This window comes from Podarcis vaucheri (genome assembly GCF_965113315.1).
Source record: "Podarcis vaucheri genome assembly, chromosome: 3".
NCBI lineage: Eukaryota > Metazoa > Chordata > Lepidosauria > Squamata > Lacertidae > Podarcis > Podarcis vaucheri.
In genome coordinates this window covers 32,763,284-32,864,715 of record NC_138761.1, presented here as the reverse complement: position 1 = coordinate 32,864,715, position 101,432 = coordinate 32,763,284, and the positions used below count along the sequence as shown (strand labels likewise).

The 101,432-nt window shown below is 43.1% G+C and overlaps 1 protein-coding gene across 2 annotated transcripts; it reads right to left on the bottom strand.

Annotated features, from left to right (window-relative positions):
- Nucleotides 1-33,213: 33,213 nt before the first annotated feature.
- Nucleotides 33,214-101,176, bottom strand: CNIH3 (cornichon family AMPA receptor auxiliary protein 3). 2 transcript variants are annotated; one of them, XM_082218012.1, is made up of 7 exons: nucleotides 99,822-101,176; nucleotides 59,278-59,346; nucleotides 56,503-56,550; nucleotides 38,820-38,932; nucleotides 37,683-37,826; nucleotides 34,973-35,044; nucleotides 33,214-34,233 (listed from the first exon to the last, which is right to left on the bottom strand). In XM_082218012.1, the coding sequence occupies exons 1-6, from the start codon at nucleotides 99,900-99,902 to the stop codon at nucleotides 34,975-34,977; spliced, it is 525 nt and encodes a 174-aa protein (XP_082074138.1). In that variant the 5' UTR covers nucleotides 99,903-101,176; the 3' UTR covers nucleotides 33,214-34,233; nucleotides 34,973-34,974. The 2 variants fall into 2 exon arrangements, with proteins under 2 accessions (XP_082074138.1, XP_082074139.1); XM_082218013.1 differs by lacking the exon at nucleotides 34,973-35,044 and having other exon boundaries at nucleotides 99,822-101,174.
- Nucleotides 101,177-101,432: the final 256 nt, after the last annotated feature.

The following is a 101,432-nucleotide window of genomic DNA, read 5'->3' as shown; positions in this document are numbered from 1 at the left end:
AAGAAGCTGTGTACCTTATACTCAATTAAATGAAACTATTTCTCCAGTTTCTTGTTACATAAACTACAGGAATCAAACAAAAGTACATAATTAGCCACAAATGTATCCATTTGAAGGGAAATGATACATGAAAGCGTTTCAGTACAGCAGACACCCCCTCCCTGCTTTCAAGATGACAACAGGTAGCTTAGTGTTGCTAGGAAACTGCAATGACAAAAAATGTCTCAATGGTGTCTACTTTCAAAATTAAAAAGGGCTGGAGAGAAACGGACAAGATAATGAATACCTAAGAAGCAAGAATGTCAAACGTACATAATTTAAAGCTCTGGATTTTACAGTTGAACTCTTAGAGCACAGTAAGTTGTTCTTTACAAATGTAGACCTGACCACAAGGCTTGTTAACTGCCTGATTAGAAATAAACAAATTGTCAAACCTCATGCAATTAAGATTAAAAAGGCATGGATGCAGAGATTTAAAGGAGGACGCAGCGACTATAACATTTTGGGAGCTGACGTTTACTTCTTCTGGAAAATAATAATCACAAAAAGACACTTTGGCAGGTGCAGTTTCTCATAAAATAGCGCCTGTCAAAAGTTTTGTTATATCCGTGGCTTTTTGAACTGCATTAAAACTCTTTCAGCAAGACTTCACCACCTCTCTCCCCACCAGCCAGGAGCATGTGTGCAAACCACTTGCTAAATGTAGATGCTCCCTCCTCTGCCGGCTGGTTTTTCCACTCATGCTACAATAGATTGCTGAATAGAAAACTTTTTCCAAGCCTGCACTGCTTGAATCAAAGCTGTCTAGGGTTAGAACAGTCCCATTCAAATACAAGTTGGGGACCTTTATATTATTATCAGAAATGAAGCCCCAGCCGTGCATTTATAATGGAACGAGTGAAAAGTAGGCTGTTTGGAGCCAGCTTTACTACAAGCTAGAATAATGTGATTAAAACCAAGATTCCCACCCTCCCTTTTCTCGGTGTCACGTCAGCTGAGCTTGCAAAACATAAGGCACATAGAACCAATTGTGCCTCCCTCTCTTGAGAAATTTCAAACACTTCCATTTATGTTCTGTTTCCACCCCCTTGGAAGCAGTTGTTGGCCAGGTTGGCTCCTGTCAAGGGCGTAAGCCCGGGTTGGGGGGAGGACACAAAAATGGTGCCTCTTCAGTCTAGCTGGTTTTGACCTTTAAAGCCCTTCACGGCCTAGGACCCTCATACCCCAGGGAGGACCTTAAGGTCCATAAATAGCAACACCCTAGATGTCCCTGGCCCTAAGGAAGTTAGATTAGCCTCAACCAGAGCCAGGGCCTTTTCAGCACTGGCTCCGGCCTGGTGGAACGCTCTATCTCATGAGACCAGGGCCCTGTGGGATCTGATTTCTTTCCGCAGGGCCCGTAAAACAGAGTTGTTCTGCCTGGCCTTTGGCTTAGAATCAATTTGAATCCCTCCCCCTCTTTCTTTTTTCCTTTCTCCTCCTGTGATGAGGATGCATTTTAATTGTTTTAATTGTTTTAATGTTGTATTTTAATCTTGTTTTTTAAGTTGTATTTCAATCAACTTGTTTTTATTATTGGTTGTTGGCTGCCCTGAGCCCAGCCTTGGCTGGGGAGGGCGGGGTTTAAATAAAAATTATTATTATTATTATTATTATTATTATTATTATTAGCTAGGAGTGGCTAGGAGCCCATCTGTGCACTCTCTAGGTGGCTCCCCCACTGCTCTTCAAGCGATGGGGGCTTGGGCGTGCCAATACAGCTCTTTGCCAAGGGCACAAGGGAGCCTAGGTATGTCTCGGTCTGAAAGAATATAATAATAATAATAATAATAATAATAATAATAATAATAATAATAATTTATTTATATCCCGCCCTCCCCAGCTGAAGCCAGGCTCAGGGCGGCTAACAACAATTAAATAATACAACACTCTAAAATCATTTAATTATAAAATTAATTCAGATCAAATTAATGGCAATCATTGGGCTAGAGTTCTGTGAAGATTACCAAAGGAGGGAGTCAGGCTGTGCCCTGGCAAAGGCTTGGTGGAACAGCTCTGTCTTGCAGGCCCTGCGGAAAGATGTCCAGTCCCTCAGGGCCCTAGTCTCTGTGGCAGAGCGTTTCACCAGATCTTGGTCCTCCTTGTGTTATACTAGTATCATTGCTCTTTCCCAGGGGTCAGCAACCTTTTTCAGCTGTGGGCTGGACCACCGTCCCTCAGACCTTGTGGTGGGCCTGACTACATTGGGGGGGGGGGGAATGAACGAATTCCTATGCCCCAAAAATAACCCAGTGAAATATACTCAGAGTCGCAAAGTGATTTCATGCTCTTTATTCAGCTCATAGTGGTGAGGAGGAATGAATGAAAGTCCCCTCACAGTATCTGCTTTATATACATTATTTACACAATAGGCTGCCCATGATTGGCTAATTCCGGAATTCTACTGTAAGCCAATCAGGTTGTGGATTCACTTCTATCTGGAGCAGGATTGGGTGGTTCCTGCCAACCAATCATACTGCTGCATTGTTCTAGGACCAATCAGACTGCTGCATTCTGAATCCTATTGTTCTAGGACCAATCAGACTGCTGCCTTTTGGATCCTATTGTTCTAGGACCAATCAGCCTGCTGCAGTTTGGATCCTATTGAACTCAGTACATAACACCCAGAGAAACATTTTAAATAAAAGCACACATTCTACTCATGTAAAAACACGCTGATTCCCGGACCGTCTGTGGGCCAGATTAAGAGGGTTATTAGGCCGCATCTGGCCCACGGGCGTTAGGTTGCCTGCCCCTGCTCTTTCCTGTTCTGCCAAGGCAATGTGAAAAGCCATGTGCTAGGCTGACTCTTTGTTACTGTAGTTTTGCTTACTAATATGGCTACCCGTGTGGAAAAAGCTCATGTTGTGGCGTTGCACAAACTTCCAGGAAGGGCAATACTGGTATAGCAACCACAGCAGAGACGCCTTACGTTTCCCTGGTGCTGCAGAAGTAATCCATGCTCCAAAAATTTCTTAACTACCAAATGTCACAGTGACACAGATATTACTTTTTAAGGATATTTTACATATTTTGTTGGTTTAAAAAACAAGCAAAACAGAAGCATGCTTTCAGTATTTTCTAATTTCAGCATATAGTTGCATTTCTGGTGAATGTGTAATTACAGCTTTGTTGAGAAGTATTTATTTACTAAGATGTATTAAAGGTGTATGTTGTTAAAGAAAATGAATATGGTCTGTATACGTTAGTGATTTAAACCCACTTCTGCTGAAAATGACATTCACTGTCACTGACTAGCTGTCTACACACCTTTCATTTAAAACCCACAACTTCCCCCAAAGAACCCCAGGAATTAGTTTGTTAAGGGTGCTGGTGAAATATACTCAGAGTCAAGAGTGGATTTCATGCTCTTTATTCAGCTCATAGTGGTGAGGAGAAATGAAAGTCCCCTCAAAGTATCTGCTTTATATACATTATTTACACAATGGGCTGCACGTGATTGGCTAATTCTGGAATTCTCCTGTAGGCCAATCAGGTTGTGGATTCACTTCCATCTGGAGCTGGATTGGGTGGCTCCTGCAGACCAATCATACTGCTGCATGGTTCTAGGACCAACCAGACTGCTGTATTCTGAATCCTATTGTTCTAGGACCAATCAGACTGCAGCATTTTGGATCCTATTGTTCTAGGACGAATCAGACTGCAGCATTTTGGATCCTATTCAACTCAGTACATAACAGCTGGAAATTACAGCTCTGCATATTAGGACTCTGGAGATTCTTTGGGGAAGGCATGTCCTTTAAATGCACTCTGTGTGTGTGGCAAGGTCTAGCCTGAAGGTACCTGATATATCAGCTTTGTGCTGAGTCTAGTCGGTGTTTTGAATGGAGACCCTTTGAATGCCACCTTGAGTTCAATAATGGAAAAAAGGCGGCTATAAATGGACTCCATGCATACTTTTAGAAACCTCTTTTGAAGATAACATGGGAAATTCTGAAGAATTGATTGCTTTTCCAAACATCATTTGGAGTGCTGAGCTGATGGAGTCTAGCATATCTGTCCATTGCATCCTTGTATCACTGTCAGTGCAATACCACAAGCAAATGAGATAGCAACCCATGAGGGCAGGGCCTTAATACCTGATTTACGTACCAGAGTTCTGGTAGAATGTGGGCTGCAATAAGTGAAGAGGTAAATGCCTACCAGTATGCAAAACTGTTTGTCTCTTTCAAATGAACAGCTACAATCAGCCCTTGAACATCTGGAAGTATATGGCTGCATTTGTACAGGGAGAAGACAAGCTGTTATTTTCACATAGGCTTAGACCTAGCCACTCCCATTACAGTCGGTGTTTGATTTCCATGATGAGATAGTGTCACTGTTCCTTGAGAACACTTGGATGTCATGTTCTGCAGCACTGCACGAACATGGCCAATCCCAAGTGTTTTTTTAGAACAGGCGTGGTGGAACTTATGATCTGGCCAGTGGGTCAGACAATGAGCTCCCTCAGCATGTCATTTTCACAGGTGGCCACCAATATGTCAATCTCCTGATGTCAGCATGATGTCAGGTGACTCATTTTTCATTTGCAGTGTGTCTTGAGTTCTGGGAGCGGAAGACTTGCAGGTATAAAAATACAGAGCTATTTGGGAGATATCAACTTTCAGGTAAGATTAATATCAGTGGTTGTCAACTGTGCAACATCTGTGCTGCTCGCTGGATTGCAGTATAATGTCGGCACTAACTAGGCCCAGTGCCAGCATAAAGGTTCTTTTTTATACCGATGAATGGGAGTAATAATAGTTAGGTTTCCCATTTCAAAATGGATTTTGCATTACAAAGGCACGCCTGCACAAAAGCCCTTCTGTGGCAGTTAATTTTTTTAATGTTTTGATGGGTATTTGTGTGTCTCTTGCTTCTTATTCTGTTCTACATTGCTCTTCACTCATTTGCAGTACATATGTGCAAATGGCAGCAACGAGGGAGAATGTACTTGTGAATATCTATTCCAGGCTGTCATTTCAGTCAGCAAACAGGCTCACAAGTAAATATCCATTTGCAGCAGCAGGCTGCAGCATCTACCCCAAGCAAATTTGCTCACAAGTAATCATTCTAGTTTTGTTCGAATGTCAGGCTGGAATGTACTCCTGGGGAAGTAGTTCATTTTATCAAATGACAAGCTTGAAAGGTATTAATATTTCTCTAAGTGTGTGTCTAAATTTGCAAAGGACATTATGGGGAATTAATACTCTTTTTTTTTCCTTTTCAGAAAGGCTGCTTTTCCAGGATAACATCCAGAACTGAAATTCCAGTTAGGGACAGCATACCGCATATTGCATCAACTGGTTCCAATATGTCCTGGAACATTTCTGGGAGAAACAGCTAGTATGATATGACATAGTCACACAGTCCAATCTTGTATACATATGCTCAGTTGTCTTGTGTTCAATAAGCCTTACTTTCAGAAAGTATGCCTAGGAGTGCAGGCTCTACACACCTGGAAGGAACTCAGTGGGATTTGCTTCCAAGTAGACATGCACTGGATTACACCATTAATGTGGTACTTATCAGTGTGTTGAGTCTCTTGAAATATGGTTCATCTTAAAGCAATATATGGTCCGTGTTAATTTTCTCCTGAAGGGGTTTTACTAGAAACTGAAATAAAACACCTCATTTGATCAGTAATACAGAAAGGATTAAAAGAGGCCCAAAGAAAGCATAGCAAATTCAGAATAGTAATGAACAGCTAGTGATGAAATTAAAATTATGATTGCTCTAAAAGGACTATGGATATGGATACAAATCCTCTCCGATATGTAAAATGCCCGTGAAGGTTCAGCTAGCTGAGAAAATATATATTGCCTCTTTTGTCTCATGTTCCATGATCCATGATAATGTACAAATACACTGGTACCTCGGGTTACAAACACCTCAGGTTACAAATGCTTCAGGTTGCAGATTCCACTAACCTGGAAGTAGCACCTCTGGTTAAGAACTTTACCTCAGGATGAGAACAGAAATCGGGCGGTGGCGGCAGTGGGAGGCCCCATTAGCTAAAGTGGTACCTCAGGTTAAGAATGGTTTCAGGTTAAGAACGGACCTCCGAAATGAATTAAGTTCATAACCAGAGGTACCACTGTACTATGAAAAGCTAATGTTTTCACAATGATGAAATCAGCAGCGTTGACTGTCTATCCCACTTCTTTTTCCTAGCATCTGCATCACAATAATTGTATATTGTTTATTTTCCTGAAAACTCAGGAAAGGGGCTTACGTTTTTTACATTCAATAAAGAAAACACTGAATACAGTGACACCCATTTGAAACAGCTGTGCCATATAGTGAACTGATGCAAGGTTCAAATAAACACCACATATTTCTGAGTTTAAAATAGTCCACCTTATTAGACTTGACATTTGCCTTAAAGTGCCAGCCAATGAAGTAAAACTCTTCTAAAATAAACTGACAGGGCTACTGATGACCTTGCCATCTCAAGGCATTATTTTAGCTTTGGAGTTTCATTAAAGATATAGCAGCAAATACTGACGTGTGCCAGCTCTACAGAATCGACCATTTCAACATTCCTGTGGGACTGATGGGGAACAGCAGTTGCAAAGGAAAAGAAGCAGCTACAGCTGACCTTAACTTAATCATGAAGAAAGATTAATGGTGTTTATATTTAAGATGCAGCTTGCGCAACATTCCTCTGACTTCACAAGTTGAGTTTGATTAACAGGCAGGTATGGGGGAGAAATTTCACTTTGTTTGCATTTTGATGAGAAGCCACCTAATTTGCACATTTCAAACCAATTCATAAACTGAAACACAATTACCCTTCCAAAGCCACACCTCTGCAAATTTTGCAATGCAGTTTTCCAACCGATCCATGTGCATAACATGCATTAATTAGTGAAAATAATGTACCAAATTGTATTATATTGCGAAATTGCATGCAAAAATATGGATATTGGTCAAATCGGCATGCAAAAATGCACATATTAGGAGAAAGTTGCGCTGAAATGCCGATGAATTTTAATGAGGATTTATTTTTAAAAACTTTGCAGATTGCTGCAGAAATGCAGATAGTTGAATATTTAAGATTAGAAAAATAATCTGTCTGTTTACTGGACTTCATTAGTAAGAAGAAATTGTTAATGGGAGAGAAAAATCACACCACACTGCCCGCAGTTCCTTCCAGCCAGCAGTGAACAGTGAACTAGTACCTAATAATAATAATATTTTTTTATTTGTACCCTGCCCATCTGGCTGGGTTTCCCCAGCTACTCTGGGGAGGCTTACAACAGAGATTAAAAATACATTAAAACATCAGTTATTAAAACTTCCCTAATCAGGGCTGCCTTCAGATGTCTTCTAAAAATCAGGTAGTTGTTTATCTCTTTGACATCTGATGATCTGTGGGATTCTAGGTTCAACTGTATCAGTTGTCTGATGCTCCCTTCACCTAAAGCTATCCTTCCAATCTAGGTGGAGTCTACACACATATTAAAAATCCTCTGAAAATTTTCTTTTTTAAAGCGTTTTTTAAAAAATACATTGAATTTTCCATAAGGCTCGCCATCACCACCTACTGTTACATCATATATTGCACTTAAAACAGACTTTAAATGTTTTATTAGCAGCTGAGTCCCTACATTGCAAACTATAGCTGTACAACTTGTTGATACTAAATCAATTTAAATTTCATGTAAGACACGAAACCAATCAGTAATATCAATTAAATTATTCACAGTAAGGCCAAGCAGACAGAATGTTAGATCCTGGGAGATTCAAATTCAAATCTCTGCCGAGCCATAAAAATTCACTGGGTAGTATAGAAGCTGATTTCAGCGCTGCAATCTATTAGTAAAGGCCATCATCTTAAATCCTACATTATTATAATCTTTTGTTCTGTGTGATGGAACAGCACTGATTAGGAACTGATACAATGCGAAAAGCTGAGCCTGCTTCTATTTGACACGTTGTTTTGAATTCATGCATTGAATAATTGCTTGTTCCTCAGGCTGAGCTTCCTGTTAAAAGATTTATGATGGGATTATTTTAAAAAGCTTACAGCAATATACAGTATATAAAGAAGATGAAATGAATTGTGATTATTTGTTCATTTAAGTGTCTTTATAGAAACTGCTTTTGCCTTCCCTGAAATGGAGGTGAGTCACAAATATGGAGGTAAATCAGGCCATTACTGTATTGACATTATTATCAGAAGATCAGCAGTGCAAATTATGAGCTGTGTGGGAGCTAGATAAGGTAGGAGTCACTGTGTAACCTCAACTGCCTCCCCTAGCCCAGTTAAAGGTGAGCTTTCCTCTGCCCAAAGCTTGAAGCAGTGTATTGGTGTGGCTGCCCCATCTGACCCCACCTTTAGGTGTGGAAGAAGGCATTCTCTTGAATCAATATCCCCCACAAGCCTCATGTTTATTTATTTGGTGGGTTCAGCATAACACTAAGCCACTTTTTAATAAATTATAATTTAAGGTAAAAAGGTAATGGACCCCTGGACGGTTAAGTCCAGTCAAAGGTGACTATGGGGTTGTGGCGCTCATCTCGCTTTCAGGCCGAGGGAGCCAGCGTTTGTCCACAGACAGCTTTCTGGGTCATGTGGCCAGCAGGACTAAACTGCTTCTGGAGCAACGGAACACTGTGATGGAAACCAGAGCGCACGGAAACACTGTTTAAATTCCCACCCCAGCGGTACCTATTTATCTACTTGCACTGGTGTGATTTTGAACTGCCAGGTTGGCAGGAGCTGGGACAGAGCAACAGGAGCTCACCCCATCATGGGGATTCGAACCGCCAACCTTCTGATCGGCAAGCCCAAGAGGCTCAGTGGTTTAGACCACAGTGCCATCCACATCCTATTTATAATCTATAATTTAGTGTTGTGTGTGAACTAGGCCATTAATGTATTGTTTTCTGTGTTTGCGGACTTGCTGCAAAGATGCAGTTCTTTCTAAACCAAGTCGACTACCAGGTAAGAGCATCTTAGCAAAATTTGTCAAGAAGTGGTTATGCATGATGCTAAGATGGATCATTCCAGCTGCAGCTAATCCCAAAAGCCTTCTGTCATTATCACAGACCAGAATGCTTCCTTCCTTTGGCACAGATGAACAACAGAGGCATTTTTAATGCACTTGGGGCATCTTCCTTTTATGCCATGTGTGCTGAGAAAGTTTTCCAAGCCAGTGAACAAGATATTTGCCTTCAGCCTTATGGATTTCAGCTGGAATGGTATTATTAGGATCCATTGCCTTTCCGTTCATTTTATTTAATGACTTCTTTCTGTTTCAATTACAGAACGTTTGGGAGCCATAAGGTGATTTACATCCTGCTGGGATGATTGTTGTATAGCTTCATCACTCATGGATTTGTATTATTTAATAAATTTCTGTCCCCCTCTTCCTATTGAAGGAGCCCAGGGCAGCAAACAATGAAACAGCAAACGAGTCCTTATTGTATTAAGTACAATTAGCCCATCTCTGTTTGTCATGGCAGTGGTTTCATCCAAGTTTATAATAAGTCTAGAACCATGGGATTGTGGGTTATAATCTCTTTAAGGACATCATAAAGCTTCATAATGTTTTAATTTGCTTATATCTGCAGCTCATCAGTTTTCTCACTCCATCATATATCCATAAATACCTATGTGTATCTGAAGAAGTGTGCATGCACACGAAAGCTCATACCAAGAACTAACTTAGTTGGTCTTTAAGGTGCTACAGGAAGGAATTTTTTTATTTTTACCTATGGACAGTGACCAATGCTTTTGGTAGTACTGCTGAGAAAACCCTAAACCAAGTCTTTGCATGGCAAACACCACTTGGCACTAATAGGGTTTTCTCTTGCAGACTGTTAACAAATGAGCAGGCTGGTATGCGATGAGGCGTTCTTTCCAATATTTGGGACCCAAGACATTTAGGGTTTTATTTCATCATAAGACACCAACGGTCTAAACTGTTGTTGCATGGAGGGCTGGAAAATGTTGACACACATTTATGAGAAATGTAACATAGACAGATTGAATCAATTTAAAGCAGCTGGAGCCAGGAGCTATTTACAGAAACGTGGCTTATTTTCTCTGTATATTTTGCATTTCTGAAAAATCATACAGCTGCATTTGGAAAAACAAAGGCCATACTTTCTAACACTGTTATTTCAGTTGAGCATTTCCTAATTTATACAAACAAAAGAAAGCCCTCTTCTGGGGGCTTGGGGTTGGAATGTGGCTTAATTTTTCATTTAATTATGGTAATCAAACTGTTGAACTCATGGCGTTGTTTGCAGCCCAATTTTATGTATGTCTTCTCAGAAGAAACACCCATTTGCTTCATTGGAACATATTTCCAAGAAAGTGTAGGCTGCATAGAATGCAGACTGAATGTGTTCCTTCCATTCCTCCTACTGAAATTTTAGTAATTGCACTAGGAATGTGAAATACTATATCCTCTGTATTAGTATTCAGTAAGTGCAATGTCTTTTGCACTATTGTCTATGGTTTAGCATTTTACAGTGCTGTATAAAATAACGCCATGGCAACCATGTTTAATAACTGTAGAGTGACAATGAATTCGAAAGTAGATAATATTGCAGTATTTGACCAGTGGTAGAATCTGAAAAATAATTTCCATAATGGAAGATCAAATGTTATTATGCAATCAATTTATTATGCAGTCAAATGTTTTGTCTTCGGTGGGTCATGTTGAATGTTTAAAGTATATAAAACATGGCATTGTGTGTGTGTGTGTGTGTGTGTGTGTGTGTGTGTGTGTGTTTTGAAATGCCTTATACCTCAATTATAATTGATCACGGTAGTGCTGGAGCTCTATTCAGCAGCCAATTCAAAATGTCATGAAAGAGTAACCACCAAACATTCATTTTAAAATTTATTATTGTTGTGTTTTTACTGCCAAGGAAGGCAGAAGTACTGTTTCTGGGGGATAGGAAGAGGGCAGGTGTGGGGGACTCCCTGCTCTGGAATGGGGTAATTGTGCCCCTAAAAGACCAGGTATGCAACCTGAGAGTGATTTTGGACTCACAGCTGTCCATGAAGGCACAGGTCAACTCTGTGTCTAGGGTGGCTGTCTCTCAACACCATCTGGTATGCCAGCTGAGACCCTGCCTGTCTGCCCACTGTGTTGCCAGGGTGGTACATGTTCCAGTTATCTCCTGCTTGGACTACTGCAATGCGCTTTGAAGGTGACTCAGAAACTACAATTAATACAGAATGTGGCTGTTAGACATAGCACTGGTCCTAAAAAAATCTACATTGGCTCCCAGTACATTTCTGAGCACAATTCAAAGTGTTGGTGCTGACCTTCAAAGCCCTAAACTGTTTTGACCCTGTATTCCTGAAGGAGTGTCTCCATCCCTATGAATTGTTCTTCATATTTGTTTGTGAAATAAGCTCTTCTTTCTAAAATAGACATCCCTGGGGTATGAGCTAAGACACGTGCAGAGTGGAGATAGGAAGAGAAATGGAATTTGGATTTCTTAAACCAAATGGAATACACCTAATACATTATACAAAGCAGGTCCCTCTTTAATCCTAAGGTACCCCCCCCCCCGAGGCTAAGGGCAAACTGACACACACACACACACACACACACACACACACACACTCCAAGTACAGATGATGACTGGACTGCCAGCTGAGCAGCAGTTCAACACTGGCAATTGGGCAGTGTCTCCCAGTGTGCCTGAGGGCAGTTGGCTGGGTGATTTATGATAGGCCAGTGGCCCACATTGTGCTGACAAAGGGAAATGGCATGGGGATTAAGAAGAATTGTGTATAAGGATGCCCGTGCCCCCATCATTCACCATCTGATGTCATTATCTCACACTACCTAGTGGTAGACCAGCACTGATCCTAAAAGGATGATTATTGAGGTGTGACTAGAAGCTCCTGTAAATGTTTTTTAAAAAAACAACAACACAAAAAACAAGTCTTTTGTGATCTGCAAGGTCTTCCTTCTATCATTTGCTGTTGTTTTGCCACTGCACATTGATATTGTTATGAGTTCACTTGTGTTGATTACTGTGATGGGGCCTATTGCTATGGTAACAGTAGTGACTAATCTGATGGATGATCCAGGGGCATGATGGTCCCTAATAGCTTAGAATCTCTCCTGCCTTTGGAATGTAGTACGTCAGAATTTAGGAGGCAGGCGGAAAGACAATAGTTTAAAATTGGTCATAGGGACAACGTTGGAGTCAGTGAACTGTTGAGCTAGCTAAAGATGAAGCCTACATACACACCATACATCTGGAGCAAATTTAAAGCACCCAGATCCCTCAGAATCATGGGAACTGCAGTTTAATCCTCAGAGCACTACTATTCACATCTGTCTTACAAAACTACAGTTCCCAGAACTCCTTTTGGGGGTGGGGAGTGGTTTAAATTGGGGTGTGTAGACAGCCAAAATGTCCTGTTCTTAGGAAGCCTCATAGAGAAGAAAATTTACCTTAAATGGTTGGGTGACATTGTGTGACAGCGCTTCTTCCCACCATGATCTGGCAAGGGACTCTCAATCAGAGGATTTCCCCAGGTTGCTGTGTTCCTAGTTTGGGCTCCACTCTGGCCTGGGAAGTAGATTAAGGGCTGCCTGCCAATTGGCCAATTGCAGGCAAGCTGCTTGGGTATGTGGGTTCCACTCTGGTCTGCTTCTCAGGTTTTTAAACCTGGCTAGCCTCCACCTTAGTTTGTTTTGCCCCCACCTCTGTCTTAGGAGTCTGATTGCTCCCAAAGTGTTCTGCCTGTATTTATTTTGAAATACATCAGTTCCTGACATAGAGCAAATGCTTCATTTTTGGTGCCACTTCTGACAAATTGTTAATTTCCCCCTTTGTTGGAATAAACTTTACAATGTTCTGTGGCGACCCAGGTACGCCCATGCTTGGTGCAATATTAATGTAAAATCTTAAGGAAAGATGCAAATCTGCAGGCAGCCAGGGGCAGTTAGTGGATGTCTGCCATTGCAGTTTGATTGGCCAAGGTGACTTAGTGCTTGTCCACTGGATATTTAGCAGCAAGAACATAAAAAGAGCCCAACTGGATCAGGCCAAAGGCCCATGTAGTCCAGCCTTCTGTTCTTACAGTAGTCAACTGGATACTACTGGGAAGCATGAAAGCAGGACCTGAATGCCATAGTGCTCTTGTCACTTAGGAATTCCCAGCATATGGTCTACAGATCCATACTGTCTCTGACAGTCTAAGTAAAACAATATGCTCTTAATATGTTTACCATGGCAAACACCAATAAAACACCAGTGTATCAAGACTGCTGCGTGAATTGACTTGTAGTTACACAGAGAATACCAATAAATCCTGATATATTTTATTCAGATGAGATTCCAGCATAATTTTGCAGAAATCGTATTCAGTTCTGCTAGGATGAGATTGGCTAATGCCGTTACAAAATTAATGGAACTATCAAGATTTATTTGGAATATATTTATGTCTTCCATTCCCTGTGTAATATAAGCATACAGCATGTAAATTATTTTACAGCCCTGATTGTGCTAATGAGTAGGATTCATAGAATCATAGAATTGGAAGGGGCCCTGGGGGTCCGATGCCCTGCAATGCAGGAATGTCAAACAAATAAAAGTGTGTGCCTCCCCTGTAAATCATAATGATAAATCATATTTCCTTAACTGTATTGCAGTTCTGAAGTGGAGAATCTTTATTATAAGCCTCTGATAACAGGGTATCAATTGACGTTTCTCTCCTGTCTAAAGCAGGCATGTCCAAAGTCCATTTTGGGGGCCTAATCCAGCAGTTTATTTCCTGGGGTAAAATTCTAAAAAAAACCTCAACAAAATAATAAAAAAGCTCAACAACTTGAATCCTAAGAAAAGGTTAACAACTTCGGTCGGCCCTTCATTTCATCAAATCTGGCCCTCTTTGAAAAAAGTTTGGACACCACTGGAGATACCTGAATGGACAGGGGCAAGGTTCCTTTACTGCTTACATATCCTCTTATTCTGGGACACGGGTGGTGGGTTAAACCACAGAGCCTAGGACTTGCTGATCAGAAGGTCGGCGGTTCAAATCCCTGTGACGGGGTGAGCTCCCGTTGCTCAGTCCCTGCTCCTGCCAACCTAGCAGTTCAAAAGCACACCAGTGCAAGTAGATAAATAGGTACCGCTCCAGTGGGAAGGTAAACGGCGTTTCTGTGCGCTGCTCTGGTTCACCAGAAGTGGCTTAGTCATGCTGGGTACATGACCCAGAAGCTGTACGCTGGCTCCCTTGGCCAATAAAGAGAGATGAGCGCCGCAACCCCAGAATCAGTCACCCCCTAATGGTCAGGGGTCCTTTACCTTTATCCTCTTATTAAAAACAAAAACACCCAGCACTCTAGACAAGCATACGCTACGCTATGCTATGCTGACTCTCAACCAGTTGAAGTATTGCAACATGCAGCAGTGAAAACAAAACCCAAGGAATGATCTTAAGGCATATGATGTCATCACCTTGTTGAAGGTCGGAGTCTTTCCAGTGCCTGGGTGGATGATTGCCTGGGAAGCACATGTATGCTGCCTTCTGTAATAATAAACAAATGCAGTCAAAAAATAGGGGGGGGGATTTCAGCATCAACTTCTGCATGCTGAAGGTCTTGGGTTCAATCCTTGGCATCTCCAGGAAGGGCTGGGAGAGAACCAGTCAATACTGAACAAGATGGGCCAAGTGTCTGAGGCTGCATTCATACCACATGTTATTCTTGAACCAATGGATATTGATTACTGTTCTTTTTCCTGTGTAGTCCACAGACAGTCTAGGGCAGTGGTTTTCAACCAGTGTGCCATGGCACCCTGGGGTGCCTTGAATGATGTTCAGGGGTGCCGTGGGCAACACTGGCCTCTGTCCCTCTTTCCTTCCCTCCCTCCTCTGATGCCCTCTTGTGTCTCTACCTCCCAAAGGCTTGTGCAGCTGTTTCTTGCAGCAGCCCTGGCTACAGGCTCCCCAGGCGAATGGTGCCTCTGGGGCTGGCCAGGGGGTGCTTCCCAGGCCCCTGTGGGGCAGTGTGAGGAGGCACCTCTCTTTGGGGCGAGGGGGGCAGCTCAGAGACCAAGGGCGGCAGCAGTGGCTGCCTGGAGGACCTCCAAGGAGAGAGAAGAAACTGACGGAACACTCCACAAGGGAGGCTATTTGAAAAGGGGCGAGGGGCTGCCGGCTCTGCAGGTAAGGGGTGACATAACTGGGCTCCTGAGCTCCACAGGGGTGTCACAGAAAGAATGTAGTTAGTCAAGGGAGCTGTGGACTCAAAAAAAATGAAAGCCTCTGGTCTAGGGACTCAGCTACGTTCGTAAAGAAATAGCACTTTACATGTGTTATAACACTGTGACACCAGATGGCACTGTGGAGTCCCATCTCTCGCCAATGGGGTTTCCCTGTATGAAGTTTACAACACGTTTAACTGAATCACTTTTATGTGTATAGTTCCAGCCTAGATCTATTGCACCTTTTTTTATCCCAAAAAGTGGTTCTAGAGAAACTTGTTTCGAAAATAAAAGCTCATTGCAGATAATTTAACAAAAGACGATGTTGTTCTGTCCCTCTTTTGAAAGGATTGTTTACCAAGAGATCTGTGCAAAACAGAACAGACTTTATCCATTAGTCATAATGGATCCTAACAATAACAATAGGAGCCTTTTATTGTGTGTGAGTTTCCTGGTCAAAAGCAACCCAAGTGATAATCATTATGATGGCTGATAACTTCTGCTTGGTCCTTCTGATTATTATAGGAAGTTCCGAAGCAGGCTGAATGCAGGTAGTATGATATTTTTGTGCCATTGTGAGAAGAAAGTCAACGTTAAGTTAAAGCAAGATACAAATAAAGAAAGCTCAAGGAAGAGATTATTTGAAAAGGAAGGGAAGTTAAATGTAATTTGAGAAAAATGTCTGAAATGATGCACTCAGGAAGTGAAAATTGAACATTGAGCATTGTTGCAAAGAGAGTACATAGGTGGAAAATTACCTTTAAAGAAGAAATTAGATTTGGTACTATTTCTATACACCATAGAAGTCATGCACTTCAATGTACTGAATAGAGATGCAGCTTTGCAGCGGTGGGTCTTCCATAGCGGGTGTGCAGAGGCCAGCTGCATGGGGGAAGAAGAGGGGTGAGAGTCCTTCAGAACAATGGAGGGATGAGTGGGGCTGCTGGGGAAGGGGGAGGTGGAAAACTTCTTCAATGAAGATCCTTATCTTTGAATCTGAAACTGATGAGAGGCAATTTCCCACTTCTCAGGTAGCCTCTCATATAGAGAAGTTTTGGGGGCTGTAGGCTTCTGCTGGGAGGGGGCACGAGGGGGGATGTCTTCCTGTGTCCTTCTTTAAGGTAAAGGTAAAGGTACCCCTGCCGGTACAGGCCAGTCTTGCCAGACTCTAGGGTTGTGCGCTCATCTCGCTCAAGAGGCCGGGAGCCAGCGCTGTCCGGAGACACTTCCGGGTCACGTGGCCAGCGTGACAAGCTGCATCTGGAGAGCCAGCGCAGCACCCGGAAACGCCGTTTACCTTCCCACTAGTAAGCAGTCCCTATTTATCTACTTGCACCCGGGGGTGTTTTCGAACTGCTAGGTTGGCAGGCGCTGGGACCAAACGACGGGAGCGCACCCCGCCGCGGGGATTCGAACCGCCGACCTGACAATCGGCAAGTCCTAGGCACTGAGGCTTTAACCCACAGCACCTCCCGCGTCCCTTTGTCCTTCTTTAGGTTACCTTATTTTTAGGATTATCTTCGGATAACATATCTATGGTACCTGTGCTATGCCAGCAGTATTGGGACGATCCATGTGAGTAACCATTTTAGTTCAAATCTCTTTCAAGGTTAAAAACGAAATTGCAGTGTTTGTTATTGCCTTTCATGTGAATAAATTGCTAAACGGACAATAAGCTTGATCACGATTTCATCCTCCTTAATGGCAATCATTTTCAAAGACAGCTTCCTGGAAACAAACTCCATAGCAATTCCATTGAAATAGTGCAATGTATCTGTACCTGTACAAAATGAAGGGACACTCTATTGAAGAATAGGTGTTTTTTTTCCTCCCAATAAGCAGCCATTATGGCTTTTTGCTTCTTGATAGAAAATAATGTAAATGTAAGGCAAGAACAAATGATTTGGCAGCCTAGTTGAACACCATGGAAAACCAGGTGAGTGGTATTTTTTTGGGGGGCACACTATCGCTTACTTAGTCCTAATTTTTGTATTTTGGAGCTCTGTGGTAAGTTACAGAATGGGATGGTCTGTCATGAAATGAATGTTAAGCGGAAAGCTGTCAGCTCAAATGCACTTTTGATTTCGTATTGTCTGTCTTTTTCTTGTGCTTGGCAGTTGTACAGCAGCTGCCTCTAATTTTCTTTCCCTGGCTGCAGATGAGGGTGTACTATTAATCGACTTCTAAACCAAGCACATCCTCTACTTTGGTATTTTCAGCAGCTACGAAGAATGGAGAGGAAATCGTGGTGAAACAGATTAGGTACCAACATTTTGTGATGATTCAAAATATATACGGGGTGGGAAAAGGTTAGCTTGGTGCCCTTTTTATCTATTGGTTCATAGGTTTTTTTTTAGTTTTTTTTAATCTCCTCAATTATCTTTCAACGATTTACATCCTCTGTGAGCTTCCATTTTAGGGACAGAAATAAACCACTGCGTAGGTACACTTAACCCAGCCAGCCAGGGGGCTAGCTTGCTTACGCATGTACCTGTAGACCAGATTATTTCTCCATACTTCAGCTCTGCATATTAGGAACTGTATTTATCCACTAAACTCACCCTTCTTCTTTCCGTCAGCAATGGACTATCCTAATGTATGCATATATAGCTCACCCTTCATCAAGTGGTGAAGTATTATGGTAAGCTATTAACTTTGCTTTTTATACTGTTCATGGTAGAGACGCGGGTGGCGCTGTGGTCTAAACCACTGAGCCTCTTGGGCTTACTGATTGGAATGTCGCTGGTTTGAATCTACGCAATGGGGTGAGCTCCCGTTGCTCTGTCCCAGCTTCTGCAAACCTAGCAGTTCGAAAGCATGCCAGTGCAAGTAGATAAATAGGTACTGCTGCGGCGGGGAGGCAAATGGCATTTCCATGCGCTCTGGCACTCGTCACAGTCCTCATGTGCCAGTAGCGGTTCAGTCATGCTGGCCACATGACCTAGAAAAGTTGTTTGCGGACAAATACCATCTCCCTCAGCCTGAAAAGTGAGATGATGAATGCAGTACCCCATAGTCACCTTTGACTGGACTTCACTGTTGTAGTCTTGTGCTGCCAGCCACAGCAGAGCTCAGAGAAGGGAGAAGCCAGCCAACCAGCCAAGGGAGAGTCCATATACAATGTTCAGTCTAGTCCTAAGGTCAGGAGTATCTCAGTTCACATAGTCAGACGATCCGGGGGTCAGGAAAGCTGAGGGTCCAAGATCACAAGAAGCAAGAAGCAGCAAGGTCTGGCCAGGAACAACGAGTGTTGTTTCCACCAACTGACTGAGGCTGGAACGGCTGCTTAAGAAAGTTGGAGCCAGCTGGTTCTCATCAGGAGCAAGAAGGCTGAACAGCTCTTTCAGGCTGCTGCTCAGCAGGTGAAGTCGACTCTTGGCCCATGACATTCACCACCCAGGGGTCCTTTACCTTTTACCTTACTGTTCAGGGTTTGTCTACAGATTTTGTTTTGTTTTGTTGCAGCAGTTAACGTCAAAAAGCCAGTTAGCATTAAAAAAATTATGTACTGAGTATTCTAAGTCTGTTCTTTAGCTGAAATTCTAGAGTTGCAGATGGCATAATAAACATGTGGCTGCTGCTGTTTTCAGCTGCCATATGCTTATTGTGCTGTGTGTGTGTTTTGTAATGTCTAGGTTGACTGTTAGTTGTGGCTAAACACAGAGGCTACACACAACAGAAATACTTCTTACTGTACGCCAGGCCTGTGGAGGGCATAGCCTGAAAGCAATAACAAGCCAGAGAAAAGAATGTGGGTTAAATATGGAATAACTTTATTGGAAACAACACATCTCCAGTTTGTTGCAGCATAAGACAGGGATCTGTCTGTTGGGCAGCTTGCCTGCTGGCTGACGTCACTCACCAGCTTGCCTGCTGGGATAACCAAGGGAGTCGGCAAGCTGCTAGGCTCCATTTTGGTGCAGGCCAGGGCCGCCAGGCAGTGGGCCCACAAACAGCATGGGTGCATAGTTGCCAACTTGTGTCCCTCCCCTCAACTGGGGCAGAAGCTTTCCCCCATTGCTTATTGGGATCCCCTCATAAGCAGTGGATCCTACCCAGGTTCACTAGTGGAAAAGTTGTGACAGGGTGAGAAAGCCAATAAACAGCCGTGCCACGGGGAAGGCAAAAAAAATAAAATATCTCACAGCCTATGAGCCAGTTAAGGCTGTGAGTAAAATTCCCAGGCCTGTCAACCACTGACCAAGTGCTGTCCACAGCAAGGATGGCTGCAGTCAAGGGAGGATAGGGAACCTGTGGACTGAGCACACTGCCATACTCTTGCCCCATGCCAGTCTTCAGAGACTGGCCACAAGGACAGGCAGACCATGATCATAGGCTTTGCCCCAGGAGCCCACGAGACCACCTATAGGCACCCAGGGGGCCCCAGTTCTGTCTCTTCCTCCCCCCATGCACACACATGTACACAAACATAAACACCACATATCTAATCTACACACACACACGGATTTGAGGCACTTGGGAACCATCTAGGATGTTGACAATGAAATAATTCTTGTCACTGTTTGTCTCTCAGTTTCAGTACAGGAAACAGAGATAGGGAATGAAACAGAAGGGGTGCAAGATTGAAGGCGTATGACTGTTCTTCCCACAAGGAGTGCAGGTCCTTCAGATGAGTGGGAAGAGGCAGAGCCATGACTGAGATAAAAAGGTGCCATCTTCAATACAATGCAGAGAAGACTGCGGATATTTTCAGAGCAGAGGCAATAACAAAGGAGGCATCCAGAGACAAGTGAAGTGATTGTGTCATTTATAAAAGAAAACTATACAGAGTGTCATGATGGGGAGAGAGGCAAAATCTCATTAAATGCTTTATCAAATGCAAATAGAGCATCTGAATATATAAACAATATCATAAGATAGATTGTTCAATTGTTATATAAACACATCTGAATAAATATTAAAGGAATAAACAGCTGGGTAGTTTAGCAAATCTTGTAACTGGCTGCACTGCCATAGTATGATCTAATGCTAATTCAAAAAGCAGCGTTCATCATCTAGTACAAGAAGAGGTGAATGTAAAATGACATTTCATACATATATCTATTTCTGTTGTGAGTATGCAGTGCACTACCATTATGACTCTCCAGGCTATCATAACATGATACACTTCTATCTAATGTTTACGTGCTTAAATGTGACATTTCCCAAAGATTTGTTTCATAACATCTGTGCGGGAAAAAGAAACAGGATTTACTCATATAGATGATCTTCTGCACTTCAAAAATGGTTGCGAAACGTTTTCTTCACTTCTGCTCCATGATTTCTGTTTCTTTGCTGCTTCTGGTTGGTAGCTTGACTCCAGTAATGAGTTAATTGATGAGAAGACCAATGCAATTGGGGGAATGGCTTTGTTTCCCTGCTGCTTCTAGTGCTGCTTAGGAATATCCTGTGGTTTCTTTCACACCGAGCTTCAAATGCGATGTTATTATACCTGACCTCATAAATGGATTGGAGAGTCCAAATCTTTACACTCTCCCACTGTTCAAAAACAAATCTCTCGGAAGTAAGAGCCATTAAAATTCCATTAGAAACAGCAGGCAATAGGTCTAGAAATCTGTAAAATTGCTCTATGAGGGATGAGTGAAAAGGGCACCATTATACTTTATTTATTTGTTTTCTGTTTGGACTGATTAACAAATCAAGTACCTCCTAAATAATTTGGAAGGATTCCATGTTTAGAAAACATCCTGTTCTGTTTATCTCTTTTGGAATAAACTTTCCATCGAAAGGGTATAGACAGAGATTTCATAGAATCACAGAATCATAGAGTTGGAAGAGACCCCGAGGGTCATCTAGTCCAATCGCCTGCAATACAAAAATCTCAACTAAAGCATCCATGACAGGTGGCCATCCAACCTCTGTTTAAAAATCTCTAAGGAAGGAGAGTCCACAAGCTTCTGAAGGAATCTGTTCCACTGTGAAACAACAGCTCTTACTATCAGAAAGTTCTTCCTGAGGTTTAGAATCTCTTTAGATCCAAACCCATGGCTTCCAGTTACAAGAAAAGTGGAAGCCATGGGTTTGGATCCTACCCTCCAGAACAGGGGGAAACAAGCTTGCTCCATCTTCCCTTTGACAGCCCTTAATATTTTTGAAGATGACCATCATATCTCCTTTCCATCTCCTATCCAGGCTAAACATACCCAACTCCCTCAATTATTCCTCATAAGACTTGGTTTCCAGATTGTTGATCATCTTGGTTGCCCTCCTCTGCACACATTCCAGCTTGTCAATATTCTTCTTAAAATGTGTCTCTCAGAACTGGAGACAGAAGTCTGATCAAGGCAGAATAGAGTGGTATCTTACATTTGTGCAACTGTTTCCCCGTGCTTAAGTGTAGAACCTTACATTTGTCCCCACTGAAATAAATTTTGTTAGTTTCGGCCCAGTTCTTCAGTCTGTTATGGTCCTCTTGAATCCCAGTTCTGTCTTCTGTGGCATTAGCTACCCTTCCCAGTTTGGTGTCATCTGAAAATCTGATGAGCAGCTCCTCAATTCCTTTATCCAAGTTGTTTATAAAGATGTTGAACAATAACGGGCCCAGTACAGAACCTTGTGGCATACCATGTGTCACTATTCCCCAGGATGATAAGGAACCAATAGTGAGAACTCTTGGAGTTCAGTCAACCAATCCACCTAACACCACATGAAGAACATGGGGGGCTTTGTCAAAAGCCTTACTGAAATCAAGATAAATTACATCCACAGCATTCCCCTGATCCAACAAGCCTGTAATTCTATTTTAAAAAATGAGATTCATCTAGCTTGACTTGTTTTTGAGAAACCCATGCTGAGTCTTAGTAATCACAGCATCCTTTTCTAAGTACTCACATCTGTTCCAGGTATTGATGTAAAGCTCACTGGTTGGTAGTTACCTGGGATGTCTTTTTCTCCCTTTTTGAAGATGGGGACAACATTTGCCTGTCTGCAGTCTGCTTTCCTGTTCTCCAAGAATTCTGAAAGATTATAGATAGAAGCTCTGAGGTTACATCTGCAAGCTCCTTCAGCATCATTGGGTGCAGCTCATCAGGCCCTGGAGATTTGAATTACAGTGGTATCTCAGGTTAAGTACTTAATTCGTTCCGGAGGTCCGTACTTAACCTGAAACTGTTCTTAACCTGAAGCACCACTTTAGCTAATGAGGCCTCCCGCTGCTGCCGCGCCGCGGGAGCCCGATTTCTGTTCTTATCCTGAAGCAAAGTTCTTAACCTGAAGCACTATTTCTGGGTTAGCGGAGTCTGTAACCTGAAGCGTATGTAACCTGAAGAATATGTAGCCTTGTTGGTTATTTGCAGTATAGTAGTGCTGCAGAGAGCTTGCTGGGGAGACCATGCATTAAAAAGGGACTAAAAATTAACTTAAACAAGGTTTTAATAACAAAACCAAAAACTCCTTATACACTAAATACATCAACAACAAACCAGACCCAACCACCAACCTATCCCCCAGGGTAATGGGAGAGCTAGGTGCTGCTCCTTATATACTACACCCAATTGCTGACACAGCTTAATCAATACAACTCAGCAGCACCTGCTATGTTTCACAGCTGCAAAGCTGGGTCTCGTTATTTTGCTCTGGCCCCTTAAAGACATACACATCGGGTGGAACAATGATGAACCTTTACATTTAAAGAAACAATTCGACAAAACTGAGGTACCACTGTAATTTAAAGTAGCTAGATGTTCCCTTACTACCTGTTTTCCTATCTTGAGCTGCAGCTTCCTCTTGCATCATCCTCTGTTATCAGCAGGTTAGGTACTGCTTTCCGTTTGGGTGAAGACAGAGGCAAAACAGGTTTTGTGCAGTTCCACCTTTGTTTTGTCATCCAATAGTATTATCTGTCTTCTCCACTCAGAGAACCTACTAGTAGCTTGTTCTTCCTCTTGTTTAGGCACTGAGTCGTGAGCGCCGAGGGTGGACTGCAGACAAGCCTTTTGATTTTATCCAGGGCCAGTGTCAGCACCTGGCATACCCAGGCAGCTGTCGGGCACCAGGGCTGACATACACATCCTGCTGGCAGATGGGCTTACCTGGAAGTGCCAGCCCTCTTGGGATAAGTGTGGTTAGGATGCCTGGATGTTTTCTTTTATAGATTTTGTACTGTACTATTATCTTGCCAGCCTCCCTGATTAGAAAATCAGGGGGGAAATCCTTCAACATAAATGATACCTATAATGAGCACTATTTGTCATCATCTCAAGAACATTTTAAAATCACTAGTATAGAGTCTAATCTTTCTAACACTGACCATATGATTGGCTAGCTTCAATTAATGTTGCCATTGAACCTGGAATGTAAGAGTTCTCGAATGAGCATTCAAATGGGAATGAGTGCACTGTTGGAAACTGCTTCCGTTGGTCTGAATTCAATTGTCTTGGTTACTTTGTAAGCAGAGATTGCTTTTTTGGTACTTCAGATATGATATTGCTTTTCAAGTGCTAAATTAGCTATGCAAAGATTCATCCAGAAATAGATTTGCAAGCATATTAACCGGCTCAGCTTAAATCAGAGAATTACCCTCATTCTGCATAAACTAAGAATTTCTTCCCATCAGCTCCTGTGCTGTCAAGGATGGGGAATTGCTTTGACAGTACAGTTATGAATTATCATGTTGGGATCTAGTCAGGAATCAGCTTGTGATGAGACTAGGCTTTACGTTATAATACACAGTTGGCTGCTACCAAAACCAGCAGCTGATTTCACCACCTAGAACCTGATATCATGATACTGTGTATTCGCTATGCCCCCTGCCAGAGGCAGTGAATGACAGAAGTGAAGAAATGCACATGACATCAGGGCACTGTAGTCCGGATGTTGATGGACTACAGCACCCATCAGCCCCAGTCAGTATTGTCAATGGTCAGGGACAACAAAACTTGGAGGGTACCATGCTGGCAAACCTTAACTAGACTGTATAGAGTGGGTGAAGGGAACGAAATAGGCAGCACTATTCTCAGTGACAGCCATGCATTTACTACAATGTCTAGTTCCACAATGTCTAGCATGGAGTAATGGTGCTGCTGCTGTTGCTACGGTTACAGCATCAGTCATCAGAAACAGATGTGGCATAATGGCTTGGGAACTGGGTGGTTTCTACAGATATTTTGAATAAAGCATTTTTAACTTGTTTGGGGGCTGCTATGGCAGAGCTGCACTATTGGTTTTGAAGTGCGTGTAGTATTTATTTATTCATTTGTTCACATCTATGTGTCTCAAGAGACAACGGAAGATTGCAGCATCGGGGGTAAAGTCAAACAGCTGGAGAGTCACAGCACCTGCTGTGGCTGTAGAGATCTATATAGGATCTACAAACTGATATTTATTTTTATTTAAATCAACCAAATCTACTACTAATCTAATAGGTAAAGGTACCCCTGCCCATACGGGCCAGTCGTGTCCGACTCTAGGGTTGTGCGCCCATCTCACTTAAGAGGCCAGCGTGACGAAGCTGCTCCGGCGAGCCAGCACCAGCGCAGCACACGGAAACGCCGTTTACCTTCCCACTAGAAAGCGGTACCTATTTATCTACTTGCACTTAGGGGTGCTTTCGAACTGCTAGGTGGGCAGGAGCTGGGACCGAAAGACGGGAGCTCACCCTGCCGCGGGGATTCGAACTGCCGACCATGCGATCGGCAAGCCCTAGGCGCCGAGGTTTTACCCACAGCGCCACCCGCGTCCCGCTAGTGGGACTGATCTAATGTCTAATCCTAATCCTAATCCTAATCCTAATCTAATGTTATCTGCAGCCTGTCTTGTTTTTATAAAGCCGGTCTGATCCCTCTCGATTACCACCGCAATTACCTGCTGGATTCTGTTTGCTAGTAATTTTTTTGTATCAACATCAAAGATATATTCACACATTTTGTGTGATCCTTATTTGATTTGGGAATAACTGTGATATAAGCTTGGTTAAATATTGTTGATAAGATGGCTTTATCAGGTATCTCATCATACAACTGATGAAGTTTTGGTACCAATAAATCTGCATATGTTTGTATGCTTCCTCATTCAAATATACGTGCAGATGCTATCTCAGCATCCAGTTCAAAGTATTGTACAGCCTCTGCCCACATTTGTTGTGTAAATTCCTTATCATTAAGTAGGGAGACATTGAAGTACCAATTTTCCCCTACTTTTGTCAATTTATGAAATTCACGTTTCAGGATAACTGCGTTATGATCAGATACATAACTGATGTCAATACTACCATATTGAATTTGATGGTACAGTGAGGATGAGGTTAAGAAATAATCCAATCTAAAGAAATTATGGTGTAGGGCTGACAGAAATGTGTGATCTCTTTTGGTTGGCCATGGTTCTATCAGATTAAATTATTGCATATATTGTCTAAGCGTTTGCCTGACTAAATATGTTTTCTTCCTTATCGGTGTATTTCTATCTAACTCAGGATCCAATATTTCATTAAAATGTGAGGGGGATCTAGCTGTGACATGTCACCCCATTGATCACTAGGGTTGACTTGGCTGATCTGGCTGGCTAGGCGGGTGTCCCCTCCCTCCCTCATCGCTCCCAAAGCTGCGCACTTGGTGGAAGAGGATGGCCATCCCAGATAGAAGGAGTGTACCATTATTTGGTCAAGACTATACCATAGCTGTGCTTCCCTGCTAGAACCTCCAAACAAGTCCCTGCAGGCTTGGGCAAAACGGTTGATGATACTCTGTAGAGCTTCCTCATATTTTGCTGTCAGATTAATAATAATAATAATAATAATAATAATAATAATAATAATAATTTATTTATTTATACCCCGCCCATCAGGCTGAGTTTCCCCAGCCACTCTGGGCGGCTCCCAATCGAGTGTTAAAAACAATACAGCATTAAATATTAAAAACTTCCCTAAACAGGGCTGCCTTCAGATGTCTTTTAAAAATAGGATAGCTGCTTATTTCCTTCACATCTGAAGGGAGGGCGTTCCACAGGGCGGGTCCCACTACCGAGAAGGCCCTCTGTCTGGTTCCCTGTAACCTCACTTCTCGCAATGAGGGAACCGCCAGAAGGCCCTCAGCGCTGGATCTCAGTGTCCGGGCTGGATGATGTCAAGTAAGTGTCATCTGCAAACAACATTTCTCAGATAACAACCTGCTACACTTTTGCCTTGGCATGGAGACATGCCAGGTTGAGCAAATCCCCTTCACTCCTTGAATGGAAGCACACACTATTTTCAGTTGCGCCAAATCTCCACTTATGTACTCCTTGGCTCTGACTACCACCCTCACCCACCCCTTGCCGAAGAGCCAAAAACCGTAAAGTGCCCTAGCCTAGTACCTCCACAGTTGGCACCCTGACACAGCAGCTTCCCTTCCCCCCCGTCTCAGAGGCTAGGTCACTGCTTAAAGTTAGGGTCATGGCATTACTAAGTGTAGAGATTGACACAGTAAGTTTATAGGGCAGGGGCAGGGAACATGGTGCCCTCCAGACACGGTTAGACTGCAGCTCCCATCAGCCCCAGCTAGCATGGTGAATGGCGAGGAAGGATGGGAGTTGTAGTTCAAAGCATCTTTGGGGCTCCATGTTGGCTGCCTCTGTCATAGGGCATTCCAGAAGTATTTTAGCCACTGTAGAAACAGAGACATGCCTACACATCTACATTTTGACAGAACTTTTCTAATGAAATTGCCTCTCATAGCCAGCATAGCAGGGTAGTTTTGCTCCAGTTTCAAAGCAAAGGATGCCATTGTATCAACCTCAGTGCAAGCCACACTGTCTGCCTACCTAACTGGATTCTGCCCCCCTCTCACATTATGAATTTCAATAAAACTAGATAGTTCTGAATGCTGCCTGTCAGCTCAGGCTCACTTTGGATAATTACCACACAGTCAGAACTAAAATACTCCTACACAGCACACCGGTGCACATCAGATGCTCTGGAACTATGAATTGCTTTGATTGCTAATAAAACACCTTTTCTTTCATTCAAAATGCTGCAGACCTGAAATGAACCTGAAAGAAGGCCTGCCTTCCACGCTAATAAGAACTCCCAGCTCCTTAAAGCCTAGATAATTCTATATTACAATTTTAAAGACTTATGCTGCTAAGGAAACTTTCATGGTGTGACATGCGACACACTAACCTTAAAAAAACACACACACTATTATTCTGAAGCTAGACAATGTTTTTGAAATGGAATATTAACATAGCTCTTAAGTTTTGTGACATCTTTAAGTTAATTTCATAATACTTTTACACCTGTGGGTGCAATGTTATTATCTCAGCTTATTACAAATGGGAAACACAGGGACACACAAGGCTGAAGTAACTTGATCAAGGTATAAAGTGAAATCTATATGCTGTTACATATTCCAGAAACACTACAGAAAGGGCTACGTTTCATAACAAAGACTTCCTGTAGGTGTAACATTCCCAGTCTCCTTGCCATAATCAAGAGCATAATCAAGAGCAGACCACAGGCTTGTAATCTCCTTTCCTTTCCTTCCTCCCCTATCTCCTGCTGAGAGATCCCCTTCCCTTTCCTTTGGAATTACCGGTAACCATGGTGCTGCATTACATCTCAGCCAACAGGAACGCTAAGGGTGCAGTCCTATTCATACTTACCTGGGAGCAAGCCCCATTGAGTTAAATATAACTTACTTCTGAGTAGCCATGGTCAGGATAGTTCTGTAAAACTGGTTAGCTTTAAACCAGTTACCAACCAGGGTTTGAAGTTGGCCAAGTTAGCATTAACAACGGTGCATATGTATCGCTATGCCTTGACTTGATCTGAAAGGGGGATGGAGAAATTCAAATACAAGAAGGGAGGTGAGAGAGAGAGAGTGCATGCAGTATGTGCCCCTGCCCTGTTTGCCCTCCTCATGTCAGCCACAGCTATTTGGCAGACTGAAAGGAGTCTGGTTGCAATGGGGGAGCATGGAGGAGCCATCCCTATGCATGTTACTCCCCATGGAAATCACATTCCTCAGCCCACCAGGCAGTTGTTTTGAGGGTTTGGGCAGAGGATGATCTCTCCCTGCTAGGTAGGAGAGGGGTTTGCCTTTCGATGCTCTGTTAGCATTAACACTGGTGCAAATGTAACACTATACAATAAGATCTGAAAAAGGGAGTGGACATTAGGAGATTTGTAGGACAATGCCATCAAAATGCTGATGACACCCAGGCCACTTATGTATTCAGCTCCCAGAAGAACTTTGCTGTTCTATATATTGTCACATTTCTTTTTTAGTATTTTACAATCATCAGCTGCTTTGAGCACCTTGGCAGAAAGGCAAGAGATAGGTCCAATCAATTAGTCCAACAAATGGTTCTGGGGAAAGGGTGAACACCCACCCACCATGGCTTCTCCAGTCCCAATCTGATTCAGAGTTGCTATAGATAACTGAAAAGAGTTATTATGAGTGATCGTAATCCTTGATTTCCTGCATCACATTTAGGTGTACTGTACCCTGAACAGCTGAGGGTATTCTTCCCAAACACAATTTAGTGTGACTGCTTACCGAATGAACAAAATCAAACTTCTTGTTGCTGCATTAATACAACAAAACCAAACTAATAGGCGGGTGAAGATTGCCCTTTTTATGAGCATTGATATGAGCAAGAAATATTTAATATCCTTACGTGGACTTAAGAGGTGAAGAGCCTCCGTCTTAAATGAGCCATGGACTGAAGATGACAAAGTTGATGTTAATCTGCTCAAGATTAAATGTGACAAGATGTTCCTTGGCATCTAAGAAGCCATAACTATGTCCTTTCTCAAATAAATGTGTTTAGCTAGCAAGATAATTGTATTGCCTCTGGAAATAAAACATTATGAAAACAAGATGTTAGCTATTTGATCATTGCAGCAGTCCTATAAATTCTATACACTGAAGCAAATTGTGTAATAGTAACAGTTTGGTGAGAGAAAATCTTTATTTTCTTTTGCGCAGGAAGGGTGTCACACAATCCATTTTTCTGCTATTTATGTTGACAGAGCAGAATCCAAAATGCAACTTTAACTGTGCCCAAGGATTTGGGCATGCCCAGTGGGATTTTGGGTTTTGGTCAACAAACACGCCCCACCCAGACATTACTCTTGCGGCGAGGTATCACCACCCATGATTCTGTGGAAAACTCTGCCCCTCCTGATTCAGTTTACAGTTGGCCTATAAACATTTTTATTATATGAATATTTTAAGTTGATTTCTAGTTCAAATAATCTGAGATTGTTTTTTATTGACTTCACACTTGCTTTCAGTTTTCTCCAATTAACCCACACTATTGTGATCAATTATGCTAGCTGTTGAAAAACAGACACCCTTCTTTCATAAGAAATTGCCAAGGCTTGTTCTCATATTGAAGAAACTATAAAAGACAGGCCTGATTCAGAAGGATGCTGATAGTAGCTGAAAGAACTCAGAAAAGTCATGCAACTTGAATTCCTGTAACTTGGCACTTAACAGGATCCATGTTTTACACTTAAGACCTGTAAAAAGAAAAGGGTGGTGGTGGTTACAATCCAGATCCAGTGACATTAATTTGGTCCTGACAAACTACAAGTTGTGGCTAAGCTTTGTGGCTTGTGGTTCATCTGGGGGAGAAAAACCATGACACCAGGGATTAACAAAATGCCACATCAAACCATGACTTGGCTCTGGACAGCACAGCAGCAGCAGCAGCTTTGAAGTAAATCCTAGATTTCAATGGGGATTACTCCCAGGTGAATTTGCAGAGACTTGCAATCTTAGCCTGCAATTCTAACCATGTCTACTCAGATATACTGTAAGTCCTATTGAATTCTATGGGGGTGCATGGGATGTTAGGAGAGGGGTAGTTTGTTCACCTTTGGTCCCCACCCTGCACTTAGCTCTCACCTGTGGCTCTTGGAAGCTTTCAGCATGCAGCAGCTACTTAGCGCCCCGCTCCGGATGGCGGCGCAGATCTGCCTGCAGTCCCGGGACTGCAGGCAGCTCTGCGCCGCCATCGGGAGCGGGGCGGGGCTTTGCCCCCGGCTCCCGGTGGCCGCGCAGAGCTGCGCTGATCCCGGGACTGCAGGCAGCTCTGCGCCACCATCCGGAGCAGGGCGGGACTTAGGGCCCCGCTCCCGATGGCTGCGCAGAGCTGTGCTGAGCTGGGGACTGCAGGCAGCTCTGCGCAACCCTCGGAGCCGGTCTCCCGAGGGTTGCGCAGAGCTTCCTGAAGCCTGGAGAGCGAGAGGGGTCGGTGCGCACCAACCCCTCTCGCTCTCCAGGCTTCAGCGAAAGCCTGCATTCGCCCCATAGGACGCACCCAGATTTCCCCTTCATTTTTGGAAGGGAAAAAGTGCGTCCTATAGGGCGAAAAATACAGTAGTTTTTTGTGGCTATTAATTGTAGCACAATTAATAGAAATGTTAAAAGGGGTACACAGCCTGCAATAATATCAAGATCTGTTGTATAAAGTGTACTTGCACAGCAAAACCCACGAATCTGCAATTGCCTCAAATGACAGTATACACATGCATCTTCTTAAATGACAGTGTTTGCTGGAAACACGCAAGGTCTGAGGCAAGCCAAAATCTCACTTTTTAACCCAAAATCCAGGGGAAAAAAATTGTGGAGGCAGTCCAGGTTCTATATACTGTTCGTTGTGCAAATTTCAGTACACGTACGAACATATCCTGCTAGTCAGGTGTTTGCCTGGGCAGATGCACATACCTATTGCTGTTGAATTTTTTGTAGCTCCTCTCTCTACTCAGAATGCAAGAGGTGAGTAGAGAGACTACAGAGAGCTAAGGAAATGCCTCCTTCTGACATACTTTTCACACTTGTCTATTACCCATTGTGCAGCAGGAAGCCACTCAAAAAGTTTTACAGTAAACACAGCTAATTGTTAGCAGGGAAAGGATTCTATTTCCTGCAACAATTTGACGTATTGGGAATCAAACCAGTCAAAACAATGACATTTTATTCATGATCAGTGCAATTACTGTGGCTAAATGAAGTACAGAGTAAGGCTAGAAGAATGGGGAACAGCATTCCATTGGAGGGGCTGCTTCCAGCCTTGCAACTAAAGAAATGTATGGAAGCTGATGCAAGGCCAAGGCGGTTTGCTATTTCACTCATAATGTGAGTACACGGTCGTTAATCCAAGCTCTTTGGAAATTTGCTCAGTGTAGCACCTCAGTGGACTTGCACTTGCAAGAGAATGCAGATTAGAAGCAGCTCACAATCATTTATTCATTTTTATTAACATAAAAATAGGAAGTGCATGACCCGGGCTAGAAATCACACCTGGGTCCCACCCTTATTTTCAGCCAGGCATAATCTGTTCCCCACCTTCCCTCCAAAGAAGATGGATACACTAACAGTGCAATCCTATATGCATCTGCTCAGAAGTAAGGCCCACTGAGTTCAACAGCGTTTACTTCCAGGGACATGGGTACAGAACTGCAGCCCAACAGTGCAATTTTATGCATATCTACTCAGAAGTAAGTCCTGTTCAATTCTGTGGGGTTTATTCGAAGGTAAGTGTGTGTGGCATTTTGTGAGGCACTATTCAGCTATTGATTCAGCTATTGATCCAGCCATTCACAGAAAGAGCTACCTATTCAGAATATGTGTATCATTCACAATAATAAAATGTATTTTAAGAAAATGTTGTCATTATTTTACTTCAAGTAGCCCCAAAAAGAAGATTCTGATTATTGCCTTGTTTAAAAAACTTATTCGAGAAGCTACCTTACCAAGGCAATTGTTGCCATACTGTTAACTCAACTTTGCAATGATTTACGACAGAAAGATGAAATTTTAGTCAACTGGGTGATGGTTGCATACAGCAGACTTGCCATGTGGAAAGACCTAAAGGGGGGGGGGGAGAGAGACATATGGTGGCTGCACAACGTTCCAGATTTTCAAGCCAATATGTACTGGGATTCAAACGATTGCTTTTATCTTTAACCAAAGCAAAATATTCTGAATGAGCTACGTTTCTATTGCTACCACCTCATTGAGGTACAATTTCTACCTGAGTTGGCTCACCATTCACATTTAGCTGTACAGCATAATCCTATGCATGTTTATTTTGGGGGTGTGACATTCACTCCCAAGTAAGCGTGCACAGTATTGCAGATTTATGGTGGTTCTAGGTAGAGGCTTAATATTGCAAACAGACCTTTAAGATACCACAAATGGGTCATTTAATCAAATTTCTCCCAGAAATCTACATTAAACAGGACAGGGGGCGATTTTTGATACTAACACTATGGATGCTGCATAAAGCCTGCATGCATGAGAAGTATTGATCCCACAATAAACACTCAACTGAAAGGCTGCAACCATATACCCACTTACCTGAGTAAGACCAACTGAACTCATTGGGGCATACTTCTGAATAAACATGTATAGGACTGTGCTGTTAGTCTATCTCCTCTTCACTGAAATCATGGGAAAAGAGAGACTTCCACCACCAGGTTATTTACTGCAGTCTCTCCTTCCTTTCAGGGCAGGCAGCAGCATCCTGTTGAGATTTTTAGCTTGGCATATTGGCCACAGCAACAGTGCAAGGCAGAAGACTGAAGAAAATGCCCCTTTTTCTGATTCACCTTAATTGTATATTTTTTAATATAAGGGTGCACATCTTGGGTAACAAATTAGATTATATTTTATGCCAAAGAATTGTAGTTCAAAAAACTAAAGTACAAAATGAAAATCGATTCCATACAGAGCACCCTTAACCATATTAGAAGTAAGTTCCACTGAGTTCAGTGGGATTTAGTCCCTAGTAAAGTGTTAGGGATTACAACTTTAAAGACAATAGCATGAAGTCTACACTCTTGGAGACACATTAAAAATATGTGTGCATAGAGGTTTTAGCGATCAAGCAGTCTTCAAATTTTGTTAAATAAATAATATATATATAAGAAATGTGTGTATGTAGCAGACATACAGCAGACGCATACAGCCCATAAGGCCAACCTAATTAGCACGATATCTCAGATGAAATTAGAAATCTTGTATACAAAAATTAATAATAATCACCATTTATTACTATGCTCAACAACATCTATTCAATATGCTTGTGGGGGGTGAATAGTCCCATTAACTTCAGGTTCTGTTGCACCATACACCTAAAACCACATGACAAGACTGCAGACTAAAGTAATGTCCTTTTGCAGTCTGTATTGCAGAACATTCTGCCACACCATTCCTTTGTGTGTTATTAGTATTTTTCCTTCAGTAGAGGAAATATTATACTATGTAGGATGCTTGACATAATTGTGTCATCATAAAAAACGGACTAGTACTATTGACTTTACCGTGTCTGACTTGGTTCAGCATTGCTTGGGCATGCTACTATAAATCACTGGAGGATCAACCACAAGAAAAGCCTTTAAGTGAGAATGGCTGGGTGCATAATTTGAACATGTTTCTGCCAATGTGTTCTAATTGACAAGATACATCTTTTCTTCCTCAGTCATGTGAATTGCAAAGAGCAATTTAGCCAGGTATTTCCCAGCTTGTGTCCAGCAACTGATGATACTCTGGGAGCAGAGAATCACACCTCAAAACTTCACAGCAATCTTCTTGGTCAGTTTTTGTAGGCAGCCATCTTGCTTTACAAGCCCCTCTGTGGAGAAAGGGGTAAGGAACAAATCTTCCTCCTTTTGGGAGTTGCAGTTCTATGATAAAGTAATATGACAGAATCTTTTGCTCCCATCACATGCAGATGAAGCCATATTCAATAGTCGTATTTGTTTTGTTCATGCTGGAGAATTGGAAATCCCAAAGGATGTAAAACACAGAATGGTAAGCAGGAGAAGCAGTTTGTTCAGCCATCTATTACTTTCAAATTTTTCAACTTCTTCTAATGATTTCCCCCCTTTTTACATCCAGTATGGTGGTTGGGTTCAAAGCTTTCATTTCTTTGTGGTGCTTCATATAGCAAGCGTGACTGCAGACCAGCTTGTCTTTAATCTCTACCCTTTGTAGTTTCCAGTCTTTAACACCTTCTTTGAATTAGGAAGTCACTAAAGAGTAGATCATGCTGTATATAAAGAGAAAAGGTACAGTATGAAAAGATCCCTTTGAATATTGCAGCACCTCATTTAGCTTCCTAACCCTTTCCCCTTATGCTGACCCTGAAGACCCATTTCCTTCCTTGCTCTGTATGTGAAACCTGCTCCTTTTTGGCAACTCCAAATTATGATGGATTTACAAGGAGAATGGGAAAACATGCAGGATATTTTTATTTTTACTGTTTCCCCAGTGATTTCCAAGACATGCCTGAAATTCTGCTTTGTCTGATACTAAGAAGAAACCTTTTGCAATAGTGTGTTTGATCTTTGAAATTTCTGCCAGCAATTCCCTGAAGTACGGGCAGGATTTCTATTTAAATGTTCCCCCTCCCCCGCCCTTTTCCTTGCGATGCAAGAAAAATGAAGATTAATGAGAGGGGTTTTTTTCTTTGGAAAAGAGCCATAAATAATGTAATTCTGGTCATAGCTAAACAGTGGAGTCCTTTTAAATACAAACTCACACCTAATTAAAGACTATTGCTTTGTAGAACTCTTCTAAGGAAACACACTGATATGCTCCAGCAGAAGCCAAACTAGACATGAGCAGACCTCTGTGTGCAGTTTTTTGTTTTTATACATTTTAAAACCCTATTTTATATTAAAACATAATAGTTGAAGCTCAGGACAACATACATGGTGTTCTGAGGTGGCATCCCAACTGACCAAACCCAGACCCAAGTTGCTTCACAAGATTGCTAAATCACGTACCTTCAGATATGTCCATAGAGGAACCTTTCAGTAGGAGATAGGTCTGGTCTTAGCATCAAAAGGGACACCAGCCTGGTTGAGGTGGAAAATAACTTATTGTGTGGCAGGGGAGGGAAGGAACCTGTGCTCTGCAACCATTCACTCCTCCTGCTGTTTAAAAACTGATTGTGCTCTCTATTTTCTATATATTTGGAGGAGATACATGTTTAGAACACATGGATCTGTTGCCATCACCTCTGGTTCAGCCTCTCCGACAGGTAACACGGTTCTTCTCTCAACCTATTAGCAATCTGGGCAGTGCTCTGCCATTCCACTTCCTGTTCCTTGAATTCAGTCCTCCTTGCATTGCCAAACACCCTCCTCTGTCCCCATTTCAGAAAACAGTCAGCAGTTTACTTTATTCACTGTACTCTTTCCAAATTGATTTTACTTATAAACAGTCTGCGGAGGTTAATGGCAGATTATATAATCTATAAAAGGTATTGTTGCCAGAAATGTGTTTTGCTGCTTTTATACATGGTAGCTTTCTCCAGGTAATGAAGCATGAGCACACATCCTGATGTATTAACAGCTCACAAAAGAAGTGTGTTAGGTCTGGTGGCACACAACTAAGGTAGGGCTGTGGCAGTGCAATGGATTAAGGGGCAAAAGCAGCTTCTTAGGCTGTGTACACGTTACCATCTTAAACCCTAACTAGGTTATTCTTTTTCTCAATTTGGATCAGAGCTAGTTGGGTGAGGGAAAATGCATCAAAATGCAGTATTTCATAAGAAGCAAGCAGGGCAGATACAGGATAGATATAGATTGTGGCTAAGGTCATGTGCACAACATTTCCCTAACCAGTGGTGGATGCAGATTAAATGGGAGTGTGCATGCAGCCTCGGGACGCGGGTGGCGATGTGGGTTAAACCAGTGAGCCTCTTGGGCTTGCCGATTAGAAGGTCGGTGGTTTGAATCCCCACGATGGGGTGAGCTCCCGTTGCTCAGTCCCTGCTCCTGCCAACCTAGCCGTTCGAAAGCACGTCAAAAGTGCAAGTAGATAAATAGGTACCGCTCCAGTGGGAAGGTAAACGGCGTTTCCGTGCGCTGCTCTGGTTCGCCAGAAGCAGCTTAGTCATGCTGGCCACATGACCCGGAAGCTGTACGCCGGCTCCCTCGGCCAATAAAGTGAGATGAGCGCCACAACCCCAGAGTCGGCCACGACTGGACCTAATGGTCAGGGGTCCCTTTACCTTTATGCAGCCTCAGAAACACTGCTCTACCTCCTTTATGGCACTTCAAAGCTTCATTGGCTAGATCCTAAATGTGCCCAAGAAAATGAACTAATACCTTCATGAATAATTGGCTAGGAAGCTGTACATTTGGGCAAATTAAGGTCACTGCTGACTCAGAGAAGGAGCTTTGATGCAACACATGTTCTAATGGTCTTTCATTAGCTCTTATATCTGCGGCTGGAAGGAGGGGGAATCTCTCATTCTGAAGCATACCATCAGTCCCCGCCCACACACATTGTGATGGCCTGGGAATCCGATTCAGAGGCTGAACCGGAGGAACCCCAGCCTGCACCGGAGTCCCTGCCTCCAGGGCCGGCTGAACTGGGGCAGGGGCTTGAGTCTGAAGCACCTGCACCTGTGCTGGATCCTCAGGAGCAGGCACCAGGTGAATCCTCTCTGGCTCCGGAGGTGATTGAAGACACAGTGCCTACAGGTGCGCCTCTCCCAGCCCTGTCAGGGGAAGGTGAGTCTTCCCCTGGGTCCATTAACCCTCCAGCCTCTCCTGAGCTGCAGAGGCTCAGGGCAGAGAGGCGGAGGGAACTGGTTTCTCCCAGGAGGAGTGCGGGTCTCCTGGGGGCCGGGGCCGCCCCTGGTCTCAGAGAAGATAAAGGGGAGTCAGCCCGGTCCCAGGTTGCAGGAGCAATGTCATTGAAGAGCTGTTTCGGCCAGCACCCTGTCCTGTTCCTTGAGAGTTCCTGTCCTTGCCCTGCTCCTCGCCCTGGACCCCGCTTCACCCGTGGAGGACTGTCTGCCGACCCTCGACTCAGGTCCTGGACCTCACCCCACGGTAACCTCCCCCTGGGACCAGCACACACACACACACACATATAGATAGATAGATAGATAGATAGATAGATAGATAGATAGATAGATATCTCAAAGTACTGGAAATTCCTCGCTTACAAACACACCCTGAAAATTGCTAGCTTCCTTCCATTATGGTCACTTGAGTGTGCCCAGTGGTTTTACAGTACTCTGTGTGTGTCACTCTGCGATGACTCAAAAATTGGAGCAGAAATTGGTACAAGATGTACCAGGGAAGGAAGAAAATGTTAAAATGTATAGACTGCTACACAAAATAGTTACTCATTTATTGTTGCGCTACACCTTAATAGAGTATCAGAGGTTTGCACAAAGAATCTGAAAGCCTCAGCAAACAGTTCCGGTAATTACCCTGCCTGTTCTTTGTAAAGTGTTGTTCTTAGCTGCAATAACTATAGATCTTCTCTACCCTCTGTCCACCCACAATTGCTCTACCCTCTAAAGCAGGTGTGGGGAAATCAGTGGCCCCCCAGATCCACCCTCTAAGAAAGGGATGTGGGCCTCCAGGATGGACAATGAGAGCTGTACTCAAACAACTCTGGAGCACCAAGATTTGCCCACCTTTCCTCTAAGGTCTTTACTACTCTCCTTGAGGGAAGTGAGACCAGGCTTACCAGTAAAGATAGTAGAAGAAGGAGAGGAGATAGAAAGCTAGTTTACACCAGGCCTCTCTTTGGCAGTAGATCAAGGTGTCTGCATTCATTACTGCAGGAGGGTCATATGCTAGCTCTGTACTGTCTGCTGGACAGTGGAAATACCTGAAAAAGAAAAGGGAACACCTGGTGAAGGAAAAGCCTATACACAAGCCATTTGTCATGAGAAGCTAGGGCCTGTGGGATACTTAAAAGGCAGTGAAGCCAACAATTCATGTTTTGCTAGATAGGCAAATGATAGGAGCTGAAGCTGACAGAGTTTTCCTAAATAAAAAAATTCCTTCCTGTAGCACCTTAAAGACCAACTAAGTTAGTTCTTGGTATAAGCTTTCGTGTGCATGCACACTTCTTCAGATACACACAGTTTTCCTGTAAGTTTGCTAGAGAGGACTCTGTGAGAGACACGCCCCCTGTGGCCTGACAGGGAGAGGGCGTAGCTATCCTGCCTGCCAGGCCACGGTCTCTTCCTCTTTCTGCTCTGCCAACAATGTAGAACAGGGTCAGCAACCTTTTTCGGCCATGGGCCGGTCCCCCGTCCCTCAGACCATGTGGTGGGCCGGACTATTTTTTTTTGGGGGGGGGGAATGAATGAATTCCCAAGCCCCACAAATAACCCAGAGATGCATTTTAAATAAAAGGACACATTCTACTCATGTAAAAACACGCTGATTCCCGGACCGTCCGCGGGCCAGACTGAGAAGGCGATTGGGCCGCATCCGGCCCACGGGCCTTAGGTTGCCTACCCCTGATGTAGAACATCTGCTAAGCCTGAGCTCCAAGCTCAGACTCCATTTTAAGCTAGACTTAAGTATGTCTTTGTAATTGAACTACCATTTTAAGCCTGCCTGAACAAAGCTGCTGTATCTGTTACTCTTCAACAAGTACTCCGAGTGGGCAATTTTTTAACTTTTACAAGACTGTTTGTGTAATTATTGTTCTAAAGGAGAGAAAAGGGGGAAATATCGGGAGAATCCAGTCTGCCTTAAAGCCTCCTGGATTACTAAAACCAAAAGGCTAAAACTAGCCTATCTAAGCTTCTCTGGAAGTGACAGATGCAGCAAGGGAAACAATGAACTTCCAAGCAGGAATATGACTTACCTCCAGAAGTGATAGAAAAGCAGAGGAATATTCAAGCCAAGGGTCAGCCATTCTTGAGCACACAGAAACATTATACAGAAAAGGCTATGGATCGAATATTCTGGCAATACTAGCTGGGAATAGGGAAAAGAAAACAGAAAGGATTGTTCAGTTGTTGGATATAATAACTCTAAGTTGTTGTTGTTCTTTAAACCACCTTGCCAGAAAATGAGCCACACCTACAAATCTCACACTCTCCTACACCATCTGGCAAGGCCTATTTGGGTGATGAAAGACAATGATTCTTGGGATCCTGAGCAAGAGAATTCCTGGAACCAGCCTACGCCTTCCTCTACTTGTACTAAGAAGTTATTTAGCCATTTGAAAAGTACCTGGGGGGAAATCCAAGATTATCTGCTGTGCTTTGTGTGGGAGACTGACAAGTCATTGGTGTGTGCATGTGCTTGAGAATGAATAATTAGGAAGTTTTCAACATTTACAGTTTCCTATACAAGAATGAGGTGGATATCTGGAGAAGGCAGAAATTAATTATTACTCCTTTTCTCAGTAAAAAGTAATACTTTTTGAGACCTTAACAAAATTCCAAAGCAGAACTGGTATCTATAATGTAGTTGCAAAACTCTAGCATAATGTACATGGTATGCCAACTTTTCATTTATTTACTTGAGGCATTTATACCACAGCCTTTAGCAATAAAAAGACTATCAGAGGGACTTAAAATTCAGTACTAAGTATTTAGCCTACAGATAGAAAAAGTATTTAGCCCACAGGCAGAATATAGTGTGGGAAGTCTGTATCAGAGCCTAAGGAACAGATTTGAAGCAGAATGCGTTCCATGTCCTCTTCCCATGTTGTCCATGAAAGACAGAAATCAACTATTGGGCAATTGTAGTAATGGATAGTAAAAGTGAATTTGTAATTGCATTCCAACCTGCCTGTGTTGTAAGCATTTTTTCACATTTAAAATTTTCTCTGTATGCACACATTCATTCATTCTCTGTGTGTATGTTGATGGCATCTGTCTGTCTCAGAAGACAATGGAGGAGTGTACCTTTGGGGGTGAAGACAAATTGCTGGGCAGTTGCCCAATGCAGGAGAGATATGTTTTGTTGCAGCTGGAGCAGATGAAGGCATCCATGTATGCTGCTGCAGTGTGTTTGGCCATAATTAACATGTGTTGCGTGTTACCCAGTTTCCTCTCCTTTTCCAATCTGCTCTCACTGTCAAACCTCTTTAAACTCTGTGAAATTAGAAAAAAACCCTTGTCCATTCTATTGATGCCTCATTAGTTTCATTGTTGTTGTGTTAAATTTAAGTATTACTATCTATACTTGCGCTGGTGCAACTATTCAGGCCCTTTTGAAGAAGCAGAGTAGGGGAAATGCTGAATAAAAGGTCAATGACCTCCCCTGACTTTATCAGTTTCCACCAGATACTAAGGACCAGGCATTGGTGAAAATTAGCAAGGCTACCTTATTAGCTTTCACTAGATAGGAGAGATGGGGGAACATGGTAAACAAAACAGCAGTGGAGTAGACAAACAGGAAAGTTATTGATTGGATCCTTAATCCTTCCTGGTTTGTCTTTTGGTCCCAGTTTACACACTGGTCTCAGCTGCTGGCTTTGTCTCTTGACTCTGATCTCCTGGTGCAATTCTTGGCTCGTGGGTCAGCTCAGACCACTGCCTAGAGCTCAGGCCTGACAGGGCCTGATCCCTTACCCAGTTATGTCAAGATAGATTTCCATACATTGCAGTGCGCACAGCATTAGTTTATGTCTAAGACACAAGCACTTAGCATGAGGGAACCTGGGCTGCTGGCCAACCATTAATGTTTGGATAAACAATGTATGACCTGACTTAGCCTCACATGGAAGTGTTGTGTGTAGCAAATCCTACAGTCTGTCACAAGTGGCCTTCCAGTAGTATATTCCACACATCAGACAAACGGTGAGGGCATTAAAGAGCATTTTTAAAAGCTAATCTTCAGACTCTTCTTTCTCTCAGAGACCTCTGAAGCCTGCCTCTAAGAGCTAATTCAAACATTATACAGGCAAAAACCAATTGACATGTGTCTGATTGATGCGCGATCTCACTAGGCGCCAAACCCAGAAGTGACTTGAAAACATCAGACCAAAAAAAGCCAGGCGGAAACAAACCTATATACAGGAAAAACCCCATTTATGTGGGTTCAATATGTGCACGACTGCACACATGGGCATAACATGCTGAACCGAGAAGTGACCTGAAAACATCACAAAATCATCACCAAAACGGGTGGGGTGCGGTGAGGCAGAACTGGATGTTTGCAGGCTTTTAAAATTGTGTTTCAAATATAAACAATTTCACTTAAACACGCAGTGCCTTGCAACGCAACCTCAACGTAAATAGGGGGTTGCCTTTCTCACAAATAAAACTGAGCAGTGTACAAAATGATACAATTTTATGTAATCTATCTAGAAAGCCTTTAAAATGGCCTCTAATGAAATAACTTTTCAAATTCTCTTTTCTTCCTCAAAGGGTCGTCTTTTACTATTATCATGCCTACAGCATATCAGCCCATGGCAGTAGTTTAAAGGGGCAGGGATCTAGTATCCCGCAATGTCAAATACTCTCTCCAAATGACTGTTTTTGTTATCTTGTATAGTGTTCTTTGATACTCTGATTTTTATTTCCATCCTGCCATTTTCTGAAGCATTTGGAATGAGTAATAGAATGTTAAATACAATTTAATAGGATGTCTTAAGGGTGGGGGAGTCCATCTGTTGAAATCTATTGCAATCATTGCTAATACCTTTAAATGTTGGGTTACTTCATTTGATAGATGCCCACCATTTAAACGCTTTTTATCTGTGACCACAATTAATCTTTCTTGCTAAGAAGGTTGTAACTATGCAATAAAGGAAAAGGAAAGTTCAGTGGTGATAAGTTATTACCAGTGCCTGCCCCCTGTACTGTGAAACTGCCATGATTTATCATCTGTGAAAGATATAACATACTGAAGATGCTCTCAACGAAAAGAAAATAGACACAATGTGATCATAATGGTGGCAGACGCAGCAGTGTTAATAGTACCTACAAAGCAAGTTCTTTCAAAGAAAATTTATACCAAACAAAGCATAGGGCTGTGCCCATACACCTCCACATTTCTTATCCATGCTAGTGGGTGATGTTAGTGGGATATTTTCACACTGGATGTTGTTGTTCCCTCTCAATTAGTAAAGGAACCCTGGATGGTTAAGTTCAGTCAAAGGTGACTATGGGGTTGCGGCGCTCATCTCGCTTTCAGGCTGAGGGAGCCGGCGTTTGTCCACAGACAGATTTCCGGGTCATGTGGCCAGCAGGACTAAACCGCTTCTGGCGCAATGGAACACTGTGACAGAAACGAGCGATTGTCAATGGTTTAATGGAGGACTCTGAAGGCCACATTCAGCCCCCAGGGCCAGTGTTCCCCACCTGCCTATCACTTGCTCTATTATACCACGCTGTTCACTCCCTGTTGGAAAAGGTGCAGAGAAGCACCAAGTCTTCTCCAAGGTGATGCTTGTTGTTGTTTCACAAGGGATGTACTCAAGGCAACGGAATACCGTGACAGAAACCAGAGTGCACGGAAATGCTATTTACCTTCCCACCACAACATTACCTATTTATCTACTTGCACTGGCATGCTTTCAAACTGTTAGGTTGGCAGGAGCTGGGACAGAGCAAATTCAATCTGCCTGACCTTCTGATTGGCAAGCCCAAGAGGCTCAGTGGTTTAGACCACAGCATCCCTTCCCTTAATTAGTACCTCCCCACTCACCATAAATTCCAAAAACCTGAGGTCTGTTGTGAGCATACACACAGGTATTTGTTCAGCTGTGTGCATAGCTTTTTTTTCTAAAAGATAATTTTTAGAATGTAAGTTTTCTGATAAACCAGATCTGCACAAAAGAGCAGGGATTTTTTTTTTTTTTACAAAAAAATATGTGTATGTCACTCCAAGCCAGAAAATCTGAGGTATGGTGTGGGCATTCAAACAAGTACGGGTTTGTGTTAGGGTGCACAACAACATTCCTACCTGAGCTGGCAGAGCAGTCTCAAAGGTGGAGAAGCCACACAAAGTGGTGTTGGATGACTTAGTATCTACACTGAACCACTTCATCTGGTCAAGCTCAGGATTATATACGCAGTACCTCAGGGTCCAACACATGTGGCACATCATAGCCATGATTTGGTGTTTGCCGCTGAGCAAATCACAACCTTTTTCAGAACTGTGGAGAACTGAGTTTAGGATTAGTTCCCAGGTGAGCTCTGAACAATTAAATAGGTCAGACCAGGCGTGGGCAAACTCGGCCCTCCAAATGTTTTGGGACTACAACTCCCAGCATCCCTAGCTAACAGGACCAGTAGTCAGGGATGATGGGAGTTGTAGCCCCAAAACATCTGGAGGGCTGTGTTTGCCTATGCTTGAGTCAGTAGTGGAGCACAAGTGGCACATATCTGGTACTGAGTAGGACTGAACCCAGGTAAGAACACACAATCATACCTAACATATAGCAGTGATGGTGGCAAATAAATCCAGCTTCTTTACCATCATTACCATCATGAGATCCCAAGAGAATGAAACCCAGCTTTCCCAATAAGGCTCAGACCCGCTTCTTGAACCAATCTTGAAGAAGGCATGTGAATGCCATCTTAAGAGTCAGCAGAAAATGAGTAATAACCTCCCTCAGACCATCTATGGACCATCAATTTCCTCAGCTATTTTTTTAGTTGGCATTTCAACTCTTTCTACTCACATATGGTAACACTGCAGGAGGACAAGCCAATTAGTGAACGACATTTTAAGTCTTCATCATCTTTCTGGAAAGTGAAAATGTCTACAAAATATCCCTGTGGAAATCTGTGATCTGCTGTGATTTGTTCTACATTGCTTACTAAAACAGATAATGTGAAATTTTATCCCCCAGCCCATGAAAAACCCTTACAGGACAGGAAGGAACCATGATTTTCAGAGCAAGGAAATAATTGAATTTCACTTTGGGTTTCCTCTTAGAGCTGAAGGACTGTTAGCTGGGGCTCATTGAGAAATATCAGCTGCTAAAGGAACACCTCTGTGAGGATAACAGCCAATTACCCTATTTAACAGCTATTATGTGGTGCTAATTGCAAGCTATAGACCACAAGCAGGATAGGTTTAGAGCAAGCAAGGGGAAGCAAAAGAAACCGGATGATACGAGCAAGTAGCAGCACTTTAAAAATGTGTGCACTGAACTGGAATAAGCACCCAGCTGGGATGCACATGGTGGCAGCTCCCTTCTTATGTTGTAGACCTTAAAATGCTTGGGAACATTGCATGTGCACTATTAAAACAAACCTACAACCACCACAGCAAATAGAGGCTAAAAAACAAATGTGGACCATCTTCACCTATATCAATGTTAAGAGATGGGATATCCATTGAAGAAAAGAGGGACCTTTCCCCATATATGGTGGGCATGCTTAAAAGAAAACATGGCTTTCACAGACAATTCTTGGCAGCAGTTTCAAGATAATAGATCCAAGTTCCATTGGACCCTTTTTTCAAAATGGATTATTCCAGTTAAATACTCTATGTGTGGTACAAAAATGTATTAACTACCTACTGAATAGGGGATTAGTTCCTGGAAACATATTGGACTAGTACTCCATTATCAGCACTGATTTGTTTTTCAGACTGAATTTAAGGCACGGAACCTGATTTTTATCCATGAAGTTTATTTACTGCTGTATAGTTAAGAAAGGCTTCCCACCAAGATCCCTAAGTAACCTTTAAAATCAACGAAGTGCACTTATTTAAAATTGCACCCAGGCATTGCATTCAACTAGTATTGGTATGGGGGGGGTGCTCAGTGTCTGCCACACAGATTATTTTTTAGAGATTTGCCAAAGCCAAACCTAAGCATTTTTAGAAGCGGTGTAATTTTTTTTGTGAGAGGTGCTTTTGGGAGCCTAAGTTGAATGGGAATTGGGATATTTTGCATTTGTTTTGTTTATTTTATATAGGTTTTCAAACCACTGCTATCCCTGCCACATACCTTTGGGATGGTCTTGGCTACATGCATAAAGAAATGCTACTGCTTTGATGGATCACAGCCACACAGAAGAACTTCAATATTACAGCACAGCATACAGCTATATTTCAGTTAAGTACTTAACTGAGTGTGACCCACTAAACTCAATGGGATTTACTTCTGAATAGACAAGCAAATATATCTATAGCTCTATATCTATAGCTCGATAGCTCTAGCTACAGCTCTAGCTCTAGTAATGGCTGGTATAGTAGGGTAGAGCAACAGAGCTGCCCTCCTGATACCTGCATTACTATAGCTTACCTGGATAGGGCAGAGCAGGTTGGTAGTAAGGTTGCAGCTGTGAGGATGCATTGGAAGGAATGCACATGGCTCTGACCTGGCTGCTACCCTGCGCCACCAAGGTAAGTGGCAACAATGAGGGTGTTGAGGGAGTGAATCGTCAGCTCTACCCCACTCCACCCACCCTTCCCTTTCTGCCCGACTATATACCCCTCTGAATTCTCCTGGTTAACTCTCACACTTTTCTCTCCCTCTGCCTTCTCTATTTGCATGAACACATATCAGCAATCCTATGTTACCCTTTCTTTCCATACAGCTTATTTTGCACTGCAGCCCTATTTCTCATTCCCTCTTCTCTTTCAGTAGCACTGACCTATCAGCACCACCTCTACTGCTATTCCAATTTGTCTGTTTATTTACCAGACAGATCTCCCTGCACCCCCACCTTTCAAATACCTTTCTCTACTTTATATTCCTCCATACCAGGCATCCCCAAACTCGGACCTCCAGCTGTTTTGGGACAACAACTCCCATCATTCCTAGCTAACAGGACCAGTGGTCAGGGATGGTGGGAATTGTAGTCCCAAAACAGTTGGAGGGCGAGTTTGGGGATGCCTGCTCCATACCAAAGTCTGTCTGTACTCATATTCTCCATTCTACCCCCCACATACTTCACAGCTGTTCTCTGTCCTTCACAGATATCTCAGAACTTCCATCTCTGCTGCTCCCATTCTCTCTATGGTGCTCCTAGCTTACTGGACCACCTCAAAATATATTCTTAAAATATGGAGATATTAAGTGTCCAGAACAGACAAAAAGGATGGGTTTTCAGTTCCACATCTGAAATCCATTCCATCTGAGTAGTCACATCATAATTCCTTGCAAGGCAGCAAAAGAGTTACCACTAAGCTTAGCTTTAATTAATTCCTATTTCCCTGCTGAAAGTGATCTGTTTGAGACCCATCTCTTTGATGTGATGCTAAGAACTAAAGCTTGCAGATTGTGACATCTTTGCATGAACTTCGGACCAAACTAGGTTCACAAGGACACACAACTGCCAAGTAAGTGCTATAAAACTAGATAATGGTGATGATGATTGCACCAAACTTCCCTGAAATATGTCTTTAATACTTTTTTTTTTTAGTGAGCCACAAGCTAGGTTAACTTTTCTAATGCATGTAATTTACAAGTAATTACGTTATTTATCTCTTTAGTTGTACAGAGAATCAGTCAAATTATTTGAAAAGAAACAATTCCCATCATTATTGCATTTTCTCTCCACAACAGTACAATTACATTTTTGCCAGTAAAGAACTATCACAAATTACCACTTCGCAGGAAATCGCTAGCACCTTCTCGCTATCTCTTGTCAGAAAGTACCATAGGCTCTCAACAACCTCTAACCAACTTGTTGGAAATTATTATACAGTATATTATTTTGCCATTTCTAATTGAGAGGGGGCAACTCTCCTTACCAAATTCAAGGTACGTTTGAGGGCCTCCTTCTCTTCTATGTAACCTTTTAATGGCCACATTGCAATGGTGGGTGGGGCCAGAGGCAAAAGTGTTTAGAGCAGAGGTTTTCAACCTTTTGAGTCCATGGCTCCCGTGACTGTTAAGTTGTGGGTGAACATATCAGATGACACAGCGATTCTTTAGACAGCTCTTGTTTATTCACAGGCCAGAACTGAACTGAACTGAAAGGTTCAGCCAGCCTGCTTATATAGAGCTCCACTACAACGCAACAGTGACAACTTTCTGTAACTATCCAATCACTGAACGTCACTTCCAATTCCTTATTTGCATATGTGGACCTGAGTGAAAACTATCTACAGTATTCCCCTGCTGGCCCAGGGTGACAACTTCAATACATAACAGTGACCAACTACATTCTTTCTGCAGCACCACCATGGGGCTCAGAAGCCCAGTTATGTCACCCCTTGCCTGCAGAGCTGGCAGCCCCTCACCCCTTTTCAAACACCCTCCCTTGTGGAGTGTTCCCTCTGCATCCTCTCCTCTCCCCTCTCCTTGGGTGTCCTCTGGGCAGCCACTGCTGCTCCCCCTGGTCTCTGAGCTGCCCCCCTTGCCCCAAAGAGAGGTGCCTCCTCACACTGCCCTACAGGGGCCTGGGAAGCACCCCCTGGCCAGCTCCAGAGGCACCATTCGCATGGGGAGCTTGTAGCCAGAGCTGCTGCAACAAACAGCCATGTAAACCTTTGGGAGGCAGAGACGTGAGAGGGCATCAGAGGAGGGAGGGAAGGAAAAAGGGAGAGAGGCCAGTGTTGCTCACAGCACCCCTGACCATCATTCAAGGCACCCCAGGGTGCCATGGCACACTGGTTGAAAACCACAAGTTTAGAGCAATGCATGTAATTGTTAGCTATGTACAGTAGACTAGTTTCTACACACACTCAAACATTCCTCTGTTTCCTCCATCTAAGCAAGCAGGAGGCATACATTGGAGATCAAAAACACATTCTAGCCAGGCAAAAATACTCAAGGAGGGGGTGAAACAAGACTGGTAGTGGGTGTAGCCTCAGGTGATTGTCAATGGCTTAATGGAGGGACTTTGAGGGCCACATTCAGCCCCCAGGGCCAGTGTTCCCCACCTGCCTTAGTCTATCACTTGCTCTATTGCACCACACTGCCCACTCCCTGTTGGAAAAGGTGCAGAGAAGCACCAAGTCTTCTCCAAGGTGATGCTTGTTGTTGTTTCACAAGAGATATACTCAAGGCAAAAGGAACCTTGATTCATACATTGTGAAGTTCTCAAACGGAATCCGTTCCAGAAGTCCGTTCGACTTCCGAAAACGTTAAAAAACCGAGGCGTGGCTTCTGATTGGCTGCAGGAGCTTCCTGCACTCAATCAGAAGCTGCGTCAAGAAGTTTGACTTCCAAAAAACGTTCGCAAACTGGAACACTCACTTCAGGGTTTGCAGCCTTTGGGAGCCAAAATGTTTGAATCACAAAGCGTTCAAGAACCAAGGTACGACTGTAAACACTTTCTGCTGGCAATGAGATTAATTTTTGGACACGAGAAAGGAACCTGGTTGCAAGGGAAATGATATGGAAGAAGCCTATGTAAGCTGATTTCTCCAAAACCTTTCAAAAGCACTTTATTCCCCTCTACCTCTCTGTCTGCCACCATTATTATTATTATTATACCACTCTTCATCTGAGGATCACAGTGCAGTTTACAATATAAAAACACAAGAATACATACCATCGTAACAGACAAAGGCAACACCTTCCTCCCGCCCCCGCCCACAGTTTAAAAGGCCATAGATTGTTTAATTATCCAAAGGCCTGGAAGAAGAGGAATGTTTTTGCCTGGCACCTAAAGATACTTAACGAAGGAGCCAGGTGAGTCTCTGGCGAGAGGATTCCACGAGCAGGGAGCCACTGCAGAAAAGGTTGGCGTCCTCTGGGCCTCATCCATATCATGGGGGCAGGAAGAGAGAGAACACCTCTTTTCAGTGACTCGTGCAACCTTGCAACAGCTCTGCAGTTTACATAAACAGCAAATTGCTCCATTTCTCCTCTGACAAGTGAGGGACACTTTACAGAAATAGTCCAAAAATAAATGATTCATGAAAGAATAAAGGGGAAAGGATTTCCATGAACTAGCTAGAAGTTTTGTACTCAGTGTATTTTTAGCCCAATAGAAATTTTGTTCTCGGTGATAAAAATGTTAGGAACAGAAACAATGCCTTAATAGAACTTGTCTTCAGGACTTGAGTTCAGAGTTCACCCAGAATCATAGGCAATCTGGAAGTGTCTCAAGGGGCATCTAGTCCAACTTTCACAATAAGCAACAAGACTTCATTCTGTCATCTTGGTAAAAATTCAAGCTCATCTCTTTCTGACTAAGGCTGCAAATCTATGCACACTAACCTGAGTCAGTCCCAATGAAATCATTGGGGCTTACTTTTGAGTAGGCTTGTATAGAGTTGCACTGTAATGGAGGCAAGATGCTTCAGCTTGCTATAATTGTTCCCATTTACTGGATTACATTTTTGCTTACAGCCAGGATAGTGCATGTTCTAGACAAGTACAGTAAGGAGCAAAACTCACAAAACTTAGTTTTCCGGGAATCTCAGTTTTCATTTTAAGAGAAGTAGGTTGCTAGCCCTCATGGCTCTCAAGATGAGTATGAAAGCATTTTTTAATTGATTTACATAGCAACTGTATGCATGTCTACTCAGACGTAACTTCCACTGAGTCCAATAGGGCTTACTCCCCAGTAAGTGGGTACAGGCAGTATCCTTAGATGTTTCTAGTTGATCAAAAAGCACCCCCATATGGGACACTGGTACTCAAACATTTTTTATCTATGCTATATTACCATGAAAATATCAGATGTCCCCTTCTCATCTGAGTCTGAATGTCTTATTAATATGTCTGTTGTGAGGGCCATTATCACAGGATAGGTCTGCCAACAAGAATGGAGCCTCCATATTCAGAGGTAATTTGCTTCATATTACAAGATGATGAAGGCAAAGAGCAGTATGCTCTTTGTGTTATTACATTGTGATATGCTATTATGTTGTGAAGCACCCTGAGACCTGTGGCTATAGGGAAGTATACAGATAATAATAATAATTTCAAAGTTTAAGAAAGCCACCATAAATTGAACACCATTCATACACTCTTTAAATGTGTGACCAAGAAGAAAACTGAAGTGAAACTAGCAGAAATATTCCGGTTCTTTTGCTTATAGCTGAACTGTTGTGTTTTTCCCAGAGCAGTTTTTTTAAAAGAAAAGCACACCTTTCCAACACTTAAAAAACAACAACCCTAAAAAACTGTCTGCTTATCTTCCTATAGCTTGCAATATGTTCTCAAGTTATTTCTAGGGCAAACAGACCCAAACAGCAAAGTATGAACTCACAATGCAGGAAGAAAATTAAACAGGAAGAAAACAAGGGATATTATCTGGGCCATCATTAAGAGACTTGCTGTCAGGATTCAGGTCTCACACCTGGAACAGCAACACTCCAGGGATATGCTCTATTTTCATATTTCATTTAGCACCTGGAGGGGTGGGGCAAAAGATAAGTTATTTGCAGTGCTGTAGTGCTTTCACCACCAGTCTGTCTATTCTGGGATATTCAAGTAGTTGCTGGGAGACTAGAGCAAATTTCTTATAACTAGTCAGTTTGCACATTATGCTAAACCAAACCATGGCTTAGCTGGAGCATGTAAGCACAGGATCCCGAAGAAGACATTGCAGCCACTTTGTTCCTACTGCTGTGTGGCTTAGTGTATTTTCTGAACCCGGGTTCATGGTTTGTTTCTTCCAGACAAACCACAAGCTGCAAACACATACCTGCTGCCTTAGGTTCCATGATGGAAGACAGGTGGGATTGCAACTGAGTAAAAGGAATATTAATTTCTAGTATTCTCCAGGAATCCATCTCTATTTTATATGTGTGAACTTATTATCATCCTTACAGTTTTACTTTAGTTTATTGCAACTGATAATACAACGTGGGGGCAATTGCCTCTTTTAGTTTTCTTGTTATAATCAAAAACATAAAACATACAGAATCAAGGTGGTTTGTTTCTTTTTAACTGCCCATGAACTTCCTTTTTTATATAAAAAAAATTTAGAACTATTTACAAGTCTTGCATGGTTAGCAGCACAGCAAGTGGCTTAAATAGAAATCCTAAATATAGCTCTCACTTTGTCTCAAGCAGAGTTTGCCAGGCCATGCTATCTGTGCCATTGTCTCATAGGACATTTAAACTATTAAAATATGAATTGAACGATTGCCTGAAGAACCGCAGCAAAGGGTTCCTTTTTTTTTTTACAAGTGCTAGTAAGTCTTCACAATTCATCTCTGTTGCCTCTTGACGCGGGTTTTGCTACTAATCACACTGTTGGAGGAGCCTTCTACAGGTTTCCTGTGGCCCATCCAATGAGTCAGACTCAGCAGTGTCATGATATAGAGGAGGTCTGAATGGGGAAAGCATTATCCACTGTAAGAAAGATTGCAGGGAGTGAAAAGCCGCTAACAAGGCAGCCATCTTTGGACTCTAATGAGTGCAGGCAAAGTGCACTCACTCCATCTCTGTTACAATCACTGTCAATGGAGGGGACCCATGGTGGGCCATTTTCTGTTCTCATTATGTTTTTTGTCACGGGCTAATTCATCAAACCTAAGAATATCTCCTGCACTCTGTTCAGTAAAATCCCCAGAATGCATCTTCCTACTGCCAGGACTTCAAATAGCTTCATTTCTACTAGCTGATAATCCAGGGCAGGTATAAGAGTGAAACTGGGAGCACAAGGAAAACTTGTTCCACATAGAATCACAGAATAGGGAGAGTTGGGAGGGACCGCGAGGGTCATCCAGTCCAACCCCCTGCAATGCGTGAATCTCAGCTGAAGCATCCATGACAGATGGCCATCCAACCTCTGCTTAAAAACCTCCAAGGAGGTCCACAACCTCCCGAGAGAAACTGTTCCACCATTGAACTGCTCTTACTGTCAGAAAGTTCTTCCTGATGTTTGGTTGGAATCTCTTTTCCTGCAACTTGAAGCCATTGGTTTGAGTCCTACGTTCCAGAGGAGGAGAAAACAAGCTTGCTCCATCTTCCATGTGACAGCCCTTTAGATAATGGAAGATGGCTATCATATCTCCCCTCTGTCTCCTCTTATCCAGGCTAAATATATGCAACTCCATCCACTATTCCTCATAAGAAACTAGCACAGTTCACCTCCAGGTGTTGGAAACCTGGTGTACTAATGCTGGACACGTAAGTGAGAGAACCAGATTTAAAAGAGATGTGCGGTATGTCCCACAGGTAAGTTTTTTTTTAGGGAGAAGGGCCGTAGCTCAGAAACACAGCACATTATTTGCATGCAGCAGGTTCAAGGTACAATGTCTGGCATCTGCGGACAGGTCTGGGAAGGACTCCAGCTTGAACACTCGGAGAGCTGATGCCAGTCTGAGTAAATGATATGAACAAGGTGGGCCAATGATCTGATACACATTCGGATGTGTAGCACGGCTGACACCACATTTAAGTTGGGCCTCAGAGTCTGTCTCATGCACCTAATTGAAGAGGTTAAGTCCACTGCTATTTGCAGAGAGCAGAAGGAACATATGAAGATCAGATTGTCTCTGCTTCAGGAATGGGCTGTTGCAAAGGTCCTGGCAATGCAAATGCAACATCAGAGAAAGTCCTGTTCACGCAGCAACAGTATATATTTCTCTGAGCCCAGATTGCATTATGCTTGTGGTCCACAAACATTCTGGAGCATTTGTCAAAAGCACAGGATCATATCCAATATTGTGTGAGCAGAAGGCAGGCTTGTCCAATGGATGTTTCCCTTCCCCCAAAAGCCTCTGCAGAGGGTGGGACAAAGCCTTTCTCTTTGAATCATAGAATCATAGAGTTGAAAGAGACCACAAGGGCCATCGAGTCCAACCCCCTGCCAAGCAGGAAACAAGAGATTAAGCAGATCAGTTTCCCACCCAAATATTTTTAAATTTATGGTATTTTCACTGTATTTCTAAACATATTGCGAACCCAGAGGCTTTCAAATAGGACTGGGTGCACTTTTAAATAAATATAGTTGCACAGAAGAAGAACTCTCTGAAGTCTGCAGGAATTACTTCTGAGTAAGAATACTGAGTATTAGGACCCCTCCAGACTGGTATTATAACTGCAGGTATATCGTGAAACATGTTATTGACCCATTAGTGCAATAAAGGTGTTTTTATTCAGTTTCATTAGTTGTTCTGCGATGCGTCCCCCGAAGCTACCTCACTATTGCTATCTGAAGGGCAATAGAACAACAAAAGCAGGACACATACACACCCAAACAGTTGTGGCATTTCAGCAGGAAGTTACAGGATATGCACTGATTGGAAAGGAAGTGGTATGACTGCCACAAAACCTTTGCAGGCACAAATAGTATTGAAAGTGGTCCTGTGATGGCAGCAGAGATATGAGATGATCAGAGCCCCCCCAAACTTGAAGCATGGGAAGTCCCAACAATTTTTTTTTAATATAATTTAGGCAGAATATTTGGACTATTTGATATGTATTTGTATAATTAGGAACATTCATTGTGATTTGATTAGATTGTTAAAATGGGAAACTTAATAAAAATGATGATGATTTTTTAAAAAAGAAAGTGGTCCTGTGATTGCCCCATAGGCACAAACCACAATAAATGCGCAATACAAAAGACACCTGGAGGGGTCTTTACATTGATAGTCCCATCTAACCACATATAAAGAGCATGGGGAACCTTGGCCTCCAAGTAAGTATCAACAGTACAGTCAGTTATGCTGGAGTTCTTGCCATCCAATGTGACTAGTCAGTGAAGTTTTACAATTCCTATTCAGCCCTTTCTAAATTAAGAAGCAGGCTGACCTAAGTTAGTCAGCAGCAACAACAATGATTTACAGAGGTAATCAAGGAAGGACTATAAATTCTATTTGTGGCTCTAATACCAGCTCACCGGCTCATTTTCTAAGAACGTAAAACCAAAGGCCCATCTAGTCCAGCATTCTGTTGACCCCAGAAGCCAAGAAGATTCCTCTGGTAACCCCACAAGCAGGACATGAAGGCAACAACCTTCTCCCTTTGCTGATTTTTAGCAAGAGATAAGCTGCATATAGCCATCATGCTAGTCACTAGGAATGGGCAAATATGTCAAATACAGTTTCTCTCAGTTTCTCATTTCCCAGTTTCTATCATTTTTGGGGGGGTGTTTTTAAGTTCTCATGAATATTCATCAGCATTTTCATGTAAATTTCTCCAACTATACAATATTTTAAATGCAGTTTCCCTTAACACAATACATTTGTGTATGTTATTTTCACAAATATATGCATTTATATGCGCACTTTAGTGTACACATTTTTGAATACATTACTTGACCAGAGAACAGCCTTGCAAAATTCAGATAACTATAAATTTTGAAGGATAGCTTTATTTCAGGTTGCATATTGTTTTAATAAATGTGAATTTGCCTTTAAATACGAACTTAATTTTTCCCCCCCTCATCCCTACTAGTAACCAGTAACAGGGCAGCGTATATTTAGGGGTCTCTCATCACAGAAAATTTGTAAACCAAACTAGTATGGACATCAGTGACATGACTGCCATAACAATTTTCTGCATGCATTTTCTAAGTATGTCATGTAGATTGGTCCTATAACTGTTTAAATAAATCACTAACACACTTTCAGACAAAGATGCTAGATTTTTAATATAGAAGGAAGAGCCTTAAACAGCTGGGTAAAAGGTTGTACAGTAATTGCTGTATAGAACATTGGTCTTCAGCTGATAGCTCCTGCCCAACAACTGGATGATGTTCTACCCTAAGGTGGTTTCTGCTCCAATCATGGAGCCCAGTTGTACCAAAACCAACAGTAATAGTCCCACAAACTTTAAAAATTGTCATGGGTTGAACCAATCATTTTCACAAAAAGACCTTAAGGTGAAATCGTTCATTAGCCCAACTCTTTTTAAAAAAATGAAAAAAGAAAAGTGCCTAAAAGATTTTGTTTTTCATTCAAGTGAGTTATTTCAGGAGAACGCTTTAGGAAGCAGAAAATGCACACAACACACTGCACTATCCAAGGCCACACAAAGCAATATAATAATGAGGCTGCATACCTGAAGTGTGCCTTAACAATTGCATCCATCTTCCCCAACATTTTACTTTATTCATAAACTAGTTTAGTGTTATAATTGCTCCCCAAAGCTCTGCTGCTAACCTTGAATACCCCAGAATTGCTATCCAGAGAAAGCTACTGTAAGCAGTTGTCTACTGTGAGTACTGCCTTTCTGTTGAATTATCCTGTTTTCCTTTTTCCCTAAAGCACATATCCCAATTAAAAGCAGCATTTCCCCGAAGACCTCTGGAAAAGGGACTGTATTAACAAACAATTTAAGAGTATGAAAAGTAACCTGTTCCCTAGAGTGTGTGATATGTGGAGGATGTAATTAACGGAAAGGTACTGCTTCTGCTGTTAGCAAGGATGCTTAGGCTCAATAAAAATTAAATACCAGTGTGGGCAAGACATCTCCAGGCAACACACATATATTAATAAAATTACCTCTGTCTGTTGCTTTACATTACAAAAACTGGGGCACGACTTGGAAACTAGAAGGATGCTGACTTAGCAAGTAACACAATGAAACTATTTCCAGGAGAGCAGTAGTGTTAGTATCTCGGAGCAAAGAGAAGATAGGAAGCTGCCTTATACTCAGACAGATCACTGATCCATCAAGCTCAGTACTGCCTATATAGATCAACAGTGTTTCTCCAGGGCTTCAGACAGGCCTCTTTTCTAGCCATACCCAGAAACAACAGGGATTCACCCTGGGGCCCTTTGAATGCAAAGCTTCATTCCAAGTGCTCCCATCAGTGAGCTGGGATAGCTCGTTTGGTAAGCATGAGAATCAACCTCGGGGTCGTGGGTTTGACCCCTACGTTGGGAAAAAGACTCCTGTATTGCAGGGAGTTGGGCTAGTTGATCCTCAAGGTCTCTTCCAACTCAATGCTTCTATGATGAGCTATTGTCCTTCCCTCGAAAACAAAGAACACAAGTAGAACAGCTGCAGTGTTTCCAGGAGCAAGTGAATAATATGTCGACGTCATGCACATTTAAGGACCCGGCTGAGCCAGCCAGTTCCAGACATAAATAAATAGGTGTTTAAAGGTGAGCAAACGCATATATAGGATATCCACTTGTAATGAGTTTGCTGTTGGGAACACCAGTGTGAGACTGTTGTTTCCCATAGCACTCAAGGTGTGGGGTTGCTGTGAGAGCCACTGTGCAGGTAACCTCACTAGAGAATTAACAGAAGATCGTTTATTGCTCAAAAAGTTATGGAAATAGAAAGCAGCAGATGCTTTTCCAAGACCCTTAAAAGAAGTGCTCAGTTTTCCCTTTCAAATGTTTGAAAATCAGAATAAAAGGCCCCCAATAAAAGGTATGCCATTTATCAGATTATTGTTGAATAGTTATAGAAAAAAGTGTAGGAACAAAGATTTAAGGTTGTATGTCAGGTTCCAAATTATGCCTCCTAAAGTCATATGCTTCCTTTAAAAAATGAGGCTATTAAAGAGAAGCCAATGATGTTCTGAAAAGTTCATTTCTTTTTAGAATATTATTGACTGATTGGAAGTCCCTCCTAATTAGCTTCCTTCCTTCCTTCAAAGGTCACATCAGTTTCAATTTCCATTCTGCCGTTATCGCCTCCTTGCTGGAGGAGGAACCTTAGGAAAGGTCCAGTGCTATTTCTAGCAACACCGATACGATGGCTCAGATCCCTTTGAACAGCCCAAAGCCCACAGCCGACGTAGGTTAATTCCTACCTTTCGCAAAAGAAAGCAGATTCGTTCAATATTTCTCAATCGCTCTCTCTGTCAAAGAAAAGAGAGAGAAAGGGAAGGGTGAAAGGGTACAATTTAAGACACTCATGAATCAAAGAAACTACCTCCAAATGGAGTAAACTCAACCCAAGTGGTACTGTGATGAAGAGGGAGTGCACATGTATTGGGGTTAATGCCCACGAGGTCACACAAATTATTTTGACACAATGAGGATTAACTTCTGCAGTCAGGAGCATTGGTGTCCATGGAGGCTCCCTATGCAGTTGAAAACTCTGATTTTCTAGAAGTTTCAATCACATGGGGAGCTGCTTTGAACACAAAAAGCTCCCCACTGCAATTCATCCTCATTATGTGAAGAATTATGGTGAATTAGTGTATCCTTGAAGACAATGCTGTACCTGCGTTGACTCTTCAACCCAGTAATGACTGAAAAGCTCTTGACTTGGGTAGGGTTCCATTAATAATTAATCAGTGGTAATAAAATCTGTGTCCACTACTTCAAGATGTAATGTTGTGTCTAAGCAAGTAATCCCATTCATGCAAGGATATCTGCTTGGACACTGGAACTTCCTCTTCCTTTCCTCTCCCCATGTGTGCTCCCCCAAATGTGCTCCAGAGGGTTGGAGGAATCCCCAGAACAGATTTGGGAAGTGCGTAGGGGAAGAGAGGAAGAGGACAAATAAAATGATTGGTTTATTGATTCCATTACACATGCAGAAGTCCTTGTGCAAATGGGATGACTTCCTTGGATACAAACCATTGTAATGCATTATCCACCAACATGATTCAGATGACACCAGAAGCAGATTCAACCTCAGATCTAGTAAATTTGGTCACTTTAGTTAAGGTCTGTGTTCATTCTTACATCTGCCATGGTGTAGCAGAAGTTGCTTCCTCTGTTGGGTAAAGGTTACCACCACTGAGTGAATCCACATCCTTACAAATGTTCAGTGCATGATGGCAGTGAGGGCAAGGGGTGTCTGAGTCAGCACTGTGTAGACACACTTTTTTTCCTTTGTGGCAAGAGACATCCAACAAATAATTGCTGCTTTAAGTGTAACCATGGTGATGAGCATTGGCAGACCTGAGCTTTGCCCAAAAAGTTTAAGGAAGCCTTCTCTAGTCTTCCAGTTTAAGCTTGGCATTTCAGCTTGGTTAAGCAAACATTGCCACTTGCCTTGTGTGCGTGTTTTATTTATTTATTCATTTCACTGCTCAACATGCTTCACCGGTTTTCAAAGACGTTGGAAAAACCTCTCCGCCTTCCCTTCAGGTTCTATTTAGGTAAACATGGTTACTGTGCCTTTCACCTATGGAATATATCAGCTATTACATCAGAGACAAATTCTGTCACCTCATAAGCAAGTTTAACTTGATTTGCTACAGTGGCTATCTCCCTCTTACACTGTGAGACTTCGATCTGCTTCTCTAGGCAAAAATGGACATGAATTCCTACAGCAGTCATGAGTGGCGAGAATACACAGTCATGCAGCTTTGGAGAGAGATAACTTCTCTGCTGTAGAGCTTGAAATCCTTAAACGGGGAAATGATTCCCTAGGATGAGGCGCTGGCTACAGCCAGACATCAAGGGGAATTTAAATTCTACATTCCCTTTGGAAATAACAGGGTAGTTATTAAAGGTTAACAGACTTAAGCAGCGCAGCATCTACAATCGGTCTTTTAGTCATTTAACTATGGGCCATAGGCTCAAATAGCTGTTTTTCAAGTCTATCTTTTGGAGAGATGCTATTCCTGAAACCTTTGGAGCTGCCACCAGTCAGTGCTGGGATAAACAGTCCATAGCCGAACTTGATGTGAGGAAACTTCATATATCCACAATCTTCACCGCTTTGCCTCCATATACAGCTGTTTCAGGTGTTATGGAAAATGTAGATTCCCCGCTATGTAAATAAGCCATGGCAAGTCTCAAGCTTGCATGCTCCCTCCTCTTCTCCCTTCTTCTCATATGCTCCAGAGGAAATTGGAAGCATCTCTTTCCACTTTTAAACAAACCGGTAGTCTCTGGTTAGGTCCCAACGTGGAGACGTGGTTTCTTTAAAATCTGTAAAAGCTCACACAAGTCAGGATTAAGCCACTGTTTCTGATCTAGGCTTGTTCATTAATTCAAGTTTAAACAAAACAAATTCATCGACTCTGAACATAAAACAGAGCACTCTGGTTTGTTTAAAACTCAAGAGGATGCTTTTGATCTCCTCTTCTGGCATGCAGTAGGAGAGGGAAAGAGGAACATGTGAGGCCAAGGCTCATTCACATAGTGGGAAACCATCCTCTAACCTCTCATTAGGCCCATTGTCAGGATTTCTGGGGATGGGGTAGTTTTGTCACAGCCATTATGGTGGAGCAATGGAGCAACAATCTCTCTATGAGGAATGCAACTAAAATGTATTTTCACTCATATAATTACCCACAGGGAGTCAACATGTCCATATGATGAGAGTGGCCAGATGATCAACTGACCACTTTCGCCACATGACAAGCTATATGTAATGCGTGTTGACTTTGCCCTTCAAAAGCACAGCTGATTTTCAGTTATGTGAGTCAACCCTTGGTATGTGCCTTTTCCCATTCCAACACCTCTCATTTCTGAATCAGAAATAATTATATCAAGACTCACCCTGTTTACATATTAAAATAAATTTCACTTTTAGGCAATCCTGATTCAAATCCATATTTTTGTTGACAGTTTAGCATTACTACCAAAACTAAATTACTATAAAATAACAGAACAGAACTCACCGCATGCGCTGGGTTGCACTGATCTATAGGGCTCTTGAAGTCTGTCTTTAACTCATCAAATGCGATTATCTGCAAAAGAAATTTTTCAAACACTGAAATTACATTACTTGCAAACAGGTCCTGTCCCCCCACCATTAATTTATCCTCTCCTGCTATGGAGAAAATCCATCCTTTCAATTATAATAGATTCAATCCAGATTATCTCCAAGACAACTGGCACTTGTGTCACCTGTGCCTAGTCAGGCCACTAGGCGTGAATTTGTTGTACAAAAATGTGAGTATGGCAGTTGTTTGAACTTCCATATCTGAGAGATCAAAATCATGGACACCTTCCCAGGTCCCAGGTACTTTTATCCCACAGACAAACCAGAAGAGCAACTGTGTCACTCAGTAGCAGCAAAAAGATCTAATGTGTGTTAGTGCCATAGAATAGGGATGGAGAGCCTGTGGCTCTCCAGATGTTGTTGGACTTCAATTCCCATCAGCCCTAGCAAGCATGGCCAAATATGGGAACTGTAGTCCAGCAAAAAAATAATAAACCCCAAAACTGGAGTGCCACAGGTTCCCCATTCTAGCTTCAGAGGCTAACTGGTCATGTCATTAGCTCTTGGTGATACTGAGGCATTTTTATCTTTAAAAGGCTTTTCTCATTATTTTACTCTGTGCTTTTGTACATGAAGATTCTTACACGTAGACAAAGTGGAGTGATCTATTGGGAGGTGTGTTCTGCCCACCCAGATACATATTCCAAATATTAATACTTGTGTCAGCTTCCTGAAGTGTGTGTTCAGATCAATATGTATTTTTATGCAGCCACACTTTCACTACCTTTTCTACATGACTATTAATCTCAGTGTTCTTAACAAACAATGTGAGAATCAAATCTAGCTTCAGAGAGCAAAGCTCCAAAGAATGTACCCCAGCAACCTGAGTGGACATATTACGGGCCAAAATATGTTAGGTTTTCTGGCCTCTATCCTCCACCTGGCTTTGAGGAAGACTTAGAAGGGGAGGCGGAATTGCCTAGAGAACCGTCATCCTCCACTCCAAGACTTTCCAGATCAGAGGATGTGGTATTATTGACCCTTCAGACTCAGAGGACAACTCCAATGGAGTGTACACTGCTGTACCTGTGCTTTAAGACTCAGTGGCTGAAGAATCATGCACTGGCCCTTTAAGGACCACAGACAGCTCCCAAAGGGAATGAGGTTAACAGCTGGCCCAGGCCAGACACGCCTTCATGCTGCTCAGACAACAGCTCTTCTTAGGCGAATTCCAGCCAGTTTCTCCCACAATGATCTGTCCAGGGTCCTGACAGGCTGTGCCTTGCCTCCCTTGCCTGTTGCGATTCTGAACAGCTTATCTTGACTTTATTCGTTTGGGTGTATCCCTGCCCATTCAGTAAGTAACACTCCTCCAACCCAGCCTCCCCTGGAAGTTTCGATTTGACCTAGAACAGGATGTTGACAGATGATAATTGTATGTAAGGATAATTAACCTAAACATCGCGCACCCCCCCGTTTAAATAGGTGCTGGGGGCGGGCAAACTGGATCAGAGCAATGGTGTTTGGTGGGGGTTTCATTCTTACCCCCTACAGTGATTTTGATGAAAATCACTCCCAAGGGTCTTTTAATCCTAAGAAGCTCCTGGCACTTATGTGAGCTCACTTCCAGGGGCTAATGGCAGATGGGAGAGTTTTCATTGGTATCACACGCAGCAAGTGATTCAGCTTCCCCTCATACACTCAGGCCCCACTATCCACATCCTCACTATCATAAAAATCCACTTATCTGCACATAAAGAATTAAATAAATCTTGCAGCATGCTCTGCAGATTCAGATATCTGGACAGTCAACTTTCTTACTTCCTTGTTTGCTTGTGCCTTGCTGGTCGGTAGCAGCCCTTTTCGGGCAGAAACCACAGAGTGGAGGGGGAGTGAGATCAGATGAATCAGGAAGCAGGAGAGATCGGATAAATCAGTTTTTCCCCCCTTTGGAGGTTGGGGGAGAGATTGGACAAATCCCACATTAGAAATATTTCCATAAGAAATAATTTAAATCATGGACTCGTTATGTGAATACTCACCTAACGAACAATTTCTGGCGAATGCATTCTGTTCATTAAATGGGCCCTGCATGCATACAACTAATATCATTCTTAGTTTGGCCCTAACTCCTAACTTTCACAAATGCAGATACTTTGCTTTAACATTCAGTTCCTAGAATGTGCCAATAATTATGCGGAAATTGCCAACAGCTAACTATCTTGTTATTCCTCCTTAAGTGGACCTTCTTGGACCTACAAATGTTAAACAATTCTCATCCAATGGCTAATGGTCTCTTTTGGGGCTGAAGATGGTGAAGGTCCAGATTCAGGTTTGCTTGGAGGAAATTGAATATCTGGATGTATTTCAGTCTGTTTTCAGGCCTGGTCGTGGTGCTGAAACTGCCTTGATCACCCTGGTTCGTTTGTCAGATATAGGGGAGCATCAAAAAGAATTTTTTTGCCGACTTTTGATATTGACCACAGTATCCTTCTGGAGTGGCTCAGAGAGGTTAATTCGCTTATTTGTGTTTCATACGATCTTTTATTTCATTTTTGTCTCATGAGTATGAAAGTAGTTTTCAAAACTTGGCCAAAGAAAGTGCTTTCCTTCATTAACAACATTTTTCCTGTTCGCTATATCTGTAGCATATTGCAAATTCTGAATCACCTAATATCCCCGTTTTTAAAGAAGTATGAGTAACATATGGGACCACACAATATGACATCTTGTTTTGCTGAGGTCATATTAAATAGTGATTCACGTTGGGCTCTTCATTCAATAATACCCTGAATCTACTGCTATTAAATTGCTTTTTGAAAAATGCAAAATACTTTAATTCCAAGTATTTTCTTATTTTATTTAAGAAAAAATATATTTTTAAAATGCAATGCTTCCCAAAGTTGTTTACACAAGCACACCTAATACATATTTTGGTAAGTGGTTTGTCAGTCTGACTAGCTGTCTATCTGAGCCAGTGTGGTGTAGAGAGGTAGACTCGTAATCTGGTGAACCAGGTTCGCATCTCTGCTCCTCCACATGCAGCTGCTGGGTGACCTTGGGCTAGTCACACTTCTTTGAAGTCTCTCAGCCCCACTCACCTCACAGAGTGTTTGTTGTGGGGGAGGAAGGGAAAGGAGAATGCTAGCCACTTTGAGACTCCTTCAGGTAGTGATAAAGCAGGATATCAAATCCAAACTCTTCTTCTCTATAGTTTTGGCCACCTCTTGAGATATCATCGTGAAACCTGGCATGAGGGTTCCCGAGATGGATGCTGGACAGCATTTTGAATCAAATGGACAAACTGAAATGTCACTTTCATTTGACTTTTGCCCATTTTCTGGTATAGGTTCAGACACCACTAGATATCATCACCAACCTCAGCATGAGGATTCCCATGGTGGGGCTGGAGGACTTCAGCGCTGTGTAGATGCTGGGTGCCATTTTGACTCAAGATAGTGGACCAAAGCATTACTTTGGTGTGACTTCAATTTTTTGGCATAGGTTCTGCCACCTCGGGAGATATCATCGCCAAACTAGGCATGAGTATTATGGGGGACACTACTATTGTTGCCCTGGGAGTCACTGCCACCACTGTTGCAGAAGCCACCACCAGAGGGTGGTGCCACTGAGATCTCTGCAGCTGGTAATCATTTCCATCAATGATAGGTAAAGGGACCCCTGACCATTAGGTCCAGTCGTGGCTGACTCTGGGGTTGCAGCGCTCATCTCGTTTTACTGGCCGAGGGAGCTGGCGTACAGCTTCCGGGTCATGTGGCCAGCATGTGAAATAAAGGCAATGAAGGCTTGGCACACAGAAGCACTCATCGGGGGGAGGAGTTAAAGTGGTTGGTATATGACAGCTGTTCTGTTACTATTGGCCATATGCAGAAAAGTTTAGCCAGAAAGTGTGTGTGTGTGTCTCCTTCGCAAGCCACATCATTAGTCTCTAGATTAAAGATGCCACGCCAAGGCAGCACAGTTTTTGAAACATAAATAAGAATTGACGTGATTTAAACTCAGATATCATCAATAAAGAGGATTTGCTCTTATCATTTAATTCCTCCTGACAACAGCTCAAGCACACATGGGAAAATAAGCATTCTTTTAAAATAAGAGTCAAATGATTGCAAAAAACAGTTCTGGGAGGAATTCAACAAAGTGCTGTGCTGATCGTTCCATCAGGGCAAGCATTCCGGTTTGCCAGACGGAAAGAGCATTGTTCTGGGGATCTTCCCACCTCCAAGACCCAAGAGTTAATTTGGGGAGTGTAGGGGGGGGCAGAGGGGGAGAAGTCCCATTGCACAAGTGGAATTCTTTGCACTCATCTTCCGCTTATGGGCCTGATTAGTTGAACCCTGCCCTTTGTTTCTACTCCTGAAAGTAGATTTGAAACAACCAGCTTAGCTGATAACGTACCTTAGCTGCAGCCTGCCAGAGATCACATCCCCTGCCTCTGACTCATTTGCTTCTTACCTACCAGTGTCAGAATTAGACCCCAGCTGCAGCCTGCTACAAAGCCAGCCTCCAGGCCTGATGACAATACAGAAATGTATTAAGTACTGTGTGGACCCTCTATTTTAATTCCATTTCCAGCTAATTGCGGGAAAACAATGCCACAGCAACACTAAAGATCTCTGACTTGGAGGCAGCCATTCTTTGCATATTTAACTATGTGATACAAAAGTTAAGTTTCATTCAGCTCCAAGTCCAAGCCAACAGCTACCAGCACATTTCAGCTGAGTGCTCAAAAGATACCCTTGAAGGAAGCTTCCCATCTAAACCTTAGCTCCTGTCTACTATAGCTGTGGTGTATAAGATGCTGCAAATCCTAGTTGCTGGTACCCTCTTGCAAGAACTTTTTATTCTGCTTATAGAATGGGAGACTCAGGGCCAAATGAGGTGTGACATTAATTTTGTAAAGGAAATTAATGTACATAGGTTTTTAGCTGTGTAAATAGCTGGGGAAGCATGACCAGCTTCAGGGCTGGGCAGAGAAGGGGGAGTTTAACTCTTTCTCTCCCTGCACTGGCCCTGGCAAAAACAAAATGAGCAGGATTCACCCAACGAGCCCCATCCGTGCAAGACCTGTGCAAGGGAGGTATCATGAGACCCTGCAGAACAGTGTGCAGGGGAAGAGGATAGTTCCACCTGGCAAACTGATATGCTGGTCTTAGCGCAACATTGAATTTCACCCTCTATTATTATTAATGACCTCCCACATCTGTATCTCAAGGCAATGTACAAAATATAGTATTGCTTTCCTGAAGCTGCTGTCTGAATTTTAAGGACAGTTTGCATTGGTGCCAAAATGGAGGCTCCCCTTAGAAATGCAAACAGCAGCTTTGGAGGGGTGATTTTATCAACACCATAGGAGGGAAAGAAGTAAACTTTCCCTCTCCCTAGCAGCCCAGCCTCACCCTGCCAGGCTGCTCAGGCTTCCCTATGACTTCTATTTTCATAACAAAAAAAGTGCACTCTAGTTTCGCTTAAAGAGTAAATTACATATGTCATGCAAATCCATGTAAAACAGCCTCCATGACCATTGTTTCTGAAGAAAAGCATGTGGAAGGAACCTTTTTAGCAGAGAAAAGGTGGTGAATAGACAGTGGCTCCTTAACGCTTTCCACACTAGCTTTTTTCCTGCTCCAGATCTCCAATCTGTTTTTTTTATCCAAATGCTTATTTTCTTGCTTTTCAAAACTCTTGGGGGAAACTCTATGGAGTGGGAAGAAACTCTATGGAGTGGGAAAAAAGGCTGGTGGAGAAAGGAACAAGCACCCTCCTTGTCATCCATCATTTAACTCAAAACAGGTCCTTTCCAAAATTCATTTTTCTCTGAGAGGCTAGCCATTGTGCTGGCAACAAACACATTTCCATGTAATGTGCAGATTTTGCCTTGATTTATGAACATACTGACCACTGACTTCACACCCCACTCCTTAACACCAGTTGCATATCCATGTAGAATGAGGCTCCAGATTAAGCATCCTTGTGACATACAGTTCAATGATTCTGTAGTTTCATTGCCTATTTCAACAGAACAGCAATTGGGGAGGTATTTATAGATGTACATATTCTTCTAGACAATGACAGCTTTGAATACAGAAGGTATGAGATGAGCAAGAGGCTGTGCTTCATTCAATTTCCATTCCCTTGAAAATAAATAGAAAATTGTTTGGGCTTGTTCAAGTGGCATCAACCGAGGACCTGTGTTTTAGGGACTTGTGTTTCTGGGTTCTGAGAGGAATATCTTTGTGTTGGATGTGTTGATTGTGTTATTCATATCAAAGGGTTCTGAAAGTAATGTTGTTTGCATTGCCTCTATTGTCCAGTTTGATCAATGTGATTTTGGACGGACAAAGGAACATTTAAAAAATAAAAGAATGCAAAACTAAGTGCAGAGTGGTACACTGGAAAGCCCAGAATGAACGAAAATTGATTTAGCTAAAGGAGTAAGATGCTAATGAATGCTTTGGAGCTAAAGTGTCTTTATATTGTAAATTATAGTCACTAAAACTAAATGGGGTAAAAGGACAATGGTTGTCCTATTCATCCAGTGAAGAGGCAGAACGAGTTCAGTGTGGCTGCCCACCACAAGGATCGCTACAAAGAAAGGCAGCTGGAAGGATAAAATATATTCCCTTTAAGACAGATTAGAGTGTATGCAGCCATGCTGATTCCATTTCCTGCAGAGACTGTCCGCAAGAGTGCCAATTACAGCTGAACAGCATAGTGAGTATCTGTCCATTTTGGATAAGTTTGCAGTTTGATGGCATTGGAATCCATCTGGAATTCCATGATAAAAAGGTTTCAGTCTGTGCAACAAAGGGAAAGCCAAAGCAGTGTGAAAAGGCAGACCTAACTATGGCAAGCTGCAAGTAGATTTTATTTCTCAAAGCCAACATTTCTACAGCACTTTCACTGCTAGGGCACAACACACCGAAAATTGTATTTCTCCCCAAAGTATCATCATATATATTTATTCCCAGAAAGGTGACTATGTTAGCAAATACAACAAAGAGATCTGACACTTTGAAGACTAGAAATATATATGATGTCATAAGCATTTAGGGTCCAGAGTCCACTTTATCAGCTGTATCTTACAACTGATGAACTAGACTCTCATCCATAACATTCTTTGCTGTTTTCACATATGTATGGTTTTCCTTTGCGGGGTTGGGGTGAGAAATTAAGACATCCTAGTCTTCAGGGTTTATGACTGAATATAGGGATATTCTGAATATGTGATCACAAAGAACAGCTTTCCTATATCTGTTCTACCAGTATCTGGTGTTTGTCCATTAAGACTCATTGATTTATAAGCCTCACACTTTTTCTCATCAGGTAGGCTTTAGGGTTGTGACTTCAAATCCTGAAGAGGTTGCATCTTTGGCAGGGTCTGTAGCTCAGTGGAAGTGTTGGTACAGAAGCAAAAAGGAGAATTCCTGGATGCCAAGAACCAGGTTTGGGGCAAGTACTCTTTGGCAAGAGAACCTCACCAGAGATTTAAAATCACAAAACATGGAGCAAAGTAAAGCATGGAAATATAGTCTGTTAAATTTTTAAAATATGCTCTTTAAAAGGAATTCCAAAGTTTCCCTCTTCCCTGAGCATAGAGAAAGACCACACGAGGTAAAAATGGTTTACTAACAAACTTTCTGAAGGTCCTATTCATGTGCTTTTCCATACAGCATTCAGAAAAAGTTGTACCGGCAGTAAAACTTGGCTTAGTTACAAGTTGGTGAAATAAACTATTGGTATAGGAACTCAAGAGTGGCTTGTGAGGGCCATGCGCTCTGAGCTGGAGCAATCAGCTCAAGCTTCTTCACACACTGAGTTTCTCAGGTAGACTGGGCAAGAATGATAGGCCTGAGGGGAAGTGATCTCACTAAGCCTGGCAGGACAGCTTACTCTATGGTATTCACTCCTTCATGCATTAATTAGAGTTAAGACTGTTGGTTATATGAGGCTGGTTATCTCACAGGAAGTACACCTGCTTTGCATACACCACATCCCAGATTCAGTTTCCAAATAAAAAAACCTCTCGTATCAGAGCTGGGAAAGAGACCAGACAGCCTCCATCAGTTAAGAGTAGACAACACTGGACTAGATGGACCAATGATCATCCTCTATTTGTTTTTTTTTTTTTTTTTTTTTATAATAATTTTTATTACATTTTTTACAGAAATAACAAAGAGATCAAAAAGTAAGAAGAAAAAAAAAAAGACCAGAAAAAAAGGAAAAAGAAAAACACGACCATTTCGATAACTCATTTCAAATTTCCATTGGACTTCCCCCATCCCTCGCAGAATGCATTTCTTAACAATAAATTTATCAGCAAATTATATCCTTATTTCATATGTTTCTTTCTATTTTCAATTACAGTTTAAATTTAAATCTCTTGATCAATATATACTCTGAGCAATATACCATAATATCGTTTTTACCCATTTAAACCTTAATTCTTTCATAAATCTTGTCAAATTTCATAAATAATTAAGTTTTGTTACTGGGGCTAGATTCCCAATCACACGACATCTTATGTTTCATATAACTTATAATACTTTTGCAAATAGTCTTTAAATTTTTTCCAGTCCTCCTCCATTGCTTCTTCTCCCAAGTCTCGAATCCTTGCAGTCATCTCGGCTAATTCCATCAGTTGTGTGTGCCAGTCCTCCAGTGTGGGCAAATCTTGGGTCTTCCAATGCTTAGCGATAAGAATTCTTGCTGCTGTTGTAGCGTACATAAAAAAAGTTCTATCCTTTTTAGACACCTTCTGGCCGACAATGCCCAGAAGGAAGGCCTCTGGTTTCTTGGGAAAAGTGTACTTAAACACCTTTTTTAACTCATTATAGATCATTTCCCAGAAGGCCTTCAGTCTTGGGCAGGTCCACCAGAGGTGAAAGAATGTTCCCTCAGCTTCCTTGCATTTCCAACATTTGTTATCGGACAAATGGTAAATCTTAGCTAGCTTAACCGGGGTCATGTACCACCTGTATACCATTTTCATAATGTTTTCTTTCAAAGCATTACATGCAGTAAACTTCATACCGGTGGTCCATAACCTTTCCCAGTCATCAGACATAATATTATAACCAATGTCCTGAGCCCATTTTATCATTGCTGATTTAACTGTCTCATCTTGAGTGTTCCATTTAAGCAGCAAGTTATACATTCTCGATAATAACTTGGTCTTTGGTTCAAGCAACTCTGTCTCAAGTTTCGATTTTTCCACCTGGAAACCTGTTTTTTTGTCTAGCTTAAAAACCTCATTAATTTGGGCATAATGCAGCCAATTTTGCACCTTATCCTTTAGTTTTTCAAAGCTCTGCAATCTCCAGTTACCTTCAATATTTTCTATTATTTCCCAATATTTCGGCCAATAAGCCTCCATATTGGTTGTTTTCCGAGCTTTGGCCTCTATTGGTGAGATCCACCTCGGAGTTTTGCTTTCCAATAAGTCTTTGTATTTTTTCCAGACCATATATATTGCTTTTCTGACAATATGGTTTTTAAACATTCCATATGATTTACCCTTGTCATACCACAAATACGCATGCCAACCTAACGAATTGTTGAAGCCTTCCAGATCTAGGACATCAGTGTTTTCTAATAGAATCCAATCTTTCATCCAGCAGAAGGCTGCCGCTTCATAGTATAGCCTTAGGTCCGGCAGGGCAAACCCCCCTCTCTCTTTTGCATCAGTTAATATCTTAAACTTTATTCGGGGCTTTTTGCCCTGCCAGACAAACCTAGAAATGTCCTTCTGCCACTTTCCAAAGCATTCCACTCTGTCCACAATCTGCAAGGCTTGAAACAAAAACAACATCTTTGGCAAAACGTTCATCTTTATAGCTGCAATTCGGCCTAACAAGGATAATTTCAGTCTTGACCAAATTTCTAAATCTTTTTTAACTTCTAACCAACATTTCTCATAATTATCTTTAAATAGATTCAAATTCTTGGAAGTCAGATTGACCCCCAGGTATTTCACTTTCTTAACAATATTTAGTTCTGTCTCTTTCTGAAACCCTTCTGTTTCCATGGCCGTCAAGTTTTTCCCTAAGACTTTAGTTTTTTGCTTGTTCAACTTAAAACCCGCCACCCGACCAAATTTCTGGATCAGTTCTAAAACTCTTTTTGTACTGGGTTCTGGCTCCTGTAGTGTTAAAACCAGGTCATCTGCAAATGCTTTCAGTTTATATTGTTTCGCTCCGACCCGTATTCCTTGTACCTGCCGATCCTCCCTTATCATGTTCAGCAAAACCTCCAGGACTGAAATAAACAATAAGGGGGATAGGGGGCACCCCTGTCGTGTTCCTTTTTCAATATGAAGTTCTTCTGTCACCACATTGTTCACTATCAACTTAGCTTTTTGTTCTGAATAGATTGCTTCTATTCCATTCTCAAACCCCCTTCCCACTCCCATCCCTTCCAAATTTTTCTTCATAAATTTCCAGGAAATGTTATCAAAGGCCTTCTCCGCATCAATAAAGATCAATACTGCTTTGGTGTTAATATTTGTTTGTAAAAGTTCCAAGATATCAATAATGTTCCTGGTATTGTCAAACAAATGTCTGCCTGGGAGAAAGCCGGCCTGGTCTTTATGGATTATCTCATTTAATACTTTTTTAAATCTGTTGGCCAGAATATCCGCAAATATTTTATAATCCACATTTAGGAGTGAGATGGGACGGTAGTTCTTGAGTTGAGTCTTTTCAGTTTCCACTTTAGGTATCAATGTGATGAATGCTTCTTTCCACGTATCTGGTGCCTTCCCTCCCCCCATAATCTGGTTGCAAACCTCCTCTAGTGGTTGTATCAAATAATCTTTTAACGTCCTATAATACTTGGAGGTAAGTCCATCAGGTCCTGGAGATTTGCCCAGCTGCATATTCTGAATGGCATCCTCGATTTCTTGTTGTGTTATTTTACAATTCAAGGTTGATCTCTTCTCTTGAGATATTTCTGGAAGACCATTTTCTTTCAAAAATTGTTCTATCTCGGTTACATCCTCGGGTCCTTGTGTGTACAGCTTTTTAAAGTATTTCTGGAAACACTTTCTAATTTCTCCCGGTTTCTGAATGTTCTTTCCTTCAACTTCTAGATTGGTAACGTAGTTTAATTTTTGTCTCTTTTTCAACTGCCAAGCTAGCAGTTTCCCACATTTATTCGCCGATTCAAATGATCTTTGTTTCATTTGTTTAATTCTCCATTCCACTTCTTGGTTAATCAGTTGCGCATATTGTGACTGGTGGAATTTAATTTCTCTTAAGGTCTCTTTGGATTTTGGGTTTAATCTTAATTTTTTCTCGCCGTCTCTTATCTTCTCCAATATCTTGTCCTTTTTACCATTCCAGAGTTTTTTCTTAATCGTATTCTGTTGTATCAGAAACCCTCTCATAACAGCTTTGCTCGCGTCCCAGATTGTTCTTTTTTCCACCGAGGTGTTCAAGTTAATTTCAAAATAGTCCTTTAAAGCTTTTTGGGCCTTCTTTACAATCTCTTGATCTCTTAGCAGGTTGTCATTCATTTTCCATCTGAAGGAGTCGGCAGTAGTAAATCTCATTTCCATTTTCAGAGCGTTATGGTCGGAGCAAGTCTTTGGGCAGATTTCTATTTTTGTGGTCTTAGGTGCCAGCCCTCTAGTTGTCCAAATTTGGTCGATCCTTGTCCATGACAGGTGGGCCTCAGAAAAGAAAGTTCCTTCTTTACCTAGGGGGTTTCTCGTCCTCCATGAGTCAATTAAATCCATATTGTCAGTTAGTTCAAAGAAAGTTTTTGGTAGTCTTCCATCTTTAGTCAAATTCTGGTTCTGTGACTTATCCATAAAAGTAGAGACAACCCCATTCATGTCTCCCATCATAATGATGTTAGAATAGTCCAGATAGTCCAATAATGTCTCATGCAGCTTCTTATAAAATTCTGATTTCCCCTCGTTTGGTGCATAAATTCCTAATATCAAAATTTTCTCTCCTTGGGTCGAAATCTCAATAGCCAGGATTCTTCCTTGTTCATCTTTAAACAAAAGTTTCGGTGAAAGAGTCTCTTTGGCGTAAATCACCACGCCTCTCTTCTTGACTCTGCCTGATGAGATGAATTCTTGGCCTAATCTTTTATTTGTTAACACCTTCCTGTGTACCCTTGTCACATGGGTTTCTTGCAAACAAATTATATCCAAATTCTCTTTCTTTAGGATATGGAAGATCCGTTTGCGTTTTTCTGGGGAATTCGCGCCATTAATGTTCCAACTATACAGCTGCAGAGACATCTTGTATCAATCTGTTGTTACTCTTGTGGGGTGTCCTCTTTTTTGTCCGAGTCCGAAGGTGGTAACTCTTTCCCTAACTCTGGTCATCCTCTATTTGAGGCAGTTTCACATGTTCATCTTGTTCTAATGACAGTAACCACAGCAACAGGAAGCTACCAAACCACCCATCATCAATGCCAGGCTAAACATTTCAAGAAATATATGATTGGATTTCATGGATCTAAATAGCAGTTTGGGGGCGGGGGGCAATCAGAACTGCAGCATGCAGGGAGATGGAGCTTAGCATTTTCCCCCACACTGAAATTCTACTGCAAATCACACTCCAAGCTCGTTTGCCACAAAAGGAAAACTGCTATTGGCACTAATTGGCAGTTCACAAATCACATTTATGCTTCCACCCATTTATGGGATTCCTCACCCTTCAACAGACTTATTTTGTCCAGTGCATCAGTTCATCCACAGACTGTTTAAATGAACCTGATTTAATGAACTTTATTTGTGGAGAATGGAAGTTAGTAAGATTGTCAGGTCACACTCAAGATGTGTTTTGAGGTTTTATTGTTCTTTTAATACTTTGTTTGGAGCCATCAAAAGCGGCTGGAACAACCCAGTCAGATGGGTGGTATCTTCTTCTTCTTCTTCTTCTTCCTCCTCCTCCTCCTCCTCCTCAAGATATTGAAGGAACTATAGCCCACAGCATTCCTGGTCACTGAATGTGCCATCCTGACTGACTGGAGTTGGAGCAGGGCCACAGCTCAGGTCCCAGATTCAGTCACTGACCTCACCAGGAAGGGCTAGAATGACCTCTATCTGAAACCCTAGAGAGCCACTGACAGTCAATGTGGATCGGGGTGAGGGTTTTTTTGCAACACATGGCTTCAGATCCACTTGTGGCCCTCAAGGCTTTTTTTGGCAGTCTTTGGCAACATTTGGCGTCTCAAGCCCTTGCACTGCCTTCCCAAAGACTATTTAGTGCTTTCCAAATGTTGGTGGGGGAGGGAGGTGGGAGAGCTCTAGGATGCTGCCAGAGCACTGTGCCTCCTTTCCAAAGCCCTACGCTTCACATATCTAACTTTTGGAAGGCAGTGAAAGAGCTGTGGCCTTAAGCCACCACACCCAGACATGGTAGTGTGTGGCCCATGGGTTCCAAGTCTTCTTGCAGTCCACTTGGAAAGAAAAGTTGGGCTGCCCTGATGTAGACAGTACTGAGCTAGATGGAACAATGGTCTGACTTGGCTGAAGGCAGCTTCCCATGATCCAATGAATACAACAACATCTGGAAGCCACAGGTTGCCCACCCTTGCTTTAAAGCTACCGATTAAAGCAAAAGACCAATTGGTTTCTCCATCCTGCTTCATCTTCCTTTGTCCTTTAATTTGCCTTTTCTGCCTGCCTGATGCAGCAGCCAGGGAAGGGAGGCTAATGAGGAGCAGAAAAGGAATGGGCAACAGAAACTATAGGTTCTTTGTTGGTAGCTTTTAAAGGGTCAAAGACAGTCTCTTGATTGTGACCTGGCATATTTGAAAGAGGTGCCTAACTCAATGTGTAACTCACCCTCCCCCCCAAAAAAAAAAAACAAGAACAAACCACTGGTTGATTCGAAGCTGAACTTACAGTACTATCAAATCTTAGCTTCATTTCTATTATTATTATTATTATTATTATTATTATTATTATTATTATTTAAATGCAGCAGGGATTTCATCTTCGGCCTGGGAAAGAAATAAAGCCAAGCTTTAGCCCAAGAGATAAGGAAGGCTAGTGATAAGCAAGCTTCCAACTTCAGTCTCCCTTCGGTGCCAGCCTAAGAGGGGATGTCTGATACAGCTGTAATCTCTTTCTGTGCATCAAAGTCTCAGTCCTATTGGAATTTACATAGATAGAGCAGGTGTGATGCTTAATCCTCTGAGATAGTCAGAAGTGAGCAATCACTCCATAATGTTCCACTTATCAAATCAAAATTACATAGAGCTTTATGTCCATGAATCATTTTATACAAGCAGCCAAATGGGTTCTTTTCCTGCAATTTGTTCTTTTCTTAAAGTGAGACTGAATGGTTATCACTTTGTTTAGACTGAGTGCATGGAGAGGGAGGAAGATGACAGAAAAAGGAAGAGAAGATGGAAGTAGTTCTTAAAATCTGAAGGGGGAGGCAAATCTAGCTGTAGCACCCAATGTGATATTCTTAATATCATGATATGAAAAAATAAGGAGCTTATATTTAATAGAAAGAACACTGCGAGAGGCATCATTTGCCTTCTTATTGAGTTAGTTAATGCATAAATAGATACATGCTATATACTATATGTTGATGATCAGTTCATGTTGTATCCAAAGCACAATTAGTATCAAAACAAATTGATTTCATTCATAGACTGCAATTGATTCTGCATCCAATGTCCATTAATGCCAATTGCAGCACAAAGAGTACCTCCCCTCCTTTTAAATTATAGACTCCGTCATTCTATATTCAAAACAGTTAAGACATCTATAATATCATACACTGAGGAGACCAATAGCTACTTACCACAGTGAGTGTAGAAATTGTCCCCCTAACATACAGTGGATAGATTTAGAGTTTGGCCCAACTGAGTGACAGAAGTCCCTTCACAATGAAGGGACAAAGTCTCCACACATCTATGCAATTAATTTAGCAATTTTGTGCATGTATACAGAAAATGAATTGTATATGAGATTACAATTTGAAAGCAAATGTTCACAATGAAAGTTACATTTTTTAAAAGCTACAGAATCGAACAATGTTAATTCCTAATGCAACCCTACAGGGGCAGATTAGATCCATAAACTTTAAATATTGGTAAAATTATTTTATTTAGTTGTGCATTTTGCTTTAGAGCCAGATTGTATGCAGAACTCCAGCAGCATTATACCGTAACAGATCTACAGCCAAACTCTATCAATGATCTTTTCCTCTCTCTTTTTTTAACTACCTGCCTTTAAAACCCAGCAGGCTCCCTAATCTCAGAAACAGTCATCCTTCCATTAGCCAGATGGGTAGATTAGCCCGTTCTTCAACACAGCACTGGTTGTTTAGTTTCTTGCTGTTCTCATAGAGAACTTAACTGTTACATGCCTGGTACACTAACACTTTAGCATCCATTATATATCATAAGAAATATAAGAACTCTGCAGGATCAGACCTAAAGCCTATAGCTGGCATCCAGTTTCTTGCATCCAGTTCCTCTTGCTATCATTCTACAGTAATTGGTATTCAGAGGCCTCCTGCCTCTGGTTCTATAGGTAGCATATAAGCATCATGACTGGTAGCTATTGATAGGCTTAACTTCTCTGTGGTGGTGTAATTTAGGCATCTAAGGGTACAATCCTATGCTCAATTTGTAAGCATCAGCGTGAGGGTTTACCGGGGTGCTTACAAACTGATGCCAACTGAGGGCTATAGGATTTCAAAAAAGCCCCAACACACCAGCAGCCCAATACACTACTGCCTTGACATCCCAGAATGGCAGAACAATCCATTGACACAGCTGTACAATCAAGAAATAGAAGCAGGATGAACAGGGGAAACACAGTGGTGTCATAGCTGGGACAGATGAGATGGCACAGTGAAGGAGGACACTTATGCCATGTGATTTACTCCCCCAGGTCATTGCCATGCTCCCAGCAATGGTGCAACTTTCACCAGCCCCAGCCCTTGCACAGTAGTTTAATGTTTTCTTGACATGCACAAACTTACAGTAGCTCTTGAGGCACACTAAAGATGCACACATGTGCTTCTGGTAGCTGAGGAGCTAGTAGCCGTCCTTGGGCTTGTGTTCCTATAAGCAACAGCATGACAGTGCCTACACCCCCCAAAATTAAGTACCCTCATCTGACAGCACAAGCTCAAGCAACCTGTGACTTCGGCATGGAAGTTGTCACTGTGCCTGCCTCTTCAAGCCCCTCCTGGTCTTGGATGACAGTGAGGAAGGGGACAGAGGGCCCCATCCCTTCAGACACTGTCTCTCCCTCAGCTCCTGGGACGTCCTGTCTTTTCTCCACTGACTGCTCAGACCCCTGCTCATCCTCCAGCTCTGGCTCCTGCCCCGAGGGAAGCACAAAACCCCATAAATGGCTACCTGCTTCCCCTGGATTAGCCTCTGGCCCTGTTACCTCTTCCACCCACTCCTCAGAGCCCTGCCAGACCCTGACGGGAATGGTGGAGAGGAATCCCATTCCTACATCTAAGCATGATCTGGCTTTAGACTCCGATTCAGATATCCAAACAGCCTCTCTGTCTAACCGACTATACAATGTGGTTGTGGGTACAGAAACTGGGGAGATCACGTACTTCACCTTGAACTCCTTGGAGCAAAGGCAAGATGTAAATGCAACTGTGTTTGCCGAGTCCACAATATATACAAAACAAATGCCATGGCATTAAGTCCCACACAAAATGTTGTGGTAGTAGCAAGTCCCACTTCTGAGCAATGCAAGAGCATTTGTTAGATTCAGCTCTTCTTATCCCACACAGAGTGCTCAAATTGCCTGGTGTTTCCTCCCTCTATTTCCTGCTTTAAGCGCATGAAGTATCAGCAGGTGGAGTTCTGCTTATAGGAGAGGATTCTGGCTTGTAATTTGCAATGAACATTGAGGCAACTAGCACAAAAGTGCTTTTCTCTAATGGCTCACTATATGCTAAAGAGAACATGAACATGAAGGCATTTCAGAGTCTGAAATGAAAGCCTTTGCCTCTACCATTGGCTACTTCATTTAGGAAGCTCCCCAGAGCTGGCTTAAGCAAGCTTCAGGGCTGCCCAGCTTCTCTCCAAAGACCTCGGGGCAACATTGGGCTCCTAGTCCCTCTTGGGAGCATTTGCTGAATTTTGGGTAAGGAGCAATTAGTGTCTAAGACATAAAACTAAAAATAGATGAGAATATTTTTAAAAAACCCCACAAAACCCTTAATATAGTCTAGCACAACCAACATTACCAGTCACTTTAGAATCCCCAAAGGGGAAAAAAATCATATTTTTTCCTCCAAGAGTTGTCTAAAAATACTGGTAACTGGTGACCTATTTTCAAATTAAATGGTTGGGGGGGGGGCTACCATCACTACTTATGTGCACAGGACTGAATCGCTGGATCACAACCAGATAATGTTTGCTGCTGTACTTTTAATTAATTAAATTACAGGATAAATGACTTCTAGTTTTTTTATAGAAGGGAACGGTTGTTTTTAATATATACTGTATATTAAAAGCACTCTCCTATTGTATCCATTTGATTGAATTTAGTTTATTCTAGATGGTTTTCACAATTGAATTACATATCTGTAATTCAAATGTAAAACATAGGCTGGACAACATAATAGTTCAGCAGGGTTCCCCCCCCCACCTCACCCTCCAGAGAACTTCCAGCAGTTTGAAACACTGCACTCATCTCATTTTTGTCTCTGACTAGGGTTGCCATACTTCAAAAAGTGAAAATCTGGACAGAAAAGTTGTAGGTTTTTTTGTTTTGTTTTTTGTTTGTTTTTGCAAAATCTCAAAAAAAGAAGAAAAACGAAGTTTTACAGCTATTTTTAATGAAATTTGCCAAAATCTACACTTCCATTTTGGGTTCCCATACGTCCACCTTTTCCCAGACATTCCAGCGATTTCTGCCCATGCACCCTTTCTGAAAGCCGAATCCCAACTATGTCCAGGAAATTCCGGACGTATGGCAACCCTACCCCTGACAAACAGCCCTTGCAGGGGCTTGGCATTGGTCTTTAGATTAGCAAACCCTGCCAGAGGCAACAGTGGGACAAAAGAAGTGCACATGTACAGCACTGGAAGGGAAGGTCTCTCAAATCACTTCCAGCTCTTAAAAACGATTGTCTGTCTCCAGTCTTCCCTGGTTCCAATGTACTGGACCCCATCCACCTCTAGTCATGGCAAATCGTCACACGTTAATGTGGGGATCCACATTAACAGCCAGTTCAATTGTCCCCTGGTAGATATCATGAAGTAGAAAGGTGCACACACACACACACACACACACACACACCCATATGTGCACTTAGCATCTGTAGGCAGATCTACCTTCTGGATTGGAGCAGTTGTCTTCATCTTCTCTGCATAAAGAAACTGGTTAATGGCTCTGCTGGAGTGGAATCAAGCTTTCTTTCCCAATAGTCTTTTCTCTATATAGTTCAGATCCTTCGCAACTGTCCCACCTACACCCAATATGTCCCTGTTTAATATCGTCGTTTTTCTGCTATACGCACAAATTCGCTTGACATGCCAGGTAGGCATATTTCAAGGAAGATGCAGCAAATAAGCAGTGGTTACATTTCTCAACAGGATGCGATGAAGAACCTTCTGCATGGCTGAAACACTAGCAATAACCAATCTATAGAAAGTTGGGAAACCAGGAAAATAAAGGACATTCACAGTGTAACTTTAAGCAAAGGGTAACAGATGGGAAAGCAGAAGAATTGGGGGAAGAGGGGGACTTTGTTCAACAGGAAAAAGCAAAAATCTCAGGATATGTATAAGCAAGAGAGCTACAGTTATCTCCAGGCATGGGCCAATTTTGTTGCCTACTCTCCTTATTACACAGCTTTGTGCTTCTGAGATAAAACAGCTTTTTTCCGGCAGTTTCCTGTATATTTGAATTTTGTTGCCCACTCCCTCATCATAAAGCTTTGTGCTGCTGTGATACAAAACTGCTTTTTCCTGTTTAGAGGAAGCAGCATATTTGAATTTAATATTTCAAAAATTCTACTGTATGCAATGTGATGGTAGCTTACCCTACACTCTGCCGTGTAGAAGTGGCTAGCCTGCTTAATGCAGCTTGATTAAATCTTTTAGTCTGTCAAATGCCTAAGAATATCTCCTGTACAGTGATTAGCTTGTCTGCTCTACCTAAATCTTCTATCACTTACAGTGCCAGAGTCAAAATGCTTGTTTAAAAAAAGAAAAGAAAAATGGATACTGTACTAACATGATATGCCTTTGTCTGTCACTTACTCAGAAATATCACATAGTACAGCCCCTCCAGGACAGAACCACTTCAGAAAGCTCTCCTACCTCTTTCTCTTTCAATAATCCAACAACAGCTATGAGACTAGAGATAAAGGACAAGCCAGCTATTGATGCACTTGTTTCACCATGAGCAGCTTACACAAAACTGGTGAACCCAATGTGTTGTGCACAGGGTTGTCCCCTCTTTCCATTGAGTTAAGAAGGGTTGCACTCACAGCAGCGGTTGCAGGAGTAACAAGGCGAAGGTCAGTGGTACCTCCAGTTACCAACTTAATTCGTTCTGGAGGTCCGTTCTCAACCTGAAACCGTTCTTAACATGAGCCGCGCTTTCGCTAATGGGGCCTCCCGCTGTTGCCATGCCACCAATGTGCAACTTCCGCTCGCATCCCGGCGCAAAGTTCACAACCAGGAGCATCTACTTCCGGGTTACTGGAGCTCGTTACCCGAAGCGTTTGTAAGGAGGATGGTATGTAACCCGAAGTTCCACTGTAGCTGTGCTGGTCCTGTGGGTTACCCGAGAGGCAAGGTCCAAGTCCGGTCTGTGATCAAAGGTGCAACATGGAGGCAGTCCGTAGTAGCTGAAGCTGGGTGCAAGGCAGGGTGTCGGGTGAAGTCAGGAACAGGCATGCAGGCAGGGAGCCAGGGTGGGCCCAGAGTTCAGGTGGGAACTAGCAACCAACAATGTTGCTCCCGCAACTTGGGACTGGGGCTAGCCAGCTTTTATCTGCCCCGAGGCATAGGGCGGCCCCGTTTCTCTGGTGACTCGCCTCTCCTAGCCTGGAAGCGAGCACTCCTCCTGCGGTAACTTAGTTCCTTCTGCCTCTCTGCCCTGAGCCTCTGCAACTCAGGAGAGACTGGAGGGTTACCGGACCCAGAGGCAACCTCAGCTTCCTCTGACGGGGCTGAGAGTGGAGCACCTGCAGGCAATGGGTCTTCCATCCCCTCAGGAGCCAGAGCGGACTCAGCTGATGCCTGCACCTGAGGATCCAGCACAGGTGAAGACCTTTCAGGCTCATGCCCCAGCCCCGGCTCAGCTGGTTCTGGAGGCTGGGATCCCTCAGGTTCTGTGCAGGCTGGGATCCCTCAGGTTCTGCTTCTGAGTCCGAATCCCAGGCCATCACAGTAGCTGCTTAAATATGGTAGCCATAGATTAGCACCCAAAGCCTCCCACTCCTACTGAAGACCCTAGCAGTGCATTCTCCCCTGGTGAAAAGGAACAAGAAAGAAGAGTGTGTGCATTTTCTGAAAAAATATGAAAATAGCCTCAGTACAACACACTCCACAGGCTTTTCCAAGCAAGTTGTAGTTATTTCCCCTTCCCCTTCTCCTCTTTATTCCCTGCAAATAAAGTGCCGTATTTTTCGCTCTATAAGACGCACCAGACTATAAGACGCACCTAGTTTTTGGAGGAGGAAAACAAGAAAAAATATATTCTGTGCAGCGATCCCTCTTGCTGTTCTGGCTTCTGGGATAGCTGCGAAGCCTGCATTTGCTCCATAAGACACACATACATTTCCTCTTACTTTTTAGGAGGGAAAAGGTGAGTCTTATAGAGCGAAAAATACGGTATTCGGATTCCAGGTGTAGCTGATGTGGAAGACTTTGTCGGTTGATAGCCAAGATGATCTTGCCAGAAATGACAATGGGCTTCTCAGGTTACCATAACTAGATTAAGCATTCCCTCCCCACGGAATGAGTGTGTGTGTGAATAGTTCCACTCACCGCTAGTCTAGGACTCACTGCAGCCCCCAACTGTCTACCCACCACCACATGTGGTCCTCAGGGTGAAAAAGGTTGTCCTGCCCTGACTCAGCCTGCTTATTCAGTTCTTTACCAAAGCACCAAATAAAGATGTGCATAAAGGTGGCAGCTTGGCTTTGAATGTGACACAAACTGGGATTTATTGCTCCCCCAACTGTGCTCCCACCCTCAATTACTGGGTCATACTAAGGACAATTCAAGGTTGAAGCAGATATAGGCAAGTAATCACGTTCCACTGCTGCCCATCTGAATCCATTTTACGGGCATGCAAAGGACTTTAGTCTTCGCAGCTGACAATCTGGCACTTTCTGCAAGTACTAAATGGGCTTTAAAATTTCATTAAGCTGGGGGAAATATAGCAGGCAGTGGCATTCATTGCGGAGTGTGGTCCTCTACTACTTAGTCGGCGTTCTTAACTGGATACCACATGATTGCGGAGTTAGAACAATGCCTGGGAAGTTAACATTCAAATCTTTACCGGCTGACTCACAACGCAAGAGAAGTTTGACATTTAAAATGGATAGGAGGAAATTTAACTTCACAGGATCCAAACAGCTTGGTCCAAAGGAAACAAAGTCACAAGGCGCCCACTTGTATATCACATCCATTATCAAAGAATCCTAAAGGGCAAGCTGTTCCAAGTTATGCTATAGACTCAAAATAGAGCCTATACAGACTGAGTGCCAATTTAGTCATAATTTTCCCATTCAGCAAAAGCCTCGAATATGAGCAAATTTTGTATGATTTAGTTAAGATGCAACACTATGGCCTCAGCGTTGTAAGATTTCAGTCGCTACCTACTGGGACCTGCGGGTGCAAAAGAAGATCTACCCTCGGAAACCTCCCCATTCATCACATTCCCTGCACTGTTGCTGGTGTTCCAATAGAGTCAATGGTGAAAATGGCATTTAGCAGGTTGGTTGATGGACAGCTTAGGATTCTCTGGATCCAAAGCCCTTCTGTTTCTTCCAACGCATCCCAAGAACAGAGGGAAAGTACACCAGACTTAAGAGTTGGCTTACTTATTATCACTCCTCTTGCATGCCGCCCTTCACACTGCACACTCATTCAAATATAAAACGAAATACAATAATAACTGAGAAGAACAACAAGGGACAAATGACAAGCTGGAGCCTTGCTTGCAAACAAATGCGCCCTGTACAACACTATAGACTGAAAATCTTACTGCAAGTAAATCTGCCATGCGTATTAAATATCTATCTATTATTTTTTTAAGTAACTTTTTGAGGGTAAGCAATCTAGAAGTTAGCACTTTTCACTGTGTTCAAGACCACAAACGCTCCAAAAGAAGAAGTGCTGGCTGGTGTTCAAGTCCCTTTACACAAGTTCTCTGCAATAAAAGAACACATGAGACTCCACAGGAAAATTCATGCTTCGGTGGTGATGAAGATACAAAGACATTTGGAACATCTGGAGCTGCTTGGGAGCAGATGATGGTAACCAGCTTATGTTAAAATATGCTTCCAAGGTGAACCACAAAAGTTTCTTAGTAATAAATTTGTTAAGTCTTTAAGGTGCCACTAGGGTCTTTGTTTTAGCCTGCAAAATATGGCTGAAATCCTATACCTACTATACCTGATGGAATTTGCTGCTGAGCAAACATGTACAGGATAAGGCACTGTAACACAGCTACCCTTATGGCTATGGTTACTGATTCTTAGGCAGAGCTAATAAGAAAACATGTGCTTACTATAACATGTAAAGTACAATGGTTGCACTATGGAGGTTATGCTGGACTTCACATGAGAATTTCAGTGCTTATGTATTTTTCTGTGCTATAAATATCTCTGTGTAGGAAAATGACATGCAGTTGTACCTTGGTTCTGAAACACCTTGGTACTTGTACGTTTTGGCTCTTGAACACCGCAAACCCGGAAGTGTTCTGATTTGCGAACGTCTTTTGGAAGCCGAATGTCCAACGCAGCTTCCACTTGACTGCAGGAAGCTCCTGCAGTCAATTGGAAGCCGTGCCTTGGTTTTTGAACAGTTTCAAGAGTCGAATGGACTCCCGCAACAGATCAAGTTTGAGAACCAAGGTTCCACTGTATATGCATCCAGCCTGTTCAACAGTGACAAAAATCAATTGGACCAAAGTTATTTGGCTCCCCCATCATCACCAAATCCTGGTCAGATTTTAATACTGCTCCTTGTTTTCATTTTGTGGCAAAATAAAAAAATAAATTTTATTATCAGGAATGACATAGTCTATTTTAAGAAAAAAATAGTGTAATTAGTATGTAATGCAAATATTTATTGTAGGTCATTTCAGCATTGCAATCATAACACCAACAAAGAGAATTATGCCCATAAAATCCCAGACAAATAAAATTTTGGAACAAATGGTTCCTCCAACAGTCAACTGCTGTCTCAATCATAAAAAAGCATATTGGCATAGTTTTCTTCAGCAAATTATCCTCTGTGGGTAATTAATATTGCTTTCTATTTGGTTGGCATCCATCTGTCTCAGGAAACAACGGAGGAATGCACCTTTGGAGACAGACAGTCAGGTTGTGCATCTATAGCAGTGACCAGAGGAGGAATGGCTGCTGGAGGAGCAGAGAGAGAAGATACGCCATGGTGCACCTGCAGCACCAGCACTGGATGCCTCCAGATGCCCCAGCTGCAACAAAACATGTCTCTCCCATATCAGTCTCTACAGTCACAGCTGCGGCTGCAACCTACCAACAGTTTCTATTTACCAGATTGTTGGTTGTTGCTTTCCTAATTATCTCTGGATTAAGGTTAGTTGTTGTCCTAATCTAAACAGATTAGGAAAGCATAATTTTGCAGAGATTTGGACATGCACAACTTCATAAATTTTTATCTCAGAAGCAATTATCCTAAAAAAAAAGACAGTGTGTGTGTGATGGCCTGGGATTCGGACTCGGAGACTGAACCTGAGGAATCCCAGCCTGCACAGGATTCCCCACCTCCAGAACCAGCTGAGCCGGGGCTTGAGCCTGAAGGGTCCTCACCTGTGCTGGATCCTCAGGTGCAGGCACCAGCTGAGCCTGCTCTGGCTCCTGAGGTGATGGAGGACCCATTGCCTGCAGGTGCTCCACTCTCAGTCCCGTCAGGAGAAGCTGAGGTTGCCTCTGGGTCCGGTAACCCTCTAGCCTCTCCTGAGCTGCAGAGGCTCAGGGCAGAGAGGTGGAGGGAACTAAGTTTCCGCAGGAGGAGGGCTCGCCTCCAGGCCAGGAGAGGTGAGTCACCAGGGCCGCCCTATGCCTCGGGGCGGATAAAAGCCAGCCAGCCCCAGTCCCAGGTTGCGGGAGCAACATTGTTGGTAGCCTGTTATGATGGGATGATTAGCTGCTTGTGCGTAAAATCGTGCTCCCTCAGAGTTTGTGCGGCTCCACAAACCTCTGTGTGTGACAGAGCCCCTCAAACATGTCTGCTCTAGTCACTCGTAGAGTCTGACAGTGGCTGTCTGCGGAAGCGCTTCCAGCAAAGAAGCTCCTTAACGGAAACGCGTCTCCTGGACTCACGACGTGGCAGCTTCCGGCGAAGCATGGGTCTCCCTATGGTTGCTTCTGACACCTCCCCGCTGTTTTCGCTGGACGTGTCTCTCACCCCTTCCTCTCCCCTGCTAGTTCCTGCCTTGGCTGCTGCGTCTCTCTCAGCATTACTGAGATCCTCCTCCAGAGACCCCTCGCTCCCCCTGCTGGTCCCTGCTTTAGCTGCTGACTCTCTCCCAGCCTCTGGGAGCCCTTCCACCTCCCTTTCCTCTGATGTCAGTTCCCTGACATCCACCTCCCCTCCAGGGCCCCCTTCCCCCCCGCCCATACTCTCTCCTCTGGGCGGTGAGGAGATAAAACCCCGAAAAGAATCCTCTTCATCTTCAGACTGGTCCCTGCTTTAGCTGCTGACTCTCTCCCAGCCTCTGGGAGCCCTTCCACCTCCCTTTCCTCTGATGTCAGTTCCCTGACATCCACCTCCCCTCCAGGGCCCCCTTCCCCCCCGCCCATACTCTCTCCTCTGGGCGGTGAGGAGATAAAACCCCGAAAAGAATCCTCTTCATCTTCAGACGTCTCGAACATTTCCCTCCATCGGTCTTCGTTCCGGCTCGCTGAATCCTCCTCCGCCTCGGAATCAGAGAACCCCTCCAACTCTTCTTCTTCGTCGGTGGTGGCAAAGTATTCCCTCCGGAACCTCGCCACTGGCTGAGGTTTACGAGGGAATCTCTGATGAAAAGTTTCTATTAAAACCTCGTCATCTACATCCTCTGCCATGACCCAGGTGTTTTCCGACTCCGGCTCCCCTTCCCACATTACCAAATACTCTACTTGATCTCCCTTCCACCTGGAATCGAGAATCTCCGCTACATGGTAGCTGTGTTCCTTTTCCTCCATTGCTGGTCCCCTATTGACCCTCCCTTCTCTGTCCCCTTTATACGGTGACAGCAACGACCTGTGGAAAACTGGGTGCAGCTTCATGTGGTTCGGTAACCGGAGTCTGAAAGCCACTGGGTTGACCTGCTGCGTGACTTCAAATGGGCCCAGCCTCTTGGGTCTTAACTTCTTACAACCCCCTTTGAATGGTAACCCTTGGGTAGACAGCCACACCTGGTCCCCCACCCTAATGCTTTCACCTTCCCTTCTGTTTTTGTCTGCCTGCCTCTTATATTCCTCCTTAGCCCTGTTTAAGTTAAGTTGGAGCTGGCGATGGATCGCTTCCATTTCTTCAACGAACTGTTCTGCAGCTGGAACGCTCCAGTTCTCCCCTTCCCCCCCTGGGAAGGCTCGGGGATGGCACCCGTGATTAGCCAAAAAGGGGCTCATCCCCGTGGACACGTTCTCTGCATTGTTGTAGTCAAATTCTGCCAACGCCAGCTTCTCCACCCAATCATTCTCTCTATCATTCACATAACACCTCAAATATTGCTGGAGGACACCATTAGCTCTTTCCGCCTGCCCGTTGGTTTCTGGATGACGGGCAGTTGAGAAATTAACCTCTACATGCAGTAAGCTCATGAGCTTCCTCCAGAACCTGGAAGTAAATTGTTTCCCTCGGTCTGAAACCACCCTCAAGGGGGCGCCATGCAACCTAAACACATTTTCTACAAACAATTTAGCGGTTTCTTCTGCTGTGACCGCATGTGAGCAGGCTATAAAGTGGGCCATCTTGGTTAACAGGTCTACCACAACCATGATGGCTGTTTTCCCTCTAGACCTTGGCAGATCAGTCATGAAATCTATTGCCACTGTTTCCCATGGTCTTTCAGGTGTGGGTAGTGGTTCTAATAAACCTGCCGGTGCCCGCCTCTCCCCCTTGGCTCGTTGGCATTGGTCACACCCTCTCACATACTCCCGCACATCTTCCCTGACCTTGGGCCACCAGAATTCCCTGGTAACCAGCCACATGGTTTTGTGTTGCCCAAAATGCCCTGCTGTGGGGCTATCGTGCAGTTGCTTGAGTACCTTTTCCCTCAATTCCCCTTCAGGTATATATAACGCTCCCTTGTAGTACAACGCCCCGTTTCTCTCCTCAAAACCCCCGGGTTTGTCTCCCTCCCTCCTGAGACCCCTGAGTTTGTCCTGGGCGTATTCATCATGCACCGTTCCCTCTACCAGTTCCCTTTGCCCCACCAATGCCGCCCCACACACCCAGCGGTCCTCTGGAATGACATGGGTCTCTTCGGGTGCTCCCTCCCCCTCCAAATATTCAGGTTTGCGTGAGAGAGCGTCCGCCCTAACGTTCTCTGGGCCTGGCACGTAACAAATCTCAAAGTTAAATTTGGAGAACTCCTGGGCCCATCTCAACTGCCGTTGGTTGAGCACTCGCGCAGTTCTCCAATACTCTAGATTCTTATGGTCCGTGCACACTTGCACCTTATGTTGTGCACCAATTAGCAGGTGCCTCTCTGGGGAACTGAGTGGTTCTCCCCTTCTTGTCTGCATCCTGAGCCCTTCTCTCCTCAAGCCTCGCCGTCTGCAGCGCAAGTTGGACTTCCAACGCTCGGTACCTTTCTTCCAAGCTTGGACCAGCTCCAACCCCTGCTCCTCCGGTTCCGGCTGGGTCGCTCATGATGCTTTCTCCTGCACAGGCAGCGTACAGAGACTGTCAGACTGCTATGATGGGATGATTAGCTGCTTGTGCGTAAAATCGTGCTCCCTCAGAGTTTGTGCGGCTCCACAAACCTCTGTGTGTGACAGAGCCCCTCAAACATGTCTGCTCTAGTCACTCGTAGAGTCTGACAGTGGCTGTCTGCGGAAGCGCTTCCAGCAAAGAAGCTCCTTAACGGAAACGCGTCTCCTGGACTCACGACGTGGCAGCTTCCGGCGAAGCATGGGTCTCCCTATGGTTGCTTCTGACACCTCCCCGCTGTTCTCGCTGGACGTGTCTCTCACCCCTCCCTCTTCCCTGCTAGTTCCTGCCTTGGCTGCTGCGTCTCTCTCAGCATTCATGAGATCCTCCTCCAGAGTACCCTCTCTCCCCCTGCTGGTCCCTGCTTTAGCTGCTGACTCCCTCCCAGCCTCTGGGAGCCCTACCACCTCCCTTTCCTCTGATGTCAGTTCCCTGACACCTGTTCCTGCCTGCACCCTGTCCTGCTCTTCTGCCAGAGTTCCTGACCTCACCCGACTCCCTGCCTTGGACCCAGCTTCAGCTTAGACAGACAGCCTCCATACCGCACCCTCTACCTCGGACTGGACTCGGACCATGCCGCACGGTTAACCCTCGGGACCAGCACAGTGTGCTTGTTCACTTACCTTCATCGGGGGCTCTTTCACATTTGTGCTTCTCCCATGCATTCTAGGCACAGATCCAAGGGATTTTTCAGTTGTCTTGCTTCTTTTCCCAGGAAAACCCACTGTTTACCTCTGAATCATATTAAATGTCAATTTGGTTTTCTGTAGATTGATATTTGTTCCAATTCAGAAGTAAACGGCAGGTTTCCCCGGAGAAAGTGGCAGAGTAAACGAAAAGCCTCTCGGACCTGTGGCTAGAAAACAGGGGGCAAGCACAAGTGTGGACAAGCCCTGGGTGTTGCTATTGGTTCCTGAGAGGGAGTGGTGAGACATGGGGAGCTCAGTGTGGTGCAGGCAAATAAAGAACACATCACAAAGAGAACGCTACACCTCACCCCTCTCAGGAACCAGAAGCAACATTCACAGTCAGGAAGGCAGGTGAGCAACCCCACTTTCTCTGTGCAACCCTTCTAAACACTACTGCTTCAGACCATGGCCTGGCCATTAAAAAGAGACTTCTTTTTAACGAGTTTTACTTTCTTTCAGGCTGTCAATATGGGCTATGCAACAGTATTGTAAGGTGAATTTATATCTGGGGGGTGGACGACCATACTCAAGGGATGCTAATCAACAGCTGGAAGGAAGTGATAAGTGGGATGACGCAGGACTCTGTCAAGGCCCAGTGTTCTTTATTATCTGTACAACTTGTCTTGAAAAAGGAGTAGAGAAGGTGCTTATCAAATTTGCAGGTGGCACCGAAGTGGTGACACAGCTAATAGCTTAGAAGACAGGGGGGGGAAAGATTCTAGATCAGGGTGGTCCAACTCATGGCATGAGGGCCGCATGTGGCCCTCAAGGCCTTTTTTTGACAGCCCTCAACAACATTTGATGCGCACACACCCTGTCCTTGTGCTGCCTTCCCAAAGCTGGCTAAATGAGGCTCTGGAAGGAGGTGTGAGGGCTCTGGCAGGGTCCTAGAGTCCTCCCACTTCATCCCCAAAGCCTTGTTGGCGTTTTCCCAGCTTTAGGAAGGAGGTGTTGAGGGCTCTAAGATTCTCACACCTCCTTCCCAAAGCCCAGGGGCTCACTTAGCTGGCTTTTGGAAGGCAGTGCGAGGGCTGCGAGAACATAAAATTTTGGCCTCACTCCCCCCCCTTCCCTTGCACAACAAAGCAGTGTGTGCGCAACCCACAGGTTCTGTGGTGAAGTACTCTTGCGGCCCACTTGGTATGAAAAGTTGGGCAGCCCCTGTTCTAGATCATCATGACAAAATGGAGAACTGGGTCAAAACTAAAAAAGTAAATGTCAACTGAGACAAATGTAAAGTCCTCATTTACGTAAGAAGATCCAGATGCGCAAATTCAGGGTGGCTAAATGTGAAATAGATTGGGAGGTTTTAGTAGGCCACAAGCTAAACATGAGAGTGGTCCTTTTTGATGTTGCTGCTTACAATGCTCTCACTCAGCCTCCCAAGAAATATCCACCAGGACCTCATTTTCTAAAGGGCAGAAAAGACCTTACAAATCTAAGATCTTCCAACTTTCCACTTACAGCTATAGATACAGCAGTACAAGTGGTGCAGCCTTGATTACGCTTTGAAAAAAGATCTCTCTGCCCCCACACTGTCTAGGCACAACAGGTGGGGGAGCAAATTATAAATCCAATTAACTGTGAATTTATTTTCTGGTTGTAAGAATACAGGTTTTTAAGGATTAACATTTTCCTCTCCCACTTTGCAATTTTTAAAGGTAGCGGAAATTTGTGTGGGAGTGATATGCTCCTGTGTTCTTCCACTTACAGAACACAATTAATTCTTGGTGGTTTTAATGGCTATTATTCTCAAAACCCATATATGCTGCTGAATTAGCACGTGAAACGGAAGGATCGCTTAGACCCATGGTAACTTCACCAGGCCTTTGTGGCTGTACTGCATAGATGATGTAAAAGAGAAGCAATTAATGATTTATAATCAGTCCTCCATATAGCCAGTATTTTGAAACGGCATTGCGCTAGCTGAAGTTGTTGTTCAAATGATTAAAAGGCTTCTGACTGCTAAGTACTAACGATTATTTGCAGAACAATAGTGCCAAAGTAGGGAGGTAGAGTAAGCTAGAAAGTTGGTAAAGATACTAGCAGTGTGCATTGGCTCTGTGTAGGGGCCAAAAAACGAGGCAACTTGGGATGACTCAGGGGTCTTCCCCCTCTTCAGAGTTCAACAACAATGTTAATAAATCCCTCCTTGTGTCATTTCTGTACTTTGGATCCATGGCTTTTGCAAGAAATCAGGGTGCCAAAAATGTTGCCTCCAGAGCACTGAAGAGCTCTGAATTGTTGCTGAAGCAAAGCAGTGGAAGGTTTGTTTAAATAAATAAAAAAGTTTAAGACTTCATTTAAGTTTGTTTTTAACATCTTATGTTGCTCTCCTTTAACAAAACCCAAACCTAGCTCTTTAGAACTCCCCGCACAATTTTCTGGACATCATGAGGCCTAGAGGAGTAAACACAGAGCTGTTCCTGTACAGAAACCGAGCTTGTTGTGGCTTTGGGGGGGCCCTGACCTGACTATGATGGGTGCATCATACTTTGACTTGGAGGAGGGAGAGGAAACACCTTGATTTGCCTAATTATTCAGCTCACACACAGAGCCAATACATACCTCCAGTAAATGCTTCCCTAAGGATGTTTTGTACTTCTGGTGTTGAAAGAGGTGGTGAAACGTCCTATGTTGAAAAAGCACATTTGGACCCCTCTAATCTGAATAACTATCGCCCAGTATTTAACATCCCTTTTTAGGCAACGTATTCAAATGGGTTGTGGCAGCACACCTCCAGTGGTTTTGGGTCAAACTGATTATTTAGATCTCTTCCAGAACAACTTTGGGCCTGATTTTGGAAGAGAAACTGGTTTGCTTGCCCTGGTGCAACCTTTCCCAAACTGATGCTCTCCAGAGGTTTGGACTACACCTTTCTCATCAGCCCCAGCCAACATGTCAAATGGTCAGGGATGATGGGAGTTATAATCCCAAACATCTGGAGGGCACCAGGTTGGGAAAAGATGCCCTAGCTGGGAAATAGGCAGGAGGACTGCATCCCTGCTGGTTCTCCTGGACCTCTCATGGTATCCTCCTGGGTCTTCTTTAAGGGATAAGCAGTGGATCTCCAGGGGCTGATGTGGATTGGGGCCCCAGTACATACACACCCTGTTTGCAAGAACTGTTGCTTATGTACACATATAAACTTAGTCTAGCCTACCTCACAGGGCTGTTACAAAGATGAAAATGGGGAGGGGGTGATAATGTACACAACCCTGAGCTCCTGGGAGGAAAAACAAGATACAGATAGACAATGTAATTCCTGTAAAAATAGACACAAAGCCAGAGAAGCCGTCCCCCTTGATCTAACTGCAACATCCCACAGTCCTGATACTTTACTGAAAAATGCCAAGAGAAGGCAAAAAGATTGCCAACACTGGAGATGTACCACATACACCACACATAATAGTTTTTTGTCAGAACTGCTCGGTCAAACCCAGACTGCTCCCTGTTGAGATATTGAAGAGGTGATTGGATCCAGTTTGCCCTAGCTGGTTGTTCTGAGCTCAGATTCGCTGGGGGTTTTTTTATTATCAAAACCAGCAGTGAAGGAGGCTGCTACCAGACAATTATGAGAGTTTGGAAGAGAAATATGGAGTGCTCTGGTTTAACTAGGGGTCTCATCTCCAGCATTTATAGGTAGGTCTTGGAATCAGTAACAGGCTCTAAAGATTTGTTAAGAAGTCTAAAGGGAAAAGAATTAGATATTGCAGCTGATATGCATACAACTGGAACTCAATGGAACCATATAAATCTGTATCTGCTAAAGTGAAGGAGTAATCCCTAAAGGTGATACACAAGTGGTATCTTACCCTGAGGAAAATGACTGTATTGCACCCCAGAATGTCTCCTGCATAATGCCAGTCGATTGGGACTTATGTACACATGTGGTGAACATGTCTCCAAGTACAGGGTTTTTGGGTGCAAGTGTTTCAGGAAGCAACCTCCATCATGGGTCCATGGGTCTACCCCTCTCCACAGCTGGAACTTTTAAATTTATATATAGGTCTTGACTTAGATTCAAAGTATAAAGAACTATTAAGCCATTTAACTGCAACAGCAAGGTCTGTGATAGGGTTTAATGAATGAATATAGATCAATAATATCAAAGGTTAACACAAAGGTTAAGAGCTACTAATGGGCAGAAAAATACTTTTATATCTGTTTGATATACATTTATTAACTGTTTAGCAGCCCAGGAAAAAATAAATTTGTATAGTTAGAAAATAACCATCAATACATTTTGATGGCATCCTAAAATGCATGTAAAAATCTAGGTAAAGTCTTTTCTGAGAGATGGAAGGAAGTGATGCAGAAGAGTCACATAGGTGAAAGTGAAGAAGATAAAGGAGATGTCAATCATGGTGATAGTGAGAGGAGGAACGGGATGTCAGCAGGTTGATCAAGAGGGATCAGAAATATGTACAACAAAATAAAGCAATTATCTGCAACAGGGGATGCTGAAACAAGTAGAGGTGGAAGATGGGCCTTGAGTAGAGATTTTGGAAGAAGCTGGGGTACATGGAATGAAATCAAATTAGGAAGTACTGCAGAGGAAATTCAAGAAGAGGGTTATTATGATGTTCAAGTTATGCCTCACCCAGCAAGGGATGGTGGGGAGAGAGGAGAACACCTCCTCACTCCTTGATAACCCTGACAACCCTGAGAGTCATCTTACTGGAGCAGAACTGTGGGTGAAGAAACCAGCTGGTGGTGATGACTGAAATCCAGCCAAAGAACTGAAAAACTAGCACCACTAAGGCAAGGAGTGTCAGGACTGTGATGAGGTTTCCTTCCTCCAAGATTGTTGTTGTTTTTCAGAGTGCCTCTTGCAGGGGTTGAACTGTCTCATGGTTAGGGTTACTCCTTGGTGAGAGAAAGGAGTAGTGGGGAGGTTGATGAGAGTCTTGGATGGAAGACAGCAACCTGGGTAAATGCTAGATTGCTGTTGGCGAGTCTATCTGATTCTCAACTAGCCTCTGCCATGACTCTTATAATCATGCTAAACTATACCTCCCCATCCTGCTGTGGCATATGTTGCTCCTATCCTGGCTGCCCTCATCACTATGGCAGGATAGATGTGAGTCAACTAGAATGGCTAGGGCCAATGCACATACTACACACAGGGGCAAACCCAAGTCTCTCCCAGCCTTAGCCATACCGGCTTGAATCACACATTTACAACATTCACACTTTACATTTTAGATGTACACTTAAAACATCCTACGAACAATGCAATGTGTGTACCAACAGCAATACGTAAGCCTATAAATGCTTGCCTTAAGTATGGTAAGTAATGGTAAATCAGAATTATTATCACACATATTGCAGGTGGGGGTAGAAGTTGAGAAACAGTGTCTTAGGAATATAGGAAGCTCTTTTCTACAGATTCCATCTGGCTCAGGACTGCCTACACTGATTGGCAGTGACTCTCCGTGGTTTTAGACTGGGGCCTCTCCAAGACCTATCTGGAGATGCTGGGGATTGAACTCAGGGCCATCTACATCCCAGACAGATGCTCTTCCACTGAGCTATGACCCTTCCCAAGCTTATGGTCATTCTGTTTGCTTAAGGCCACCCAATGAGTTTATGGCGGAAGCAATATTCAGACCAGGGACTTGCTAACTCATAGCTCAGTCTCTTAGCCATTACACTACACCAGCTTTAATAATATCACAAAGTGTTTGCTCTTTTTAAAAAAAGTATTTTAAAGTTTTGTAATTGCCTGCTATCTCTTCAAAATGAGGTAGTGGTTAAAAAAATGAGGCCAATTACATTTTCACATTATTTCTCAACTGCTGAAGAACAAGAGAGAGCACAACACTGGTTCTCCCACATTTAATTAACCATTTACCATAACCACAATTTTATTCCTTCAGATGCATGTTTTATGCATTGTATTTTGTTCCTTCCTCCCCATATTGGCTTGTATTATAGACACCCTGGTTAAAGTGAAGAGGGTTTTTCTCTTTTATTCTTTATTGCAAAACAGATTTGACTCAATGAGTTTCAAAGTATATAGCAATTTAAAAATTATTTGTGTTAAGAGGTTATCTGAGCTACCACTGAAAAGCACTAGTGAAAACAGTTGCATGGCAACATACTTTAAAAACAGTTTAATATCTAAGAAGTCAGCAAAGAGAACTGAAAAGAATGGTGTGCACTTTAGCTGAAGTAAAACATACTTTACTGTGCTCAATTGCAGCTCATGTGAGATTTTTAAAAATCCGTTTTGAAACATATTTTTGTTAGCTAGACGCAATTGAAAATTTGGCAATAGAAAGAAACTGAAAGGATCAATCTGGTTGCATTGATTTAGGCAATCATATTTTCAGTTCCTTTCATCTTTGATATTGATTAAGGACTAAGAAGCTGTGCCCCTCAGCAGCTTCCCCATGGCTGATTTCACATGGTGGTGTTAACCTTGAAGTGGAGATAAGAGGTACCTTTAAAAATAGGTGCCAACTAAGGCTTTTGCACTAAAGGCATTCTTTGGACTACTGAACTTGCACTGGTCCTGATCATTTCTGCTTCTTGTGCTGGGGACAGCTTTGGGACATTTAGGCAGTTTGAATCTGTGCACCCAGTGCTCAAAAAAACCCTTTGGCTAGAAGACCCCTTTAAAAAGTATTTTAAAATAGTGCATTGTATTAGCAAGTGCCATACACAGAGATATGTACAACTCTCCGTATGAGAAGCAGGGGCAGAGGGTACCGGAGGTCTTGCAGAATGAAATCCAGAATGATTCCAACTGTGAATAAGGACAGGAAGTAGCACATTTGTTTTCCATTTCACACCTCTCATATTTCCTGCGAAAACTTTTTAACAAGTCCTAACTAAACAGATGATCAAATCTGAAAAAGAACAGTTTTTGAAGATGATCTATGTTTTTGCAAGAGAGATCAGCTCACACATTGGGTTGTTGTTTTAAATGTACACAGTGTTTTAGAGAGGGACATGTGACTGAAGTGGAGATCAAGGCAGGTGAGTGCCTAGTGGTAAGAGCACAGCCTTCCAGAGACATAGCCTTACATTTCTCTTTCAGCTTCTCCACCCCCGGTGTCTATCTCCGTGGTGCTGAGTTCCTCTTCTTTTCCTTTGCCTCCTGCTTTCATCTCCACAGATACTGTTGTGGTGGCATTTGCAAGCAGGCAGTTGTTATAGTTACTTGCTTAATTGCAAAGAAAACCTCAGTGGCTGAGGGAGTCAGAGCTCTCTTGCCCTTCAAATTCCCTGAGCTGCTTTGACGGGGGGGGGGGGGAATTAAGTGGGTGTGTAAGTGTGTCTTTTATATCCTCATCTTTTAAAGGTGAAAGTGCTGAAAGATACGTGAAAATCAGTGTCAATGCATTTTAGAAAATGTGGACAGGACAAATCGCAACTTGGGGAAAAGATGATCAGAACGTAATGCGCTATTTTACATCTGAATAACACTAAAAACTTGTCAGGAAGTATTTTATTGAGAAAAATCTGTAATGGTGTTGGATAGCACTAAAACTGTAGTGTGTATAGAGCTTTGGTTCTAACTTGGACCCTTTTGCACTGCAGTCTGGAATCCCTGGACATAGGGTGTGGGTGAAATTACTCATTGATTACAAATATCTAATGGGCTGCCACATGGAAGATGGAGCAAGCTTGTTTTCTTCTGCTCTGGAGGGTAGAACCCAAACCAATGGCTTCAGCTTATGAGAAAGGAGATTCTGACTCAGAATCAGGAAGATGTTTCTGACGGCAAGAGCTATTTGACAATGGTATGGACTCCCTAAGGAGGTGGAGGAGTCTCTTTCCTTGGAGGTTTTTAAGCAGAGTTTGGATGGCCATCTGTCGTAGATGCTTTAGTTGAGATTCCTGCATTGCAGGGAGTTGGGCTAGATGATGCTTGAAGTCCCTTCCAACTCTACATTTCTACAATTCTATATCTCATACATACAATCCTCCTAACAGACAGTGTTCCTAATGGCATAGAATGCAGTCCATACATAGCAGAGACACACAGCGGCAGCAAACTTGTGTCTGGCATGATATGGTCATTTCGCTGACACATGTTGCTGTGGATATCTAATAACGACAAAGATGTACATTCAGCATCTAGTAGGCATGGACTATTTCATCCAGCCCAGACACCAAAGCTTTGCATAACTACTATATCTGTATTTACTGATGTAAATAAAAATACATTAAAATGTAAAATATGAGTATATTCTTCTTTAGGTTGAGTCAAAGACAAACACTAGTCAATCTTCTACATGAATACCAATATTTGATTGTCCTGCTTTTGTCAACCAAGCCAACAACAGCTCATACTTATCAGAATCTTCTACCTTTGTCAAAATTCCCTTAACACAGGTACCCAGGTTTCTTGGGGCATAGTGTCTGACAACCAGGACACAATAAACTCTTATATGAAAGAATACACAGTTCCTAAGCAGAGCGTATTAAACTTAACTACCAATATGTTCTCTGTGTAGCGCAGGGGCAGCTAGCATGGTACCCTCCAGATGTTGCTGGACTCAGCTCCCATCAGCCCCAGCAAGCATGACCAACTAGCAAGGCTGCAGCCCAACATGTCAAGGGCCCCCCAAACATGTCTATCTACCCCGATCTAGCACACAAGAAGGAAAATAGCAAGCAGACCACTACCAAATCAGGAAAATAGCTGACCACCCCCATTAAAAAAACCTAGAACAAGTACGGAATGCCATGGTTTCCTCACTAACACAAACATGCACTTTCTCACTCCATAAACTCCATGACAAGCATTTTCGTGTAAGCCACTTACCAAATGGAACCAGATTTTCCCATAAAACTGAGTCATATAAAGAGATTTCACTTTATATATAAAGTGAATATATAAAGAGCCAGGGTTCATCAAAGCATAGCACCACAACCTTACTTAAATGCTGTGGCACAATCCTGTGAATGTGAACAACACTTGACCATGTGTGGAAATATCAACACCATCTGACCATGTGCAGATTGCCTCATGAGTAAATAACTACTGTACAATCCATATCAATGCAATTAGAGAGGCATTGTGGGCTCACAATTCAGACCAATAACTAAATAAAATAACATTGTCCATGTTGTTTTATTAACCCCAATGGATATTACTTTGCTTTTTTCTTTTTCTCTTTTTTCCAATGATTCATTCAGTACTGCAAATGACAACAACGTGCAAGGCAATCAAGGAACAGACTTCCATTCACTATGGTGAATGTGATGACACCCTCTGCTGATCAGGAGAAGCCAATAGCCTTCCTTGGAGCTGTAGCAGTAGGCAGGGATCACCCCAACACATTTGCAGTGATTCCATCCCCCTCCCCAGCTTCAAGGTAGGAAGGAAGGCCAGAGGACTTATTTTATCTATTCATTCATTCATTGCAACATTTATAACCCACACTTTCCGTCTCAAGCAGGTATGTTCAAAGTAGCTAACAAAAGCAACTTTGGGATCTGTGTTGCCAATAGAGCAGCTAAATCAACAACCTGGCTATTCTTTCCTGTGCCAAACAGAGGGGAGCAGGGGACTGCCCTTTAAGAGGTGCAATGCAAGGTTAATGACCCGGGAAGGTTAAGTAAGGGCTTAACAGCCACATCTTCGGCTACCGATGCCAGCCAAACCTGTAGAGCTCTGTATGAGTGAATGTACTGAGAGAAATATATATTTAGAAGTGCTATTTTTAAAAAGCATCTCATCTTATTTATGATAAATAGATAGCTGTTTAGATAGGAGATTCTAATGGGCAAGAATTTCTGATGACCAATCAAAAACAGTACTTCCATCAAATGTTGATACCTGTGTCTTTAGATAACAGACTCTGAGAGCCCAACCTGACAAGACTGTGATTCGATCTTCCATCTCTTTTTAATTTATTCCAAAAGAAGCCAGGGGGGATTAGATCAGGATGACAGTGTTGAGGGATGGGACTTAATCCTCCTGCCCATCATTTTGCTCATCTAAATTCCCCCCTCCAGCTGATACTTCCCTCATTAGGGCTGCTGTTGAAAGAAATTAAAAGAGACAAGAGATGCAATTATGGATCTCCAAGGACTCATCTACTTCATCCCTTATAGGCAAGAGGATATTCTGAAGGCCTGGACCTCAAGAACAGCATCCCATCAAAAGGTGGCATCTATGCATCTGTGCTTTCAGGTAGAAGATTCCCAAGAGCAAATTACCTGACAATCAAGAACAACATGTTTTGAATAAGTACATAGCTATGTTTTCAGATGGTGGATAAGGGTTTTTATGTCCTGGTTGTCAAAACAAGCACCCTAACAAATTTGGGTCCTTACATTCAGGAAATATTATGCATCCCCACCCCTGGATTTGAGAAGGTGGTACTTATCCGAGTGAATCTGCTTGATAAAGATAACTATTTCCCAAAACATTTTTTAAAAATCTAATTTAACTACCCATGAATCAGCTATATAAAAAGATGGTTTTCCAGATGGAGGAGCAGGCTGAAAACCAGTCTGAACAAAACATACCTTGTCTAATTTTGTTTTGTTATCATTGGACACTTATGTCTAGTTTTTCTGAATCTTGTCTAGCGTATCCATTTGACTATAGCACACTCTGGCACAGAGAAGGAGCTGCAGGTGATATCAAGTGAAGATTGCTAATGAATACTACTAGTATCTGATGCTTAGTACAACAAGAGGAAAGCCCACGTTGTGGGTGGAAATTTCAAGGAGGAGGAATGTAGCATTTATTATTTGCTACGTTCATTTCTGACCCTTCTTCCAAGGAACAAGGATAACATACGCAACTCTCTTCTTTTCCCCATATTATCATCACATATACCCTGTGAAATATGATAGGCTGAGAGATAGTGGATTGCCCAAGGTCACCTTGTGAACTTCATGGCTTAGTGGGGATTCGAACCAGATCTTCACAGTCCTAGTCCCTAACTACACCACAATGGCTCTCCTGACTTGATCATCATAAAATCCTATCAGTAAGGCAATTTGACAAGTTGTTTCCCCAACCCTCCCTCCACACACCTCCTTTCAAATGTGTGACATATTTTGTGGGCTGCTCCTGACTTTCTACCAAGTAGCTGAGTAACTTGTCTGGCAAAGTATACAACTTTTTAGCCACTGGGAAAAGCCGAACTCGTGAGGCAGGGGCTGAAAATAAACCTGATAAATGTGTCGTTCACAAATAAGATCACTTAATTTGTCTACACCTGATTAGTGACAATAAGTGTTCAGATTCAAATAATGAAGGTGGGGTGCAACAAGGTTACACCTGGTAGCTACACCGACACACGTTTGCCACATTTCCTGTCAGCCGTACTTCTAGCGCCAGTGTGAAGGACATGCATATACATACAGGTAGCTGCATACGGGTCCTCTCTATACAAATCAGAATTGTAACTGGCCAGGATTCCCATTCACGTATGATATCTATGGGCATATATCTCTGCAAATGCAAGTCACCTTCATACTGACTCAATGAACACCCATTAGGGTAAGGGTTATTATTATATTTATTTATATCCTGCCTTTTTCCTGGATCTGGACCCAGTGGTCCGTGAGCATCATTCAGGTGGTCCATGGCATGTCTGCATTACATATTCACATTGACTTTAATTGTATTTTAATTGCTTCTTTTATTTCTTATATTGTATATCATTCAGTATCTAGAATAGCACATTACAATTGCTACAGAAGGCAGAAAAATCATTAAGTGGTCCACCAAGACTAAGGTTACCAGATTTTTTTCAATGAATCCGGGGACACTTTTCAACTTCAGTAGGAATGATAGGATTTTGTCAGGGGACTGATTTGTAAATCCGGGGACTGTGCCCGGGAAACGGAGACGTCTGGTAACCTTAACTAAGACCATCACCAATGTTCAAGTGGTCTGGGGGTGGGGGACATGCTTGGGAACCGCACTGCATTTGGAGATGCAGCTAGCCTGTGTAATTCCACTACCCCTTGCATCCAGTCACTGGAAATGGGGGGCGGGAGCTTCTGTACACCCCTGACAACCAGCACCTGGATGTGTCAGTTGTCCCCATTGGAAAGCATTGCCCATGAGGTGATGTTAAAAGCTGTAGCCTTTGCTCTCCCAGATGTTCCAGTCATGAAGGGATAAGCATGTCTTGCACAAACCAGCCTTCCTCTGGAAATTTTTGGACCACAACTTCCATCGCCCCTGGCCATCGGCAACGTTGGCCAGGGCTGATGGGAGATGGGATTTCCAGATGCTGGAAGCACCAGGTTGACACAAGTGCAAACTATCTACGAGGAACAAGAGTAAGGCTTGCATGTGCAGCATACCTTCAAAACTCATCTGGAGCACATTTTTGTCCCTCGAAGAACTCTGGGCGCTGTAGTTTGCTAAGGGTTGCTAGGAACTGAAACTCTGCGAAGGGTAAACGGCAATGCCCTGAATTCTTTGAGGAGGAGAATTCATAGCTGTCAACGTTTCCCTTTTTTATAAAGGGAAATTCCCTTATTCTGAATAGGATTCCTCGCAAGAAAAGGGGAAAGTTGACAGCTAGGGAAGAATTTGCTTCGAATGTAAGGTTGTTTAAAGAGAAGAGGTGACTGGAAATGGTGGAAAGTAGAATTTGTGTGTGTGTGTGTGTGTGTGCGAGAGAGAGAGAGAGAGAGAGAGAGAGAGAGAGAGTAGGGGGAGGATTTGCGGGAAAGAGCTACTCACATGCCAAATAGCGAAGAAGATGAGGGCGGCACACAAGACCAAGGAGAGCATGTAGCAAAAGGCAGCAAACGTGAAGGCCATGGCGGGAGCAGAGGAGCCTGGTGGGACTGGCGCGCATGCACTCAGCCCGGGCAGGAAGGCGCCTCCTCGGGAACTCGAGGCGGGAAGAGCTCCTTCCTCTCGGGAGGCCGCCACAAGCTCACTTCAGAAAACTCCCACCCTGCGCGGGAAACCAGCCCCTCAGCAGGCATCCAGGAGGGGAGCAGCTTTGGAAACCTTCAGGATGGCTCCCGGGAAGGCGGAGAGCGCAAGTGCCCCGTTCTCTCTCTCACACACAAACTCGAGTCAAAGTGGGCTAGGCGGAAAAGTCATTCCGGATGAAGAGAAGGTGCCGAAAAAAGGAGGTCCGGCAAGCGGCCAGCACCCCGGGGATCCCAAGCCCAAGTTCCCGGCGCACCCCGGAAAGTGCCATGGCTAGTGGAGGGGGATTTCTTCGGAGCTCCGGGTTTCGCTGCGCCCATAAAAGAAAGGATCTGGACAGAAAGGGAGCGGGATGGAAGCCTCCCTCGATCTTGGTCCTCGCGCTAAGGAGATAGGTTTTTCTTTCTCTCTCTCTCTCTCTTTCTGCCTGGAAGCGGCTCTGTGGCGGGGAAGCAACGCGCCTGGGGCTCCCTCGCTTCTTTTCCTCCTTCAGCAGGAGTTCCTTTGTTCCTCAGACCCGCGGCGAAGATTCAGTCGCACCCCCGCCTTCTCTCCATAGTCGACGGGGGTGGAAGAGCCCTGCTTCCTTAGCCGGCTGCAGCAGCTGCTTGTCTTGAAGGGGGGAATAAAGAGAGTCCACCTGCTGCTGCTGCTTCTGGATACAAGGATCTTGGACTCTCTCTCACACACACAAACACACTCATACATACGGATCTCGCTCCTGGCTCGCACCTCCAGCAGCACAAACGAGCCGGCGAGGAGGGGACTTTCTGTGGGCTCCTCCCGCATCGCAGCTTCCTCCTCGCCTTCCCCCTCCAACTTGTGCGCACACACACACACGCACTCCCGAGTTGTCGAAAGCCCCGAGGAAACCACGTGGCCGCCCATGCAAGTCCTCTTTCTGGTCGCCTCCCGGTGCCCCACTGCTGGTCTATGCCCAGCTGACTTCGTGGTGGTGGTGGACAGTGCCAAATCGCCTTCGCCGTCCATACATCTGTGGCTGAAAACCCCACATTTCCCACCCGCGCAACTCACCCCAGACTTCATTTGAGAAAGGTGGCATGGGGGGGGGGGGGTGGACACATTGCAACTTCAAAGCCCATGAGAGCACCGGGAGAAAATCTGTGGTCCTGCAAATGTTGTTGGACTACCGTTCTCACCATCCACGACCACTGGCCATGCCAGCAGGGACTGGTGGGAGTTGGGGGGATGTGGTAGCTCAGTGGTTCTGCTTTGCCTGCAAAAGCCCTAGATTCAATCCCAGCATCTCCAAGTAGAACTGGGAAAGACTCCATGTCTGAAATCTGGGAGAGCTGCTGCCAGTCAGTGTAGTCAATACTGAGCTAGGTGGTGCAATAGCCTCATTCAATATAAGGTAGCTTTTATCTGGAGGGCTAAAGTTTGCCCCAT

Coding starts and splice junctions, on each gene's coding strand:
- CNIH3 (XM_082218012.1), bottom strand. CDS start 99,902: ATGGCCTTCACGTTTGCTGCCTTTTGCTACATGCTCTCCTTGGTCTTG. Junction 56,551..59,277: donor AGTGCAACCCAGCGCATGCG/GTGAGTTCTGTT, acceptor TTTCTTTGACAG/AGAGAGCGATTGAGAAATAT. Junction 38,933..56,502: donor TCTGCTTTCTTTTGCGAAAG/GTAGGAATTAAC, acceptor CCCTATTCCCAG/CTAGTATTGCCAGAATATTC.